The sequence below is a fragment of the Micropterus salmoides genome, unplaced genomic scaffold, assembly GCF_014851395.1.
Source record: "Micropterus salmoides isolate LMB-PRFRI ecotype aquatic unplaced genomic scaffold, ASM1485139v1 Ms_hic_scaffold_19, whole genome shotgun sequence".
NCBI lineage: Eukaryota > Metazoa > Chordata > Actinopteri > Centrarchiformes > Centrarchidae > Micropterus > Micropterus salmoides.
In genome coordinates, this window is record NW_024041039.1 from 13,459,093 (window position 1) to 13,603,271 (window position 144,179).

Here is a 144,179-nt window from a genome sequence, read left to right on the forward strand (position 1 = left end):
TTGACTGCTGTCTCATTCCAAACTTCTCCAAAGGTTTCTCCAAATCTGACATGTTTACCTGGCATCCCAGCAGAAAACCAAGTGCCAGATTGAGGAGGAGATTAGATCAGAGAACGCCTGCAGACAGTCTGTCTATTTGCAGGCTTTCGCCCATTTCCCTACAGTGGACACGGCACACGTTCGTCTGTCACCTGCTGAGCATCTGGGATGCGGAGGTGTTAGTGGCCGTGATAACTGGGGAGCTGCTTACACCACCTGATATCCACAGTAGTATAGTGCAGCATGGGTTGAATAAGGAAGGTTTTACAGTAGAAAGATTTTAAAGAAGATGATCATTGTGAACACAAGTGACAGTTTAGAGGTTGAACAATTGCTAGTGTGAGATTAGACGAGGTCAGATAGCTCTAATTACCATATCTTCAGATAGTATTCATTTTCCTTTTTTTCAGAAAGTGTTAGTGACACTATGGCAGTGATTCTGGGGCCCCAGGAAAAAATACATTTGCTCTGCTATTGGGCATATTTCATCTAATTCAGTTTTACTCTTGCAAGTATTGAATCATTGATAGCTGACACTACATTTCAACAGCCGGTGAGCTTGAATCCACCCTCCAGGCAATTATGAGATTACATGAGGTGTGCAGCATTGCATTGAGAACAATGAATTTTATTTTGCAAGAACACCCTGTTCTTGTGGATGATGGGTCTCAATTCAACACTAAAACTGGCAGCCCTGACAGCAGTAACTTCCAAGAAAGCTCTTGAAGCACACAGAAAATCAAGACTCATTTGTAGATGGGATTTAGACCCTTTATATTCCCTATATAGCCCATACTCATGTGGAATCTGGCCCATTGTGTTCACAGCGTGAGTGGGAAGTAGAGACGTCTCTGATGATGATGGCTCCAGCTAGTGACATGGAATTCTTCCGACCCCTTGGGAGGACAGGGTGGATGGTGGCTTTGATGTGACAGAAAAGAAAACCCAGGGAGGAGACTTGAAAATGACATTTATAGATTATGTTGTGCGCAAAACAATTTCAATTCAGGAAGTCAAAACATAAAAGAAGTAACACAATGCAGGGAGCAAAATAGCACCTGTTACCATTCAACACAGCAGCTTCCTGGCTGAACCAAGTGCATAATTCAGTTTCAAGGAAGCACTGCTCTGCTTTCCTCATTCCTGAAGTTCACAGCCAGTTAAAGTCATTATTAATGCCACAGCGATCTTTCTCTAGGAAAGTGTTTCTGACATTCACCCCTTTTGCCTGAAGTGAATAGAGTGCTACAGATAATGTCAGCCATGACAGCGGCTGTACTGATTAGCTGGTTTCAGGTAAGCCTTGAAATTTCCGTGAATAAATATCTCTCTTTTTTCTCCAGACCAGTGTTTTGACCTTGTCTAGATCAGTAGGTTTTTAATTCTCTTTTTTGCTGCTGTCACCAACTGTCAAGAGGTAATTGTCACATTTCATGGTAGCTGGAGGTTAAAATACTTGGAGCTAAGATGATAGAAAGTGAGGAGATCTTGCTGGTTTTCAATCTTGCATAGTCATTCATGGTCCTTAAGAGGATAATTCATACTGACTTTGGTGATCCACAGACTTCATCTAGTGCCACCAGAGTGGTTGACATTTTTGTTTTTTTATTGCTGTCTTGACAACTATTCTATGGATTGTCACACAATTTTGCAGACATTCATAGTCTCCAGATGACATACCCTGATGACTTTGGTGAACCCCTGACTTTTCCTCCAAGATCACCATTAGGGTTTGTGTGAAATGTCTCTATAGCCATTGGATGGATTACCTTGACATTTGGTACAGACATTAATGTCCTCCTCAAGATGAATTCTGATGACTTTGATCTAGTGCCAACTTCATTTTGCCATAAAAATTTCACTTCGTCCAATACTTTTTCTTTTAACCAAATGCTTGCAAAACTAATGGAAATGCAGCCTCAGACTTACATTGTGTTTAGAGCTAATAAGAAAATGCTAGCATGCTAACATCCAAACTAAGATGGTGACCATGGTAATCGTGTTAAACATCATCAGTTTAGAACTGCCAGTGTGAACATGTTAGCATTCTCATTTTAGCATTTAGCTCAAAGTACAGCCTCGGAGAGCTGCTAGCTTTAAACAGGCTACGTTTTTCTTTGCCATTTCTCTTTAACTAGCTGCGGATATAAAAATAACTTTATTTACATATTTTTCTTAATCAATGTCTTAATCAACATAATTTTGTAAAGCAAGTGTTTTTTCAGCATAATTGAAACCAATGTATATTTGGGTTTATAAATCAACAACAAATGGTATAAACTTTAATCACTAAGTAGTCCAATGTTTCACACTCCAATGTGTGTGCTGCATTGATTCCCTTACGTGATTTTTGTAAGCCAAACCAGTAACACTATTTAACTGTCCTCTTTGCTGAAAAGATAAATGCATTACTCAGGATACTGAAAAATCGTACTGCAAAAAGCAAGTAAACAATGTAGGATTCACAATTTTTTCCAGTCCCGTTTCTTTTCAGAGCTTTCAATATAGCACTGTCACTGTACACAGTTTGTGGGCTTGACCTCTTGGATTCACATAATAAAGCATATTGAATCCACCCCAAAAGAGAACTCACATATGCTATTCTCATTATCCTGGACGGTTCAGTCTAGATATGTTCCCATGGAAAAGCCCCGGTCTGGGCTAAACGCTGGAGAGTGCCAAGACTCTTATCTTGATGTCATCAATTACACTCTGGAGCTGCTAAACTGAGTTTAAAGGCTCTAGAAAGCATTGTGATCTAGTCAAAGCTCTTTGTGGTTCAAAGGCTAAAACATAAATTTTATAAGCTCACAAAGTAATGTTCATTTTTGGCTTTAATTAATCCACATGTAGATCAGTATTCTAGCCGTTTACAGATATAACATGCCTTTCAGATACCTTGGGGAGATTATTTTTTAGGAAAAGTTTATGGAAAGAAGTTTACATACTTACGATTGAGCTAAAGTCTTTCTTGCTGACTCATACTCTTGAAGTTGCGTCATTTATTGCTACAAAAGAGACAATACTTTTTCCTGTTATTGTCTTTATAGAAAAATGAAAACAGTCCTACAAACAACAAGATTTGACACCGCTACATCTCATCTGTTGGATGATTACTGGAAGGCCTTAGGTCATCCACCTTGTTAGTCTTGCCTTACAAGGTGGATGCCTAGTCTTGACATCACACATGCTGTTGCAGAAATTATAAGCATGTCATTAAAGTCTCAGAGCTGATCCGGAGGGTGTCCTCTCAGCTGATGAGGTCATGTCAAGTGGTGTTTATAGAGATGAGATGGGTCTGTTATGAGCCAAGTCGCTTGCATCATCACTTTCTGCATCACGCAAGAATTTTACGGCCATGCATACATGCAGTGCACAAATATACACAAACTGTGTGCAACAAATTACAGCTAACGCTACTGATGTTGTGTATTTCAGCTCGCGTTTGACATTTCAGGCTGAATCCTCTCTCGGGCTATTTGCTATGGGAGTCTTTTCTAGAGTAATCCACTTCTCCCCCAGGGACCTTTTGGTTTTAAGCACTGTTGCACAAAATTGGGTAATTTGCATCGCCTCGCTCACTAAAACCTGTTTAGTTTGGCTAAATCTTGTTTTTCAGCTTCAGTTAATGCAATGTAAATGGCTGATGTTGTTAGAGAATACATTTTGAACCCACAAACAAGTGTTGGATTCTGTTTTTTTCCTTTTCATGGTGAACCTGTCTTTGCCTAGGGCATGATGGGTATGTAGGTCTGCTGACTTGTCTGACAAGGAAGAAACAGAGGTATCCTGGGAGATATTTTGTCAAATTCATAACACTGCAAGAATCAATAGGAATCTCGCTTTCGAAAAATGTACAAAAATTAAGCGAATGAAGAGGCTCAAATGGGACACTGGGGGCAGATTTTTCTTTCAGTAAAGGCATTTTTATTATGAATGAGCTATGCCTCAGTGTAACACACACACTGAGATAATTCAGGTGTTTTTAAATTGATCCCCTTGGTTCAATAGTATTAAAAAGGCCTCTGACATCATCACCTTTTAGGACCTTATTGGTACCTTTTCCCTCAATTTCATCCTCCTTTTCTTTACCTGTTTGACCTCAATTGTTCCCAGATATGAAGAACTTAATAAGGCATAAGTCTGTGTTAATCCCAAAATGTCAGTGCCCTCCGTGTCCATCTTTGTATCTCCACATTATCGCCCCGTGGTGTTATGGCCATGGCAGCGTCTCCATGTGACACCACTTGTCCTGCCAACAATAAAAGATCAAATTAAACTTGCAAAATGAAATTGGATCCTTGGCTCATTGTGTTTGCCAGAGGGCTCTGCTCATTGATCGGCTAAATTGGCTGATTGTGACTGTTATCTGGCATGATAGGATCAGACGAGAGAAATCAGACAGCCAGCGACAGACTGAATGAAACCAATTTAATAAACTAAGGCAGAAAGTAAAAAATACTTTTTATGTATGAGTTGCTATACTGTAAAACACTATCAAATATGTTAACTCATATACTGGCATGCTATAGATCCCACTATTTGCAATGCTGTAATTTCAGTACTTACAGATGAAGGCTTGGGCTGTATAAGAAACATAAGGGGTCAAAATTCAGGACTTCTTCAATATAATGTGGATTAAGAGACTCCATTTTGGCTTTCAGATGCCTGCATCGTTCATAATGACAGAGGTGAGGTAGTGTATTGAAGAATACCACACACAACCACAGCAAACGCACACACTTCGCACACCCATCAGTCAACTGTCTGACTGCCATGATGGAGATGGATTCAGTGTCTTGTGTTTAATGGTGTGTGGCTCCATTACAGTGCCGTTTGCCCAGCGAGTGGCTCAGAAATCTAACTTCAGCGCACCCCAGAGAATTTACTTTGATTCAGGATTGGTTCTCCTTCTGAAAATCCTGCTTTCACTCCTGTGTTAAGCTGCTGCCTATGGGCAAAGTGACAGTGTTGGCACGATGCGTGATAGCAGGCAAGGCTTCAGACTGACTGAAACACATCTCACGGTTAGGAAGTGTTTTGTATTTCTTTTGTACAGTGTTGTGAAGCAGCTGTGTGTCTCAGAATACACGGTTTCAGGGTTTACTATGCAAATACTATTTCCACTTAGTTCTTATTCATAACAATTGAAAAAGATATTTCCATGCCTGACACATGTTCTGGTATCTTTTGCACATTTTGCACATTTTGCACAAAGTCCACTAATCTTCAGTGGCTTTATGGTTGACGCAATACAGTATATTGCCCTATAAGTTGAGCGGAAAAGGGAAAAGAAAGAATCAAGATAATGAAAAGACATTTCACTGTAGGTTAAAAAGTGGCGTCTTGTCCAATTAGATCTGTTTAAGAGCAAGATTAGTGAGCCCTCCCCCCTTTCTCTCATAAACAAAAGTCTACATTTCATTATATACTGATTTTTGTATTAAAACTAAATGTTCCATTGATTTAATACCAAGCTTTTATTAGTAATGCAGAATTCATAACAGGGATTCAAAGAAAATTTCTTTGATATGTTTTAAAAGCAGCCATGATTGATCTGAGTATGAAAGTCATTACTGGCCAGGCATTGAGATGATGGATGGCTGATATCTGCTTCAAATCTAATTAAAGTGGCTGTCTTTGGCAAAGGAATATTCCAACGACTGGGTCCCAAAATTCACACTTAAAAAAGCAAAACTGTTGTCAAAAATGATTTCAGCGTGTGCAGTTATATGAATAGTTGCTGGGGTTAGTTCAGCAGTGCCTGAAAGGTCATATGGATAATTTCTATAATTGGACAGATCATCTGGACGAATCAGAATAAGCCTTTTGACAGTCACTGTTTGAGAATGACTAATTGTAGGACAATAAAATGGAATACAGATATGATTATATAGCATAATACTAATAGTGGTTCTGAAGTGTTAAAAAAGTAAAAGTGTTAGGGTCAGGGAAGGAGAAAGACAAAAAAGTAAGAAAATGTCATATCTGTATCATGCCATACGTTGGGTTCTGGTGCATCCAATGTGATCAGTCAGGGGCCACATGTGAGAGCTATTCTATCAGGCACTAGGAGGTAAAATCAATACCAGATCGGGGTCTAAATATTTTTATTTTACACATACTATTATCAGAGTGGATTGTTACATTTGACCTGGATCGGTAATGTGAAATGTGCAGCAAAGAGTACACGCACACACTTCACAACTTCCTCACTTGACAAGTGAAACCTAAACAAGATGTTTCAGACACCCCCTCTTCATATAAACACACAGTCCACCTCCCTGAATGTGGCGAGTTCCACAAAGTTACCAAGAACCAAAAAAACAACAGGAAACAACTCTGAAAATCACTGCACTGTTTGATATCCTTGGAACAAAGACATAAAATCTCAAATGAAAGCATGCAACAACTCACACACACAGGCACGCTGTTTGAAGTTATGTATGCTTGCCGGCTTGGCCACAATGAGACATGTTTTTCTCTCTAGTGAGCTCTCGTGTAGCTCTGAATCCAGGGTCTGATGTGTGTGTTTAATTACTCACACTGTGAAGAGTAAACAACAAACCACATGAATTCGGTATTTGATTAGTGCAGCAGACAGAAAAGAAATAAAAAATAGAGAGTATGTAGGGGATTGTGTGAGTGTAAAGCAGTCAGCTGGCCATGTGGGGAGATGAGAAGTTGGAGCAAAGGGTCCCGTGCACCGTTCCATTCCTCTATCGTCAGATCACCATGTTTACCCTACTCACCACGGGAACTGAGGCACCTCGTTTTCTCTAATCCAGCCAGCCTGCACAGCTCCTCGTCTAACGTCACCGGCTGGAAGGATGTTTATGTTTTCCAGTACTTTTGGGAGGAGGGATAGATGGTGTGTAGAGAGAGGAAGGGGGGAAAGGGATGAGGCCTAGGGAGAAGGCGTGCCAGGTAAAGCTCTGACAGTTGCTTCTGTCTCCTGTGGGATTTCTTTTGATCGAAAAAGTACTGATTTTACTCAAGGAGAGGGAGCGTGGTCACTGTTTCACATCTCAGCCCCGTGGATACTTTAGTGGGTCCATCATTACAAGCTCATATTTTGTGGACGGTCTTTACTCAAGCCCACACATGCTAAATTCCAAGGAATGATGCCAAAAACATCCGGATATACGATAAGTGATGCAGAAGGCATTTATAATTTCCCCTTTTATTTAAAAGGGGCAGCCATAAAAAGAGGCATCTTGGATATAAAAAGTAGTCACCCTGTAAGTATGACATATGTCATCCTGGTTTAAAATGTGTATAAAATGATGCACAAGTCATTGAATCTTTTCATATTGATGTAGTGGTGCAGAGAGAAATTTAACTTAGATTTGACTAGTACTCTTAGTATATTAGTGACGAAGCCCTGCAACAAGCAGGCACAGAACACGTTATCAAACAGATTTTCCATCCTTAATGGAAAATCTATGGGGAATAGATTTTAGAAACATTAGTTTTAAGTGGATACACTGCACTCAGGTCAGTGAAGCACATTTGCTCCAGAAAATTACTCAAAACTAAATAAATAACTCCTTCTAAATTCCACTAAACACACTCTGCAATTTTGGTATGGTGCTGAATAAAAGTAAGACAGTAATTAGTATTGCTTTGTAAAAGGGAGTCCACACTAGTCTGTGAGTACTGTAGTATATTTTAGCAAAATTCACCAGAATAGTGGCGCTTGGTTAATGTTCCATCTCCACAGATTCCAGTCCTATAACACATCGCGGAAACTTCCAGCCATGTGAGTAAAACCTGAAGGATGTTTCAGTCTCTGTGGCGTGTCGTGCATCCAAATGCTAACCTCAGGATTGAATTGAGCAATGAGCAGTGTTAAGCTTTCAACATATGTGTTGGGCAAACATTCTTCAGACTGTTACTGAGACTGGTAGTTTCATACAAAAAAGAAAAACCCTTGACTTTGGTTCTAGTGTTTTGCCTCTTTCATCAGAGCAAATCAGCGGCCAGTCTTTCCCTGGAGAGACTCAGCTGCCTGAATTCCCGAACTCACCAGCAGGAAACAGCTAATGCCCTTTTAACCCTCTCTGCTTGTGTGCGTCTGTGTGGTTGCATGTGTGTGTGTATACATCAGTTTTCCCCCTCTGGCCACTGCCTATTTTTCCCTCAACCTGGAAAACGTGACTCATTACAGTGAAAGTGTTTGCTCACGTAGGGGAGCACAGAAGAGCAGTTTAGTATTTGTAATGTGTCAAAGTCTAGAAAGCGTAGCAGTGAATCCAACACCTTCTTGTTGCTGTCCCAATGGCCTTGCAGCCATAGCAGTAAGACATTCCCCATCCAGATAATAATTTACACTCAACAGAAGAGCCTGTGTAAATCAAAGTGTCTGAAGGTATGCGTAAAAATTTGTCTCAGAAGACTCATCAAACATTTTCAAATCTAAAATCTTGAAATGAACTATTTCCACATGCTGTACCAGATGGTTGAGCAGCATGCTGTAGTGAGGAATCACAAAGCCAGACAAACGGTAATATGATCCCAAGGAAGCTTTAAGGGCTGGAGGAATAAGGAACATTCATATTTGATTATTGGTGTGCCAACTGCCAAGTATCAGCAAGCTTTTTTGTGGGCTGCATAGATTATGGAGTAATTGAGTAATTTGTCTAGGAGCTGTAGCTGGTATAAATTGTATTCAAAAGTGAAAAAATGACATTAATAAAGCTCTTATGTGCTTACAAATACACCTTACAGGGACTTCAGTGTTGCAGCATGTTAGAACAAAAATGCAAACCAGATAAACTGTTTTCAATGAATTCAGAAACATTTATATTTCATTATAGAAGGGTGTATGTACGCCACAAGTGGATTTGTTTATCCTTTATCATGCATTTAATATCATGGCTTTCTCAACTGACCCACAGACATCTGCTAGAGTACAACTGGTCCTCTGCTTGCTATGACAAATAATGATGGCTTAAATGCTCATCATTTCCCTCTGCAACATGTTAATGATCAGCTGCAAAGACCCAGAGGCAAAGAAACAGAAGCGCATAAAACTTGAACTATCTCAGATGAGGCAACGTTGTCCAAGTCTGGTCAAAATGAAGACAGAGCTTATAAAAGAAGCCAAATCTACCAGGAGAGGAGTTAAAAGCTATGTAGGGAGTTTGGGTGACTCACAACCAACCAGCCAAGTTAAACATTAGACACACACACACACACAGTTTCACTGCCTCTGTGTGTGTGAATTCCCTGGGAACAGATTTCTGTTGGCATGGCCCTAATAACAAAAGATGGTAGTCACCAGCTGCCGGCTGTTTGGGACAGTCCTGAACATTGACACCTCCCACACATCCAGCAGTGAGCTATTGGAAAAGATTCAAGTAGTGTCAACTTGTCTAAACAAGCAATTCAAAGCGGTGAAGCTACTTTTTAATGGTGAACTTGGGGAATGCCCTACTGTTCATTAAGTCATCTTGTGGTACGCCTACTATAATCTGACATATTTAAGGTTTGATTCACAGAGACTACTTAAAACAGCCCAATGTCTAATATTCCCACAGGATGTGAAAGTGTCACGGTTAATATAAGTCTAGTAACTTACCAGTTAGCAAACAGAATTTTTCAGCTTCCTATTCTTATCATGTGCCTATTGGAAGTTGCTGCTGTCATGTGGCTTATGTGATGTTTGTATGGTGTATTTTTTATAAAGACAATAGTCAAGTTAGCTTAAATCATCTGGAAACAAATAGCCTCTTTAAGTAAGTTTGAGTTTTGATCCTAAAAACCCTAATCAGGCTGCTATTAATTAAACGTCATAGATGGAAAATTGTGCTATGATAAACTTTACTATAGCAGCCCAGAAACATCAATTCAAAGCCTTCATTTACCATTTAGCTTGGGGGCTTCTTCTTCGTCCCTTCGCACTTCAAAGAGACTCCCAAACCGTGCAGATGTGAAATGCTTGCTACGTGGTGGTGTGACACCGTACGTGATTGGCGGGAGGGTTTGTGTGTCTGGGAACCTGCTACTGGTTTCCCAGTCCACACACACATACACACGCTCAGCCGCAGTCAGACAGATCGTCTCTCCGCCGAAACGGCAGCAGGAAAAGCAAACTCTCCGCTAAGAAACTGGCAACAACTGTCGCAGAAGAGGTCGACGCGATGTCACACACGACATGCTACGGTTTAGCCTAAGAAGACAGCTAACAATAAGGAAGAGACTGCTGAAAGTGGATGAACTGTGACAGCAGCTGGAGAAATTTTGTGGACTGCACGTGGAAAGCTACGCTGAAACATAGGTAAGTAACGTTAACTCCAGACTGTACTTTAGAAAATTGAATGTACGCTTTGATGTATTCTTAATGGGAAAAGTTTAATTGATGTTTCGTACTCACGTAAGAAGCGTTGTTTTCACGCTGTTGATTAACGGTTGGCAACTATACTGCGTCAACAACCTTTCAGCCACTTTGCAGTAGAATCAGAACAAGTGCACGCGCGTGTTTAGCTCATTAACTCTTCGTGCACGTGCAGTTGTTGTACTATAAAACTTAACGTAGCTTAGCGTCCTTATTTTAAGATTTTATGAACTGTTTGGTGGTGCGGTTCGTGTTCAGGTGAACCGCGCATCCTTGTTGAGCCGTGGCCATGGTGTGTTGAAAAGAAAAGTAACGTATACTAAAGCCTTAAATCGTGTAATATTTGATCAGAACAAGTTTGGCCCCCGTCCTGTATATGACTTGGAAGTGCAAATATTCCAGTGAAATTCCTGTAAGCCCAGACAAGTGAATGTGGGTGTTGTCCAACTTGAGCTGATGACTGTTATGATTGTAAGCTGCGCTTCTGTATCATCAAGCTGTTCTCATAAAGAAACATGACACACATATGATCAATAGTAACCTCATCATAATAAAATCCTTACTTAATGTCTCAAAATATGATGGGCACATTTTAAAGCTCTAGAAATGGTGTTAATAAACCGTATGGTAATCATCATTGATGCTGCTGTTTTCTCCAGAAAAAATAATCAATATACAAGAAATCTTAAATGTTAAACACACCATTTGGATCATCACTGGCAGTTGATTTTCTCTAAGTTTAACAGCACTTAGCAGTCATATAACCAGGCTGGAAACAGGGTTTTGCTGCTGTGTTTGGTGTGGTCTGCTTACTTGTGCTAAAACAGAACTGTCCTGAGATATGCTACCGGCCCCCAAACAAGCAAATTGCAAATTAATGTTCTCAGGTAAATCCCTGGCATTTCAAAAGTGTCATCTTTTTGGAAACATGCTTGTTTTGGCTGAATGGGATGGTGTGTTTTTGACATTATTCAAAGGATCCTTGGAAATATTTGAGTATCAACAAATATTGGAGGCTCAAATCTTTACAGTGTGAAGTCCTGTACTTTGTCCTGCACCACATTTACATTTCTTTTACTAACTTGATTTTTATTTATTGTACATTTTTCTCTGAATTTTTATGCTCCAAATATGGTTGGGCTGGCCCTTTGCCAAATCCAATGATAGAAAAAAAGCTTGTTGTATTTAAATACCAGTATCTCTGAAGAGCAATTAACCACATGTCTCCACCGCTGTGTCTCTGTGACAGGTTGGGACCATGGGACCTAGAAGGCCGCTTGACTCAGATTAGCTGTGAGCCTCTTGACCCTACCCTTGTGCCCCCCAATGGCATTAACTAACCAACTTTCATTAAAATCTTGCTTCTTCCTATGCATGATGTCAGAACCTAATTTGCTCTGGCACGCTATAAAAGATAAGCTTACAGGCCTACCTTTCCCCATACTTCACTGTCCAATTACAGTCAGCATAATTTAAACTGTCGAGCTGGCTCCCTCCTTGTGTGTCCACCATCTCTGCTTGTTCTGTTGCCAGAGAGGACAGATATCCTTGAAGGCAGACTTAAAGACATGAAGAGCTGTGTTTCTTTAGTGGATCATGTAATGAAAAGAGGAACAAAAACCAGCATGTCTATGTTTCTGAAAAAAATAGTAGAAGTAGTTAAGTTAGGCACATTGCTGGCAGTTTACCTCAGAACGTTTACAGATTTAGCTCCAATTATATTATCTAAATATTTTAATCTGGCACATTGCTGTTGCTTTTAGCTTATCCTTATGCAAACCAATTGTACATTCACTTTTGTATGCCTCAAGCCATGGCCCCAGTATATAATTGAGTCATTGTGGTAATGATTGCTGCAGTTGTATTCTATTTGTGAGTGCTCTATGTTTGCTTTTCTGCTGTTTACCCACCACTGTTCAGCCCCTCCCAAATGTTTTATTGCCATAAGGTGTTGGGCTATAATGGATGAGCTCATTTGGGGGCCTAGCATGTCATTCACTGATTCATGGTTAGCCCATGCCTCCCTGGCACTACTTAATGGATGGATTGGTCCTTCCATATCATTGCTTTTTGGAGGGAAGAGAGTAAGGTCCTATTAAGCCTGCTTCTGTGATGGAGAGCTATTATTAGGGCCCGAGCATGAAACATGCAAGGTCCCTATTGGAACTGAAGGGATTTTTTTTTCTGTAAAGTAATCTTATTTTTGGGGGCCTAGACATTCTCAAACTCAACAAACTTTGCACAAAGATCAGGCAACACAAAAAATTTTGTATTTTATGGGTCTCGCACATGGCTGTGGCAAAGTCGCTCGGTAGCATCCCCCTACAGAGCAGCCCCTGGCCGAAATTTCACGTAAATGAATGAAATTTCGGTTGCACATGTATCATGTCCAGATGCACAAAAAAGCCTCTTGAAGCAATACCCCACTCGCCACAGGAAGCCATTTTAGATTTAATGGTCATTTTTGGCAATTTACACACTTCATACTTTAACAAACTCCCCCTAGAGAATTAATCCGACGGACTTCAAATTTTCACTGTGTGGTCTAAACCCATTGACGAGTAAAAGTTGTACAAATGGTGAGTTTTCGTCCACAAGCGTACCCGTGGCGTGGCGTCCAAAATCAAGCGCCACCGGCTGGCAACAAGAAATTTCTTACTCTACGATGGACTACTGCTAGCAGGTTGGCTATATCAACTTCAACTTTAGGCACATTTCACCTACATACACGAAATTTCTGGTCACATGTATCATGTCCAAATGTCATGGCCATTTTGAATTTTATGGTAATTTTTGGATGATTTACACATTCCATACATACAAAGAATTCCTCCTGGAGAATTAGTCCTACTGACTTCAGATTTTCACTGTCTAGTCTAATCCCACTGACGCTTAAAAGTTGTAAATGGTGAGTTTTCGAGTAAAGGCATGCCCATGGCGCGGCGTCCAAAATCGAAGATTTGCCATGAAAGAGGAAGTTCTTGTAACATAAGTGTACATGCTCACATCTGCACCAGACTTTACATGCTTGATAACAGTCACGCCTCAAACACATCTACATGCCAATATTCACTTATAGTCGTAGCGCCAAGTGCTATGTAGCGCCATAAAGGGGACACAGGAAGTGATGATTAACACTTTTGTGCAGTGCGCGTGGCACAGCCACATCGGCAGAACTCTAGAATCTGCAACGCAGCTGCCTCACATCTCGACGCGCTACACGTGCGGGGGGCCCACCTAACGCTGCTTACAGCTTTAATTTTATGATCTCCATAAGTTTATAACATAAAATAGATATAAGAAGGATGTACAGTATGTATTCTTTTGTACATTGTCATTTACATTTTGTTCCTAAGTATACAATGTACATTGTTCAATTCAATTTTATTTATATAGCGCCAAATCACAACAACAGTTATCTCACAGCGCTTTTCATAAAAGAGCAGGTCTAGACCGTACTCTGATGTTATTTAGCCCAACAATTCCCACCAAGAGCAAGCACTAGGCGACAGAGGCAAGGAAAAACCTCCTTGTTGTCTTACAAATTTAGTCAGTTCCAGTCAGAAGTTTAGATGCAAAATACAACGTACATTAAAAACAGAAATGGCTGTGGCAGGATGAAACAATAGAACAATGATATTATGAGAAGGATCTTAAGCCAACAATTATTTTCATCCTCTCTCCTCTCGTGCTCCTCATCAAAAGTGTTCCCCTCTTAAAGAGCATTTCATAAAAATTGCTGTAATGCTCCCACGGGAATAAAGTGGCCTGGAAATAACAGCAGTGCCATCTCAGAATAGCCAATTATTGGTGCTTACATGGGTCACCCCATTCATTATCTGAAAAATCTGTTTCATCCCTATGCTGGGCACAAACTTTTCAACTGTGCGAAGCCTAGAATCTCTGTACTGTTTAAAAAGACAACCTTCTTTCCTAGAATTGATTGTCTTGTCAAAGTTGTCACACATAGAATAAACTGTTTAGTTCAGGCTTGGAGTTACACATGAAAAGACTCTTCATTTGGATTTGGTTGTGAGGAATCTTAGATGCCCTGCTGTCTCCAAAACATAAACAAGATCAAGTGACTGTTCACCTGAGTGTGCTAAAAGAAAGCTTTAGGAGAGGAAACCGCTCAGAAACCAGGGTATCTGCGTGTCAACAGAAAAGAGAACAAAACTAGATGCTGAATTTGGAAAACAAATGTGGCAGCACTGCTTGTCATTTCTGTTGGGAGAGTTAACTCAGAGATAACTTTAAAGTAAGCACTGCTTCAGCCCTGTGTACTTGTTTCCAAACCCTGTCTTTATGTACTACAACAGCATAGCAGATTTGACTAAATCAAGCATATTTGAAGATGTCCAAATGTCTGAAAAGATGGCAGAAAAACTTTGTTAATGAATTTTGCTTTTGCCTTTCGGTTAAAAACGTGGACAGCTAAATTAGGCCTGAAGTCTTAGCCAGCTTGTTGTACCCTTGTGCTTGCTTTGTACTTAACAAAAAATTGCAACTGCTGTTCTATTGTGCACTCTGTGAGAGAGAGAGAGAGAGAGAGAGAGCATTTTTTTAATATATTTTTTAATACACACACTTACCGTTTTATTTATTTGAATGTTTTATATATATATTTTTACGCTTACTGTTTTATTTATTTATTTTATTTTCATTTTTAATATTTCTTTTTTGTTCTTTTTTTTAAACACAAACACACATACGCTTTGATTACTTTACGCTTTAATTGTTTAATGAAATGTATGGGGCTGATTGTTCTTATGTTGTGTATATATGATGCTTTGGCAATGTTGTTATTACATTCATGCCAATAAAGGAGAGAGAGAGAGAGAGAGAGCTGTTCCATTCCCAAGTACCGTTTTGGAGTAGTGAATTGTAGAAACACTGCAAAAATGAATTTCATGTCTTGTCTTATGAAAGAGACAGTTTTTCCTCAGCATGAACTGGAATGTGTAGTTGTAAAACATAATAATTCTTGGTGTTATTGGCCCTTATTGACCCACATGATGCTGAAATGTGTTTACAGTGCATGTCAAGAGTTTTGTCTGTTATTAGTGGTTAGATTCTGCACTAACGTAGGATTAGATTTTGATACTTCAGTCTGGCATTGATACAAAACCAGCAGGTTGGACACAGCGTAATCTGTCAATTATTTTATGAGAGGTAACATTCACCATCTGTTCATGTGGCGATGTTGGATACCGCTCATTCAAAGTGACACTGTTGAGTGAAGTCATTCCCTAAAGATGTAGTCTATGAAGATGTGTGCACTGTGGGAGGTTTTTCTGTAAAAATCAAGGCCTTGTACAGAGCCATGAGCCTACATGAAAAACATGCATGAGAGGCTGCAGATGAGGCAAGGTGTTTTATTTCTTTCATATATCTTTGGGAGTGCAGTGTTGGATGAAAGAAACTGAATGTCAGTCAAATGTGAGTGGGAGGAGTTGATACAGGGTATGAATTTCTTCTAGAGGAGCATTATATTATCTATTTTCGTTGGTTATCTTGCCAAATATCATTATGTTCCAAATTTTACAATGGGATTCCATCGTACTTATTCAGCTAAGGTTTTGTCTACACTCCAGCTGCAAGTGATGTCTCGAACAGCGCTTTCGCTTTCCCTCTTGATCTCTGCTGTTGATAGATGGAGTGTAATTGTTGCCGTGTTACTTGGATGCAGAAAATGCTTGTTTACACAACAGTGTACCTGTATGCGTTTGCTGAAATGTTTAGACTGCTCTTTAGATTATTAGTTACATAAGTTATAGCTCCAACTCAGTGGTGGGTACTGCTATGTGACAATAATATTCATTGCAGATTAATTTGTTTATTTTCTTGTTTAATTGATGAGTGGTTTGGTCTATAAAATGTCAGAAAATGGTTTAAAAAAAAAAAAAAAAAAGGCGATCAGTGTTTCCCAAAGCCCAAGATGGCATCCTCGAATGTCTTGCCCACAATCCAAAGATTTTAGTTTACTGTAATAGAGGAAACCGGAAAATAATCACAATTAAGAAGCTGGAAGCTGGAGAATTTACTTTCGTTTTCCTTTAAAAAATTGATTATCAAAACAGTTGCCGATCCTTTTTATTAATTGTTAACTAATCGATTAATCATTGCAGCGCTATGCATGCACACATACATTTTTGCCTAACCCCTGCCCTTACCTTAACCTTAATAAAAACAAATTATTTTCTCATTCTTACGGTCCAAAGCTAATTGGTACTGTCAAAGACATGGCACGCACACACATACACACAGATCCTACATTGTCACTGTCGCACTAGGCTTGAGTTGTCCTTCAGTCTGCCTTAGCTCACTAGTCCACACCCATACTGCAGAGCACTACCTCATATCTAAGAATTGATTTCTGATGGCTAACTATCTAAATGATGATCACACCAGCTGCCAGCATTTTAATTATGTGAGCAGCAGAGTAAATATACTTGGTAATTCCTTCCTAGATGGATTTCTTAGCCTGTGCCAGCTGAAAGTTTGGCTTTGAGTTTTCATGTCTCCAAAGGAAATTAAAGTCTTCAGTTCACTGTGATAAGGCCCATGTCATCCACCTGTCTTTTAGGCCCCTTACCTCAGCTTCTGTAGCTTCTGCTACTGTGGCAGGTTCCTGGGCTTGTGAACACAAGCTGGAGCTGCGTTGATACTAACAGAAGTGGCTGTGCAGCTAAATCAAAGACCCCACTCCAATGAGGTCCCAGGAGAGCTGTGAGCACTGACTGAACACATTTCACATTAATACACTGAGCAAGTGTATTAATGTGGGGAGGGGCAAGGGAATGAGCGGAACAGTGCTGCCATTTTGACTGCTTGACAATACACAGCCTGCAGTTAATGAACTGTTTATGAAAGGAGCTCTGCTTGGAAATGGGGTGATAAGCAGCCGTGAAATATATGTACGTCGTTTTCACTGCCACAGCAGCTCTTTGGCTCCATCCGATACAACTGCTCAGCCCTTCACTGTGAGCATTGCATAAGACTGCTCAAAGTCAAACCAGAAGCACTGCATTCTAGCTGGCTACATTTCACTGCCTTAAGGCTCCTGTCTGCCTCCTCCTCCTCTTCCTCCTCCTTGTTTTCTTCCTCGCATCCCCCATTCGCCTATCTCTCCTTCTCGTCATGCTTCAGTGGGCCACCTGAGGCAGGGGGGGATATGCGCTTCCCTTTGCCTGGTGACAGCTTGCAGGGAGATGTGGGCAGCCTTCTCAGCTGGAGGAAGTGGGGGAGAGAAGCTACAGATTAGGGCTTCCACAGAGAGGACCTCTGCTGGGCTGATTTGCTACTAGAGAGCGACAAAATCAGTGACTGTTAACAAATAACCTTGATTTTCTTTTTTTTTTTTTATTCATTATACCATCCAGAAATTGAGAAAGGGAGGGGAACTTAAGGATGGAAACCGAGGAGGAAGGTGTGAGCTCACTTGGGGAAGTTACTGTGGCTGTGTAAATGAGTATGAATTCAGATGTGTACAATATGTACACTCACCTAAAGGATTATTAGGAACACCATACTAATACTGTTTGACCCCCTTTCGCCTTCAGAACTGCCTTAATTCTACGTGGCATTGATTCAACAAGGTTTATTCTTTAGAAATGTTGGCCCATATTGATAGGATAGCATCTTGCAGTTGATGGAGATTTGTGGGATGCACATCCAGGGCACAAAGCTCCCATTCCACCACATCCCAAAGATGCTCTATTGGGTTGAGATCTGGTGACTGTGGGGGCCATTTTAGTACAGTGAACTCATTGTCATGTTCAAGAAACCAATTTGAAATGATTCAAGCTTTGTGACATGGTGCAATATCCTGCTGGAAGTAGCCATCAGAGGATGGGTACGTGGCAGCCATAAAGGGATGGACATGGTCAGAAACAATGCTCAGGTAGGCCGTGGTATTTAAACGATGCCCAATTGGCACTAAGGAGTCTAAAGTGTGCCAAGAAAACATCCCCCACACCATTACACCACCACCACCACCCTTCACAGTGGTAACAAGGCATGATGGATCCATGTTCTCATTCTGTTTACGCCAAATTCTGACTCTACCATCTGAATGTCTCAACAGAAATCGAGACTCATCAGACCAGGCAACATTTTTCCAGTCCAGTGGAGATGAGTGGTACCTGGTGGGGTCTTCTGCTGTTGTAGCCCATCCGCCTCAAGGTTGTGCGTGTTGTGGCTCCACAAATGCTTTGCTGCATACCTCGGTTGTAACGAGTGGTTATTTCAGTCAAAGTTGCTCTTCTATCAGCTTGAATCATTCAGCCCATTCTCCTCTGACCTCTAGCATCAACAAGGCATTTTCGCCCACAGGACTGCGCATACTGGATGTATTTCCCTTTTCACACCATTCTTTGTAAACCCTAGAAATGGTTGTGCGTGAAAATCCCAGTAACTGAGCAGATTGTGAAATACTCAGACCGGCCCGTCTGGCACCAACAACCATGCCACGCCAAAATTGCTTAAATCACTTTTCTTTCCCATTCTGACATTCAGTTTAGAGTTCAGGAGATTGTCTTGACCAGGACCACACCCCTAAATGCATTGAAGCAACTGCCATGTGCTTGGTTGATTAGATAATTGCATTAATGAGAAATTGAACAGGTGTTCCTAATAATCCTTTAGGTGAGTGTATGTGTAGCAACAATTGTGCAGTTGTTTAATCCCTCAGCAAGGAAAAATAAAATCAGAATCAGAAATAAACAGCAGTTTAATTGTTTGCTATATTCAGAGGACATGATGTAAAAGTCTTTTGAGTGCTGTACTGTTTGTGCACTTTGAGTTTGGACTAGCACAGCACAGGTCTTGCAGTCTTTATCAGAGCTCAGAATGACATGCACACACAGCTCACAGTTTTGCAAATCCTTTACATGGTGCCTGGCTCGCTTAAACGGCCCAGAGTGAATGAGCTTTCTTGCTTCTGACAGAGGGTTGAGTGCAAAACAACTTTGTGCGTTTGACCGAGGGTCATTTTCATAGGGGAGTTGGGGTCAGTTTTCTTGCCGAAGTGTCGGGACGTTTAACATCTTTTAAATTCCAATGAAAAGAATATTTATTAGCCTCTCTAATTACTCTCCACAACATCTTGGCCCAGGTTTTTGTTTACTGTGAAGTCTTGCCTTGCTGAAAGAGCAGGGAGAAAGGGAGACAGAGGCTATTCAGTGCGATCGTAAAACTGATGTAGACAGAAACAAGTGCACAAAACAAAGGTTGTAAATGTAGAACTAATGCAGCAAGCCTTTTACATGTCTGTCTGGGTCTTTTATACAAGATGTACACAATAACTTCATCTAATATATAATGCAGTATAATACAGTGGGCTTGCAGTACATTCTACCTTTTTAAAATCTATAATGTATTCAAGATTTAACTCCTTTTCTTAACCTCCTATACACATTACACATGTTATCCTTGCCTGTAATGCAATTCAGTATGAAACCACCATTAAATGCTGTCTCAGAAATTACCATATAGCTGAAACACTCAATTTGAACAATAACTTCATGGAAGTCATACTTACAGCAGTGCTATTTAATAGATTGTATTATATTGTAGCCATGGTATTGTGTCCAAAGCTTCTATGTTCAACTGCTGTTGAAGCGTTCCTTCTGGCCTGACGTAATCCTTCAGTCAACAATGGCAGCCTTTCAGTCACTAAATTTGGGGGTGGAAAATTTGGCATGTGCACTTTTCGCTATACATGTAAACCTCTTACTCCTGCAGGTTTTGCTTTTATAATGATCAGTGAATGAAACCTTGACTCCACTTGCTTCTCCGCGGCTGCTGAGCACTCATTTTAAAGCATGCTGCAACTTTGTGGTCTGAGGTTTATTAGCAAGCCAGTTTGATAAAGGAATTGTTTTGCAGTCTGGCTTGCTTTGCCTGACAGTAGAGTAATTCAACAACTGGTTGAGGCTGACAGATAGATTGATTTGTCAGTGTGGCCTGTGCGGTGTGTGATTGTGAATGCTTGTGTGCGTCAAGTGAATGCGTGTGGCTGAGAAAATGATTAAGCTCCATAGTCCTCATAAGAGCATTTGGACCTAATTAACCCACTTCTTTATGACTGTATCTTGCACAGTTAGGCCAACTAAGCACAGTTATACTCTCTTGTGGTATATTCCCAGTCACTAAGAAATAAATTCAGTAGTAGACATTGGCTGGTAATAATAGAAACATGATTGCTGTTCTGTATCAGTGAGACTTACCAGTACTCTTAACACCTTCAGCTAAAGTCACTTCATCTCTGTGAATGGCAGTGCTTCCAAGGAGAACATTGGCAAAGCATTTAGGGAGGTGGAGCATGAAGATTGGCTGCAACACAGAGAAATGCAACCATTCTCCCTCTGTCATTGCAGTACAGTGTACAAATTCAGATTGGTTCTGTGTGTACTTCTGGAGACAGAGCGAAGTGATTGGCCCAATGGCTGAGACAAATTTTTTGCAAATTTTAACTTTTCTTTAACAGAAATATCTCTGCTCAACCCCTGTCACTTAACCCTCACTGGGTTTATCTTTATACAAGGGTTGAATAGGTTTCCAATGAATGAAGCCTTAGCTTGACTTCTAACTATTCCCCTCGCCAATATCCACATCAGTAAATCCACAGGGCTGATTACAGAAACAAGAGTTGTTGATGAGAGAAAGAGAGGGAGGTTAAGAGACTGTATGGCTCCACACTCTGCTTGCCTGACTGCCCCCAACATTACTCCCCAGAACTTTCTCACGGGAGTAGTCCAAAGTGATTTAAACGTGCATGCAGTTAATAGGAAGCAACAATCATACTCATCTATTCCCAAATATTACCAACAATTACCTTATTGCATTACTGTAAATATGAGCTGTAAATGCATCAACCTGTAAATACTGTAAATATTCCTTCCATTTTTTTAAATCAACTAACCATGTAAATTACTGCTTTACATAGGAAGTTAAATTATTGCATGCTAATTATTAAAATATTTACATTTTATCAATAAATTGCATTTAGGCTAGTATAGGTGGATTCACCCAAATGAAAAAAAAATGCATTTTCTCAATTATCTCTAGTGCCCTAGATTAGGGCTGAACGATTTTGGAAAATAATCTAATTGCAATTTTTTTTTAAAACCAATATTGCGATTTAATATGCGATTCATTTTTAAGCTCTTTACCTTCTGTATTACTCAAAAAGGACAAGAAATAAATCAAGTGTAGACTATTGGATGACCAACACAATATTAGATAGATTAAACATACACTGTTCTTTCTTGTAGGCCAGGCTGGTGTTATGATGAAATTAGGTGATGCATGAATTATTATTATGAGCAATGGCGGAGAAGAAGTATCAAATTATAATAATATGAGAAAGATAAATTGAGAGCCAAGTCATGGCATTAAATAATATGATATCATATCATCAGGTCGGTCTACCTACAGAACACCACCGTATATTCACCACAGTATATTGTACAGTAAGCGCTCAATACGAAACCCACAGTTCAACCACCTCAGTTCAAATCTCCTAGGAGTCCGTCTCTCAATAAAAAAAACTCAAAAAATACTCAGTTTGAGGTTCAGTTAAAAAGTTGGCCAACGAAAATAAAACCAAGTGACGCCTCTCGTGTTTAATAGACAAGCTTAGTAATTCTCCGACAACACTGGAGTTCTCCACTCCCGCATGCTGGTAAGCAAATTTCCACTGGTCAACGGAGTTGAGTGTGAGTTTGGTTTGAAAGGCCGTTTCACAGATATTTTCTGAGCTGACTGGTGGCTGCGTGTGTGACGATCGCCACAATACCCTTACCTTACTACACACGTCTTTCTGTTGTGCATTTTTCCTGTCCGCCAAAGTCGCGGATGGCAAACACCACCAATTTACCAAGTTTCTGTAGTGTAAGCTTCTGTCAAGCCTAAGGCCATTGTACAACAAGACGTCAAGGTACAGCGTAACGTGCGAAGTTGATGCTTCCTCTGCGGACTGGTTAACTCTTGTGTGTCATGTGACCAGAGTGTAATCGCAGCATTTGCGATTAGAAAATCTCATTTTATAATATCACGATAATATCGCAAATGCCTTAGTTTAGATAATCCACAGAACACACTGTCAGCAGTTTTAATTAGACAAAAGCATTGTATATCTCAACACACACACAGATAAAACCCTAGTATCTGGATTCAAGTGAGAAAGTATGTCTATGAAGATTCTCAGTCATCCAGGTCATAGTTATCCAACGAAGGTTAAAATCAAGGGCAACTGGACTTGGTTGAAGATACTGGAAGACGTTTCGTCCCTCATCCAAAGGACTTCTTCAGTTCTGACTGACTGGCAGGGAAACTCAGCTATTTAACCTCAGTGGGGTCGTTGGCCCGGGTCATCGATACTGCTTGGTTGTTAGGGTTCCTTGTTGCTGTGACGACAGTCGTTACAGTCGTTAAGACTACCTGTGGCCAAGACTGAACGACCATCGTTGGTATCTTCACCTGAGGCCAATAGGTTATGTTTGTCTTCCAGTATCTTCAACCAAGTCCAGTTGCCCTTGATTTTAACCTTCGTTGGATAAGTGAGAAAGTATGTGTTTTTTTTGTCTTTTAGGAGTTTGGAGAGGGAAACTCTAGTGTACTGTAAATAGTTAGCCTGGTCCGCCTTTTCGGTTTAATTTCATTTTCATTTTCCTTAATTTCTCCTCCTCTTCAGTAAAGAGTGGATCTCGGCCTCTCCACTTTAACTGTTCACCAGCTGCTCACTCCTGCCTACTTCAGAGATGAGTGCCAAGTCCGCCATCAACAAGGAGGTCTTCATACCACATGATGAGAAGATGCTTGCCGCTGTGCAGGTAAAGAGGAGGACCAAGAAGAAGATCCCCTTCCTGGCCACTGGTGGTCAGGGTGACTACATGACCTTCATCTGCCTCTCAGGTCAGAGGACAAATGTAAATCTCTTCTCCTCTCCTCTCCTCTCCTCTCCCCTCTCTCCTTTCTGTGTTGATTGGGCTGTTGCAACACAAAGTATAATTTCAACACTTCTCCTTTTAATTCTCCCTAATGTTCACATTGATGAGCATGTTTACATTTACTCTGCTAATGGGATGACACGCAAAATCAATTTATTGCTTTTTTAAAATGGATCAGATTTACGCTCAAATTGAATAATTATTTCACCAGATATTGATTAAATGATTTTGTTTTCTTTCTCTGTTTGAACGTTTGCTGAGATATTGCATGTTAATTGAATTAGCCATGGATATTATTCATGAGGAGAATAGCTGGAGAGTATTTATTTTATTGCCAGCAGAACTGCTTATGAAGATCAATGACATTTCTTAATCCTTCCAATTGAATGTGTATTAAACTCTGCTTTGGCAACAGCAGATCACATCATTAAAGGTTCAAAGTTAGTTATTGGTGACTGGGAGGAATTTAGAGTATATCAGTATAGCACAAATGTCAGTGCAGTCTCTCTGTGCGGGATTTAAATTCATGGTTGCCTACCAGTAATATAGCTACTCAACACTGAGCTTGTGTGTTTACACTCTCAGGGACAAGCGCATAAAAGCCAACTGTGTCGAGCGCGAATCCAAATTAACAACAAGTTTCTGGAAACGGACACTGTTTTTCTTAAGGGTTTATGATGAGTCATTTCTCCTTTAATGTGGAAATGAGTTTGGTTGATATTCACTTGTATTGCCAGTCTCATCACGTCCCCAGCAGCAGCCTTCACCTCCGTGCCCTGTTTGAGCTCTGCTGCGCCAAAATCTATTAAAGTTACTGGTCTCCAGTCTCGTAGCTTCTTTTGAATTTTTTAAATAATGATTACCACATAATACATGATATTATAAGGATAGATTAGAGATTTGACTTCAGTGGAAAGCTGCTGGTTTGAATCTCAAATGTGGCTTTGAACACTGGGCAACAGTCCTGCCTTCTTTATTATTATTTGATTCTGTATTTGTTTGCTTTTTAATGTGTCTTTGTAATGTTGACATTGAGTCTACTCTTTTCACCATTACCTCTATCATTGAATACACAAAGCATTTTTCACATAATTACATATCAACACTGGCGAAGGGCATCCTGAAGACTGTAGAGAGAGGAATAGTTTGCAGAGTATCCATGCATGAACATAGAGGACCTATGTGTGTCCCTGTGTTAGAAGGCATGCCAGCAACACACCACATCCACCATACCAGGTTTTTATTATCGATTAATCCAAAAATTTATTCTCTATGTAAGTACTTTTCCAGGGCCCAAAGATACATATTTCGTCTAATCAACAGTTCAGAAATCCAATTTACAGTGATATGAAACAGAGCAAAGCAGTAAATTCTCCCATTCGAGAAGTTGGCCTTATCAATTGTTTGGCCTTTTTGCTTAAAAAAAGATTTTATTTATTATCAAATTTGTTGGTGATAAGGGACCCTGGGCCTGGGGTTTAAGGCCCAGACCATGAATCACAATGTCCTTGGTTTGTGTCTGGCCCGGGACTTTTGTTGGATGTCACTCCCATCTCTCTCTGCTTATTTCCTGGCATCAGTCTACTGTTGACTTATTAATCAAAAAACTTAAAAAAAAAAATGTTATGGCACTCAACTAATTGATTAATCAAGTAGTTTGTTCATCGCTAGTTTGACTCTCACCTCATCATCACATACTGTAGCTAAATTGGATGAACGAAATCAAAATCACATAAAAAACAAGTTGATTCATCTGAGTATACCTCATTCTTTATTTGGTAATTGCACACTTAACCTAAGATTGTCTCAGTGAGACTGCTCATTCTTTAACACTTAGATTGTAGCGATGAAGGGTGTGTGTGTCAGTGTAACCTCGACAGAGAGACAGTACGACTGGGTCCGTCTTAAAACCATGGTGATGCCACTTTAAACTGCCTTAAAGTTGGAGGATTTATACCCCCAGGTTACTACATCACCTGGTTGGAGCAAGATAAGTTTGGTACAGTCAGTGACTCCAACCTTTCTGTAAAGATGAAGAGGTCTATTGTTGGACTGTGTGACTGCTGGGACTGTGGGCTCTTGCATTTGTACTTTATTTACTTTTTATGTAACCCAGCTGAATCGGTGCATCTCCTGTTTTGGTCAGTGGGGGAGGTCAAGGCTCCATAGGAACTGCCATTCATTCACTGCCATCTTTACTTATTATGTGTAGAGACATGAGGCTATTTCATCCTTGTGCTGAAAAGCCTTTTGTTGATTCAATGTCAGATAATTTTTAAAGGAGGAACATTTTGTATTTTCTTATCCTTTGAAATAAGGCAGGGCGATATGGCCTATAGATTTTCTTCAAAATAACTTTTTGGACTTAATTGCCTGCAGAGGCCAGAGGACACCAGTATTTTATTTTGAAGTAGGCTTAGAGACCTCTTAGAGACCTATTCCCTCGGTTTGGTAGTATATTTGATTATATTTGAGTAAGTCCCTGTTTTCTGATCTGCTCCAATTTTGTTGTGTTTAAGTTACTGCATTATGCTGTTAATATACCAACAATGCAGATTTTTAAATACAAATTTTTAAATCATTTCACTATCTATGTAAATTATAATTGCACCTTTTTATTGATATGTTGATTTGGCTTTGAGAGCGATAACTTAAAACAAATAGCACCTATTATTTGGTGTCTGATAAAGAGAGACTTAAAGGTTTTTGAGCTTGAAGGACTTCATCATTTCAAGAAGGAACTGGGCTTTGACGAGGTCCCACAAAACACTTTTATAGGAATAAAATCATAAATAATGAAAGACACAATACTAAACTTCAGCTACATACACACAGTTTGTTGACCTAGTAGTGATTCATCTTTTCTGACACATTGAAATATTGGTTTCCAGGACACAGTGAGTTTACCCATTCTCTCTCTCTCGCTCTCTGCTCAAATGTGAAAAAGAGAGAGAGAGAACACGTATTAGATTGTACTGAACAATTACGTTAACTTGTCAGCAGTGTGGAAGAATTTTTAAGTTTCTGAGAAAAATGCAAAAATCACCGTTTGAAGACACTGTTCTGCTGAATTGTCTCCTAGCACATCCACATCTGTGGCTGACTTCTTAGAAAAGGCAACAAACGGTCTGACCCACTTTGAGTGTTTCTGTCACTCGTCTGTGAGAAAGCGATTAAGCTAGCTGCACCTACATTTAGAGTGCACACATATTCGAGCCTTTATGGTAACGGAACAGAGCGAGCTGACAGGCAGGTAAGCGACTTTATCATATTGGGTCAGACTTGTTAAATTTAGCGCAATGACACACATGTGACAGCGTCCGGTTTTAAAAATAAGGTGTCTATACAGTATGGAAACTGAGCCCCTCCACACTTCTTACCAGCTGTCATTAATTAATACCTGTACCAAAAAAAAAGGGTGGTGACCAAATCATGTGCTGGTGCGACAAACTGAGAAAGTTGGTAGCACCAGTGCTACCAGTGGAAAAGTTTGTCTGGAGCCTTGCACACACACACACACACACACACACACACACACACACACACAAACACACACTCAGGCTTCAGCTAGACAGAACCATATTTTACCATTCTGTAATTCTCTCTTAAGTGTATATCCAGGATTATCAATGGTTGTGTTTGCAGATTTGCATATAGGGCTGGACAATATGGCCAAAAATGTTTCGATATTGATAATTATCGTTATTTCTTTCGAGTTTTAAAGTCTGATTTTTGCTCCTGAGTGACAGTTAAAATAAAATCTTTGTCACAAGTAAAATTAAATAAAAGCTTTTTTCTCAACACAATAAACATCTTAATAAAGAAATCAAGTCCTAATTTGTGTATGATTCAAGTGAATAACATTTATTGAATATTTAGTGAACATTTGTTATATTGTTATGCATTCTTTATTCTGCACTGGGGGCTGTTTTAGGTGAAGAATCCGAAACCGCTGTATTTAAGTAGTTTTTACCCAAAAGGAATTTGGTGACTACAGCAGACATAAACCTATATAAATGTAAAAATATGAAATTTACAAAATATCGAAATTATAGAAGAATAATAAAACTATAACCTGGTAGGACATTTTATAAACTGTCTGTAGTTGGGGAGATCATGGCTGAGATTTCCTTTGTTAAAGTCACCAAGGACAATAACAAGGGAGTCTGGGTTCTTCTGCTCCACACACAGTATCTGGAGGAGGAGCAGGCGCTGTGCACCTTTCGTTTTGCTGGAGAGATCTGTCTCACGATCTTCTCTGAATAGTCCAGTATAATTCCACACAGCCACATCTCTGTGAATCATAAAACAGATTATGAATAAAAGTTCCACAGATGACACGAGAAAAATGGGAAATAAATCCGCTGGTGGTTTTCCCCTGATGTTCATGAGCTTCTCTCTGGTGAGCGAGCTCCGGGTATAAGAGCAGAAAACTGAGTTACAAACAAAAACAAGACAAAACAACATGCACCAAACACAGAGGCAGCCATCCACAGCGCCATCTTAGAGCATGGATAGATTTGTGCTACTGCTGGCTTTAATAGTAATTGTTTTGTGGTATATTTTGCAGAGGATCACAGTTTGGACACACATCTGCCCTCTAGAAACTGAACCACCTCCATATGATCGACCCTTTGTCTGGAATTGAAGTTAAATAAGGACAACAATGGTTGGTTAGTTTAGGGAATCTGTGACTGTGTGGAAGAGGGAGCGAGTCCCCTGCATGTAAATGCCTGCTGCTTTTCACGCAAAAAATAAATTGATAAATGAAGATGACGATTATGGTCATCTGCCATATTGCTCTTCAAATCTATTGGATATATGCAATATTTCACCCAGTCCTACTTTGAAATACAATATTCTGAATGTGTGAATGGATGTTGCATAATGTTCTAAAACAAATGAAGAAATTGCACAGTTTATTCCCATCCCATTTACTACCATCACCACAATCACCCAAGTTTATATCTTGCCAAAGTTACCACATTAAAAGTTTTTTGCTGGCTGCCCTAAACTAACATTCTCCTACTAAGCTGATGTTTGTATCACATGTGGGAGCACAGTAGTGAAGGCCAGCACTGTTATGTAGTGCACTTAGTCATGTGGCATTTATTTAAGCCGGCCAGGCATTGTTCTGAGTTGTGTGTGTGTGTGTGTGTGTGTGTGTGTACTGTACAGCCAAACCACGAGTGTGAAACCAGGCTGTGCCTCCCAGCACAGTGGAGATAGAAAACTGGTGCGTGTGACTTTAAGTGTTCAGTATGTTTGTATCTATGTGAAAGCACTGTGTATGTAAGGGTGAGGGAAGGGGTTCACTGACAGTCTCATGGCTACAGTAACATATAGTTAACGTCTCAGGGCCATACAGTGGCAGTGTTATGTAATCTGTGGTATGTCACACGGCTAAAGGAAGCCTATGAGGAACTGTGCTGTAGAGACAGCCGTGGGCACTTAACTCTTACGCTAAGCAGGGTGCCAGGATGGAAGACCAGGCCATCACTGCTACTCTAATTCCAGGATCATATCTTATAATACAGTCATAAGATGTGACTGAATGTAAGAAAAACAAGATACTTTCAACATTTTTTCCGGCTTTATTGCTGAAACACGTATTACTCTTGACAGAAATAGTAATTGGAAAAGGAAGCTGTGGTTTGGATTAAAAAACAGCGCACCTTAACAGAGATTATCCACCCAACCTTATCAACCTGACCAGGCACGACGGTGATCGTCCCAGGAGGAGTGTAAAGAGAGCCGGAGTAGAAGCTATGTTGGCCCAGCAGACTTGTCTAGTATGGACAAAATGGGACTCAAAACAACGCGAAACCTGGAACTGTTGTGCCCACATCTTTACAAATACCTGCTCCATTTTCATCCTGGATCAAGGCGGACCGTGTTCTGAGCTGACAGAGCGGGAGACTCTGTCAAGATTAGAAGACATGGACTCTGTGTTTACGTCGATGATGCTTGCCGCTCAAATGTGGTCGAAAGGGATGGACACGGTTTCCCAAATCTCTAACTTTTTGTGTAAAGATGAAAGCCATATTATCATCACTATCTTGTTACTGCTGTTTACATTCTCCCAGACGCAAATAAAAAAATATGCACTGTAGAATTATTTCCTGGGTGTATATGTTCATGTATATATCAATATATAACATAAAAATAACTGTATACTTTTTTGTATGTATTACCCTTGTTTGTGTTACCCTATTCTAATGTTTATCTGGGACTAAAAACTTCAATTTCATTGTACAAGCTTGTGTTGTATGATGGTAAATAAATTACCTTGATCCTGATACTGAAAATAACCTTACTTGCAGTTTTAAAGTTATGCCTGTTGTGAAGTTTCTTATCTGTTGCATGTTTTATGGATGTTATGCAATTGACCTTGTAACCACAGCAGTGAGTTTGAGCTGTCTTCTTCGTGTGGGTCTTTTGAATTGGCTGTTTGTTGAAGAGATGACTTTTTGTCTTAAGTAGAGAGCTACATCTGTCAGTGGAACAAAAAAACCTGGACAGCTGCCAATTTCAGAGCAGGGCTTCTTGTTTCAGAATTACATTTGGCTCCAGGAAAACAATTCTGTTCTGCTCGTAGTTAACTTGTTTGGCTTCAGGGTGACATCTTGAAATCTGTAATATGTCAGCATACGGGCAGTGATATTCTTTAATTTCCTGTAGCAATAAGTTGCTTTTTGTCCACAAGTCCTCAGTCAATCATTGGTAATTTTCAGCATCATGTTAGTACGGAGTCAGCATGCATCATTTCCTTCCTCTTTTTTTGCTGTTTATTACAGATGAATAAGATTAAGTCTAGACTAATGCTCACTATCAAACATTGACTTTGAGATTTGTGAGCTCTGCATGACCACTAGAGGAGAACAAGCCTTCAAATACAATTACCGAAAATACACCATATGTAGGGCCCTATGAAGGACTTGCTGAATTAGATAAAAAAAAAAAATGGAATCAACTGTAAAATGTGGAATATCGTGGAATCTGCCTAAATGGATGCATTTGTTATAAGATTATAAGAATTTTTTACATAGCACCCAAGCCAAATGAACAGAAGAAAACTATATTGCTGTGTTTTGGTGACATTTATGGGCGTTTGGAGTTTCAGTGGACCCAAAGATTGCTATGGACCCAAGTACAGACTAGCTAGAGAGAGTAGATTAAGTGTACTTCTCTGTTTATTCTCTTTTCAAAATAATTGTAACTCAATTATTTGCTCAACCCTGTTTTTATTTTCCATTTAACTCTTTTAACCCTCATTGTACACTTCACTGTAACTTTTATTATATTTTAATGTGTATTTTTTCAATTTTCCTATGTTGCTTTTAAACTTTTTTATATTTCCCTGTTGCTTTTATGTTTTATGTAAAGCAATTTTGAATTACCTTGTTGTTGAAATGTGCTATACAAATAAACTTGCCTTGCCTTAAATTGTAAAACACAGAATTCAGAACAATTTAAGTGGAAAACATGGAATTTGAGAAAAAATAAGATGGGATCTAGAAAAATTAAAACAGATTTTATAGGGCCCTTTATTTGTCATAATGTGTCCCGATAACTGTTTAGAAAACAGTTGTATAGGATCAGTCTCTCGTCCAGTGATCACTACTGTACGTTGCATAGAAAATAGTTCAAGACAATTTGCGGGTGGCGTGAGATGAGCACGACCACAACAGTTTCATGGGATTGTGCCTGCTTGTTACTTTGCCTGTTAGACCTCCCTACCTGCCCCCTGACCTCTCATTGAAAATTAATTTCTAGGTGTGTCAATCACTCCCCATCTGAAAAGACCTTTATCATGGCTTCTCTTCACCTCTGTGACCAGTAGATGCTCCTAGCCTGTGCTATGATGAGATTTCTAAGATGCCTTTGATCTTATACACATACTTATTCACACAGAGTTGCTCAACTGCACATGTTAACACTTTCACAACAACAGTTGGGGTCTTCATGACATAGGAACATGTTGGAGCAAAGCCAGATGCTTAAAATGGACCAAGTTGGTTAGAGCGCTTTCTCTTTCATCACTGGGCTCCATACGGTGCCTTTATGGCTGGACCTCAGGGCTGAAACACTGGACTGCCCACAGAAGGTTTTGCAGGAAAGATGTGAGGCCAGTTGATTTGGATAAGAGTTGGTCTACATGGTTTTGATTTCATTTTTTCGATCTGAGAGGAAAATATGTTTTCTGCCTTTCCCATCCCATTTCTCTCGAGCAATCCTCGTGATTTCCAACACCCCTTTTCGCCCCTGCTGTTTACATCTGTGTCTGTCTGTATGTATAAGCGCTACAGGTTGGCTACTTTGGGGGGGTTTAATGAAGTAAATTAGGAGCCCCCTGTCAGTTTCATATTAGGGAATACCATGCTTTTTTCCCCTTCTACCTAACTTTGCTCAAGCCAATGTTCTTAATCCTGTTATCTGTCACTAACACAATGCCTCGTTTGTTTGTCTACATTGAGTGTGTTTACATGTGCACTGGTATACAGTTTTGAGGCATATATTGGTATTTATCTTATTAGGGATATGATGTTTACTGGAATATTTAGTTATTCATGTCATTGCTGTATACATAATCCTAACATTATCCAGGTTTGGAGAATGAGAATGTTTGTGCTTTTGTGTATTAGAATACTCCACATAACATATCCAGGTTTCTCAAAACCAGCATATGGTTTCTGAAACCAGGACATGATAACATGTGCAGCACATAACCAAGATACTCCAAAAACCCACTCACCATCAAGATACTTGTGTCCATATAAACGCACTCATTAATGCTTTGTGTCAATATGTGAATTTCCATGTGGGAAGCATCTGGGCATCCATGTTTATGGGTGTATTCATGAACAGCGTGTTTATGCAGGCATGTTATTTTGTGGGTTGGTTTACATGTTCATTTTATGAGTAGGCTGTGTCTTACGTAAGTGATATGCTGAAAAGCGAATGCTAGTGTCTGGGTTAGTGTGCATCTTTTTGTGTGGTTTGATGTAGTGTTTGTTTATTTTTGTGCTGTTGGTGTTTAAGCTCTTCTCCATCACACCTGATCCAATGAAAGTTGAACAACTAGTATTACCTTTTAATTGAAGCCAGTGACTTATGAAAACAATATCACGGTCACTCCCATCTATCTTGCACCCACGTATCTACAGTGAGCCCTCTTTGTTGGAGGGACAAAGATCTCTTACTTTCTGTCAAAGAAGCACATTCAGGGGCAGAGTCCAGTATCAGTGTTTTCTCCAAGGCCATGTAGAATATAGATTCCACAGTTACCAAACCAGTTTGTGTAGTGCACTTTCCACATCACTCCCATTCATCATCAGCGGCCTTGTAGCTATTGATTACATGGTAAGATGGATAGGCAAGCAGATCATGTAGCTCACTGGTATATTAAACAGCTTAAGCCAATCAGAAAGTCTGATGGCCTCGGTTACTTAGTCCAAAAACTCATCAGTCGGACTTTTATGTATTCATAGAAATACATATTAAGTTATGGGTGTGTTTGCCAAGGTTAGCCCATCCTTGTGTGTGTGTGTGTGTGTGTGTGTATACATAAAAAATATGAATAATGGATCTGGGAGGTGTTAATGCTGAATCATAAAACAGATATTATGTTTTTTTGGTGGTATATACAGTAGGAATGAAGATCAAGGTTAGAAAATGCATATATGTTTTTCAGTTCAGAAAAACTGCGGTCATAAAAATGTTTCTAAAAAAAGTTATGGGGGAAGGTGTAGTAGGTGAACTGACTATGACTTAAAGAAATAGTTAACCTGCAACGTGTTTACAGCAGCAGGTGTGCCGCATGTGGAGGAAGATCGGAAAGATCAAAACCGTCCCAGTTAACATAACAATAATACATTTTTAGCCTGTACAGTTTTAACTTAATCTGTTTTGCACAGCATTTCTCCATGTAATAAAGTTCAACTCATTGTTGGACCATGTTTTTTTTCCAGCATTTTCTGGTTTGGTTTTACTTTCACATTGCATGTCACTGAACTTTAACTGTAACTTTTTAAAACCTCTCCGGGAGTCTGGACAAATGTTTGTTAACGAGTTTTAGCCAGGCGTGGGTGTGTGGGTGGTCTGTATTCTGTTGTGAAGAATGTTTCCTTCTGTGGGTTTCTCACAGGGTCAGTATAGCGGCAGTGACTGATGCTGGCCTCTCAGTATTTACTGAGAGACATGCAGCCTACTCACACAGGACCAGATACATCCTCATGACGCTAATACCACATTCCCTGTTAAGTATGTGTGTATATGTGCATGCACCGCCGTGTGCGTGCCATCCATATCAAAACCTCTGTGTCAGTGTGCTATGGCAGACTTTATCTAGAGTAATTAGGTTCTTGCAGCAGCTCAGTTCATTTTTGTGCCAGACTACTCTCTTCAACACTGTCTTCACCACTTACTCTTACCCCCTCTTATCATGTCAGTCTCCTCCTCAAGCACTCGCCTTCAATCTCCTCGTGACCAAGATGAGAGTCCTTTATAAGTCTTTGGAAAGTGCTTGAGTAACCAGAGCTTAGCCTAGAAGAGGAGAGCTAAGACAGAAGGTAAAAGGTAAGAGAAGTGAAGGGCAGGTGGCAAAGGGAAAAGATTAAAGAGATGGAATAGCAATCTCCTGGATGCTTTGGAACAGTATGCAGGAAACTTCAACATACTCTAGCGCTGTCACTTTTTATTCATAATTTGAACGTTTGATGAAACATAGTAAGAAATTTTATATTGGAAGTACTCCTGACCTGTTTGAATTCAAAATGTAAAATCTAAAAGCACAACAGATCGCTTGAAATAGTCTCCCTTGTGATCCAGCAGACAGAGCTCTTAAAGGTCAGTTTAATGCATGCCCTATTGACCTATCAGTAAACTATGTTTACAAATAAAGATAAGGTTGACTGCCAACTCTGTAAAAAAGCAGCTGCCTTACTCTACAATGGCAACAACCTGAGGACTCACCTGCAAGCTTAGTACCCAAGTGAGGCAGCAAAGGCACACAAATTGGCTGCGTTGAAATTCATTTGAACAAAATGCAGGTTAGTTTGAATTCGTTTGAAAAAGCGACAGCCCCAACATACACTCACAGTTGTCCATTTCTCCAGTGGCACTTCAATGTGCTCATCCATTTCAGTTGTTTGGGAACTATGTCCTCTCCTGTGTCTCTAACACAAGACCTGATAGCAAGACAGACGTTCTTTAGTTTCTTGTTTTAAATCTCCAGTAATAGAAATAAGAAAAAATTTTATAGTTGTTGGACTACATTATAATGCATTAGCTCAAATTGAACTCAACAACATTTTGCTTCTCTATTCAGATGTACATTATTTTTTTCCTTTTAATCAATTTAACAATTTAACATATTTTAAGATATTAAACAGGAACATGTGCATGGTCTCTGATATCTCTTTCACTTGTTCACTCACAGAGCATGCACACAGCAGGTGGAGCAGGATAGATGAAAGGCTCAGGTGCTCTGCAGGTGGACTGGTGTTTGTGTGATGTTGTGCATACAAAAGCCTCCCTCTGTAGCGACGGCTAGCGTGTTTCACCAGTTTACAGAGTGTGTGTGTGTGTGTGTGTGTGTGTGTGTGTGTGCGCGTGGGTGGAAATCCGTACATGCCCCAGTGGTTCTGACAGCCCTCTTTACAGTGCTTTCCTAAACCAAAGCCAAACTGTCTATCACCCTCCTCCATCAGCCCCTCCTCTGTCCTTCACTGTCCAACTCAGTCTGCTTGCCTTCTATCCGAACAGCACTTTGGTTCACAGAACAAACCTACAGTTTTGCTTCATGATCTCATCACACATTAACCATAGTCCTGTAAGCGTTTTAGCAGCCAGTGCTTTGGTCTTGGCTGTGTGTATCTTGTTTTCCAGCAGGAACAGTAGGGTGCTTTCTAGCAGGAATCTGTTGATTGGTGCGGTGGAGGCTGAGAACTCCCCCTCAGCTCCCTCTAACTCTTCATTCAGTCTTTGGTTGGTTTTGGTGCAGCTCCACTCCTTTTTTTGGACTCTGTGTGGAACAGGAGGGTTCCTGTTTACACTGTAGACACAGAGGAGATGGGAGATGGAAATGAAAAAGATGAAACGAGGGACTGGGGGTATTTTCATAGCATCTTGTCTGCTTTGAGAATATATTTGACTTCAGGTGGGGGTGTGTGTGTGTGTGTGTGTGTGTGTGTGTGTATATGTATATATGTATATGTGTATGTGTATATATATATATATATATATATATATATATATATTACACTTGGTGGTCCACTCACCGTTCCAGTTGGTCATTACAACAACAGAACTAGGCGTGGTTCTTCATAACCAGAAGACTTTGTTGCTATTTTATCTTATTTTGTCAGAAGTGCTTAGAGTGAAGAGGTTTTGTTTCTGGCCTACCTTTTGTTGTTTGAAAGTGTTGATGGCACACGACGGCAGGGAATGGCCCAGGGAGATGAGGTGATGTGGCCACTTAGGGATCATTGAGGAGGTAATTATTCAAGAAGAGGAACACACCACACATGTTTTTGATCCTGTGTACTCTGACCGTATGTATTGGCTCACTATAGAGCAAAGACTGTGTCAACACAATTCCCTCTGTACCTGGAAAAAGTCATCTTCGTGGTGTTCTCAGCTTTTGTTTTGTACAAACAAAACAATACCCTAGACCCTTCTTCTTATCTGTGCAGTGTGTAATGAAGAGAAGAAAGGGAGGCAAGGAGGGAAGGAAAGAGGGCTGTAATAAAATAGTGAAAAGGCCTCAGCCTTATAAAAGTCAGTCATCCATATAATTAGCTGATGCTCTGGTATTGTCAGGGTGGGAGACTTCACAACTGAACATTTAAAAAACAACTTTAGTTACACAATCCAACTGACTTTCCAACAGATTTCATTTGGTTGTATTAAAACTGTCTATGAAGATATTGAAAGTACAAATGGCTCAGAAAAATATATTTATGATTCAAATCTGGGTTGACAAAAGAAATAAAGGCTTATTCCAGCATAGTAAATTCTTATTTCACAATGTATTGACATTGATGATTATTACAAAATGTCCTGCCAGTGCATTCTAATTTTATACAGTGCTCTTTTCTCTGTCTCTCACAGTAGTTTTGGAGTTAACAACAGTCTTCCTTTAGGTTAAGAAGTTGCCAGAAAAATGTCAAACAGCGCTAATATATTATGTAGATTATGTCCACTCTCGAGACTTTGTCTTTGTGTCTTTCGACAATTGCTTTTGACGTAGCGAGGCAAACTTTTGCCATCACAACAATGAAGTCAAAGTCACTGTTCTGCTTGCTCTTTAATAACTCCTTTCTTTGCTAGAAGGAATCCCCTTGCAGAATATTTTTTCCCATTCAGAGGACATACATTTTCTTCACTGTTTCTTTTTTGTGCAATGGTCTGCTCTTCAAGCAGCAATTCAACTTACTAGGACTTTGCATTTTCTCATATTGATTCAGTGGACTTGAGGAAACAAATAGAGTGAAATACAGTATAAATGCTTCAAATTTTTGGTCCAAATTCCTCTCCAGCTTAGCCCATATCCTTTTCCGCATTGATTTTATAACTTAATCATATTGGACTGTTCAGGTTTAAGAATGTTGTAGTATGTGGTTGTGATGAAATGTTTAGGTCAAATGAAGCAAAATAGTAGTTCACTTCAAATATTGAGTTGTTCAGTGTTTTAGGTGTTAACAATATGCTGCAGAATCAACACATTTTGTCTCACAAGCCACATCACTCCCTGATGAAAACTCTTGATGAAAAAATGGAGCCCATCCCAGAGGCCAGGGCCCTCTGTCTTTCAATCAATCAACATTTATTTATATAGCACTACAGCAACCAACAGGTGTCCAAAGTGCTTTACATCAACCAAGAATAAACAACACAGCATTCAATAAAAGACAAGAAAAAAACATGAAGCCTAGAAAACAGTAAACCAGATAAGGTTACCTAAAATAATCAGAAGAAGAGGGAAGTTGTTGCACCACTACTGCGTATTAAAAGCCATTCTAAATAAATAAGTTTTCATTTAAATTGAACAACATCCATTATAGTGCGAATGTCTGGGGGGAGCTTGTTCCACAGTTTTGGGGCAGCAGCGAAGGCTCGCCCCACTGTTTGTACCTTGACCTCGGGACTTCTAAAGACTGTTGATCCGAAGACCGCAACAGCTGATTTTGCCCACCCAAAGTTAAAAGCTCGGACAAATACTCCGGGGCTAGGCCATTTAAGGCTTTGAAAAAAAACAATACAATCTTGAAATCGACTCTAAAATGCACTGGAAGACAGTGTAATGTAAATAGAACGGGAATGATGTGTGCAGCAGCATTTTGCACAAGTTTAAGACACAAGATGGATATTAGACTTAGACCAACATAAAGAGCGTTGCAATAAACTAGCCTTGAACTAATAAAGGCATGAATAGCCTTTTCTAGATCGTGCCTATTAAGAAAAGGCTTAACTTGAGCCAGGAGACGAAGTTGGAAGAAGCTCGTTCTGACAACATTGCTAATCTGCTTGTCAAATTTCATGCTGCAGTCGAATGTCACACCCAAATTTTTGACCGTTTGTTTGGCGCATGAAGTCAAAGCTCCCAGACTTAAAGCTGGATTGTTGGACATACATTTAGTACTGAAGATAATACACTCAGTTTTAGTCTTAACAAAGGCACAAACAGAATGCTTTGTGTATTCAAGTCATTTATTTACCTGTCTATGTTTGACTGCAGTGACTTTAGTGTACTTAATTTGGTGATTTGTTTGTTTGCAAGCAAGGGAAAGTAGACAATTAGTACAATGAACTTCATTATTAGAGTAGAGGATTTCTACCTTTCTCTCAATTCAAATGTTTGTATACAGAGTTGAGAGCGGGAATAGGTCAGGAATTGAAGGAAAGGAGCAAAGGAAGAACAAGCATGGGGGGGTTGTGGGAGTAGCAGCTTATATTTAACAGTAGCTACAAATTTGAAAATGGTTTGTAGTTAAAAGTGAATTCATGTTTTGTTGACCTTCACTCAACAGTTCAATCTGCTCTTTGTCAGACTCAAATCAGCAAAAGTTGTTTTTTTTATTATACACAGTTTAAAAGGCAAAATGTGGAAAAAGAAAGTTTTTGTTTTGATTTGTACTTCACTGTGGTGCATACTTGGAACAAATAGGCTTACCCATCACAGGATTTTATTCAACTTTACCTAAATAATTCTTTTGTGCTGTTTCTTTGAAATTGTTAATTCAAAACAATGTTACTATGATGATGACAAATGACAAATTTGAGTTTGGCTAGGGCATGTTTGGTTCTTCTTTGTGTTAATCTACAGGTACAGCCAGTAAATCTGTTAAGTCAAAGGTCCCTCTGTGACTCTGCTTGTCATGAAATACTTACCTGATTAATAGAGATGATCTGAGATACACAAAAGTATCAACTGGAAGGAAAGAAGAACCATTTATTACAGGATACAGTGTATATACCGCCTTGCACAGAGAGAGGAGGAGACGGGGAGGGAGCTGTGGATAGTGAAAAAGATGAGACGTGTAGGGGGAGAAAGGGAAGGGAGATCTCAAGAGAAGTCTTTACAGGAAAGAAGGAGGGTTTGAAGTGGAAAGTAAAAGTTGTGAAGTTATTACTCTTATGATTCTACCGTGCGTGAGGTTTTTCAAAATGTAACATGAACCAGAAATGCTTTTTTATTATGATGTGGAATGGAAAGACAAATAAATGGCTTTGTGTTGTAATTGCCATGCAGTAATGGTCCTTTTATGGAACCATGACGCAGAATGATTAGGAAATGACTTTGCTGATGCTCCGTATTTTACAGAGTGAATATGCATTATTGTTTCACAATTTAATCCTCTGGTTTGAAATTGATAAACTGATATGGCATTAACATAATTAGGGTTAGGTAATAGCCTCATAATTTATATGCAACACAATGACAATGTATTATCTATACAGTATTTCTCCTCATTCCAGCTCTTTTCTCTAGAGTCATGTTTTGTTGAGGTTAAGAGAGACATTTCTTCTTCACCTCCTTGCTGTTTATGCGTGTCTTGCCTTGATTTACAAATCCTTTGATGTCCAGAAAGGTGTCTAACACGTCAAGTGCTGCATAAATAAATTGTCTGCCTGGGCCAAAGGAGCTGATCCATTTATGCATGTCCTTTATAAACTGTCAGCTTCTCCTTTGTCCATGTCTGTATACATTTAAACATGTTTCTCAGTGTTCAGTATCTCCATCATTTCCCTCCCTTCTCTCCACAAAGAGATTTTGAGAGATACAGTATTATTCATCCTCTCTTTACTCACTCAGCATTGAGATGTCTCTGTCGCTTGTCAGCTCCATGTAAATCTGAATCATGGGGCTAATAAAGTTGATAGCATACTGTTTCTGAACACCTGAATACAAAAAGCTGTTATACTGGAAACTCCACGCATTAACCTTGGGGTCTCATCTGCTTGGCTGGAAAACCTTAAAGAGAAACATGCTATTCTTTTCTACTTCAGCCGGCCTTCAATCTCTAGCTGTCCAATTATCTCATAAATGAACATGGCTTACCCACGGCACATTAGAATAAAAGTACTGCCGAGTGAAGATTGAAGTTTTTTTGAATCAGTGAACTTTTATGGAATAAAACCTTAACATTCAGGTGAAAAACACAGCAAATGCATTCTGTAGTCAATTGTCCATTAATTATGTCCATTGTTGAGGCTGTCCTCTAATGATTAAAGTGATCACAAGATGATGCAGATCAGGATCCTTGGCAGCTTACCACCTCTGCTAAATTATTTCCTGTGGGAAACTCTGCGAGTGGATATTCCTGCTGTTAACTAAATCAACAAGAGTTAATATTGCCCCCAGTATTCCCTTCGTCACTCTCCATGAATGTGTAAAATAGAGAAATAAAATGGCATTATCAACTTTTTTAAAACCCCTAGTTTCTGCTATAAAACTGTGTTTCCATCGCTCAAGGAGAGGGACTGGCTTGTTAACTGTAAGTGATTGCGTCAAGGACAGAGAAATATCGATGAAGCTCTTTTGCTGAAAAGCCCTTGCAGTTCTTAAAGTAATTTTTTGTTTTACTCTCTCCCTCTGGCCCTGAGGTTAGAGAACAATGCAATCAACATATGCAGAATTATACTTTGGAAAAGCAAACATTTAACACTGAGGCCCCCCACCCATAAATTTACATTTATCTGACGCTTTTATCCAAAGCGACATACAATTGCTATACAGGTCACACGCCTCTGGAGCAACAATGGGTTAAGTGTCTTGCTCAGGGACACAATGGTTGATGTCTCACAGTGGGAATCGAACCCGGGTCTCCTACACCAAAGGCAAGCTAATCTATTTGCCATCACCACCCCAATAAATAAAGAGACCAAGTAAACCTGCTAAGCCATCCATTCCGTCTGTGTGATTCATGATCGGGGTATGGCTATACAGTACAGGCCAAAAGTTTGGACACACCTTCTCATTCAATGCGTTTCCTTTATTTTCATGACTATTTACATTGTAGAATCTCACTGAAGGCATGAAAACTATGAATGAACACATATGGAATTATGTACTTAACAAAAAAGTGTGAAATAACTGAAAACATGTCTTATATTCTAGTTTCTTCAAAGTAGCCACCCTTTGCTCTGATTACTGCTTTGCACACTCTTGGCATTCTCTTGATGAGCTTCAAGAGGTAGTCACCTGAAATGGTTTTCCAACAGTCTTGAAGAAGTTCCCAGAGATGCTTAGCACTTGTTGTCCCTTTTGCCTTCACTCTGCGGTCCAGCTCACCCCAAATCAACTCGATTGGGTTCAGGTCCGGTGACTGTGGAGGCCAGGTCATCTGGCGCAGCACTCCATCACTCTCCTTCTTGGTCAAATAGCCCTTACAAAGCCTGGAGGTGTGTTTTGGGGTCATTGTCCTGTTAATAAAATAAATAATGGTCCAACTTAACGCAAACCGGATGGGATGGCATGTCGCTGCAGGATGCTGTGGTAGCCATGCTGGTTCAGTATGCCTTCAATTTTGAATAAATCCACAACAGTGTCACCAGCAAAGCACCATCACACCTCCTCCTCCATGCTTCACGGTGGGAACCAGGCATGCAGGCATCCGTTCACCTTTTCTGCGTTGCCCAAAGACACAGCGGTTGGAACCAAAGATTTCAAATTTGCAAAGCACAGATTTCCACTGGTCTAATGTCCATTCCTTGTGTTTCTTGGCCCAAACAAATCTCTTCTGCTTGTTGCCTCTCCTTAGCAGTGGTTTCCTAGCAGCTACTTGACCATGAAGGCCTGATTCGCGTAGTCTCCTCTTAACAGTTGTTCTAGAGATGTGTCTACTGCTAGAACTCTGTGTGGCATTCAGCTGGTCTCTAATCTGAGCTGCTGTTAACCTGCGATTTCTGAGGCTGGTGACTCGGATGAACTTATCCTCAGCAGCAGAGGTGACTCTTGGTCTTCTTTTCCGGGGGTGGTCCTCATGTGAGCCAGTTTCATTGGAGCACTTGATGGTTTTTGCGATTTGCGAGTTCAATGCCAGTATATTTTTGACCGCGTCAAGCAGCACAGAGCAGATGAACCAGGCAGGAAGTACATCAACAATAAACAAAGTTATGTTTAAAACACACAAAAAAAGAAACTATTTAACTACGTAGCCTACTTAACCACAGTAGAAGCACAAAAATCAAGGACAACTGAACAAATAAGCAAAATCTGAACAAGTCAGCAAAATCAGACAGGCAAAACGCTCTTATTCTGAAATGCTCCATGTGGATATGTAGCCTGCAGAGAGCGGAGCGGAACGGAACGGGCTCACAGAGAGCTGTTATCCGTAGTTGAACATGTTAACAACGTGTAGGCAAAACGCTCCGCTGTTGAAACACTTGAGTGAGTTGACGCCGGCTGGCGACTTTGTCCCACGTTTTCCTCCAGTTTTGTTTGTCGTTGTAAAATGTACATGCCCTGTGCCCACTCTGATTGATGGACAGGAGGCGCATGGTGATTGTGATTGGCGAGCAAGTCTGTCACACAAGGATGACAACAGAATGAATTTGTAACTGTATGACTAAAATGGGTCAGATGCGCTGTATAATTAACCTAAATTTTAATCGCCGTCTTCACGAATCGCTATCTTTCAAATCTTTCTTTCAAAGAGGTGAATTTTCTCAAGCACACAGCCTCTCAATGTTCTTACTGGACCTGATGACTCAGTTGGTTCTAATATATCAGTGCATGATAAATTAAAGATGCATCCTCCTTTTATCCTCCAGGCTTTGAGAAAAGCTTATGTCTAATGGGATAGTTTAACAGAATGCATGTAGAAGGCAAGTGGCATTCATTTGTTATACTGTATGTATAGAGGATACTACAATAATCCACATTCTTCTTATGAGCAACAAAATAAGGACAAATTATTTTCATAAAAGTAGCATGCTAGACATACTGAAGTCAGATGTGTAATAACTTAATTTAATGTCTATATTGTGCTTGTCTATAGTGAACTCAGCTCACTGATAAAAATATACTTTAATAGACGTGATTTGTCATGTCTTCCCCAACCAAATTTCAGTTTTTACTTCTTAGACTTGGCAGAAATGGTCTCTGTCTCTGTTCTGTATGCTGTCAGACTATAGTGGTCTGAGAAAGAACAAGGAAGACCTAAAAGGAGTATAGTAAGAAAAGCTTCTCTGTGAAGTGTTCTAATAAGGGATAGCAGGATTGATACCATCAGATGTAATGAATTCAGAGTCGTATCTGATTCCACGGTTATATGCTCACTGAGCCTGATGATTCTTATATCATTTTAAAGCCGCCAGTATTGATTTTGAAGTGGGGCACATAGATTTGCTGAGCCAGTGCATCTGGAGTTAACTCTATCAGTCTCTTTAGAGGGAGGGAGAGAGGATTTATCTACTCCCCAAAACATTGAAGAATTTTGCCTTTCAAGCAGATCTAAGTCCCGCTACAGTCTACAAGACAAGGTTCAAAGAAATGGATTTTATACCACGTTATTTGTCTGCATTGTAGAGGAGTTTTAGCTACAATGTTTGAATGAGGAGTAATGAACGACGATACAAAATATCCATAACAATTTTATTGTTGCACCTGCTTCAGTAGGGAGGTTAGCTCTGAGTGATTCATGTGCTCAATGTTAAATCTAAGTTACATGAGCCAACTGGTCTTAACAGTACATGGTGCCTATGCTAGCGATTGGGACATGGTCTAAGACCGTCTCCTAGATCCCTGACTTTGTCTTTTTCTAATCCTTTCCCTCTCAGAGGCCACAAGCAAGCGACTGAGAAAGTAAGAGCTGGAGAGAGTGAGTGACTGTAGAGCTGTTGGACAAGAAACCTCAGCGTTCAGGCAGTGCCAGGACACACTGACACTTGACCAGTCGAGTGTTTCATGTCTGGCAGGTAGGCCAGATTCCCTCTTAGTTCACCCAAAGGTGTAGGCTGGGCTATATATGTGAACCACCCAATGGTGGTCCTTTTTGACTACTTGCTGTTTTGTTTGGGTGGTAGGGTTGTGTTTGTTTGCTTGTTCAAGAATGCAGCCTTGTGTGTTTGGTTAGATCAAGCCATTAGATCTGGATCAGCTTTGATGCAAACAGACAGCACTGAATCTACGAAGCATGAGTAATTGGACCTTGTGAAGAACATCAGACCCACTTCTGGAAAATACACACACATGACAGCACTCCCCCACATACACATATACACATTTCTTCATAAAGTATCATTTTTTGTTACAGTTATCAGATAAAAGCCAGCCTCTTGTGAGATTAGAAAAAATGGCTTTTTTGGACAAGGATTTTCTGCTTTGTCAGTAACATATCTTGAACAGCATCGGGGTCAAGTCAGACTCCAGTTAGGTTATCAGAAAGAGAGGTTGCTCGGATAAGCCACAGTATGACTAAGGAGTGCTTTATTATGACAGAAAGCGAAGCAACATGTGGCCAGCAGTTCCACCCAGTGAAACATTTGACAGAAACATGTTAGATGCTCTAAAGTCTCTGAACTGACTTTATTGTCAAAATGGGTGAACTGCAACTCTTTGAGAGCCCCAAATATATTTGGTCTTTTTTCTTTTATATGACTGAAATTTCAGTCGTACACCTAAAGTATTTGTTGCTCTAATCATAAAAACCTGCACTTGCCTAATGAGAAATGGAAATACAGACATCAACTAATCCTATTAAAGGCTGGTTAGATCATGCTTTATTGTAAGATTGAAAGAATCTCGGGAATCAGACACAAGAGGTGTTGCTCCAACACTGGTCACGGGAGAAAAAATGGACTCCGGCTGCCGCAGTAGCTGAGGCAAAGACATCCCTCCAGCACCGGGACATTTCAGGTCAAAGATTTCTATTGATTCTTAATTCCAGTCTTCGCTTATTGTTTCTTTAATCACATAGTTTAAGTTGCTACGGGGTGGGAAGGATCTGGAACAGTTTCTGTTTATTTTATTGGTGTATTCTGATATAATGTGAAAGCTTGGAAATATAAGTTTCTATAATCACATTTGAACTTGTGACATCAACTTGCACAGTTTTTTAAAATATAAAAAGGGAAAGACATTTTTATCCGCTCTCATCCTCATAATTGGCAGCCGTTACTGTGTCTGTTTAACACGATCAGTTTTGCTGAACTCTTTTTGAACAAGATGTTCTTTAATCAAGGCATTTCATGATGGTCATGAAATAAACCGACAGGTCTTGCCAAAAGAAAGAACATGAAATAAAATTTGGCCTTTTCTGATAAGCTGATCAGATTTGTGAAATGAAATACAGTGAGGGGAAAAAACTATTTTTGAGATCCCCTGCTGATTTTGTAAGTTTGCCCACTGACAAAGAAATGATATGTCTATAATTTTAAGATTTTAGAATAACAAAAAAACCCTGAAAAACACGTAAAAATTTTAGAAATTGATTTAATGATTTAATAAGTATTTGACCCCTCTGCAAAACATGACTTAGTACTTGGTGGCAAAACCATTGTTGGCAATCACAGAGGTCAGACGTTTTTTGTAGTTGGCTACCAGGTTTGCAAACATCTCAGGAGGGATGTTAACCCACTCCTCTTTGCAGATCTTCTCAAATCATTAAGGTTTTGAGGCTGACGTATGGCAACTCAGCTTCAGCTCCCTCCACAGATTTTCTATGGATTAAGGTCTGGAGATTGGCTAGGCCACTCCAAGACCTGAATGTGCTTCTTTTTAAGCCATTCCTTTGTTGCCTTGGCCATGTGTTTTGGGTCATTGTCATGCTGGAATACCCATCCACAACCCATTTTCAATGAAATCAATGGCTGAGAAAAGGAAGTTCTCACCCATGATTTGACGGTACATGGCTCCGTCCATCGTCTCTTTATTGCGGTGAAGCTGTCGTGTCCCCTTAGCAGAAAAACACCCCCAAAGCATAATGTTTCCACCTCCATGTTTGACGGTGGGGATGGTGTTTTTGGGGTCATAGGCAGCATTCCTCCTTCTCCAAACACTGAGTTGAGTTGATGCCAAAGAGTGAGATCTTGCATGGATCCCCAGATCCAGGGAAATTGACAGTTGTTTTGTGTTCGCACCAACTGTTGTCACCTTCTCGCCAAGCTGCTTGCCAATGGTCTTGTAGCCCATTCCAGCCTTGTGTAGGTCTACAATCTTGTCCCTGACATCCTTGGAGAGCTCTTTGGTCTTTGCCATGGTGGAGTGATTAGGAGCTCTTTAAGAGTGTGCTCCTAATTTCAGCTCATTGCCTGTATAAAAGACACCTGAAGGGCAGAAATCTTTCTGATTGAGAGCGGGTCAAATACTTATGTCACTCATTAACACTATCAACACTTTTGACATATGTTTTTTTCAGAATTTTTTTGTTGTTATTCTGTCTCTCACTGTTAAAATAAATCATTAAAATTATATATTTATCATTTCTTTGTCAGTGGGCAAACGTACAAAATCAGCAGGGGATCTAATAGTTTTTTCCCTCACTATATCCCAGAAGGATTGACACAAAGACTGTTATGTATCAAATGTACATCTACTCTCCAAAACACATGCTTTTTAATTAACAACTGAATGACATCATTTTTTGTTTTCATATGTACTCTCTGGTGTATGACTTAAAGGAACTGTGTTAACACTTTCCCAAGAGCGGTTTTTGAGGTAGAGTTCACCCAGCTGTTGTGAGGCTTTTATTATGACCAATTTCTTCCTGTTCTGTGACCTTTGGGTAAACTGATAAAAGTTAAAATGGAGTTGACTTTTCATTACTCTCCTCCAATGCAACTCATAACTGAATAAAAACTAAGGGCTAAAAAAAGATATGACTATTTCTGCCTGTAACTTTAATCTGTTCATCTTTCCCTGTCCTTTTCTGTGATGGCTCTTTTTATCTAGCCCTCCAGCCCCCTCTCACTTTCTTCACTTTCATATCTTTGACCTTCTCCTTGTTAAATCAACATCTGCTGGTCTTCATCTCCCACATCTCCTCCAAACAGTACTTCCTCAATGTGGTTCTTATCTATAGTAATGATGAGCTGGAAGACAAATAGTGATCTACCTTAGAGGTTTACGTGTGTGCATGTTTATGACATGTTTGCCACTTTAATTTCCTTTTGGAGATATGTGTGTGTGTGTGTGTGTGTGTGTGTGTGTGTGTGTGTGTGTGTGTATATATATATATATATACACACATACACACATGAGCATACTCTATTGATCATCATTCCGTGAAAGACTGCAGGGTTTATACTTGATGCTTAAATAGCATAATGATTCGATCTAAGGTGCTAGTTTGTGTTTCTCTGTCACTTACACATTTATGTAGAATCCATGGTTTTGTTATGCCCCCTAAGACTTTTAAGTGGTCTCGTTGACAAGAAGCCAAATCTCACATCAGAGAACACCACCGCAGTTTAACTTTGGCTCGGCTGCTGGTTGCATGTCAATAAAAGTCTATGGGTTTGGGGCAGTGGCCAGTAGAATATGGACTTGCAGTATGTTTAAAAAGTGTGTCATCTGACCTTGTGTCAGTATTTGAATAATGTGCTCCACTAGAAAATCAATTGTTGTTTGCATAAGCGTAGTCTGCAACACACACGCCTACATTTGCAATGAACAATCCAATGTTGAAAAATTATAGAAATGTTTCACTGTTAGTCCAGTTTTCAAATTTACTCTGCATATGATGAGTGATTATGCTACAGTCTTTAATAGTGCCCTCAAGTCTAAAATATTTTCTCCAGATAATTATTGTTTTGAAAATCAACACTGTAAACGATATAGCTTTCATATGTAGTGACCTCACTTTCACAGAAAAACATGTCTGCTAGCTTCTCCTATGATTTCTAAACATCAGACAGGCAGATCAATAATGAATGGAGGAGGCCTTCTGTACAAACAACACAGCAGTTTAGTACTGCTGTGTTCTTCTGTCGTTAGAAATCAGAACCTCTCACTGACCAATTAAGCATTGTTTTTGTTTACCATGCCTCCATCTCGGGGATCTGATCAGGCAAGTAAATGAATGGGTCTGTATTGAGAAGCAGTTGAAAATAGAAGGTATCTATGTTCACCTTGCTTGGCCCCTCTGTGTTTTTTGATTGATCAGCTTTATAATAAGAAGTTCATGAATAAAGTCCCCATTCGCTGTTGTGCACTAAGGGGATCGTTTTTCCGTATTGATTTTTTATAGTGAGGGTTTTGACAAAAAGCAGAGTGTTTGTAACAAAGATCATAGGCCTTTTAAAATATCTAAACCAACTGTCTGTGTTTAAGTCTGGGCTTCATCAGGCTGAATTGTGATGACAAATTTGAGACATTTAAGCTTAATGTCAGTGAAATCAGTGCATATGTGTAATGGTGTAAAAGCTCTTAAAAATGGCTTACCGGATTGTTTTTGAGGGACAAAATATCCTATTTATTGCATTAACTGATAGTGCTACATTTTTAAGGGCTGCTGACCAGCCATATTGTGCACAATTTGGAGAAAATCCATTTTTTGATACTCACCCCATATCACCATCACAATATTCAACAAATTGTTTCAAGATTTACTGTACAAAAATGTTGTTACACTGTGTCTCCACTATGTGCTGCAGTAAAAATCAAATAATGTTGAACTCCATCTTATCTATTATGCATTTAATTCATGTTCGTCTCTTCTGCCAAAACATGCTTATGATGTACAATAAATTAAAGCTCACACGAGGATTGAAGTTCCTTGTTTCCTGTAAAGTGGATGACTGAAAAACACAGCCGAGATATGCCGTGCTTATACAGTTATTGTATCATTCCAGAATAACAAAAAAATGTTGTTTTGATAACTGCTTCATTGCAAAATCCTTTGTTGTACCTCTGTGGTTCATGTCTGGCCTTATCCAGAGATAAAGAAGAGTTTTCTTATTTGTCACTTCATAAAGCTGGTCTGCATGTATAATATTAGATCATTCAGTGCTTCTTTTGTTAGCAGTTAAGTTCGGGATTGACTTTTATTATAGCTCAAGCTTTATTATAGCTAACAGAGGGGACCAGGAGCTGTCGGCTTTATGAGTCTTCGCTTTGATATGGTTTCTCCTTTGCAATATGTTTATTGTGAAAATTCATATTGCAATAACATTAAATATACACCACAGTTCTGCAATTTAGCCGTCTTGCCTTGAGTCTCGTGACCACTTGATAACTCTAATGACTCACTTAGCCTGAAAGCTCAAGTGGGTAAGTGGAAAATATATCTGACTGTCTTGTAGTGTTACAGATTAATGACAGAGGAGCCTGGTGTTTCCTACAATTCCATTTGCATTGTAGCTCATAACAGTATTAGCTGCTGATCACTCAAGGGATAGCAATACAATATATCCTGTGTATTGATGTATGCTCAACCACAGCCTTATTTGTCTTAAGTAGGATATTAGTTAATTTGGCAATGACAAATTGTTGTGTATAATTTCTTTATGTCCCGCATAAATTTGTCGATACATAACTTAGTGTATAACATAAAAAAGCATTCAATTATTTTATTAGTTTGATTCCCTCCTTATAATTTTGATGAACCCATTTCTTAAACATTCTTTAAGCTTTTGCTCAGTGGCCAGCTGCATCGTGCCCCTTGCCCATCTTCTCTGTGCCCATGCTTATAGTGCAGAATTCATCCCAGCCTCATGTGCCTGTGACTGGCGTGCATGTTAATTGTGGTAATGAAGGTCACCCAGAGGAGCAGCTGGAGTCCTTCTCTGTATCTACAACACTCCCTGTAGGGAAGTTGCTGCCTGGCGTGAACCTCACCAGGACACAGAAAAACACCATATGCTCCCCACCCACCACCTCACACCTTTCTTAGGACTGCCACTGAGAAATCCAATCACAGAGCCAGAAGCTATGCAGGAAGGGAAGCACTATGAGGTCCTAGGATCGGGTGAGACAGAACTGCATTAAGTCATTTTTGACCTATAGGGCTTAGAAAGAATCTAAAATAAACTTGAAGAAACACAACCCTGAGATGCTGTAGTAGTTTACAACACATCTGCCTATTGTAACAGTCAGCCAATATTAACCATATAGTCACTGCTTCACATGTTTTTGCAAAGACTCTGTGGGCGCTGTGTTCAATTCAGTGACAGATACCATGAATGAATAATCCAGACTGGTTACTTACTAGCAAGAAAATAAGATTGTAATTGGTGGAGCTCAGGACAGCTTTGGATCCTAATGCATCTACTTTTCTCTTGAGCATCATATTATGATATATATATTTTCATTTCATTTCTCCTCATTTCAGTGCGTCTCCTATCTCATTTCTCATACTCTCAGTTAACAAAGCTGGGGGTGCAGCTGTGTGTGGCGCACATTCATTATACCTTGCTCAGTTGGCTGTTGTTGCTGTCTGGTTGAAAACCTTTTTTCATCAAAGTACCAACTTTTCACAAAGTAAGAAAAACAACCTTGTTTTGAGCAAGGTGACAATGCAATTTTTAGATAAGCCAAAGGATTTTGAAACTGTTTCATGAGCTTTAGAGTTTTAGAAAATTCTTCTCAACCTGCTATCCTTCTGCTTAATCTGAAAATGCAAGAATCATGAAACTCTGAGATGCATGGATTTTCTGTCCAGCATTGCCCTGCAACACTGTCGGATGGATAACAACGCAATTGTTTTCCCTAAATTTTTTATTAAATGTTATCAAAGAAGTTGAGAAAAGATCAGTGAGATTTAGAGCATCATGACTAATTTTGCAGAGCAACATTGGTCCCAGTTTGACTTTCCCAATCATATAATTGCATGCAAGAAATAGGGCTAAATTTCAAGACATCAATTACAAGCTCAGAATCACTAAAATAAATAACATATATTATATTAAATAAATAAATAATATATATATATAATATTTAAATACATTTCAATAACCTTATGTAAACAACATAATTGGCAATGTCATGTCATCATAAACAAACAAAATAGACAGTTTGCCAGCATCCTGAAACATGCAGCTACTTGAACTTCTTCAGATTATTTCATTGATGCATCGTTTAAGAAGTACTTTTGCTTGGCAACCCAGTTCAGAAATTCATAGTGTGTCATACAGCAAACATCAGACCAGCAACATCAACAGACCAACAACCAGACAACTGCTTAACCAACACAAACATCACCCGAGTGTTACATACAAGTTATATCAAGGTGCAGCTCCTGGACACCCAGTTAACTCATGATTGTAACGTTACAACCCAAACTCACGGCGGAGAACAGAAAACACACTTGTGTACATTTTCAGCTGAGGATTGTGGCTTACTTTAGCTAGCCTTCAACGCAACAATCAATCAAGATTTCAGTTAAATGCTAAAGTTGCTGTTACTGTTACCATCTGTGGTCCGCTAGCATAACGCCGGGTGCTTTCTGATCAGGTGCCGTCATGCTATTGCGTTAGGCCACATAAGTTTCGTTTTAAGGTGGACCGACTGTAACATTACAGAGTTGTTTTCTTTTATCTTAAAATTATCCCATAGTTTAGACACTTTCTGTTTCGTCCCTTGCTATTTTCTCTCTCTTCCTCCACTTTGCAGCGACATCACGATCACATCGTGTTCACACAGCATATGCGCGATGTGGATTAAACTAAACATTGATGCAAAGAATTTGTGTCAGTGCTTTTTAGTAATCAAATTAATCGATTTAATCAAAGAATCATTTCAGCCCTGGTATATAGTTGAACACTCTTCAGGTTTTGCACTCTCTTCAAACCTGTAATTGGCAGTGGCCTTTAGGCTCTATAATTGGGATTGTGTACATTTTAATCACTAAATACCAACGGCAGAGGGGCAGAGATTTTATGTTTGGATTATCTATATATGGATCATATAGTGTTTTATAAAAGTTGCACTTGCAGAAATGCTGTATTAATAACAGAAATAAAGTAAATAAAAAATAAAAACATTTTTTTTGTAGCAGGTGTTCAGGCCAACACCAGGCAGTTGGCAACTTAAAGTTTACTGTTCATCAGGATTTAAAGGTTACACAGGATGTGGACTGGCATGTTGGCATCTCAGTCTCTCCAGGCAGCTGTGTGGCTGAACAGCCTGGTGACGGCAGACTGCAGGGACTCTAGTGGTATACTGTTGAGACTTCCTCTGTCAGGCACTGGGTGGGCTCTGCTCTGGTATTTCACATTAAGGGCATGTCTTAACACCCCTGTAGGCTCCCTGACAGTGCTGTATTGGTACACACTGTGCGCTAGTGGGATGCCAAGCACACACATACTGTATACACTGAGGAACATGTTCTGTATGTATCTGTTGAACATTTTCTTTAATTTATTCATATTACTTCTTAGTTAGTTTAGCAAGATAAAATGAAGAATTGAGTAGAGCTTCTCATTTCTTGCACGCTTAACACAATGCTAGAGATAGAAGGAAAAGAATAATAATATCGTAGTTTGATATGATTCTCACAACACCCAGCTGTTTTCCTGCTACATGGAACATAATTCATGGGAAGACCAGATGGAAACTCATTGACTGAGGGAACAAATGAAACTTTTCCTGCATGTTTGTGATCCATCCTGGCAGAGGAGCCATCTGTGCCCTTCAGTGACACTGTTGTTATGTGTGTGGGGGTGTGTGGGTGTATGAAGAGACCCCAGGGGACTTATTTGCTCTCTTTTCTCCGCAGAGTCATACAGTCATTACACTGTAACTCCTCTTGATCCATTAGGGATGAGCTTAAGCTCAAAGTATGGCACATTACAGGAAACGTCATGATTTTTTGGGAAATATGCTTGTTTGCGAGGATGAATATCAGTTTCATTACTATGCATGCTATACAGAGATAGTTTCAGGATGTGTTTAACAATGCTTAGCTCAAAGATATGAATGGGGTAAACAGCTACCCTCCAGCAAATCCAAAACTGCCGTTAAAAAAACTAGTGCCTATACAACCAAGTTTACCATGCAGTGCTTTTGGCCGAGCTGTTGTTGGTTCAATTTAATTAAATTTTATTTATATAGCACCAAATCACAACAACAGTTATCTCACAGAGCTTTTCATAAAAGAGCAGGTCTAGACCATACTCTATGTTTGTTGGTTAAGCTCAAACAACAACTGCTGTCTTTTTTTCTAGAAACGTCATACATTATTAAGATAAGATGTGTAAATATGACATTTTTAAGCTACTTCAGACAGTTTTTGCTAAGCTTGACCATCCCCAAGCTACAGTGCCTCTGTACTAGATGTGCAGAGATGAAATTAATAGTGGCCTTCTCATCTAGCTACTACAGCAAAGTGTATTTCCCAAAATGCCTGATCATCTGTTCATTTGAAAAAAGCATTACGATGTAGTGCGGTAAAGTGTGGTCGTCGAACTGTACCAGATTCCTGTATCTTATCTATTTGTGTTTGTTGGCAACTTTGTCTTTAAGGAATGTGTTCTTGAAGTTCTTGAAAATGAAATGGAAGTTTGGTAAATCAGCCACACAGATGTCCCTAATTAGAGGAGTGACTGAATACCAACATAAATATCCACTGAGTGAGCCAGCGGGCCTAATTGGACACCTAAAGAAAGTATTGATCTTATTTTCAGGCTTGTTATTGTTAACACTGTCAACAAATATATTGCTTCTTCAATAGCTTTGGATCCCTCTTTTAGGATCATTCATTTTATCTGCTTAATGTACTCTCTTCAATAGCTCAAAACCATACCTCACTACATTACACAAGATCACATCACACATGAATACACAGATAAATTGTAACCCAGTGAGACTCAGTTAACCAGATATCTTGTTTAGATTTAAAGTACTGTTTGGTCACAGACACAGGTCGTAGACTGCATTTATTCTTTAGCTACATCTTCTGTGACAGTCATAAACTCCATAATTCAGGTCCAGGTTTTGTTACAGAGCTGTGTGTCACACTGAACCCTTGTTATGTATATCACTGCACAAATGTGTTTCCAATGTACAATTGTATATGTTTATGTGGCCAGATCACCCTCTCTTTGTTCTTTCCCATGACCCCTTTTGTAATGAGTACTGAATTATTCATCCCCCTCGCCTCTCCTGTTTTGACCAAATGTTCCTGAGAACAGGACTAATGGATTTAAAACAAGTTTAAATGCAAAAGGAGATGGACATCCTGGTTTAGTAGTGTTTATAACGTTGTAAATTAAGTGAATTGTGTGACCCTCATATTTGCGATACCTACCATTTACTAGATTTTACTACTGAACAAATCATTTTCGGAACTACCCCTCAGTTAATCATCAATTTCCTGTTTAATACGGTACACATGGTTCTTACAGTCCCTTTTATTACACACATATGTCACCACTGAGTCATTTTTTAGATCAGATTGCCATCTGTATTATCTTTTAAATAACTATTGTGGACAGCAAATGCGAGACTGCTATGAGGAGAAACATCTATCCAGCAGAGGCCTATTATAGTCATATAGTATTTTAGCTGTGTAGCTATAGTTGGTGTAGAGGAAACAATCCAGGTTGCTGGAATTAAAAATGCTATTATGATAACTCCTGGGCTTTGTTGTTCCTTAAGGAGCATACATAATGGAGCCGTCTGTTCTGTGCAAAGGGATTTTTTTAAACGTCATTTGTGGCTCAGTTGGCTCATCTTCATGACCTTGATAGTGTGTTCTGGAGGAGTTTCTTAAGATTGTCTGCCGCTGTGAGCTTTTGTTACGAAGGATGAGTTGGAGGTCACTGTTTAAACATTCAGATGATCATATTCGTCCATACTGCTCACGGAGCAGGGGACTCAAAGATGTCTTATAGATTTAGATTTTCTACTGGGTGAACTTGTATTTACTCTACATGAAATATTGACCTCGCTCTGTAATCCCGAGAAAGCATTTTAGGTGGTGTTCCAATCCGGTCTGAATTCAGTACTTTGTAGGAATTCTGAACCTAACCCTCACCCGATCCCTGATATACTGTTTATTAACGCACGCACGCAATAGCGGACACTCATAACTATAAGATGTAACTGTATTTTCAACACATAATAAGATATGTTTTCCCCCTCAACAAAAGCTGCAGCACGTCCTTTGAAACAGAAACAACAAACAAATGCCAATACTTTTTTAAAGCCTTAATCTTATGAAAAGTAGATGTATCAAAGCTGAAAGAACAAAGTGCCCTGCAGCAGAGTACTACATGGTGCAGTCATTGTCTTTGCTATTCAAAAAATGCCTTCTGCTATTGTAGTCCCAAAAATATCTTTTTCTGAATTTACCCAAGAGAAACGTGTCTGTTTTTTTAAAGTTGTCTTATTCTATAAGCTGTATGTATTCTTGGATAGTTGAAGTGAGTTGTGCTATAATAATCTCCGTGCCTCTCCTTCCATATTCGGTACAGACGGTGCTTCACTAAACCTCATCATCATCAAGAGAACAGATGGGCCAGGAAATGAGAACTGGAACCAAGCCTGAACTGTAGTGCTTTGATTCCTCATTTGATTTCACTTTTTAGGGTTTTAAGGTAGAATTCACTGGAATGACTCACCAGTATTCAATCCAACTCCACCAGACATTTCAGTAATGGCTGTGAACAATTGTCAGATATTGGGATAATAGATAAATTAGTAGGGTAGAAGGATAGTAGATTTGAATTCCTAGATTGCTAACATCCCAGCACCAAAAGCCAGACCACCTAGACAAAGAGATACATACTCCTGTATGTCCAAAGTGACCATGAGGGATAAAATTACTGCAGGTTGGATTTAATTTTAAATCAGGAATGACAAAATGAACAAGCAGTTTTGAGAGATTTCCTTTAGAGATGTTTTAGAAGTAAGACAGTGAGTGTACAGTATGCTTCTGTGATGAACAACATATTTGTCTTTATCTGGACGATCTAAAAGCCCTATCCATCTTGGGCACACAAACAGATTGTCACTAATCATTTCTTTCTAATACTATGTGACCCAGGCTTGACACAGAGGTTGTTTTTGGTTTAAGGTTCTCTGTTCCAGGCACATCAGTTTAGGTCATCCTGAAGAAGTAAGTGTTGAGGAATGCGCTTTGTTTTGACTTTTTGAAATACCGACACATGCTATCGCTTGATAATATCCAGATTAGGTTGTTATGAGGTCTTCGTGTATTAACACTCACCAGAGATTTGGCACATACAAGATGTTTTGTATGCGTTTCATCTCTTTCCACACTGGGCTGAGATATTGTACTGCAAAATTTAACGACCTGACACCACCTCTTTCTCACTCTCTAACTAATCTATAATTATCTTTCTAATTTAACTGTGTTTACTTATCATTGTGTTCATTTCTTACTTTTTATTGTAGTGAAGTAGAATATAGAAATTCAGAAAGGCCAGCCAGTAAACAAACATACTTTTTTAGCTTTGAGCCTATTGGAGTCATGTGGAAACTCAATCGGTTCAGATTTTTCATGGCCAGTTGGGCAGCCATGATTGTCCCATTGCATCACAGTAGGGGAGAAGCCTCAGGATGGTGCCCCAGTGTAATTAAATATTTCCTTGTATCCATGTGCTCCGGCTCTAGAGGAATGTCTACTATGTGGGTTGAGGCCTAGCCTGAATAGCTGAGTTATTAAGTAGTCCATGGAGCACTGGGTGATGGACGAGCTCAGGGGATCCTAATGTGAAATATAGGCCTCCCAAGAGACCTTGTGTTTCCTCCCTAGATGTGCACAGGAGCAGGAAGCAAGATGAGAAAGAGAAACACAATAAACGGCCTCTGTAGAGACTGTGATTGTTTTCTTTGCCTCTGTTTTTGATGATGTTTTTTTTTTTTTTTCTTGGTTTCTCTTAATAGGTTTCTAAGATGTATTGCTTGTCCTTCATCATGATTAAATGTAATCTACTGACATACTGTAGATCTGAAACCATTTATCACTTGCTATAAGACAAAAAGAATCTTGAATTTTTGTACTCTTGAATTTGTTTTAGTCCTGTGAATTGCTAAATAACACAATTCTAACAGGTGGTGAGTTTGAACATTAGGCAATTTTTGGTGACCTTCACAACTACTGGGGAGGTTGAAGCCTTCACTGAGCCAGCTGGTTCAACAAACGCTCTAGCCATTCTTTACCCGAGCTTCTGTCCTCTTTAACCTTATCTCCCCACCTGACCTTCATGCACAGTTTTTCTTTTTCATCTTCTCCTCACTAACTGCAGCTCTGATTATTTTGCTGTGATAACTCTTCATGTTACTCCATTAATCAACTCCTTGAGCTGCACTCTGCACCTCAGACATCAAGGGAAAATGTGATCGGAGAGCGTGTTTGCACTGTATCATAAGCTGTCAACAGGGCATCTCATCACCCTATAACCACAGTGTTGCTGTCATTCCCGTGTTAGAGTTCAGTAGCTAAGGTGAAAGTTTATGATTAAATCCAAGTCATGTTTGGTGTAACTGTGATCTCAACAGATTTAATTAGATTACAATACATGGTGTTGACATATCTGTTACTTTTTGTACAGAAATTATTTGTTTCAACGTGGGTTTTTTTCATATTTCTCATATGAAGTATGTTATTTAGAGTAACTCTTGTTGTGGTGGTGTGTGACTGACAGGTTAGCTAAATTAAAGAAATACCACATACTTTTTAAAAATATATTATACACCCTATACCTGTTTATTGAATTAAATTAAATGTGTTATATGTTTCCATTTAGCCACATTTTTTTAATTTAATCATTTCTGCTTTGATTTGAACTTAACTTTAATAAACTCTAGTCCCTCAAATGAGAGTTTTCATTTTGGTCAGCTGACGCACATGATTTGTCAAGCCTCCAGAATCCTTTTAATGTGTTGTCCTTGGGTGAGTGTTATAATTGGATGGATAACAGATGTGACTGGAGGCAAAAGTCAGCTATGTCTTAAAAAGCTCATTTGGGTTATGAATTCTTGCTTGTTTAAAGGAGCTCAGATGAAAGGAGTGGCTTGACTTTCAAAAGATCCTAAAAGACATTAACTAGTTTTATTTTGAAACATATGGTTTGAACATGATGCGGACTGAGGTTATGTCAGTGCTTTGCCAGTCACAGTTTGTGTAATTAAAATGCAAACATGGAAATTTGGTTTTATTTAATGTGAAAATGACGTTTCTTTTTCAACAATAATCCCTAGTCTCCTGGTGGTGTAGCTAGCCATTTGAATAGCCATTAGCAGTACCCTATGCATATTCCCACTATCAAGGTTTACAGCTGTTAGCAGTGGTGCATGATTGTTGTTTTTTTGGGGAAGGGATTGGCAAATAAGTCTGGCATCGGACCAAATTGTTTTCAATAGATGGCGGGCCAGAACAACATAAATTGGCCATTTATATTCCAACATTTTCTGTGTGTGTGATTAGCTCAGTTGGTAGTGCACAGGACTCCCGTTTGGAGGGTTGTGTGTTCAGTCCTCACTTGCCGCTATTATTTTTTTCTTCTTTTTCAACAAATTGATTGTGAATAGATCGTACTACACATCACAATTAAGCATGTGCAGGTGTGTGTATATCCCAAGGATTGGTCCACATCAACCTGTGGACGCTTATTTTTGTGTCCCCAGTATCTCCAGGCAGAGGAAATTCCTGCTTTTCTCAGTTAGGGGAATGCGCCATCACACATTTTCTAATGACCTTTTCAGAGGTGTGTTGAGCAAGCCGGAGACTCTTTTGAATTTCCTTCAGAACTTTTCAAAGTAAAAGCTCGTGATACGATATAAAGTACTGCTGCAAAAATGTTCTTGCGTTTTTATTTTGTAGGCACAATCACTTAAGAGGAAGTGATTATGTGACTAACTTTTGCTATCGTGACTGAGATCTATTTCAGCACCAGCCGCTATCATTTTAATTTTTTTTGCAGCTATCAAAGTAATCTGGCCACCTATCACCTACCATCACTGTTTTAGGGGTTATTATTGCTTGGAGCTTATTGCTCAGTTGCCAGTCAGCTGTGACCGACAACTGCATTCATCAAATATTCCAAAGATTTTTTTTTTTTTTTTTTCAGAAAAATGGAAAAAACGTGTCATTTAAAGGTTCACCGCAAATAAAGTGAAAGTCGAATTGTCACAGTTTACTGCTCGCTCCTTTCATGAAATTAATATATGTAGGCGTTTCAGATTAATGTGAATATGATGTAGTTTTCAGTCAAACAACTTTTATAGTAACTCAGATTTAACACAGCTGCTTTGTTACAGTCTTTTATAAAAGTTTCATTGTTGTATGAGGACGTACAACTGTGCACTGCTCCATTGTTACTATGTTGTTGTGTTAAGCTAATGGTGTCTGTATCTGTTGTGAGAGTAACTTGTCCCTTACCAAGGGTTGAACGAAGCTGATCTCTATTCTGTAGCTATTATTCACTATGATATATGCACTCCCTTTTACTATTGGTACCTTGCCACTGCCTCAACACAAATCCCGTCTGAGGAGGCCCTGAACACAGCGACCACTGTCTTTTCGCACCCATGAATAGACTGTAGAGGCCTTTGTTCTGGTGTATCGCAGCTAGTCTAGTCAGTGCAGTGGTTCATTCCAGTGACAGCTTCTTTCTGAAGATAACAGCGTGTTCCAGCTCAAGCAGAGTGGGGGCAGCGTTAAAATAGACCTGTAATCATAGACCCAGACTGAGAAAAGTGTTAGACGTGCCCTCAGACAACAGCTCAAACAAGTTGCTAAATTTCAACCCTTAAGGCAAACAGTTTGAATATTTCCCTTACAAGATGGTGTCTTTGCTACCAAGGTACTAAACCATTCTCATATCCATAAATGCAGTGGACTGTTATTTCAGGTTGTTGTTTTTACCTCGAGAGATGGGGGCGTGATGTATGCAGTACATATCATCTATGTAGTTTGACTAAATTAATACTGCCTCTCAATGGTTTAAAGTGAGAAACAAATTATTCTGTCTTTTTCTCAGTCACATGCGCACATCTGAACTTTTCTGAACTTGCACTGGGTCATGCATGCTTTTTTGTTTTGAAATAAGCTAAAGACACTAATACTGACATTAATGTATGTTTTGTTTTGACTTGTGTGTTTCTCTCTTTGTCTTCAAACGGCAACATTTGAGTTGCTTGCTTTTATAGAATCATAATGTTTCATAAAGCTGATAATGATGATTCATATTGATGCATCTGTTTAGCTTTTCTATGTACATGTGATCAATCCCTTTAGGTCATGTCTGGCCCTCAGCCAAGCCAAACAAACTGACAGTACACAGTCCTTTGTAGCCCAGCACTTTTTTCCATTAGCATTTCCTACTGTCTAAATGATTTCCGAATGACTTCTGGTAACTGGGATCCAGCCTAGAGTCAAAACTGCATGTGAACCGTCCTAGCTTGCCATCCCTGTATGAACTGTAGGTGCCAGTTCCTGCTCAGGGGTCTTTTGTGCCATGCAAATGAGATCCTCATGGCAACCGTGTCTCCTTTATGTCAGAGCATAGAGCCAATTGACTGCTTACTGAAGGGCCCTAAATTGTTGAGAGAACCTAGTTGAGATGGAGACTGTGAAGTGATTCTTTGAAGTAGGACAGATGGGAGTCAAATGATTAAAAACATACATTTAATCTTTTAAACTAGACAGAGTAAATAGTGTAATCTTGAACTGTAAACAAAAATTGTAATATCAATGGAGATCTGTTTAGCAACACAACCACAGATTTCCGATAAACAGCTTACTAAAGTTTTCATATTTGCCATCCGAGACACCTGAAGTCAGATAATTCTTGCTGCTAAATATCATCTTGCGCACGGGAATGACCTTTCTTTTTTTGTAGGAGCAAAAGAGGCATGTTTGGTAACACTTTATTTGAACCCTGTGCAGCATCCATAACAGGTGTATAAACGGACAATGACAGATAACACAGTATGCAGTAACATAGCTGTTATCATATTTAATGATGCTTACAGACATCAAAAATTCTCAGTGTGTTATAAAACAAATAATAACTTTCTATACATGTGCAAATCAGTTATAGATTTAAAACATTCCATTCGTCACCCTGGAAATATAAGTTTTAAGTAAAAATGTTTTATAAGAAGAGGCTGCTGTACTGATCACGCACATACACTGTATGCAATCCAGTGAAAATGGCAGCTAATGTTGGCTGGCGTGTCAGCTTTGTGTACATCTTTCTCTTGTAAATTAGTTACTTCACTTCTTCGTAGTGGGTGAATCTTGGAACAACCAGTCATTCCAAAGGCAGCATGGTGCCTCCCTGACTGTACAGTTACACGTTCCATAGCTGATGGGATCTTTTGTTATTCTGTGGTTTTGGATTTTCATACATCGCTCTCGGATGGCCTAAAATGTTGATGTATATCATATTTCTGGCTTGTGGAAGGGGATTTTTGAGATGCATCAGTGTTGACACGAGAATTAAGTTGTATTATATAAGGGAGAGTAAGTTAATAATGTTATGCCCTTGTGGGTGGTCCTCCATATTCTGTTAACTTTCATGGTGTTGGCAGCTCCAATTTTTTGCATGAATACCCTTGTTCTGTCGTACTTGCCTTGGCATTGGTTGTACTAGATGTATGTTTTCATAGTGCTGCAATCAAGATTTCCACAAATACCTGAATGTATCTGAATCTGCACACTTCTCACATGATCATTTATGTCATTACTGCTTTAGATAAAACTCCTCCTGGTCCTCATATTTCTCTAAACAACCATGGCTTTGATAATATTTCCTTGTGGAAAGCTGATCCTGAGAATGTTTCCTCTGTGATGTCCGCAGTCTGTGAATGGTACAGTATGAGTTTCCCTTCAGGCGGCAGCGCTCGCTCATAGCCAAGCACAACAAGGGACTGATCCACCCGAGGAAGTGAGCGCATGTCACCATCAGAGCATGAGAAAGGAGCAGGATAGGAACCCCAGCATGGCCTTCCTCTGAAAGCCCACATGGAAACAATGGCTTTGGCAGCTTCTTAGTAGTTGTGGTCTTTGTTTGTAGATATATTATATAGCCAAGTGGTGCTCATTCCCATAAAGTATACTGCGCTGTAACATTGTGTTTTAGGGTGTGACTGCAATTATTATGTTTGCTTTGTAAATGTGAAGCATGTCAGGGATTAGAGTTTCATATTCAATCCACTTCCACCAGTTCATGTGCAGGAAGGGAAAATGTGTCTACATCCATCTTTTTATCTACCCTTAGTGCGAGAGTTCAAGCTACCTGAACTTTGAGGTTAAATTTTTGTAGAACGGCTTGAGTATACATTCTCTCACAGTCCTCTCCTTAATTTCGGTTTCAATAAAGCCAGCTCCTCAAACTTTCAGTAATTGTTTAATATGCAGGGGTCAACAGCTGAATATGAAAATGATTTTTTTTTTTGTTTGATTAAGACTTTGATCTTGATGTGTTGAAGATTTAGCTCCATGGCGTTGAGACGAGGTCTCTTTCACATATTTACCAATGTATTCACTAGTTGGGTGTCAGAGTAATGTCGTAGTTTTATTAAAAAGATAAATAGCCAAACAGTGCCACCTGATTGTGACAGAACATGCAGTAAAATTTCTTTCCCATGTGAGCAACGTGTCATTTAATATGCATTTATTGTGTTTCATGCCATTTGTCCAGTGTTATACTGTTGTTGCAGGCTCAACGCCGAGCTTGTGATATGACAGTGTGAAGATGCTAATGTATCAGTCAAAGCCTCTCAGGCTCAGTGGTCACACTTCATTACTATGATTATCATGCTTTTTTCCCCCATCTGTTATGTTGAATAGTATAGACTGTTGTCAGGTGAAACATGTCATTTGAAGACATAACCTTGGGCTGTAAAAACCTGTGATGGGCATTTGTCGCTATTGTGTGATATTTTATAGACCAAGCATATTCAGTTAATTAAAAAAATATCATCAGATTAATTGATTATCATTAGTTCCAGCCCTGTACCGTATAGGGCGATTCTGGTAGGTAAGATGGAAGCAGGAGAAAAATGGTTTCTAGTTGAATTCATACTGTACTTGTGTCAGTCTTTTATCTCTCCGCTACCAGTCCTTCACTTACCAAGCGAGAGCAACAAAAACCTATTTCTACTTTATCAGTTTGTGGAAAGTAGTGGTTCTGTGTTTTAATCTATCATCTGCCACAACTGTGGCTCAGAGACAAATTATTCTTGCTGTGAAGTGGATGACCTGAGTTGCTAGACTCCTACCCTTCAACACACTGGTTCATTACATCCAGTGGTAGTCCTGTTTATGCAATTTTTTGGTTTCTGTAGCTTCTATTAGCCTTCTGTGTGACCCAAAACAGATCTGATCACTCATTCATTTCTTTGTCGTGGCTGTGGCTGTTTGTTTGAATAAAAATAAATTCTCAAAGAAAAGATTAGAAATAAATGACTGCCAGTCTGCTTGGATTGGATTGTATCTGTCTGCCTCTGTCCACCCTGCAACCTCGGGCCAGCAACCTCAAGTATTAACTGCAGCTGTCTAAATGGATTCACAAACATATTCCAACATATCCAAACATCCCTCCTCTCTGGGGAGTTTGCATACTGATGTATCACCTGATGTAACATTCAGCCCTACCTATATTTTCAAAATAATTCCCAGAGAAAGGTGCAGTAGTTCTTTCACAAAGCAAACCTAAACAGGCAAAGTGTAACATGGCAACCAGCGTGGATGCTAGTATTTTATGGAGTTGAGAAGCAGAGTAAAGAGCAACAGCAGTGAAAGTGACTCAAAAGTGACCTGAGATGACACAATGGCAAATGTGGGAGAGCGGAAGCAGAGGTTCACTGCCAGGGTTAAAAAAGCAACTCAGGAGCATGTTTCCCCTGAGATGTAATAGGATTTCACTATCCAGCCACACACACAAACACATATCGAGCTGTCCAGACACACGATGGAACTGTGAGCTTCGATGATCAGTAAATGTGATGGTTTTGATCTCTGTATGGGAAAGGTCAAACCCAGAAATCCATTGGAACAGAGGTGAAAGTACAGCACTGTAATGCTGAGGTGAGTGAGGCCAAAATGTGATGTGATGTTATTAGACAGGGGGTCAAACATCAGTGAAGTTTTGGTACCTTAAAACACCTTAGTTAGAGATTCATATATGTTACACTTTGTTAGCTTATAGGACATTGGCCTCATACCAAAGTACAGGAAACAAATACTCAGCAATTTATACTTTGACATGAACAATATAACGACATGTTATGTTCTTCAAACCAGTAGTGTGGGAAAATGTTCTTTATGTAGCTGGAGCACAACAGAAACTCATTGCACATATGCTGTATTTAAGAGTATTGCGCACAGTTTGGCAAATCCATGTTAACAGGGTTTGTGTGTTCATGGTTGGGCTGTGTCTTCTCATAGGAAATTAGTTTCTTTGGAAATCTGTTGCTGTTGGCTTCAGAGGTGAAATGTCCATTGTTAATGGATCCCTTTGTTTCTACCACCCACAAAAGGAAGCTAGTGCTTGACTGTAATATTCATCATCTTTTGATCTGAACTGTCCATTTATCCTAATCGGAACTTTCTCCCAATGTAAGAACCATAGCGTCTGCACAGAAACCCCATATAATGGTATTGAATGTTGTGGTTGATAATGCAACAATCTTATCTGGTGCGTGTTATTGTATTTGTTTCCACAGTGACAAATAAGAAACCTTCCCACTTATCCATCACTAAGGTGAAGCAGTTCCAAGGATCTTCTGCCTTCGTAAAAAGGTCACAGTGGACAATGGACCAGCTACGGCAGGTCAACGGCATTGACCCGAACAAAGTATGTCATTATTAGTCCCCTTCAGACACTGCTATTTATTTACGTAGTTAATATATGCAGGGGAAATCTTATGGGTTAAAATGAGTATTGCTGATACAAAATGTGTCCCCTTTTCCCGCTGATAATAGATCTTAGTTTTCTTTCCCTGAAGACACACACTCACCTCTCACTCGTGTCTCACTCTTACTGGTATTCTCTCCAAGGACTGTCCAGAGTTCGACCTGATGTTCGAAAATGCTTTTGACCAGTGGGTTGCTGGTTCAGCAGGAGAGAAGTGCACCTTCATCCAGATTCTTTACCATACTTGCCAGCGTTACAGCTCAGCGCGGAAACCAGAGTTCGTCAACTGCCAGTCCAAACTACTCGGGGGTAAGACAAAAAACTACACTGTTAACTGTCCTTTGTTAATATTTTTGTTCAGAACACAGTGGCTCTCAATGCCAGACTTGCTGCTGTCGTCCTGTGCTATAAACCAGTCTGAATCTGATTATGCATGATGACAACCAGCATCTGCTGTGTATGAAAATGCATGCTTATTCCTTGTACACAGCATCTGTTATTAAGGTCAATGAGGATGTCCAACAAAATGCATCAACAGGGACTCAAAGCATCTGACACAGATGAACTGGTTTAAAGCACTAAACACTTAATAATAATTGTCCCTAATTTATGTGATGTTGACACATTTCATTGTGTGTGTGAGACTCATTTCTTTCAATTGGTTTCCACCCTTCATGATAACATTAAACATCAACACAAGTAAGAGCTATAACAGTCCTGTAATTATTTTTGACACTGATATTAAATCTGTGGGACTATGGAACTACAGTTGAAAACTAACCTCTCCCTTTGAAAATAGCGTTCATTCCCAACTAATAAGTGATCAAAGAAGTCAAAACATAACCAATTACCAAATATTTTAGACGCGTCAAATGTAAATCTAAAACTGCATAATTGGTCATTTTCATGCTGCAAATTGTGTGTTACCCAGGAGGGGGAAGAGTTCTGGTGCTGGTTTCCTCTACAGTGAAGCCCAGTAGAGAATGCAGCATTTTCAGCGGTTTAATCAGATATTGATCTGTTTACCCCCAAGCCTCATCTTTGAGTAACCATTCACCTTGTTATGTTATTGATGGAATTATTCATGGAATCACATTCTCCTGCATTGTTACAGATGGACCCCATCTACCAAGAATCACCAATTACCACAAATAGATGTTTTTGAACTTCAGACTGTGTTAAGCTACAAATAAAATCTTACTGTCAGCAAGTCACAGAATGAATGTTGAAACATGTGCTTAGTGAAAGCTTTCACTCATGATGCAAAAAACAGTGTTATTAGTATAATAGAACATAAAGTACATAGCAGAGAAGTGAAACTGTGAAATATGTGTATAAAGACTCTATACATACTGTGAATTTTCCTTTGCTCTTCTTATTCCATGTGTGTGGGAACCCTCTATCTGCTCATTGATGGTAAGGTTGCCCCTTGTCTTCAAAATCACGTTGCCTTGACCTCCCTCCTACTCTGAAAGCCATATCTATATTTAACTCACTTAAACTGACCCGGGTGCATATTATAGTCTATGTATGTGTAGGTGGAAAGTAGTGATGACCTGAAGAGCACTGAACCCGGGTTTTCTTTAGATGTAGGATGGAGGATGCAATGCAAATGTTCTAAATCAACCACACACCTCCGATAGATCTGAAAATTACATCTTGTAGCACTGTCTTAACTGCAGAGTGTGTGCGTGTGATTAAAAAGTTGACAGTTCACTACGCACATTATGACAGGAGGAACGGAGAGGATGCCAGCCTGCTGCCAACTCTGTCGACTCCAGTTTAAGTCTCACACCAGTGCAAAACAAAAATCATGACGCTGCTCAGGTGTGGGACCATAACTGTAGGAGACTCTATCTGCAGAATTGTCCGGAAAAACACAAAAGGTAGCTAGGTAATGCACATAATTCTGGTTATACACTGTCACATTTTATTTATACAGAACGATGAATCAAGACGTGTATATTAATACAGTAACTACCATTATTAAGTACTCTAAAAGGAAGAATACTGCCATTGTCAACATTTTATCATCAGGCAGTATCATCCTGAGTCGCAATGTAATTAGGGCTAGAGGAGTTGATATTGTGATGCAAAATCATATAAATAAAATTCAGGAGAGATTTTTTTAATTTCTGGATTGCTTTCTTTCCCGCATCCTTTACATCTCTGTCCATATTAATGTGCCTTGTTACTGGTGCTTATGTGCCGAATGGAGTAGATTCACAACCGCATGTTTTTGGTCCTTGATGGGGCATGTAATTGGTCTAGGGATAAAAGCAGCTGATTTGGAATTGCCTTGTTATCAGTGCCAACTTGGTCCGCTGGCCACACTTTTATCCTGATTACCCCAATTCCCACCTGAGTTTTTCTACCTCAGTGGCGTGGATTCGTGACTTCATTCTAAATGAAATGTTAAATCTGTGAGCTTAGTGGATGCTTTCAAACCATCAGCATATTAGGAAAACTCGTCTCCCTGTACTTAACCTAAATGCTCTCTGTGAGGGTTACAATCAATGGATGGATGAATAATTAAACAGTAACCAATCCCACAGTTTTTTGCATGACATTTATAAACAACTAAACCCTCAATACTTAACGTCTGATTTAATAATCCAACAACGGTAACCCCTCTTGACAAATTTTAAAACTCTGTCATGTTTTCCAACATTGAAGCTGACTATGACTTTTGATATTTTTTCATCGCAGAAGACCAAGCTGTAGATTCAGTCATTTTCCGTTGCAAGGTCTATTTGAACAGAATGAGGAAAGAATTTGTTGCACACCACGGTCATCTACTAAGACGAGGTAAGCCGGTGTTACAAACTACTTGGACTAAATTAAAAGTTATATCCCTTACTATAAAGTCTTGAGTTCCTCCACAAAATTAGGGTGGTATACAAAGTTTCACAGGCTAAGTTAAACAAATACGTCCAATTGATGAGTTCTACAAGTAGTCAGGTTGAGGTAGAGGATCTCCAAGATGTATCCCCCATCTGGAATACCGCTGTACTATACAGTAGATACTCTTTGAAAAGTCTGTCCCCTACCTTCAGAACTAAGGGCTCTGCTCCTGGCTGTCAGGGATTTCCGGGACTTGTATCGTTATTGTTAGGGATGTACTGTAGTTAACATTTACAAACACAGAGCTTTCATCTCTGTGCTCCCAGTGAGCACAAGGTCATTGGCTTGTGTTGTCACTGTGGGGGTTGAGCACATGCTGAAGGGGATTTTAAGTTTACATCCAAAGGTTATGTGAGTTATGTTCATTGCCCTTGCCCCTCACTGCCACTGTGTGTACAGAGTCGCTGACTAATACTGTGCAGAGGTAAATCACATTTTGATGGACAGTGCAAGGGCAGCGCAATGATGCAATGAGTGCTTCTTCCCTAATAGTTTCCTCAGTAATCTGTACTTCTGTATAGCATTTCACAAATTAACATTTAAGCTTAGGCAAGGCTATAATGATGGGAATTATGGCTGTTTAATGCATTGTGTGATGCTGACATTTATCTGCTGATTAAAGCCACTGAGAGTAGGCTGTTCCTGAATACCTAGTAGCTGTTTATCCGTCAGTATTGGAACGATTCAGTGGTACATTCAGGACAGGATGTCCATGTTTGTCCTCATTTTGTGCCCTTTGTCATGCTGGTTAAAAATGCTACAGCAAGGCACTGTGACTAAACTAAAGGCCTGAGCAAGAAAGGTCAAGTCTTTTCCCTCATGAAAAAATGTCAGGGGCAGAGTCTCTCCTTGCTTTTCTGAGTGGTTAACCAAGGGGTTGAAGGAGTCATTCAGGCTTCACGTCCACCTCACTCCAAAGAAAGCGAGAGTATCTGTAGGACAAGTTCATCAGCTGTAGTTCTGTTTGTAATAGGATCATTTGTTGTAAACCTCCGCACTGGATCATATGTTTTACATTAACAATTGAGTTATGGTGCAATTAAGTTTATGTAGGTCAAAATGAAGACGGCCTATGACTGCTGATGCTAATCAAATCGAAGATGCCGGTGGTGGTGGGGAGGAAGCAGCATTGTGATGCTTGAAAGACTATGATATAATGACTGGCGTGTACATTAGGGTGTATATACAGTATATATTTCATGGGGAGGGAGTGGTATTGGGAAAGAGGCAAAATTACAGATGGCTAGATGATTTGTGAAGAACGCAGAGGTAGGGAGAAATGCCCTTTGTGAAAGGTTTGGGAGTGACCATTGAAAGGCAGAATTAATTGTATAGGGAATAACTGCAGAGAGAATGTGGAGAAAAGTGATTGGATAAAAGGCTATTGAGAAGTAATAGGTGTGTGTCGGGAGTGCCGGGGGGAGGTGCCCCCATCTGAACCTCTGCTGTAGTTTCATTACGCTGCTTGGGATAATGTCAAGATTTGCATTAATTAAACTGTGGCGGGGGTTTATCATGCAGCAGGAACTGCACAACTGTATTTAGGCCCCTGTGATGTCGATTTTCCTCCTTTTATACATCATTCCTTTATGCGTAATCCATTTGAAATTGGTGTTGGTACTTAAAGGGCCTACTTTGCTTACTGTAACTTGCCTTTCTAGTTTTCAAAATATAGTAAACTGACCATTGCAAAATAGCATGTATACTCACAACAACGAAGCAATTGAAAACATTGTTTTTTTTTGTTTTTTTTCCTCAAGATTTTGTTCCTATTATTTCTGTTTTAATCTTGTTAAATAAAAAAACTTTGCAATTGCACAGAAGGATTAAAGGCGGAATGCTTTGCCTTATTTTATTTAATTTTTCCAGCCTTGGCATTCATGTCATTATGATTTATTGTGTTCAACTTATGTCACCTATTTACTTAAGAGCTTTATACCTCCACTTCTCAGAAAGTAAGTAAGTAAGAAAACTAAGTAACTAACTTAGTAAGTAAGTAACTTCCATCTGTTGAATTTGAACATAAATTAAAAGATGTCCTTTTATCAGAGAAACACAAAATTGAAATACAGTTGTGGATTGGGTGGACGTTATCATAGATTTGCAATTTAAATGCAGAAATGTTTTTTAAAACCATTTTAGAATTCCTCACACGCTTCCTTGTTTCCTTTTTTGGCTGCCTGTCCTCGACTCTGTTATAACTTCTAGAAGCTGGAAAATGGAATTTGTGATTTACTCTGTCACTGTGAATAGATCAGTCTTGATTTTTAAAACCTTACACTCTTGTATGTCATAAATCTACAGAACAAAAGTGATGATGTTTTAATATTGCCTGTCTCATAATAGCAGAAACTGGGAAGAGAAGACCCAAACTGAGTACTTGTGAGGCAAGAGGCTCTAGATATGTAGGTAAAGCTTTGAAAGGGATTGGGATCATTTATAGAAATCCTTGACAGAATGTTTCATATTTTCTTTGGATGAATAACAGCAGCATAAAGCCCTCTGGTAATATCTGGGTAATAGGGAGAATCTTTGATGGTACTTGTTGAAGTGCAGATAAGTGTGCTCTCTAATACTTAACATAAATTATTCTAGGACACTCTTTCCCTTCAAACACCCACACGTCACACCCCACAGCATTATCCTAACACAGTGGTAATATACGCTGCCGAAGTGAAAATACTAAAGAAATTGTAGCATGTATTCTTTGAATGGATCTTATTGTGTTGGTGTGTTTGTTCTTGAAGTCAACCATCGAGTCTAATCCATCCCATATGCTTTGAGATTTGCTGTGACTTAGCTGACAACATCTCGTGAAGTTTATCTGACATGTTCCTGTTGATAACAATCAGCTTATTTTCTTTAGTGCCACGGCAGTGCAGCCTGTAATCTGCTGCTTGCAGCAGAACTGGAAAAGGATGGGTTGACTTTAAATGATCTTTCCCCTTCCTTGTTATGTTCGCCATTGCACATTCTTATTTTCTGGAAGTTTTTATTGCCTGAAAACAACATTGCCCTTTCTGTTCAGTCTCTATTGTTAACGAAACCCTGGCTTATTACAATAACATGGGGTATTGCAACAACATTCCTCCTGCATTGTTGAGAGAGGTGTGTCATGGATGTAGTGCTGTAGGTTTGGCCTCACACTGTGGTTCATTCTCGATCAACAGTGTAAGTTGATAAAATCTTCACAAAAAGCTCCTGACTTAGTGCAACATAAGTATCATAACAAGTTCTTTAAACTTATATATAAATATAAAAAATATATACTGCATTAATACCAGTGGACCTCCTAATTACATAAAAGAACCGCTTTTCATGTGATCAGCCATCACTATTATCAGTGATGGCTGATCAGCTTCCCCTTTACGTTACGAGTCACTAAAGCTCATAGTTTAGATCACAGCGATGGCACCACGTAACATCATGTTTCATTTAGCTCCTGATGCTACCGCCTCTTCATAAGCTTTCCAGAATGTCTCCACCCTGCTTTCTCTGTAATTACATTCTCTGCTGGGGGAGCCCACGCTACAGCCCGTCACTGATCTCTGAGAATGGAGAAGAAAGGCACCAGAGAAAGGGGAAAAAATGGTGTGCAGACAAATAAAGATGTTCACTGAGTGCATGGCATGGAGGGGGTTATATTGAGGATGATGGGAGTTTTACTCCCAGGCTCTGGAGGAGGAGGAGAGGATTAAGAGGAATCTGTCTGAAGGTGAAAAGGTCTTATTTGTTCTAGTAAAGACCTGAAGCCTCTCAGAGAAATGTTTTTTTTTTTAGATGTGTTTAGCCAATTTAAACCAGACTCTACATTTATAATGTATGATCATTACACGTGCACTTTGCTTTTCTACATGGTACAGAGTTCCTATTTCCTAAGTACTACATTCACATTTTAGCTGTGGACTGTGGCATTCTTGTATGCTGTTGACAGATTCTAATATTTCAAGCTTTGACCAAATGAAAAAGGATTCCTGACAAGTATGAAGCTTATTTCATCATTGGTCCAGATGTGTTTGTCATCTCCAGACCCCATCGTGGTCTGGAGATAATTGACTGAAGGCAATGTGTAAATGCATGCGTTTCCATTTCGCTTTTGGGTGCATAGGTGTGGGTATGAACATCTACACATCCGTCTTTGTGTATGCGGCACAGGTGTTTCTCTACACAAACTACTTTGACTTCGAATCGCGTTAACTTCTTTGAAGGAACACCAGTTGGCCTCGCCGTCTGCTTTTGGGCTATCATATATCCCACTGCAGCAGAGCTGTCCCAATTATCTGTCACTCAGCCTACCTGCCTTGATGCCATGGGACATACACACACTATATTGCAGTTTCCTGTGGGTGCAGATAGAATCAAGCTTGTCATGTCTTAATACAGTCAGTACCTTCAAGCTTTGCTCAGCCTGTTTCTTCCCCTCAAAGTCATTTACTATATATCTAAGGATATAGACCTTGGGATATTGAATCTAGCTTATTTTCTGTTCAATCTTTTCATTGTTGTTTGTTTTTTTTCTTTATTAGTTTTCACTTGTCCAGTTTTAAAGTTAGGTACAAGAAAGCGTAATTGTGGATTTTTGTCTTTTTGTAACATTGTGAACACTGTGGTGCCACTTTAGTGTTTTAATTAAAATTGCTTGTCAGGACCTTGCCACCACAGACTGAAACTCTCCTTTGAGTCTCTTTGGGAAATCAAAGGTTGCTGTTAAAATGAGCAGCAGGCGACAACTTCAAAAACAAAGCGGATTTTTTTTTTTTTTCCCTAACTTGCATGCTCAGATCAGATACATCTACACAAAATGACATATTATAACCCTCTGGAACAATGCATATAAATCTGTATTGCCGACAAAAAGAAAGCAGCAGGGAGGTGCTGTTCCCAGTCTGGTTGCTAGCGTAGCCTATAACAGCAGCACTCCCAACGTGCAGTAGATTAATGGCTTGTCAGAGGAAACATCCGCAGGGCTGCCACGGTTATCGGAAGATGTGTTGTCTGTCTTATATCCACTACAAGGTCTCCAGGGCTGGCCATGCAGCCAACCACACATCCAGGAGAGTAATCGCAGAGGTGGCACTGCAAGTTCAAAACTGAAGAAAGGCAGTGCTGAATCTTAACAGGGACGACATGCTTCTTAAAAAGAAAATCCAGTGTTGCATGTGTTGCTGTTGCGTACTTTGAAGTTTGAAAAGGTTAATTTCACTTGATCTTTCCTTGAAGTAAATCACCTTTTGAAGAAAACTCATTAGCCACCTTCCCACGGTGCACCCCATGGAAGCCACTTTTTCATGTTTTTGTCTTCCACCATTAACACTAATGCTCAGGGTCACTGATTAAACTGCACCCATCTAATGCCACAAGTTCATTTGTCACAGCTGGCCTCCTATGTTCTTTTGTTCACCAAAGGAATCACAAAGTGTTCCCCCTTTGTCTTTTCTCTCCCCTTTTGTGTCATACCTTACTTTTATTCTTCTCTTTGCTTGCTCTTGCTTCTTCACTCCCACCCCTATCTGCAGGTAACAGTATACTACACTCAGCTGCAGACAGTGTGACGAGTGCTGTACAGAAGGCCAGCCAGGCTCTGAATGAGCGTGGCGAGCGATTAGGTCGGGCTGAAGATAGGACTGCAGACATGATGAACAGTGCCGAACAGTTCGCTGTCACTGCGCACAAGGTGAGTAAATATGTTCGCAAGACCCATAACAATGCATAACCTCAGGGTGGGTTTACCGTTATGTATTTTAATACAGTGCATTGGAATCCTGACACTTGAGTCCCACTTCATATGCTGTAGAATACCGTAAAACTTTGATTAATAGCCCAGGCTTTTATTTGCTAAAATCACCGAATTGACCCTGCCTATATTTGGGACAGGTGTCCATATGGGACAGGTCTTTAATTCCTCTTGCACAAAACTGAAATAGGCTACTATGAAACAGTTTATTTATTTATTTATTTCAAACAGAATATTACTTACTAAATTATCCAGTAATATCAAATACACGTCATTCATTTGATCTACCTCAGACGGACTGCTTATGCGCTTTTATTTTGATGAGAGAAGTGTGGCAGAAGTTAGCAGACAGAGAGCGATTGACTTCACATGACAGGATTCATAACCTGGATAAATTTTTATGAAAAGCTGTTTTGATTCTTTTGATCGGTGGGCTAAAGGAATATAAATAATTCAGAGTTAACAGAAGTCGGCACTTTTCTTTTTCTTTTCATCTCGTACCATGCTGCTTACACTGGTAAATCTATAAGAAATACACGAGTGCACCTGATTATGATCATCATAGCCGTCTTTATAATAGTACACAGTATATCACACATCCCTGGGTTTGCAGCTTAGCTTCTTGTATAAAATTAGGCTGCTAGTCTGGTGATACACATGTGCCCTCTAAAGTGGGATGTCAATAACTTTAATAGTGCAGCCATCCACTGCCTGTTGAAATTATTGTTTTGAGTGATGCATAATGTCATACTAGTGATGGTGTAATAATTGAAAGACATTTCAAGACCCATGCATGGCCCTCTTACTGCTTATAGATGAGCTTCCCTACCGTGATGAATTACAAAAACTGTGATAAGCCAAGAAAAATGCCCTGGCTCTGTTGGTTTCAGGAGAGAATGACTGTAGGACCCCCATGAAGAATCACTCATTTGCTGTCGTTTCTCATTTCATTCGCTGCCATTAGCTTTTATATTATATGTTTCATAACTTATCATTTATCTTGCACATAATCATCTAGACTCATCATGTTGCATGTCTGAAGCCCTCTGTTAAAAGCAGTTAGTAGTCTTACAGACGGATAAAGATGTAATTCCTGACACTGCATATGTTGTAAGTGGAACTCTGCACATAGTCTAGCTTCAGATTAGAGTCCAGTCCAACGTCTACAGCGCTGTGAGAGTGTCACCTTGACTCTTTTTTTCCTTTTAGTTCACTTCTGCAACCCCATTTCTTCACTTTGTGATAGCAGTGGATTTAGCTGCGCTGCTCAGTTTGAATCAAGACCCTTCATTTCTACACGCTGCTCTACTGCCCCCACTTGTTCGATCTGGAGAATTCAGTTGTCATTCTACGGCAACATACTTCATGCTCAGTCTGTAGTCTGTGTAAATGAGTGTTTATTTTATCCTCATGTCTCCATACCCTGTAGCTTTATATGAGATTGGTGGCCCTGGTCATCTCTCTAATGAGCCTCCAGGCGAGCCCATTAGAAACCTTGTTAATGAGATTAATTATGTGGCCTTGTCATTGCCTGAATAAAAAACACCAGTACACCCTGGCTGCTTTCCAGCCTTTTCTCCTTTTGTGGAACGGTTCTAAAATAGTGAAATCTGTACCTTTTTTATGTATATTGTGCTTGCTTTTGTTTTTTGTTTTGAGAGTCTATTACATCTACTGCCCAACATTTTGCTGAGATGATCATTCAAAATTCTTTCTGTATTATTTCTCAACCCCTACCCCAATTTTTCCACAGCTTGCCATGAAGCACAAGTGTTAGACCACTGCCAAAACCAACTAGGGGGGTGGGGATCAACAATCGTCGCTGTACAGGAGAAGGATTCCAGATGTTATTCTTTTTAAAACTTTTTAATATGATTACTTAACAATGTTAACATATTGTTTTGAGTTATTGTATTCTGGTGCATCTAATGATGGTGACCCATCGAGCGGGGGCTTAACAACGCTACTGTCTGCAGAATGTTTCATGCTTCTGTTTGCCAAAAAAAAAGTTACAAGGCACAGCCATGACTGTATTTGATAACCACAGCCACTCAAAACACCTCCCCTTTTGATATGCCCAGACGCTAATGTGACCACACACATGCTCACAAGTCATTATCAAAAACCAAGACATGGAACATCTAGTCTCACAGGTTATTAATTGTTGAGGGTTATTTATTAGCACTGCAGTGATTATGATGGAGTTTGATTCATGAGTGACAGACCCTCTCACAGGTTACACAGGTGTGACTTTGGATTGGGTAGCAGTATACTATATATATATATATATATATATATATATATATATATATATAGGTGTGGGATATCAGATGAAAGAAATAATCACATCTGTGGAGAAAACAACATTAACTCTACCCCTGAACATCAATAAATTCAAAAGTATTTATTTTCAATTGAATGTGTCCTCTCTTTTGATTCTTGAACATTGCAGTCTTTTAATCTGTTATGTCCATCATTTCAAAATGTACAGTATTAGTCAAAATGTTTTCAACATTTTAACAGCGAAATATTTTATTCCTTTGTTTGACTTGTTTACCATTAAAAAGCAACCAAAACTACATGGAATACAGTTGCCAACAGTTTTTGAAATGCACTTGAAGTTTTAAACTCTGTTTTGAAAATAAGCTTTTTAAGTATAATAATTTATGTTAAGGGGAGTGGGGGGCAATTCAGTAAACCAACTTCTGCATTGTAAAAAGCAAAACATGTAATTCTTCTAGTACTATCTCACTGTCTGTAGAGCTCATTTGTGCATGGGATGTTTCAAATTACTCCCAGCTGTAATTCAATTGTAAACATTCAATAGCCATATTTTATTGTTTTTGAATAATTTGGGTTGGTCAATATCAAGATGTATATACCAATAGGTATAGGACACAATGTTTCAAATGTGACTGTAACTTTGACTTCCTCACTGGTAAGATACCGCCCTCACAATCGAGATGTATTTGATTCTTTTTATATTTTGAATTTTATAATTCATGACGTTACAATGCACCGACAACCTTATCTTGAGTTGAGTTCATACTGAAACTTTCAAGTTGCCTAAATGTTACTGTGCTTGTATTCCTCTCTCTAACACTTTGGATGTTTATTGTTTTAATAAAAATATATATATACACACACATAGTGTCCTTTTTTATAACCAGCTTTAACAATTCTATCAAACATTGGAATCAGAAGTTGCACATTTGGGTGTTCTTTGATTGTTATTGCATTTGTGTGTTTTAATCACATGGATTTTCTCTACTCATGAACAATAAGCTGCCAAAAGCTTAAAGTGTCTAAAGGGTCTTTTTGTCACTTTCTCTGTCTGATATGCTTATTTTCACTTCATTCTTGAACTATGCTCATGTCACACTTATCCCAAGTCTCTATAATACTGTAAGGTGTAAAATAAAGTCCAATCAAAATAAAATGGTTCTTCTTTAGTGCCTTTTGCTGTCTCACCTCAAATCAGTGTTAAAATTGTTTTGCTTAATGTGGCAACCCAGGGTAACACGGCCTCAGAAGATCAATGAAGAAATGGTCGTTAAAATTAAATGAGATGCTGTGTGGTGTTTCTATATTACAGGGGATTTCTGCAGAAGTCACAGTATGAAGTAAAATAGTAAGGCCTCAGCTTCCTGTTCTTAGCTGACAGGAGTGGCACCCGCTGAGCAGATGTACCTAATAAAGTGGCCGGTGAGTGCATATCTGCATGCTTACCTCTGCTGAGTTGTTTCACCAAGTTTAAATGAATGTACTGGTTCTACAGTATATGTGTATTTAAATGACTTACTGTAGGTAAAGATTTTATTTGACAAGTAGGGCTATTGAAATCTTTATTATTAGGTTTTGTCAATCTTGCACAGTGAACTCTATCTCCAAATTCATCACTTTTTCAAGTTGTGCCCCTGGATATACACACTCATATATACATACTATATATGTGTATATATATATAACTTTAAAAAAAAGGACAATTATAGTATGGGATTCTTAATTACTGTTTAAGTCTTTTTCCCTGTCTGACTGGTCTCTCTTTTGTATTGACAAAAATATTCAGACCAGAAGAAAACGTACAGTGGCACTGCAGTCAAACACGGGGCGGTTACAACTTCTGTGTGAAATTGTCCTTGTTCCCCTGCAGAGGGCAATGTCTGCCCAGAATGTCTTGATAGCTCATCACTGACAAGGCTGAAAATGTACTTTGTGTGTGTGGCTTAAAATATGTGCATGTGTGCCTCAGTCCAGTATCCAAATTCTAGTACAAGTTTTTTTCTACATCAGTAAACACAGGAGTAAAATGGCCCTTAGAATTGGGATTAGTTAAACACAGAATTCAGATTTTTTTTATTTCAGTCTTCAGGAATGCATGTGGAGTGGAATGGGATGTATACAGTTGCAGGAAAAAGTATGTGAACGCTTTGGAATTACCTGGATTTCTGCATAAATTGGTCATAAAATGTGATCTTATTTTCATCTAAGTCACAATAACCAACTCCACAAAACGATTATATCGTCGCATGTTTTTATTGAACAGTGTAAACAGTCACAGTGCACGGTGGAAAAGGTATGTGAACTCTTGGATTTAATAACCGGTCGACCCTCCTTGGCAGCAATAACCTCAACCAAACGTTTCCTGTAGTTGTATATCAAACCTGAACAACGGTCAAGAGGAATTTTGGACCATTAGTCTTAACAAATCTGCTTCAGTTTAGCAATATTGTTGGTATATTCTTTTGAGGTCATGCCACAACATCTCAGTCAGGTTGAGGTAAGAACTCTGGCTAGGCCACTCCACTTAATGTTTTTCCAGCAACCCTAAATTAAGGAATAGAAAATTAGAATAAAATAAATAAATAAGCTGTCAAACTAAACATGAGGTTAAAGACTGTGTCGGTCCTCTCTCATTAGTGTCCGCCCGTAGGTTCAGACCCAAAAGACTTCTTCAGACACACCTATTCCTCCTTCCACAGCTGACCGAAATCTGAGTTAATCAGAACAGCTAAATACATAAACAATTAATAAATCCAAATGACTATTCTGAAAAATAAATAATCTAAAAACAAAAAATTGTTCAAAAAAACATTCCAGCCCTTATTGCTTAAATCTTAAATGTAGCAATTACAAACAACTCAAATACAGCCAATTTTAAATGCATATATCATTTTTCATGTTAACTGAAATTACATTTTTTTTTTATATTCCTCCGACTCCAGGAGTAGACAAATTTTATTGATAGGTCTTGGAAGGGTACTGGTTTTGTTTTTTTCCAAGACACTACGAACCAGTCCTGTGCTTCCTGGAAAAGTCTGTAAAATCCGTCCTAAGTCATGTACAATCACGACAAGGTCTCTGGGTTGAAAGTTCCTTTTGAGATTATTCCATTTGTTCCTTTTTTGCACGATTGGAAGATATTCTCTGACCCATCTCCTCCAAAAGAGGTCTGCCAGATATTGCACCTGTCTCCATCTTCTCCTGGAGTACAGATCATCCTTGGATACCTTGGTCGAGCATTGGATCCATTTTCAGTATGGAGCTGTCTTTCATGCAAGGTTTTCCTCCTTCAAGGAGAGAAATGTCCTGCTTAAAGTGTTGGTGTTCGAATACCAATATGGCTCTTTCAGCATTCTCCATATGCTCCAGTGTCAGATTTGCATTGAATGCAACTTTCAGTGCTTCAGCACGCTCTTTAAGTGACTTGTACTTACCCAGCAACAATCCAGAATGTATCTTTCTTCTTTTAGTGATCTCCAACAACAAGGTTTTTTTCAACAAAATCCAAGCTACAGTTCTTTTAAGACTGTTCTAATTGGAGTAGTACTCAGTCAGTCTCCTGACAAGATTTTCAACGTCAGTAACCATTGTATTAACAATTACATCCTTCTTCACTTCAGGATCATCTCTGTGATGTTTCATCTGGATTTTGAGGCCATTGACATTCGTCATGGTTCAGGAATTCTGGTCCTTGTAACCACCTTTTTGACTTCAGGAGTGATTCGATGTTTAATCCTCGTGAAGCATCATCTGCAGGATTTTGTTTGGAGTCCACATTGATCCTCCTTTGACAAATCATGTATTACTGCCAGTCGATTAGCCACAAAGGTATGAAATGTTCTTGTTCTGATTGTAGATTTATTTAAGTACAGACTGACTGTCTGTCCAGAAAACAGACTCTTCAAGGTTTAGCTGCAGTTCTGAGCGTAGCATTTGATCCACTCGTACAGCTAAAGTGGCTGCTGTAAGCTCGAGTCTGGGGATAGTCATCCTTTTTAGGGGACTTACTCTAGATTTTCCCATGATTAAAGCAACATGGACTTCTCCCCGGTTGTTGATATATCTAATGTAAGTTACTGTGCCGTAACCTTGCTCACTGGCATTACTGAAATGGTACAACTGTGCTGTCTTTACCTGGCCAAAATTATCAGGTTTAAAACATATGCTGATCTGTGTTTCAGCTGCCCAAGCTCAGTCAGCCATTTCTCATATGGTTTTGAGTACACGCAGGGAATTGTACTGTCCCATCCACACTTAGCTTCACAAAGATCTCTGAAAATCTGTTTTGCTTAGAGTACAAAGAGTGCAACAAATCCTAGTGGGTCATAGACTAAACTTACGGTAGAGAGAATGGCTCGTCTAGTAAGAGATGCAGTTTTGATTGTGATTTGAAATCCAAATGTGTCATTTTCAATATTCCAGTACATCCCAAGAGCTCTTTCCACAGGTAGTTTTTCTCTGTCCAGGTCCAGTGTTTTGATTTGCTTAGCTTGCTGTTCCTCTGGGATAGCTGCTAAGACAACATGGCTGTTGCTTACCCATTTTGTTAGTTTGACTCCTCCTTTTGTGCACAAGTCGCTGAGATTTTTTGTGAGTTTGACAGCTTGTTCCTCTGTTGCCACAGATTTTAGGCAGTCATCAACATAAAAGTTTGATTTGACGGCGTCAACTGCTATTGCATCAAATGTTTCTTTATTGTCCTCTGCAGTTTTTTGCAGTGCAAAACCATGAAGAGTTCATTCCAGGTATGAGTTCATTATTGAGTGATGTTCCTTTGTATGACAATGTACAGTCAAATACTACTCTGATGGTCTTTTTACATTTGTGGTACACTCCGTGGTGGGGTATGTACCATACCTTACCATCATCCTGATGAAGATCCTTTGTTGGTACCTTCTCTGCATAGCCCTTAGCGATTACATCTTCCATGAAGTCTTTGTATTCTTCTGCATATTTAACATCCTTCTTAAATTTTCTAGCAAGATAATGTGCACGCTGTTCAGCTATCTGATAATTGTTGGGCATGATAACATCACTATGTGGCAAAGGTAAGTAATAATGATTATCTTTCGGGGTGGCTGCACTTGATACTAGTTGCATGAATCTGCGATCTTCCATTGATATTTGAGGTTTTCCCTCATATTCTTTCTCTGGAAAGTCATGGTGATACTGGTTTACAAGGATGGTTTCCCACTGTTCAACAGAGATGCGGTTCACTGATGCCACTGGCCGTCCAAACCTATCCATTGCTGAAGATGAGTTGAGTGGTCCATTTACTACCCATCCTAAGAGAGTTCTTACAGCATAGGGTCCATTGCCTTGGCTATTTATTATTTGCCATGGCTCCATCGCCTTTGGGGCATCTACTCCAATCAGGAGTTCCACATCAATTTTTTGCAGCTAAATTTCCTTCAGGTAAGGCCACCTATTGAGGTCATTTTGGGAAAGAATGTACCTCTTTGTCACTGGTATCTTTGTCTGTGTGAATGTTTTGTGCAGCTCAATAAAGTTTTTTCCCTCCAAATCACCCACTTGTAGTCCAGTTATTTCATAACTACGTATTTACAGGTTTATTTTGACCCATAGTTTGAAGAATAACTTTAGTTTTCCGTCCTGTTACATTGAGTTTCCGCATGAGGTTCTGTTGTTTTTTGTATTCAAATCTAGCTCTGGACTCTTCCCTATCTAATACAGCCTCTCTTTTTCCATATCTCCTTGTTATCCTAAATCAACCGTTTAAAGACCCTAATTCTTTTTTCTTCTTCTGCCTGTACTGGCCCTTAAATGCACTTACTTATATCTTCCACTTGCTGTATACATTTCTTCATCTGGGGGCATATCTATTTAGACCTTATCTAACAGGATGGGGTCTTTCATTATTCCGTCTCTGTGACTATTTTTCCTTAACTAAAGGCTATATCGTATGTCAGTATTATCTACCTGTTGGTCAAACTGTTTCTCCCTGTTTCCCCTTTATGCTTTCTCTATCTCTTATCTGACGTCTTTTAGTTTATCTTTAACTACTTAGTTGTGCTGTTACCACAGCTCCCTCCTTTGACCACCTTTGCAGTTAATTACCCTTTAATTTCATCTGCTGTGTGCCTCTCAGGACAGCCATCGCTCACTGCGAGCAAACACTTACTCTCTGGAAACTCGAAAAAGAAAAGACAGTTAATTGTAAAACTACACAACCAAGAAACTAGAATGAAACAATTCATTGAAAGAAACTCAGGCAGCTCCCCTTCTTTTTTATATCAAGGAGCTATTCACCTGAAAAATCATCAAAGCAGAGTTTACTTGTGGTGTCCGAACAATAATGCTGCGATGATGTGTTGAGAAGAAATCCGCTTGACACTGTTCTTGATCATAAAAGTTTATTACATCAAGGAGTTCAGCATCAATTACAAGCTCTGCAGCAGCTTGGAGAGTGACCACTCTGTCTCTCTGTACATCAAACATAGCTTATATAGGACATGTTTAGGCATCTGTTAGACACCATATAAGGGTCTGAGTCTGCAAACTAAGGCACCAATCCATATAAGGGCACAGTTCTATAGGATAAGTGTAGGCATCTGTTAGACACCATATAAGGGTCTGAGTCTCCACATAACCACTGACCTCTGCTCTCCCCTTAAAAGGTCACTAATCCTCTATCCCACTGCTACAGTGCTATGTTAAACTGTTATGCATCAAATGCACATATGTTATACACCACATACTAAAAATAACTAACTTCAGTGACTGAATCCATACTTGAGAAACTAACAACTATTAAAATATCAAATTAATTTTCTCACATCTAAAACAAAATTGATGGCTCTCAATCCCTTCTCTACCGTACACTCACCTAAAGGATTATTAGGAACACCATACTAATACTGTGTTTGACCCCCTTTCGCCTTCAGAACTGCCTTAATTCTATGTGGCATTGATTCAACAAGGTGCTGAAAGCATTCTTTAGAAATGTTGGCCCATATTGATAGGATAGCATCTTGCAGTTGATGGAGATTTGTGGGATGCACATCCAGGGCACGAAGCTCCCGTTCCACCACATCCCAAAGATGCTCTATTGGGTTGAGATCTGGTGACTGTGGGGGCTATTTTAGTTCAGTGAACTCATTGTCATGTTCAAGAAACCAATTTGAAATGATTCAAGCTTTGTGACATGGTGCAATATCCTGCTGGAAGTAGCCATCAGAGGATGGGTACATGGCGGCCATAAAGGGATGGACATGGTCAGAAACAATGCTCAGGTAGGCCGTGGCATTTAAACGATGCCCAAATTGGCACTAAGGAGTCTAAAGTGTGCCAAGAAAACATCCCCCACACCATTACACCACCACCACCACCCTTCACAGTGGTAACAAGGCATGATGGATCCATGTTCTCATTCTGTTTACGCCAAATTCTGACTCTACCATCTGAATGTCTCAACAAAAATCGAGACTCATCAGACCAGGCAACATTTTTCCAGTCTTCAACTGTCCAATTTTGGTGAGCTCTTGCAAATTGTAGCCTCTTTTTCCTATTTGTAGTGGAGATGAGTGGTACCCGGTGGGGTCTTCTGCTGTTGTAGCTCATCCGCCTCAAGGTTGTGCGTGTTGTGGCTTCACAAATGCTTTGCTGCATACCTCATAATGAGTGGTTATTTCAGTCAAAGTTGCTCTTCTATCAGCTTGAATCAGTCGGCCCATTCTCCTCTGACCTCTAGCATCAACAAGGCATTTTTGCCCACAGGACTGCAGCATACTGGATGTTTTTCCCTTTTCACACCATTCTTTGTAAACCCTAGAAATGGTTGTGCGTGAAAATCCCAGTAACTGAGCAGATTGTGAAATACTCAGACCGGCCCGTCTGGCACCAACAACCATGCCATGCTCAAAATATCTTAAATCACTTTTCTTTCCCATTCTGACATTCAGTTTGGAGTTCAGGAGATTGTCTTGACCAGGACCTCACCCCTAAATGCATTGAAGCAACGGCCATGTGATTGGTTGATTAGATAATTGCATTAATGAGAAATTGAACAGGTGTTCCTAATAATCTTTTAGGTGAGTGTAAATCCTTCATAGATAATACCTCACATTGCTGCCTATCAATCTGTACTTCTATTTTTCAATAAATTAGCAAACCTTATCAGATGTCATCATTTTTCTAGTTTTGTTCCGACCAAAGTGTGTCGTCCTGTGTCTAAATTTCCTTTATTATCATAATACTTTAGTAGGCTGTTTCAACTACACTTTTCTTTTTCATATCCAGCAGTCATTGCCATTCTTTTACTAATCTGCTTACTGTCAGGCTGTTATTGGTTCAAAAAACTTCTGTTACTATTAACTCATGAGTAACTTGCTATAACGTGCTGCTGTTATACTATAAAGGTGCAACAGATCACAAAACTCTCATATAACTTTTGGTTTAGGGCTGAACTACTCTCTTTTTCTCTCTATCACTGCCTGTTGTCCTCAACCACACGGACACTCACACTCACACTCACACACCTGCACCTCAGCTCCTGCTTTGTGCCCCTCCCACGCTGCACTCTCTGTTAGCGTGAGCAAACTCCTTTTTTCTTTATCTCATCCAGTCTCCATGATTCGGGCGTGGACTGCCACTTCAGAACTTAATTTTGCACATAGCTATTTCACAATTCGATCAGAGACTACATCAAAGTCGTCTTTCACACTATACTAGTCCACATTAACTATTTTATCAATATGTATTCATATATCTATGACTTTATAACTCCTTCCATCAACTTCTTATATTTTTTTATATCACCACATCAACTCTACTCATCTATTATCCTTAAGCTTTATATTAGTTTAATATTATATCAGTTATTCAACTATCATTATTTTATACTTTTTATCTACTGGTCTTAAACATGAGGCTTCAAGACTCAAACTCTTAGTATTATTATTTTAGGACTCTGTACTCAGTTTTTTAACATTTATATACACCTTTTGTTAACACACAGCTATCGACTTATATTTTCAACAATATTTACATGCACATACGTTTCTCTATTCTGACTCCTGCTGGTCCCTAACTCGGACCCAATTTACATTACCTAGGTTTTAATGGGCTGAACTGATACACTTCCTCAACACAAAATCTGTCTTCACAAATCGCTACTCAATCCAGTTCATCAACATGAGAGCGTAAACTTCTTTTATCTTTAAGCACGCTTTATTCTCCTATCCTATCCGCAGTCCTATTTTAGGCTCCTAGCGGTAACGTGCTGCAGTACATCTACTCGTGCAGTCCTAACCTACCATCGAAGAGCCCCAACATTTGGTTGAAATCCTGCGATATAAGTTAGCGGTAGCCGCAAGATGAATATCTTATCAGCCTACTTGCCCATTCAGCCCTGACCTAGTGATTGAAGCGCCCCAGCATTCAGCTGTGACTCTGCAATCTCCAAATCAGTGGTATCCGCAAGGGCTTAGATCCTTATCTCACTTCGCCTATTCGGCCCTGACCTAATAATCGAAGCGTCTTCTGTGGCAAATGTAGGAGGCAATTTTTTTGTCTTTTATCCCAATAGCCACAGCAAAGTTATTGCTTCTCGCTTTTTGTTTAGTTTGCTGTTTGGAATCTTCTGTCATGTGGCGTTTTGAGATGGCTTTCTTGGGCATGGATTCATTAATGTCACCAAAAACAGGATCTTGTAGGATTTGAGCTTGGTTTTCCATGAATGTAACAAGGTGAGAGAATCTGGCTCTGTTTGTGGTTTTCTTCATGAGCTCATATGCTGTTGTCCTCCATTTCTCCCTCAACTTGTATGGAAGTTTCGATACAATCACTTTCAAAATAGATGCAAGATCCAGTTCTTCCATGCTCTTTAAGTCTTTCATTGCATTGCAACATCCTCTAAGATAAAGAGCAAAGGCATACAGGGCATTTCCATCATCAGATTTAATGTTGTTCCAATTAAAAACTTTGTCCATGTACGCATTTGAAATTTTTATTTCATCTCTAAAGTGAACTTTCAGAAGTCTCTGTGCCTCAGCATAACCTTTGTCTGGTTTCATGTGGAAGCAGCTTCTCACTAGCTCCCTGGGTTGGCCACTAGTGTACTGTTCAAGGTAATAAAGTCTGTCTTCATCACTATCAGTTTTATTTTCGATACCATGCTTCAATGCACGAATAAATGTTTGGAAACTTAAGGGGTCCCCATCAAACACTGGGATTTGTCTAGAGGGAAGTGAGGATTGTTTATGCTGTAACATTAATAGATCTGCAATGTCACTTTGCCTCTGGATTACATTCAGTAATTTAGTACTGTGATTACTTGAGCTGGATTCTTAGTCACTGTCCGGGTGATTTCGTGTTTGCTGCTCCTGATTTTGATCTGGCTCAGAGGCATGTGGCCGATTTAATAATCTATGAAGTGGCGTTTTAGGAAGGGCTCTCATCTCTTTGAATTTAACAGGGGAGGGTTCAGATTCATCCACAGAAGCATTGGGTTCCTGCATGTAACTGTCCAGGTATGCATTCATGGCATCCTTTCCATGCACTGCAGATTGTCCCTCAGAGCCTTCATTAAAACTGTCCAAAACCTTTAGTTTTGCCTCAGATCCAGCAATGTCTGCCTCCAGTTCCATTCTTTCCAGTTTTGCTTGTTGTCTGTTCTTTTCCATTTCAACTGCATGTTTCTCCTTTAATGCAGACATGCGTGCCTGGAGAGCAGGCCTCTCTGAGGCTATTTTAAGAAAAGCTGAGGATATTGATGAAGATGTAGTTGATTGTTTTGACTGTTTCAACATTTGGATTTGTTGGATTGTTTAGACACTTTGGAAATACTGTCATGAGGCTCAACAAGCATTTGAGGATCTTGAGAAGACGTTATCCATGAATCCACTTCCCGTAGGAATTTTTCAAATATCTACATTTTAGGCTCATACCAGTCCACTCTCTCATTTTCCTTTATTTCATCAGGTAAATGCATTTGAACAGCAGCATGAGTGTCCTTAAATTCGTTGAGCATCCCCTTTAATTGTTCCACTCCATTAACCACCTTTTCAGTCTTTCCACCGTCTCCAAGCAGTGATTTGAGCTCATTCATTTTTCGCGTGCATGCACCCAGTCTCCCCCTGCGCGCTGCACAGAGAGTTTTAGCTCCTTTTCCTCTGTCTTACTCTCCTCAGACGTCATGGTTCTTTGATCCAATCACATTTATCTATCTATCATTTATTTATAAGTATTTTGTTTCCATCAGCATTTTAATTCAGACATTGCCTTTAAAACGTTTCACTCGGCTCAGTCTTTCCATTTGCAAACATCCCGACATTTTATCCCTTTCTTTTCATTGTTCATCTTTTAAAGTTAGTTTACAGGTCATCAACCTTCTTCCATGAAGTAGTTTACTCAAGGGCTTGAGTAGGTTTCTTTGTTCACGAGTCATCAGTAGACTGGGGAATCAGCTGGTTGCGCAATGCCTCCGTCCAGTTCGTCCTCCTTTCCATTGACACGGCCCCAAGAACGCCCAAATCAGCGTCATCATTTCTTGAACCGCGGTTCTTCCAACAGGTCCGAAGTCTTTGTCTTGTCCATTTTCAATTTAAAACCGCTGTGGCAGGTTACAGGGCTCTACGTCTGACTCACATGTTTAAAAATGATCAAAAAATAAGGCTTGATCGCTCGTTTTTGGTTTTTGCATTTATTTCAAACAAAATGAATTAAAAAAGCTGTCAAACTAAACATGAGGTCAAAGACTGTGTCTGTCCTCTCTCATTAGTGTCTGCCCGTCCAGACCAAAAAGACCTCTTCAGACACACCTCTTCCTCCTTCCACAGCTGACCGAAATCTGAGTTAATCAGAACAGCTAAATACATAAACAATTAATAAATCCAAATGACTCTAAATTATAAAATAATTAAACACAAAAAATTGGCTTCAACAAGGTTTATTTTCCTCTGCTGAAGCCATTGTGATTTACTTCTGTGCTTTGGGTCGTTGTCCTGCTGTATCACCCATCTCCTGTTAAGCTTCAACTGGTGAACACATGGACATACATTCTCCTGCAAAATGTCTTGATAAACTTTGGAATAAATTTTTCTGTCAATGATAGCAAACCTTCCAGGCCCTGAGACCGCAAAGCAGTCCCTCATCATGATGCCCCCTCTGCCTTTTTTCCTCCACACATAGGGTTGTGTGTTCCTTCCAAACATCTCAACTTTGGTTTCATCTATCCACAGAATATTTTAAATAAATAAAGTGCTGTAGAACATCCGGGCACTCTTTTGCAAACTTCAGACGTGCAGCAGTGTTTTGTTGGACAGCAGTGGCTTCCCCCATGGTGTCCTCCCATGAACTCCATTCTTGTTTAGGGTTTTATGGATCGTAGAGTCGTCAACAGAGATGTTAAAATGTTACAGAGATTTATGAGAGTCTACAGCTGACACTAGGATCCTTCTTAACCTCATTGAGCAGTCTGCTCTGTGCTCACGCAGTCATCTTTGCAAGACGGCCACTTCTAGTTAATTACTGTGGACTGATGGACATCCAGACTTTTAGAGATACTTCTGTAACCCTTTCCAGCTTCATGCAAGTAAACAATTTATAATCATAGGTCTTCTGAGAGCTCTTTTGGTAGAGGCATGGTTCACATCAGGCAATGATTCATGGGAATAGCAAAATTAAAATTGGTGTGTTTTTTATAGGGCAGCGCAGCTCTAAGCAACACCTCAAATCTCATCTCATTGATTGGACAGGTTGGCTGACTTCTGACACTCATTAGCATTTCGAGAAGTCATTTGCCTAGGGGTTCACTTACTTTTTCTACCCTGCACTGTGAGTGTTTACTCAGTGTGTTCAATAAAAACATGAAAACATATAATTGTTTGTGTGGTATTAGTTTTAACAGACTGTGTTTGTCTATTGTTGTGACTTAGATGAAAATCAGATTACATTTTGAGACCAATTAATACAGAAATCCAGGTAATTCCAAAGGGTTCACGTACTTTCTCCTGCGACTGTATTTGTATGTCCTTGTATGGTCAAAGTGACCGAATATGGTTTGTTTCACTAAGCTTTATTGTATGAAAAAAATGACAGTGTCTATAACCACGTACAGTAATATCTAGAGTGCTTTTACTGTAAGTGGAGCAGTGCCAACGTTATCGCTTTCTCACAGGTATGGCTGAAACAGTACAATATGTCTGTAAAAGTTATTTAGTTGTGTTCTTATAGTTGAGGGACTAGCAGGGACTGAGATATCCTGATGTTTATTCCCTAGTATGGCTTTAGCTCTGGACCCTACAATACCCATAACGCAGCTCAATAGGTTTTCCCTCAATAGCAACAGAGGAGGACAACATTATAACAGTTTGAAAAGTACTCGCCATGACTCGTAAACTGACGTTTATGTGTCAAATCTGTTGAGTTTCCCTGTTTCCCCCCTTTTTTCAATGAATACCCAACCATAAAACATCTTTAACAGCTTAAGATTTTGGAAGTCTTATTTTATAGTTTAACTTTGCAGCTTTTAAAGTGGTACCAATGACAGAAATTGGTAGACTGATAACATTTAAGTTCCAAGCGAGATTTGGTTCATTCACTTAGCATAGTTTGATCAGTTTCATTTTACAGATGTTGAAATAATAATACCCATGTCCAGGATAATTCATCATTTGGTAAACACACAAACTGTTAACAGCATTATAAGCAAATAAAATTGTGTACATCCAGCACAGAATATTATAGATAATGCATCTTTGTAGAACTCATATCATTGTATCACTGTTTTCATGGAAAGAAGGAAGGAACTGGCAAGCCTGATAACTGATAAAGACTTCTGAAGGTATAGCAGAGTCAAGTGAGCAGAAATGAATCTTATCAAAACATCAGTTATTTCTCCCTCCTTGCCACCTCCTAATAGTATTTTAATCTTCCAATTAATGATGCGGACTGATCTGAAAAGCAGAAGCGCAGTAAGCGTAGCAGAGCTGAAATACATGATCTATAGCGTTTAGTGTTGCAGAGGGGGAAGTAAGTACCCCATAAAAGCTCCAGTGCAGGTCTTTGCTACCATCACTCACTCTGCCAACTCCTGTGAATCATGCCAGGCCCCTTCTTAAAACCCACCTCTTAATCGTTCAGCTCTCCTTTCTCTTTCCCTCCAAGCTCTAGCAACACTTGAGGTCTCAGGCAATACCTACTACCAGGGCTGCCCATAAGGGTGGAAAAAGGGAAAAGCATTCTGGGGGTCAGCTGCCAGGGGGGCCCATGCAGTCCAGCACTAATGAGGTTCATTCTAAATATAAGCAAAGATAACCAAATTTCATTTTGAACCAAAAAACTCACCATTACTTATTAAAATAACAACAAAAAAATGTATGTTGCTTTAGTAAAATAAAGCCTGTTTCATAATGAAAACCCCCTCTCCTGAAAATGGAATGAGTAATGTTTGTTGTATGCAATGTCAGACATCAAAAGTGCACAGCATGCAGCAGGCCATGTATGTGTTTATGTAGGAGCTTTGACATGAGTAAAGCAAATTTGCGGAGGGCACATTTACAGGACCTTTTCAGGGGCCCAGTCATTTCTGTGGGCAGGCCTGCCTTCTACTACTTACTTTTGTCCTTAAATTCAGCATACCATACACATGCTGGTTTATGTGTTGACAAATTGTAACCGGGTTCATTGGCGTGCTGGAACAAATGTCTACGTTTTACATGCACATCAATCCCAGTTATGTTACCTTTGTACACCACTGGAGGGTGCACTAGCCATGTACAAAGAGTCATCAACTCTTGTCAGCTAGCTTTATTGCTGAGTACTTCATTGATTAGTAGAACTGATTATTGGTGTGTAATTTCAGTGTAATGTATACATCGATTGCAGGTGGAAGGTGTGAATTAAGGGCTGACTGAAAGCTGTTCAATGCCAGTAATTGCTACAGTGAATGTCTTGGCAGTGACTTGAGTTACAGTGGGACCGAGCAAGTGGGCAGTTGAGCCATCAAACATTTTCCCAACCTGCAGACGGAGCACAACACATGATGGATATTATTTAGATTTCTGAAATGCATTGTTTTAAATAGAAATGCCTGTCAGTGTTGTTGTATGATCATTTTCTTTGTATTTGCACAGGTTGGATATTATCTGGTGGAAGAAGTATTCAGAGACCTTTTACTTAAGTAAAAGTAACAATACCACACTATAAAGCTACTCTTTACAAGTAAAAGACCAGCATAAAAATGTTACTCAAGTAAAAATACACAAGTATTATCAGTAAAATGCACCTAATGTATTAAAAGGAAAATTATTCTTTATACAGTAGAATGGCCTCCGTCACTCATAATGTTAATAATAACTCAAATTGTTGAATTATTATTACAGATGTGCATTATTTTTATGTAGCTTGTCAAAGAGGGACACATTTTATATACTGCTGGATAGTTTGATCTATAACAACACTGCATCATATTTTACAAGTTCATCAATGTTTTGATCTGCAAAATAACCACTAACTATAACTCTCAACTCAGTATAGTGGAATGAAAAGTACAATAATCCTCTCTGTAGTAAGTAGAAGTATAAAGTAACAAAAACTGACATACTAAAGTACCTGTGATTCAAAACAAGTAGTACAGCACACTACTTAAGTAAATGCACATCCCACCACTGCGTGTTGCAGAGGAAACACTAGTGTGGGTGCCATACTCTAGGTACATTCCTTGAGTGATCCTAACACAGGACTGGAGAATGTGTCCGGTCAGGTGTCACCTTGAGAGGTGCATTGACATTCCTGTCAGCCAGGGAGTCTGTGTCACTTCAGGAGAGGCTCTGTGGGTACCTGATGAACTAACTGGCTGCCCAACCGGCCTCAGGGCAACTCCTTTTTAATCTGCCAACCCCCCCAAAGCTCCACAGGAGTAATTACAAGTTACACCCAGAGGTGAGAAGGCTGAATGAATTGGAACTGTACCTCTGCACTTCTCATTATCACACAAATCTCTGCAAAGATTCTTGAGTAGTCCCATTAGTTTGGAAAGGATTTTACCCCAAAGTTTAATAACTGCAGCAGGATCTTGCCTGTGTCCCTGAGGAATTCTGGAAAGTGGGATCCAGAGAAATGTGTCTGCAGGAGTTCTACAAACTTTTTTCACATGGTTAGGATGAAATCTGTGTATTAGTAAAACAAATAAGAGCTCTGAGATGACTCTTTCTATTAATGTCTTAAGTTAATCAGTGCATTTAAACTATACCTTAACTTAGGCTACTGTTGATTTGACATGAAATTCAACTATATGAGTAAAAATAATCTTGTATCTCTTTATATGTGTCCACATGGTTTTAGATTTTCCACTAATCTTAGACAAGAGATTATTTTACTTAAATTTACACACACATGCGCTCGTGTGCCCACACAAACACAAAGAAAAAAAACTAATTTAATATAAAAATGCAAATGCTACCAGAATGAGTCCAGATGTTGCAAAAGCTCCTCTCTGCCATTAGACAATGAATCTTAGTTCCTATAAGGGGTGCTTATTGTCACTCCCCGATTTACTGCACTGAGCTTAGTGTGTGCTTGCAGGGAGTGATTAGATCAGAGGCCAGAAGCCAAATATCAACTCTTTTATTCTCTAAATTCACATAATAAATTATATTTCATACAGATTCAAAAATTCAAACAAATGTTTGAAAACAAATGTGTAAACTATATTAATAGCAAAAACCAAAGTGCCAAGAGTACACTTACACTGACTTTGGAGAGGCAGACAAGGAAATGTCCACCAAGCATCCAATCAACAATGATGCTTGGGGCAGCCATCTTGGTTTTGAGGTCCGGGTTGGTGATGTTCCCCGACTTCCCAAGTTAACGCAGCATAAGTGCTGCAATGCAGTGCTGAACTGATTTGGTCGATTAATTTATGAGTTGATTGAGAAATCAATAATAATGATTGATAATCAATTGTTAAAGTAAATATTAAAAACTTTCTGTTTCTAGCTATATTCCAAAAGGTTTCTTTGTTTTTATATTTTAATTGTAAATGGATTACCTTTGGATTTTGGACTGTTGGTTGGACAAAATGAGCTTTTTGAAGAAGCATTTTTCATTATTTTCTCACATTTAATTGACTAAACAAACAGCTTAACAAAAAACAACATAATGAAAATAATTGTTTGTTGCAGCTGAACTCTAATGGTCTCAGGTAAAAAATTGCTCAGAACAATCAGAACCAATTGGTCCCGCATGGTGGGTTTCATTGTAAACACCAAAATACATAAACAGAAGCAAAACATAACTTAAAAACATCCAATAGGTTCAGCAGCAGCATGATGAAGACCACTGCCTGATTTTATGCAATGTAGCATTCACCTTGGCAGAGTAATGACACACTGTTTATTCTGGACTGGGCTGAGCTACATGCGGTCACATGGCACCAACAAACAAGAGTTACATCTGACAGGGACGGAGTCCTGATGCAGCGTCCTGAGCTTACTATATAAGGAGGGAGGCATCCGTTACCCGTTCAGTAGTGCAGTTCAGGCCTGTTAATAAATAATGCTCCACCCACAGTTATGCAAGTGACCACGGTATGTCCAGTGTGTGTTTGTGCTTGTGATGTTGGAATGTTAACAGAGAGAATTTTAAAGTGTATTTAAGATAGGCTGACTGGTGGAGCTTGGGAAGTCACCTCAGCTCCCTGCCCACAGTGACTTGGCAGATGTGTAGCGAGGTGAAGTGCACAACAGCTGCTTGCTCTAAATCGGGCCTTCCATTCTCCCCTCTGTCTTTGGGTTCCTGTGGAGTGCAATGTCAGCTGTGCTGGAATCATCATTCATTATCCTGATATGTATCTACCTCATACACTTCTCTCTCACACTTTTCCGGGATAGGTCTTCTTTTTGTGCAAGTGGGTCAAACTTTACTTACTGCTCACTTTGTACACCGAGTTGTTTTTTTGTGCTTAGCTTTATGTAATGTGTAATTCTGTGTTGGGTTAGGAAAAAAACACCTCATGTAGTTTGTTGTGTTTATAAATAAAGCCAAAGGGATATTTTTGAGCTGAAGGGAAAAGCATAGAGAGGCATCTTCTCTGCTTACATAGAGTATAAATACCACCTTAAGCTCCTGCTGGAAATGAGACTAGTTTCAGAAGACAAACGGGGGTGGAGGGAAAAGATCTGCAGTGACCCATTTCCTTGTGGACCTCTTTTGTGCCATTTATGTACATAATACAGTACACGCAGGATTATTGTTGTTTTCAAGGTGTAAAACATTAGGGATGATAGCTATTGCGTGATACACGAACATGATCTCTCTTGATGTCTCTACCACCTTTTATGCCTTGAGAACATTCAGTATACAAAACAAGAAATAATTTTGTATGCAGTTGTTTGTGTGTCTGTGTGCACATATACCAAACCTGCATGAGTCTCACGGTATGATACATCAGTATTGATCCAGCAGCCCACTCCTTCAGTGTATCCAGCTGTTACAATATTGACTTGACTGAAGAAACAGATTGCCTTCAAACAAGCAGTGACATGCAATCTTTCCCTCTACTGGGACCACTTAATGCTCTACCCCCATCACATGGACAAGGTGATCATGTGAGTCAATCTGAGCATTTTGAAGTCAGGGTCTCTATCAGACAGGGTGGTCCTCCGGTTCAGTGCAGACATTTGGGTTTCTTTTCATGCTTTCTGTCTAGTAGATTTAAATAGACTTACTGTAGCTCAGTTAGCTGTAATAGTAATCATATTTAATCTTAAAATTATAACAAAGGCAGAAACCTGTCAAGCAGTTTTTTCTAAAACATTTCTTTTAATTGGAAATTATTGTATTTTTTTGTGTGCAAGCTATAGACTAGACAACTGAACTCCATTGAATTTGAGTTGGCTCCAATCAACTGACCTACATCATCAATTGAATTTGGAATAAATGGCTTCATCCTGTGTGTTTTAAATAATTCAAAGGATGAAATATATATCCATTTTGGTGTTTGTGCTGATCTGGTCACTGACACTGTAATCACACCATGCCTGTATTGTAGGAATCTCATTTTAGATTAATAAGCCTTACATATCAGCCCCAGTTAGTATCTGTTTACATGTGACCAGAGGACATATTGGCTTATTCAAATTATGACCCACACGGTGTGTGTGTTTTTTGAAAGGAGGTGGCAAAATTAGTTCAAACATGGTCAACCTAGATGTTATTCTAGGCTGAAAATTGTAGATATTGTGCATTCGATAGATTGGTTTACTTTTGAAGGAATGTTTATATGCAAAATGTTTTCTAAAACATCTCTGTTTGCTGTGTGAGGGATATTCCTGTTCGATCGTAGGCGGCCTCTCAGAGTGAGCAGGACATCAGTATGCAGACAACGCCCTACAGTTTTGCAGTGCAGGCTGCGTGAAGCCTCTAAATCACTGTGGAATATGCAGGAGGGAGAATTCATAACAAAATCTGTCACTTCCTGTTTGTCTTTCATACATCACCACAGTCTTGTTAATATTCTCTAAATTCCACCGGAGGACTTGGGGTCGGGGTGGAGGGGGGTCGGGGAGGGGGCAAGGCAAGTTACTGTAAGTCTAGTTGTTTTTTGTTTTTTTGCAGTGTCTGGGTGGGAGGGTAACTGCAGTGTGACGTTGTGAAGCAGCAGGATTTTGTATCTGTCTCCCTATCAATGTGTGAGATTCATCTTCTGGGCAAAGAGGCGGCGCCCAAAACCGTGTGTATCAGCAAAGTAAAGATAACTGCGGTACTGACACCAGGGGGCAGCAATTAACATGAATTAATCACATTGATTTAGGCTTCATCTCCCCTGGTTAGAGCTCTGTCTTTCCTCTGCTACACATTCTCACAAACACACACACACACACACACACACACCTAACCTAACCTGTTATTCATACATGACACTAGTTCTGTCCAGGTTAATGGGGTGATAATGGCTTCACATGTCTGCAGGCATTGTCACATTGCAGGAAGAAAAGGAGAAGGTCAAAAAAGGCCAAATAATTTTGAGAAGGGAATGGCAGTTATCTGCCAAAACATTCAATAATTCAGAGACAAGTAATGAAATCATAGCTTTTAAGTTTTTAAACCAAAGCCTGATACCAGTAATATTTTTTGATTAAAGTCTGTGCAGTTGTATTTGTCCTTTCCATGCCCTCATGTCTCCTTTTCACCATATAATGCTCAGAGGTTCAGCACACATGCCCATATTTAACCGCTGAGGGGCACTGCAGCTTAAGCCAAGTCCTGTGCAGTAGAAGAACCCGGCTGAACCTTTATGAGCGAGGACTGGGGGGGGGGGGGGGGCAACAGTGTCAGATGCTCACTTTAGTGCCAGCCCCTAAAAGTTACCCAGGATACCAAAATCTGCTGAGCTGTCTTATCTCTCCGCTCTTCTCTCTGCTGCAATACGACTGTTTTGCCCAACTCCCAAAGAAACTTTTTTACGTTGTACTCTTTTGGCTATCTTCCTTTCCTTGTTCACTCTCGCTCTTTGCTCTCTCTCGCTCTCTCTTTCTTCTTTCGCTTTTCTTAGAGGCATCAGGTCCAATCCAGTTGTTGTCAATCTAATCCCTCTAATTCAGTTAATCTAATTTTCTGCATATGGTCACACTGCTGATCTCCACTACTGGTCTTCTGCAATCTCTCTCTCCGCACTCTGATTTTCTGCCCAAATCCCTCAGAGGCTGCGCTTTGCCACTTCTCCTCCATATTACTTCTAAAAAGTAACTGGTTGGCACTCATTTGATCTGGTGAGAGTCTACAGAGTACGATATAACAAACATTGGTGGCTCGTTTTAAGGGTGGAAACGTAATTCAAGTTAAATGGCACCCTTACCTTGCATTTTATGTATGCCTCCCAGTGTTTGCTATATTTTAAGAACAGTGAAAATGAATGTGTTCACATTGTGGTTGTATTATGCATGACTCTCCTCTCTGTGGTTTGCCATGGATGATTTATCCTTATGTTGCTCTTTGTTTGCTGATGATTAGTAATTAAATCAACATTTAGCAAGTCAGCTGTCTTTGTCAGCAGCAGTTGATACAGAGGTCGTGATTTATGTAATTCATTCAAATCTTGTTGAACCATGCTCAACAATGCAGTGAGACCGATTGTATTGTATATTTTGAAGTTTCAACGTTAGAGTTAGACAGCTGGGTTTATCGAGCTGGGGAGCATAAGACTGGCCCCTGTTAGTCCCTCAACCTGAGCTTCAGATCGGTGCCAGGGTTGTCAGTGTTATTCAGTGGCAAATAGTCATTGATAAACCATTTAGTTTGACTGAGGTGAACAAACCTTGAGCTTGCCTTTCCATGATGCATTACAGTAGGACCCTCGACACATACAGTAGTTTGAACTTTTGGTCGGTTTCTAGCAGACTCGCCTCTCATTAGAAGCTGCCAGTGTGCAGTACAGGGATTACCAAGGTCTATTAGCAGATAAGAGGGACTTTCTCTGTGGAAATCTCTGGAGAGTATGTAGGTTAAGCATTATGTATCACACTTTTTAATCACGTTCACAGATAAAGCTCAGTGTTATTTGCATCTTGTGGCCCTTTTTAACACTACCTCACGGCCTCACAAATGCCACTTGTTACATTGTGCTTTTCTGTTGCAACTCCATACTTTGCCTCCCTCTTTCATTCACTATCCCTCGCCTATCTATGGTTCCTGGCTGCGGCAAATCTCTGCAGTGACTGTCAAAAGAATTAAAGCACTTAATCCGCATGAAAAATTGTCTCCTTTACACATCTTCCTTTAACCTGTTATCGTGTAAAAGTACAGTAGAGAGCGGGGGGTCCAGCTGGCATAGGGGGAGCAGGGATGGTGTCAGCCTCAGAGAGAGGATTAGGGCCAGGCTAGATGTTCACCGGAGCTGCAGTGGGAAAGTGGGCCGAACGGGACACACCCTTGTGTCATATCTCACCGTCTGGGTATCTTTTGATCCTACTCCTCCATTTCCCTCTTCCTTCAGCTCCTTCCATTGCCCCCCGTGGCCCACTTGTGGATTTATAGGTCAACTGTCTGACGTGTCCAGGTCCATCATATTTAATTCCTTCCCAATGGGTGTCAGTTCAGTTTGCAGAAATACTGTAAGTTACTGCCTGCTCTCTGGTCAACTGATGGACTGTAGGAATGTGATTTGTGCAACTCTGAGTTCATGAATGTCATGATTAGTGAGAGGGACGCATGTAATGAATTGGGGAGTGAATAAGAAACTTGTGGCCTTCAGACTCAGGGATGGATAAGACACAATAAACACCCCTCAATGTTTGAGAGTTTGGTCATTAGTTCTTTTTCTTTTTTGTTTTCTCTGTACTGTACTTCTCTTTCTCTTCTCTGTACCTTGTCTCTTCTTTATTCTGAGCTCTGGCGCTGCCCTTCGATCTGTCTTCTTTCCCCCAGTGAAATGTGGACGTGTTCGGGATGACTGCAATGCAGCTGAAACAACAGGAATAGTCTTACTCCCAGATCGACAAAAGGGAGGGTGGCCTGTCATCCAGGCATGTCTGGAGGTTTTAAAGAGCTCTCCCTGCTTTCACAATCTGAATTAGACTGAGTCTGCAGAGCTGGCGAGTCGTCTGCCCGGCCAACAGATCCTCAAAGACGAGGAGAAGAGAAACACTTCGCTCCTGTCTCAGCATGGGTGTACTACCACTGCAGAGAGACTGAGATAAAACAACAGATAAAAAGAAACAGGCAGAGAGACTAAGACAGAGAAAGAAAAAGAGAGAAATAAAAAATAAAAAAAATACAGACACAAGTTAATACACCTAAAAAGTAATAAGCCTTCACTCTAAAGTTAGACCCTCAGACATTCACTGAAAGAATTATTCATGAAATTGACGGCACATACACAAGCACTACATTTTTCACACACAGCACATCAACCCTGCTATTATAAGTCATGTCTGCAATATTTGCACTGACCCGGGTGACTCTCAGTGTCGACTCAGCCTCCTGTGGTCTGTGCGAGCAAGCCAGACAGGTGTTTTCCATTATGCCTTATCCTTTTGTTCAGTATCGCTCTCACACCTCAGGCAGACCCCACGCCAGCACAGTAGGTGAATCAGTGCCATCCAATGCCCACCATGCTTCAATAAGGTAAATATAACTGTGACTTTGGGGCTTTAGAGTTAATTTAAATGCCATCCGGGAGCGTTATGTCTTCTATACCTGGAACTACATACGGAGGGTGGAAAGAGGGGGCGGGATAGTATAGACTATCTAGCACAATTAGTATAGACTCAAGAGATGTGTTATTTTCATTATTGACCTAATTTCCCTGTTAACTAATTCATCAGTTGGTCTGTAAAATGTCAGAAAATATTTTTAAAAAATGCCTTTCACAATTTCCTAAAACCCAAGATGATGTCTTGAAATAGCTGTTATAAATATATTAAAACAGATCAAAGCAATAAATCTCCGCATATGACAAGCTGGAACCAGAGAGTTTTTGGCATTGAAAAATGACTTCAACGATTAATCAGTTACCAAAAAGTTTCATGCCACAATATACCAAAGGGGTAATGAAAATAATGGAATGTAAATAATGCCTGCTGTTGCTTTTTAGATAGGACTTCTCTCTGAGCTCACTCTCCGACCAGAAAAAGTGTCCACACCATCATAAGTCAATTTGTGGATTTATACTGTTTTCATTAGTGGATGAGCACTGTTTTGTGTCTGTCAAGTCATCAAGTCTGATAACCAGTGGTGGAAAGTAACATGGTAAAGCAAATTCACTGAAGCAATCTTCAATTTTGTGTATTTCTACTTTATGTTTCTTTATACTTCTACTCTGCTTCATTTAAGGGGAATTTTTATTGTACTTTTCCCTCCCACTACATTCATCTTACAGCTGGAGTTACTTGTCAGATTTAGACATCATTAAAGATTAAATCAGTGGTTCTCAACCTTTTGGCTTACAAAAAAAGCCATGTCTGTTTGGGGCCCCTTGTCATGTTTCAGAAATCTATGAGTTGTTAGCATTCAACCAAAGATTAGCCCTCTAAACCTCCCAGATGGTTTTGTTTTTTAAAAAAAATACTGTTTAAGGCTCATAGAGGTAAAGTTATCCAAAAACATTCCTATTAATCATCTCACAACCCATTAGATTTATCTTGTGACCCCTTGGAGAGGTCTTGGTTTTTGGAAACCACTTTAGAAACACTAAAGGAATAAGCTATCCACTTGTACATGAAGTGTCCCCGTCACGGGGAATGTTTTCCTGAAAAATTAGTGCTTTTCCTTTTTAAACTTAACGTACATTTGCTGATGATGCTTCTGTTCTATTATATTTACATAGTTGTCCTGGCACTTTTACCTAAATAACAGATCTGAATACTTCCTCCACCACCACCAATAACTTGCTGCAGGTGTAGACTTACATAAAAATCTTGTGTAATGCAACTCAACTTTCACTCAATTCAGGCATTTAGACAGGCTTCTTCGTGCTGACTCCAATTGTGTCTGTCCCGTCTCAGTGATCAGCTCTTTCTGTCAGTGTCCTGCTGCCTATCAGCTAGGGATGACAGACAATTAGTGGCAGTAGAAATAGCTTTTGAAGCAGACCCATTCCCCCTGAATTCCCTTGTCACAGCTCATTGCGATAAGACAGTGACTGCAGAAGCACTGCAAGTGGGATAGCAGGGCAGTTACACCATGCATTCATATTTTAACAGCCACTTGGGCTGAGACTGACTTGGAGTGGAGCACACACTCTCATGCACATGTACACACACATAAATACTAACCATAGCACTTAGAAAACAGGTCCTTCTGTATCAAACACACACACATACACAATTTCACTCTACAGTCTGTGTATGAGTTTGTGTGTTGTGATGAGCTTTATTCAGCAGTTGTTTTTTTGCCCACTTGATGAAGGCAGAAAAAAAGCTGAATGTCATATTCAGAGTGGAGATGCACTCTGCCACAGCATGCCTAAAAACTACTTTATTCAATGCACAGAAGCAATTAGGAGAAAATGAAATGTCTGCATTCGTGTGCCGAGTTGATGTTCCCAAACGTCTTCAGGAAAAGAATCTGTTTTGCTCACTCAGTGTCTGTGAACTGAGATGCTAATGTGTTGTTGGATGTGTTTGGTAAGCCTTTGGAAATGTGCGCTGGAGTCTCTTATAGTAAACCTATATTATGGATTAGCATCATTGCAGTTAATGTTCAGTCAACATGTTCAACATAAAAGATGTGACCCATGCTTCCATACTGTATAATTGTGGATGTGCTAGTATAACTTACTTTAAATAACTACTTTGCAGTCAGGTTTAGGATAGTGGACTAAGTTTGAAACACTTGCTTTGTTAATCATCAGTTTAAAAAAACAATCTTGCAGACATTGGAGAATTACGTTTGGAATAGCAAGCATTATACTGCACATTTTGTGTAATCTGGCATTGTGTTATGTACAGAGAACCTGTTTATCAGTTCACATATTTGGAAAAGAATGTCCATTAAATGTATTGTAGAAACTATCATATTGTTTTGTAATGTTTGCCACTAATCTACAATCAATTAAGCCCATTATCCTGAAACCAACCACACATTAAGGACCCATTAACATCCAATAAATAAAATAAGAATTTTTATAAATAACTTGTTTATTTATTAATTACAGCACAGATTTTGTTTACTTGGAAAGAAAATACCAAATGAAACAAATACTTATTATACTTAATTAAGATAATTAAAATTATTGCTGTTTGTTTTCTGGAGATAAAATTATTAATTTAATGACATGAAAATTATTGAGTGTCTTAATATTTTTTGTTGGACAGCTAATAACAGGCCAGTATTTATTAATACAGAAACATGATATTTGAATGATTTGTGTGTTATACATTCGTGATTAAATTGGTGAATTTTCAGCCGAGTTTCCCATTTACATTACACTTTATCAAGTAAAGAAGCTGATTCTGTGTTGCTGTGAAGTATGTACAATAGACCTGTATATATGTGTCATGACTATGGATTTGTTCTTTAATAAATCCAACCTAGATTAGAGTAGAATTTACATTGGGTAAATGTAGATTGGGATGGGTAGTTCATATTTACAGAAAAAGAGGGATACTAAGGCCTCATCCATTGCGTTTTCGAATTAAAACGGAGACCTTTTGCTACGTTTGCACCTCCCGTCCAGACTACAACGATGAAAACGAAGACCTAAAACGGAAGTTTGGAAGCGCTGCCGACCCCGTTTTGCGTTTCAAAACTCCGGAGGGCGTTTTAGTGAAGACCGGCCAACAATGGAGGACTTTAGAAACGATGATGTAGCCGCTCACGCTCAGCTCTCTGATTGGGTCTTGCAAAGCTGATTGGGTCTTGCAAAGCAGAAACACGATGCTGCTGACCGGGTTTTTGACATCATATTTTATTAAAATATTCTGTACCATGCAAATAACACTCATCTGCCTACACTTGTACTGTGCATGTCGCTGTTAACTCACAGTCTGTTTTCTGACGCCACACTCCCGTGTTACATTCAGTAACAGTCCCAGCTCCTTATTGATCCATGCAACAACAAAAAAAAACTGGTCTGATGCTTAGTCTGTATTTATTCTTTTGCCAAATCTTCTGTAAGTACGGAATAGACCATCGGCTTCATGTTTACACTGGCACGTGCATGCCCAGTTCACCTGAATGGATCCTAGCTGTGCATTTTCAGTCGTTTTAATGTAGATTACATTTTCTAACTTTCAGTTCAATTATCAGTGCATGCATGCGTGTACGTTATTACATGAATGTACATGTGATGTAATAGGCTCTACACACTGGGAGGCACATTACAGCACAGGTAGATGGCATTACAGCTAGTGTGCCTGATGAGAACACCACATAGAAGGAGCTGTTTGAATGAATACTTAATGAAAAAACAGTGGACCCAATAGGAAGCAAAGCTCTGCAGAGGAAACTGGCATCATGTGAAAATTGCAGGGGTCGTATATTTAAGTCTGACCTTTGCACTTTGACCCGTTGCTTCTCTGAGTCGGCAGAGTTGGATAGTGTGCACTCAGCATGCCATGGCTGGGCACAGAGGGACATGAAGGGCCAGAAGATGTAGGAGGAAGGAGGACTCTTAAGTGGAGCTCCAGAGGTTGGAGGGTCAAAGTGAGCCAGTGGACCTCAGAAACCTGCCTTGATCTCTCAGTCAAAGCTCTCACTCTGCCTTCCTTTGTGATGCAATGTGTGTGTGGTTCTCTGATCAGCCGTTTGTCTCATGTTAGCAATTTTACAAAGCACTGCATGGCTTTAGTAAAAGGAATTGGCTGGGAGGACAATATAAGGGTTAACAAGCATTAAACGGGACTGTTCACTTATGATAGGTCACTACATCACACAAACACCCACACATCATCCTCTAATATCAGCAATATTATAATCACTAATTCCAAAACCTGGCATGTATATGAATCTGTTCTGATAGTTTTTCATATTTCTTATTATTCAGATTAACACACTGGAACGTTTTCCTTCGGTTCTTGGCAACCTCCATTAACCATTCTTGAGTGTACTTGACATCTTGTATACTGAGCCAGGAGTTATTATTAAGAAACGGGCATGTGGTCTTAAGGTAGATCATCAAACACATGGCACTTTTTGTAATGGCACTGTATTAAAGAACATTAGGTGATTTACAGTGGGAAATGATGTAACCTCACACAACTCGCTTCGGTTTACACCTTACTCATCTACACCTACAGCACTTTCACCCCATCTGCACCGTTAAGCTACAGGGGTTCTGAAATTGTCATAAGGAAGATGACGGTGCGCTGGTTACATCAGAAATCCAACAGAAAATTCACATAAGGAGAAATGCACAAAAGACATAAAAAATTCAAATGAAAAGTATAGTTTTTTTTAACATAAACTGTTTAATAAAATATTTTTAGTAGTTTTAAGTTTTTTTGGCATTATAACTTATTGCAGCTTCTCTATGATTAACATTCTAATCAAAACCTTATTGTCTATTTTATTTAATTAATTTAGCTGAGGGTAGTCCTTATCATATGCTCTAAAGCAGTTATTTTCCTTCCTTCCATCATTACTACTACTACTAGAATACTTGACACACAATCTTTTCCCACACCAGTAGCTGTTGTTTTTGAATATTTTGGCATTTCTTATATTAATTCATGTTTACATTGTACCATTGAACATAATGCACTGTAGCCCCTGAGTTGCAGGTGTCTCTGTTGGTCTATTTTATCTGTATGTCTTCCCCTTAATGAACCTGTCAATCTTGGATTCAGCCTTGACCCTGACCTGGACCAAATGTCATGTCAGAGCTGTCTGCCATTTTAAAAGCCAGCAAGCATTGCCTCCAGTCCAGCTTGAATCACTCATTCCTTCTTTGGACTGTTTGGACACTCTACCTGTATATTTTGATAAATCTTCCCTCTTTCCTTAGTACAGTCTTTCTTCCTTTCCTGTCCTTTGCCTGGCCATACTACTGTAGCAATGTGTTTAAATATTACTGCATTGTGGTACTCTTTGAATTAATATTGCCCTTAACATTTGTGGCATGCCAGTGGTGCACACTATACTGTTTTAGGCTGCTAGTAATCACAACATTTAGGATGTTTTGTTTGTTTACATGGATATTCATGATCAAGACTGAGGTTAATATAAACAACTGTCTCAAATCTGACATTAGCTTGTATCCTGAATTGTAAATTGTTTCCCCCCAGTCACCCTTCAGCGTCTCCTCTTCCCTCCATTGCTCTCTTGACAAAGTGTCAGTCACTCCTGTGTCTCTATTAGCTTCAGCCCTCCATCACTGCCCCTCCCTCCCCCCTTACCTCAACGCCCTGGAGAGGAGTGATACTGCTGATGCATCACCACCCCAGATAATTTGTTTAAATGACAGATTAGGAAGGTAACTCGATTTGTGTCCGATACAGTATGTAGTGTCAGTTACCAATCTAATAAAGCCATCCTCCCCGCCCCCTTTGCTCCTTCCTTTCAGCCCCTCCCATCATCCACACACCCTGCCCACTAGCCTGTATCTGCCGCAATAAGTTACCAGTTCATGAGAAAGAAAGAGGGTTAGCAGTAGAGGCTTGTCTCTAGGGCTGTAACACAATCGCAGGTGGGGGCCACCAAGGCCTCCACAATAATTGAATTGTGAGGCTGGGAAGCTGCGAGGTTTGGCAAGGCGCTCATTGACTCATTGATCGGCGCAGAGGGGCTTCAGAAATATGCCTTGCAGTCGCGGCCAATCAATCAAACAATTAAGCCTAGTCTCTGTAGCTGGCTGTGCTCCATTTAAGTCTAACCTCCCAGCCCCCGGTGCTGCACATTCCAAATTAATTGCTTCTCACCACAGAATAGGCCCACCACCTCCCCTTGTCTCCTCTGGTCCCTCTTTGTACCTGGGGAAAAGGTAACTGTGATTCTGCATTTCGCACAATTCCCATCTCTCTAAAGCTTCTGTGTAAACTGTGACAATACACAATCCCTGCTGTGCAGTGTGTGTATGTAAAATGTATGCCACCTGCCTTCCTTACAAGAATGTTTTATATTGGATTTTAGTAGCACAAAGGAATAGATATGTGTGTCAGCTCTTGTGGAACTATCCAGGAAACCGCCAGAGTTAGGAGATAGGATGGAGTGTGTTTCTGCTTATTCATTGAGACAAGAAGAAAAGGGGGGTCATCAGTGTGGCCTTTCCTTCATCATCCCCCTTCTCTTTCCATCTCCTGTTCCTCCATTCCGCTCCCCTCCTTCCAGTCTTGCAGGGCAGAAAACCATGTCCTACAACAGCGGCAGGAGGATTATTCCTCGTTCATGGCTTCGTGACTGGAATTCACATCCCCCTCTCCCCTAGCCATATGGCATTATCAATTTTGTTCACTATGGCAGAGCCTGTCACCTAAAGACTGTGCCTCCCTGGCATGTTGCCTCAGCTAGCATCTGCCAGAGGGGACTAGTGGGGGTTTAATGTCTCTGTCTCGCTTACACTCTTCCTCTTTCCTTCTTCCTCCCTCCCCTTTCTCCTTCCCTCTCCTGCTTTTCCTCCTCATATTCCCTCACTCATTTTGGGGTGTAACATGTGGACGGGTTTAGGAATCTATGCTAGAATCTCTTGGGTGTCTGCCTAAATCCCCGCTTCTTAACATCTTCCTGCTGCCCCTCTGTAGCAGAGATCGCCATGACCGTTGGCATTATATGAAAAATTAAATCTCTTTTTTAAGAACATGTCCTTAATCTTTCCGAATGGCCACCTGGCCTGATTTGTGACCTTGAGGATGTGTCTGATGCTGGAAGGGTGGTAGGATGTCTTACACACACACACACCACATATGCCCGCACACTTACACATGCACATGCCAGAGTGTTCACATACATTCAGGCATATGAAAAAGTAATGCATTGTTCAGCGTAGATGTCCTTGGGCTGTATACATAAACACAGTCAGAGAAGTGAAGGACCTGGGATGTCATCATATAAAGATAGAAGGTGTTGAGGAGTAATTCTGTCATCATGGAGGCATCTGATGTAAGTAGACAGACAGTCATGCTACTTGCAGCTGGTCTGCAGAGTGAAGTAAACACATTTCATTAAATATTCGTACTTTAAGATGATGGTCTTATCCAGAACAACGTATAATGAAGACATAATGAGCTTAAATTCCTAGACTCAAGTAGGACAGACAGGACTGCAGAGGTTAGGTTTAGAGCAGGTTAAATAGCTAATAGCTAAATAGCTGGTTTTCCCAGTTTGATGTGGAAGAATTTGACTGGCCTGCACTGAACTCTGACCTCAGCCCTGTCAAACACCTTTGGGAGAAACTAAAATGGTGATTGCGAGCCAGGCCCTCTCGACCAACATCAGTGTCTGACCTCACAAATGCTCTTCTAGATGAATGGGCAAAAATTCTCACAGACAAACTCCAAATGTTTTATTTGCATAGGGGGACCAACTGGATTTTAATGCCTATGAATATAGGATGTCATAAACGTTATGTATAGGTGTCCCAGTACTTTTTTTCCATATAGTGCACTATATAATATGGTAAATTAAAAGAAAATCAAACTATTATTTGACGCGCAAATGCATAGCACTTTGAATATTTTAAGTAATGTACACTTTGTGTATAGCAAAATTGGATTGACAAAATTGAAGAAAATCCAATAAGTATTTAGAAATAATCATGAAACAATAGATTGAACTGGATTGGATGGTTAAATATGACGCCTGGCTAAGCAGTGAAGCTCTGGTCTGTGTGTTTCAGATGAAATCATTGTGCGTCCTTGGTTGTTAAAAGTCTCCAGAGAGAGAGAGAAGGGGGAAGAAATACAGCAAGATGAGGCATGGTTGGACTTTTCTTTACTACCAAGCTGCCCAAGCCTTCAGCAGCATTTGCACCATCTTGGAAGTCATCCCAGGAATGGATGAAGTTTAGCTGGGCAGCATTGCTATACCAAATCATCAACAGGATGATGTGTACCTTTCAGAGATGTTGATTTTCTGTGCTGTGAGTCTTTTATGTGTTAATATTCATCATACATAGGGGCAAAAAGGCTTCTATACAGGCCCAGGGACCTTCATTGAACATTACAGTTTCAAAACACAAAAGACGAGCATCGGAGTGACTGTAACAAAATGTGTTGGCACTGTATGTTATCAGCACACCGGGAACCAGCCTCTAAATCATTCTGCTTTGTTAGAAGTGATTATGCTATACTTTTAGAGCAAATATCTATTCTATTTGCTCATATCTGGTCACACAGATGTGTTAAAATGATTTTCCCTATCTTCCGTTCAATCAATCATTGAAAGACACTGATTTGCTGAATTGGTCTTTTATCCTGGATGTCTTGACTACAACATTTGCACAATGGAAGGTGAGTTAGGATGAATGCCAGCTGGTAGAGACAGCGATTTCTGGCAAGCAGGAAAACGACATCATATTATGTCCTCTTAATTTGTCTTTTTATATTCATGTGTTCTGTTAGCTTCCAGAAATGTCCTATTGAATCGCATACGCTCTCAGAATGTGTGCACCCTTTCTTTAATTTTGTGCAGTGCAGCCATGACAAGAAAATGGGAACTGCTAATGACTATCACACATCCAATCTCCAATTAGCTAAAGAGAGGAGCTGGTTAATTACTTCTTATAATGTTCACCAGCCAGCCCTTCAGGCTCTGAGCTACATTATGTTGCACTGGGAGGGTGATTCTGTCAGCTAATGTTTCTTCATTCCCTGTACAGCCCACAAAACAGCTTTGTCTGGACCTATTTTATTTCACTAAATATTCTATTCGATATTTTAATGGTCCACAGATTGGATTGTTTAAAGTAACTGGTTTAATGTGTGTATGGGATTATTATGCATTCATCAAAGTTGAATAATAAGACACCTATGTGCTTAACATTTTCTTCATGGTTGTCTTTATTTAGTGCCACAAACACCAATTAGTAGCTTTGAAAGAACTTATTTCTGACAATGTGTTACTTTGTCAAGGGAACACACACACACACACACACAGCTCTGTATTAGAGAGCTTGTTAAGTAGCTGTCCATTTCCATGTTTGTGTCAAAGGGAGAATAAGACAACAACTGGAGCACAAGTTGGGGAAAACGGGAAGAAAGACACATCCAATTATTCTGGAAGGTAGACAAGGGTATAAACATTTTGACAAGCTAGAATAATTATGACTGCCTGACTCATCTCAACACCACTGGAAGCTGACAGATGCATTTTGACTGCTGATGGCTGTGTACTGAATGTGAGCTTGTGAGTGTAGAGAGACAGGGAGCAAGAGAGGAAGAGAGAGAGAGTAGTATGTCCCATCTTTAGTTTTAGACTCCGGCTCTGTCAGTGCTGACTGCTGACAGTGTGCAGGTTCGCTGTGAAATCTGCTGAGGAATCCCACAAGGATCCTATTAGGGACACTTCATCTGGGTGCTGAGGCTGCACTGCAGACATAAAACACGGAAACGCACACAGACACAGATGTTGTCTTCTGGATTCTAAGTGGAGAAGTAGTGTAATTTCTGTAAATTTACTGTATAGTATATACATGTTTCGTATTGAAATGTTCAACAACTCCTACCCACTTTGTCCAGGTCTGGGAATCAAACCTCAATAGTTATAATAGAGTTGTGACCGAAATCTGTCAAGTATTGAAGCTTGGCATGGAATGCTTGGTCAATTTCTCAGTCTTGTTTACTGATTCTTTGATCAGATATTTCCATGTCCAAATCACAACTTATTATTCAACTTTTTAGTTTTATTGTTCTTGTCTACAATGAATGAACAGTGATCATTAACAGATGGGTTGCCATTCATCAGTTCACCCTCAAAGACACATTTGGATGTAAAAGCAAATACGTCAGCATTTATTGAAAACCAGACTGACTCACAATTATCTGATTCAGCTGTCAAATGTTTTTAGGTGCAGAAAGTCCAAACTAAAGAACAGTGGCACTGGGGCTGATAATGTGCAATTAATAAAACATTTACATTTCAACAAATACAACTGTTTGATTCTGTTCTCTCCTTTTGGTTTGCAATATGCAAGTATTAAACTTAAAATGCTGGGTACCTACAAGTTGCAGTGCTAATACATTATGAACTTTGCTATAGTGCCTGTGCATGTTTGTAAGTGATTATAACAACTGTTATAATGTCTTATGGATGCATTATATCGTGTTATAAATGTATGCATAAGTCATTATAGCGATGACCATCATAGAAAGTGTTACCCAGAACATTATTTTCAGTTTTGGTTCATGGCAGGATATTCTTCCCATAGACAGGCTCAGTACGGCAGGCAGTCACCGTATTTGGAAATCAACACCCCCACTCTTAGAGAATATACCTTCTTTTCACCAGTTTACCACTCGTATTCTCGCTTTGACTATTTTTTGGTTAGCAGCTCAGTTATGACAGACATTTCTGACACTCAGATTCACCCCATCACTATCAGTGATCATGCACCGGTTTCTATCACTCTTACTAAAAAAAGGGTCACACAGCCAACTAGAAGTATTAGACTTAATGCATCATTGCTTAAAGATCTACATAGTTTTTTCAAAAAAGGAGTGGGCACTATATATGGAAACTAATAACCTGCCAGGAATTTTGCCATGTCTTCTTTGGGAGGCAGCAAAAGCAGCCATGAGAAGTAAAATAATCTCCTATTCATCACACAAAAAAAAGAAAGAGAGATCTTGTGAATTCATGAACAAAAAATAAAAACATTAGAAACTGCCATTGCTGCCTCCCCACAGGAACACATGCTGAATGATCTGAAAAAAATAAAATTTGAATTAAATGAAATTATTGATAAAAAGACCCAATTTCAGTTGCAAAGACTACGCTTGGAGAACATGGCAATAAATCCAGCAGATTCTTAGCCAGCCAACTGAAATTGAATAAAGATAAAATAACAATTTCCTCCTTGAAGGACTCAGCTGGGAATATGACTATTAAACCAGAAGAAATCAACAATGCATTCACAGATTTTTATAAAAACTTATATATATCACAAATTGATCCATCTAACTCTAACATTGATGCATTCCTGAACAATAGATTTGCCAAGGTTAGATGACGAACAGATCAGGGCTCTGGATTCACCTGTTTCAATGGCTGAACTCCATGAAGCTCTCTTACATATGCTGAAAAATAAAGCCCCTGGGCCAGATGGTTTTCCGGCTGAATTCTATAAGGAATTCTGGGAAATACTTGCACCCACATTCTATAGGTTGGTAATGCAAATTAGGGGTACTTGCATGTTGCCTCCAACAATGAACTCTGCTAATATCAGTCTGCTCCTTAAACCAGACAAAGATCCTATACTCCCGTCCAGCCGTCCAGTTATCGCCCAATATCACTTATTAATGCAGATCTTAAAATCATCTGTAAAACCCTAGCAAGAAGGCTAGAGAAGGTCACTCCTGGTCTAATACACCCCGGCCAAACAGGATTTATTAAGGGCAAGCACTCCACCAACAATACACGCAGGCTACTTAATGTAATAGACCATGCCACTATTCATAACCTGGAAACAGTTGTTTCTTTAGATGCAGAGAAAGCATTTGACAGAGTAAATTGGAAATTTCTATTCGCTACTTTACATAAATGTGGATTTGGAAACTCTTTCATAGATTGGATTAAAATCTTATACAGTTCCCCAAGAGCTTCTGTCAGGACAAACAATCATAGTTCTCAAAGCTTTAGTCTTCAGATGGGTACCAGGCAGGGTTGCCCACTCTCTCCCTCGCTATTCGCCATTTTTATAGAACCGCTAGCAGCTGCTGTCAGACAAAATAAAAATATTAAAGCAATTCAAACAGAAAATGTACACCACAAGATAAGCCTTTATGCAGATGATGTATTACTCTTCTTTACTAAACTCAGAAACTTTTCTTTCTGAGACAGTCACACTTAATATGATAAATTCTCATCCATCTCAGACTACTCCATTATCTGGAGTAAATCCATAGTTTTACCTGTAATGTGTGATTTCCAGATTCATCAGTTCCAGCATCAAAGATCATACCTGCTTTAAAAGCATTGACATAAGCACTTCCCTGGCAGCTTGGTGGGAATTTCTCAAAATATCTGGGTCTTCATGTATCCCATGCAGATTTACTCCAATCTGGAATAATCCTGACATCCTGCAAAATACGAAAACACTAAATTCCCCACTGTGGTATGACAAAGGGATAAGACATCTAGAGCATGTAATGCAAGGCAGTAACTTTATTCCATTCCAGAATCTAGTGGCACAATATGGAATTAGCAATAATAGATTTCTTTAAATCCATAATTCAGGCAAGATTTAAGGATAACATAATGGACTTAGATCTACCTCCAATGATAAGACTTTCTTAAACTCTCGCCCCCAAAACTGTTATCAAAAATATACACTGCTAAAAACAGACGGTTCAATCTCTCTCCCATTCTTAAAGTGGGAGGCAGATCTATCCATTAGTCCAGACCAAAACACCTCTGGATGCAGATAGAATGACTACAAATCCAAATCTACAACTCATACAACATAAAACTCTCCATAGAACACACTATACTGGACAAAGGATGTTCAGAATGGGTCTTATGCAGTCAAACATCTGCCGGAGCTGCTCAGGTAACATATCTGATAGTTCCATGCTTGCTATCTGGCAATGTGCACCTGTTCAAGAGTTCTGGCAGAAGATATGTGAAGACCTATCGATATGGCTAAGTTACCCCGTCCCAGTTTCCCCATCACTGTGTTTGCTGGGGGACCTAAGTGACATTAGTATAGAGGTTGACACATCATACATGCTTCTCACTGCCTTATGCATCGCTAAGAAAACTATTCTCATGAACTGGAAGGCCAAAAAGAATGCTTGTGGTGGGTTTCTGTCTGGTGGTGAATGTGCGGTGTGGGTCGCAGTGTATCTGTGGGTGGGGGTCTGTGGTCTCCCTGGCTACGGAGGGGGGTTGGGTGCGGTTGGCGCCGGATGGCATCTTTATTATTCAATTATTAATTTTAATTAATAAATACGGGGCACCACCCTGGGATCAGGGAACAATAACCAAATATGAGCCAAGTATGATCAGTCTAAAATGGGGTTTGTCCACCTATAGATGGCAAACAGAGAAGGGTGAATCCGTACACTGGCTGTGGCAACCAACTCTTACTACAACATTATACACAAATAATCATCATAATCATTCTTAAAATTATAATAGGATTTATTCAACTCAAGCATAGATCAATGATCAATAACTTTAGCAAGTAAATCACTATTAACTATTCTAAGCAAAAATGAAATAAAGTCAATAAACAAATCATACAAAAACATCCAGCAATCGTGTGTGTGTGTGTGTGTGTGTGTGTGTGTGTGTGTGGGAGTGTGAGAGACAAAGGAGAGGGAGAGACTAAGAGAGGGGCCGGATCCGACCACGTGGGTGGTGCCAGATCCGGTTGTGCTAGAGGCCAGCTGATTTTGGAATCAAGATGGTGGTTCAAACCATGTGATTTCAAGATCAAGATGGCGGAAAATCACTCTCCCCTGAACTAAAAAAAATGGGGAAGCACTCTGCTGCTAGCCTACTGTGGGTCACAGGTCTGGTTAGCTTCAGAGATCACGTGGTTTGTGCATGTGGGGTTAGTAAGCAGAAGGAGGAGAGAAAGGCACAGTGCAAAGCTATATACATTATATAGTACATTTACATTTATATATTGTAAATATATACATTTATATATATACATTTATACCTCCGTTGACAAAATGGCTGTACTTCCTGGGATTACTCTGCCCCCTGAAAGCTTCAGCAAATACTATAATTGTGTTTAGTTTTTATGAGGGGTCTGGCGCCTGGTTGTTGGAGGGGTGGGGGACCGTGGAGATGTGATTGACATGATGGGGTGGGGGTGCTCGGATTGGATGCTTCGTGATTGTACAGGGATCCGGTGTGGGGAAGGATTGTTATGTTGTTTTGTGGTCGCGTCGCGGCCCTCTGGATTGTGATCGGGTCGAGTCGTGGGGTGCCGGGAGATTCCTGCCCCCAGGTGGGTCCTAGGGGTGTGTGTGGGATGCTTCGCTGCTGGGGAGGGAGGGGCGCGGGGGGGTGGTGGGCTTCTGTTTGGCTTCGGGTCAGGGCTGCACTGAACTGCCTCAGGGGTGTGTGGGGGCCTGGGGCTCGGGGCTTTGGTATATCTGGGTCTGGGACCCCCCTGAACCCGTCCTGGGGCAGGGCGTGGTTGTCGCTGGCTCTGGGGGGCTGCCAGTGCTCAAGGGGCTCTTGCTACAAGCACTGGGCTGGAGGGACATGGCATCCTCTTGCTTAGGGGGGTGGGGCATGGGGCTGAATGATGGGGCCAGTGTTGGGAGGCTTCACTACCTGACAGATATGGGGTGCCTGTGTAACAACTACCCTCCAATTTTAACTGCACCTTAGTTACCACGCACCTTATCTTCTACTCCACCATACAACCGTGGGGTTGGTGTCCGCCTCGCCTGGCCTTGGGTGGGTCAGGGGGGGCGTGGCTCCCCCGGTGCGGGGGCCCGCTCTGGACCTGGGGGTCTGGGGACTTGGGCCTTTGGCTTTTGCTCATTTCTGGGGCAGAAGGTGTGTCCGGGGTGGGACAGGCCTCGGATTCACGGAGCTCGGGGGCTGCTGGCTCTGCCTGCACTCTGGGGAGATGCCTCCGGCTGGGCTGGGGGACTGTTGGCCCTGGTTTTCCCGCGCTGTCACTCCCTGGCATCGGGTAGCTCCCCGGCACAGCTCTCCAATTTTCTCCCTCGGGGCGGGGCGCAGCTCTCCCCGGGACATGTGGTGTGGGGTCCTTTGCGCTTTGGGGGGTCGCAGGGTACCCTGGCTACTGGGGGTGGGGGTCTCTGGTCGCTGCGCGGGTCGATCTGGTTGCGGTTCAGGGGGCTACGATGGGATTGTGGGGCGATTGTCGATGCATCTTGATGCATTGTTTTTTTTCTGTACAGGGTCTCTGGGGGGCTGCTGGGCATTAGTTTGTGCATTGGAGTCCGGGGGATGCATTTCCTGGTTGGCTTGGGGGGACTAGTTTGCATCCCTGGTTTGCTTCGTTAGCCTCAGATCTCAGTTTCTCTGCCGGGGCTGCCGGGAGTTGGGTGTCACTGTGCTTGTGCGGTGTGCGGGTTGGGGTTGTCACTTGCGCGTTGATGATTGCGTGGCATTTTGGAGGTTTGGTTGCCCGTTCCGCGGCAGTGGGGTGCCGGGTGCGGGGGGGGGCACTAGCCTCTATTGTGTACAATAGAGTGCGGTTGGTCCGGGTGCTGCTCTTCTGCGCATTCCGCCTTTTGCTTTCTGACAGCATTACGTTGTCGATTGGCATTTGGATGGCTCGTGTCTTGTGTCTGGTGTTTGTTGGTCGGTTCGGGATCTTCTGCATTCGCGTCGCGATTTCAGTTGACTTCTCTCCCACCCCTATTGGCTACTGGGGTTCTTGCCTGCCTGTCGCTGGGGTCGGTGCGGCGTGGCGCGGTTGTGGCATCCCACTTTCAATATGAACTACATTCTGTAACATACTTATGCACACATACAGACACTCACCCACACGCACTCAGACACATACAGTCTCACATATAGACACACACAAATAAAAAGTTTCTCCCTATTAGAATTATTCTTGATGTTTTTCATTCAGTTACTTGTTATTGTTATTATTTCAGCTCTCACGGTGGTGCTGTGTTGTTTATTCATGTTTCCTGATTTTCGTTTTAATTTCTCTCTCAATTGTCTTCCTATGTCAGCTGTTTATTGCTGCTGTTCGACTGGTTGTTTCTTTGTTTTTGTTTGTTTGTTTGTGTGTTTGTTGTTTTTTTTGTTTGTTGTTTGTTTTTCTCTGCCCCAAGCCCCCCTACCCGTTCTCTTGCAGGTTTTGTTGCTTTCTGCAATTGGTGTTTCCTATTTCTTGTTGTCCCCACCCCCCATCCCTGTTCTCTTGCAGGTGTTGCCTCTTCTCTGTGCTGTCTGTGCTGTCTGTTTATGTGGTGTTGCTATTCCGCCCATGTCTGTCCCCTGTCTGTCCCAGGGACAAATAATTTTGAATAAATAACAATACAGATAGAGGAGTATATTAATACTCTGCTTTTAAAGTAAAATATATCTGGCACAATATGGTATCCAGCTTCTCATACCCATACCAGGCTGCTGGGCAGGACAGGTTAAAAAAAAAAAAGGTTTTGTTGAAAAACATTTATATTTCCTCGAACCTATAGGTCTTGAAAAATCAATACCAAAAAGTCTAGTAATGTATTGCAACTGGCATTGGTAACATTTTCAAAATCAATACCCATCCCTAAACAAATCCTTAGTTTTTGTTTTTTCTCTGCACTCACTCAGACTAATTCCCTCTTGTTAAAACCTTCCCACCCCCCTTTTGTTTTTGGTACAGTAACAAAGATGAGCAGGTGCAAGAGGTTGAGGCAGAGGCAGCATACTGTTGAACTGTATAAAGGGCGCAGATTGATCTTGGTTGGTAGTTGTCAATAAATGACCCTCATGATAACCAAAGGCAGATCAATACATGACCCTGCTGCCAAAATGCACATCAATACACAACACTGTTATTACCAAGTAATGATTTAATCGGGCGTGAAATGTACCTATCTTAAGAGTACTCAAGCACTAGTGAGTATAAAGAGTGAAGTTGAGGTTAGTACATCTTATCTTTTTAATCTTTAATCTTTAAGGTTTCCCAAGTACTTGGTTGCGGTTTCCCTGCATACAGGACCATTTGACGTGTCAGCAGATGTTTATTTAAAGAACCAAGAAACCAAGAAAGAAAAAAGACAAATCTCTTATCTATGATATCCAATTTCTATATTGTGAGGGTCATATTCCCCGAGAAAACCCGTACTTGTACAGACCTTTGGGAAAAGATGGAGAACATGTAGAAAATCTGTATCAGACAAGAGTTACAGTACATCCTGTAGAGAGCACATGTACTATTTGATGCTCTGCAGAAGTGTATGAAATATGAGAGGGATTATGGAAGGGAATGAATACATACAGCAAGCACTGTATCTGCTAAGTCCTCCCTGAGGTCCTCTCTTAAGTTACTTCAGAGCGTTTGGGAGAAAGAGGGTGAAATAGAAATTGCCTGGTTGACTGATTGAGGGCTCATTTTCTGTATTAGAGGATTTAGACTCATTAAGACTGATTTGCCCTGTTAATTTTCTTTTCTATAAGCCAAGGCAGAGATGTCCAACAGCCTAAGTAGAGAGGGAACATGGATGCACTGTATGCTATGTAATGCACAGCTTTGCAGCACTGATACTGGTATATATTTATTTAACTCAAAGATCCCTACATTCTGCAATTATCTTCTGTTTTATTTTTTGCTGAGGATGAATAACGGAAGTGTTATACTGTAGCTGCAAACACATTTTTGATTGGTCTGCATCAACGTTAAACTGTTGAATATAATTGCCCCTTGCAAACAAAACCACACAGACAAACAAACAAACACAGACAAATGCATGTTACAAACAAGTATATGCAAGCATATGCATGCACATACACATGCACACATGCTCTAGTATCAGTTTACTGCAGCAACTGTCAGTGCCATTTGTCTACACAGCTGTATACATAGCTTAAGCAGGGAAAACTGAGCAGTGCTCCAGTATTTGAATTGCTGAGGAAGACTAGCAATGTGTTTGGCTCTTACTCAGCCACAAGATGACCTTCATTCACATCTATCTAGACAGCATGGATCCCTGTGAAGAGGAGGAGGGGTATGGAGCGAGAGGCGAGTGGGGACGAGGGTGGTGATGTTTCCTTTCTGTCAACTAGCTGCATTTCTGCGTGTTCCTGGCTCTAAAACAGATACTCTCTCACACAGGAAGAGGTAGGGGAGGAGGACACCCCTCAAGGTGAACAAGGCAAAGGGATTCAAGGGAGGAAATAAAAAAAAAAGACGTGGGAGGATAGAAAACTAAATTAAAAGAGATGCAAAGAATGAAAATGAAGCCAGATGGGGAGACGTTAGGAAGCAGAAATAAAGTAGAGTGAGGTAGACGCAGCAGGGAAGGAGCATGAATTGCAGATTTATTCCTGTCCAATTCACAGACAGAAACTTCCTCACTAAAAGCGCATTTATGCATGAAGCATCCAGACCCACACGCCACAATACCTATGTTGCATGTCTAATTAGGAAAGCTGATTTATTGGTGTTGAGACAGATGAAAATGCAACGGATTGGCTTTATTGGGCACATAAACATAAAAACTGAGAAATAGCATCTGGGGTGATGCAGAAGATGTTAAGCTGGAAACCACTGGCCATGCGTTTCATCCGGAGACATTGAGCTACCCAATGTGCAGCCTTCAAGTGATCGAAGCTTTACACACACAGTGTATGTAGGTGCATTTGCATAAAAAAAGGCCAGTCCTACTACCTTCCCCTTCCAACAATTCCAACAGTATTACCAGTCAATTGCTGCTGTGGACTCAACAATTTTAATTGGCAAATGCAGAACCAAACATAAGATCACCACCCGTTCACACAGTATATCCAGCACCCACACACATACAGTGTGAGACATGCATGATGGATAGGTCACACAAGACCGTCCCATGTCCGTTTAATCATAGCAGCAGGTGTAGTGAAGTGAGAAATGTCACACAGCTAAGGAGCAGAGATTGATTTGAGGGGGCTGGGAACACAAATTAATAGTGTAGAGAGGGAGGGAGGAAATGACCACCTGAAAAACAAGGATAGAGTGACCAAGAGGGAAGGAGTGTAATGAGGTTTTTTGGTTAGGCTACCCTAATCATCATAGTGCGAGTGATAAGGCAATCAGAGATAGCAGAGGAGGCTGTCGTCGTCTCAGAAGCTCATTCACCAGACAGGCAGATAAAAACAAACACACATTTTGGTTATATTGCAAGGCCACCAGGTGAAAATAGTCTCTCTGGAAGTAATCTAGTCTCAGTATCACTGGCCAGTGCTTCATTATGGATGTTGTCCAAGGCAGCCACCATTGCTTCTGCTGGACAGCATCCACATTCTCAGTTGGAGAGCAGAGCAGGCACCGCAGTGGTTATGACAGAGATAAAATGTTTCTTCCTATCTCATTTAAACACTGTTATCTTGCTCTAGGCCTTCATACTGTGTATCCAACACACTCACATGCTCTTTTCAAAATTCTGATCACCACTATTGTAGCTTAATTTTCCTTTAGTTTAGTTTGAATTGGGTATCTTTGTTTGCTTGTGCAAGTTGCGTCTACAGGTCCAGGTACTGTAGGCTTGCCTTTAGAGTGTAAGCTGATTGTTCCGGATTAGATCAGGACTGTAAACCTGTTCAAGGACTCTCTGACCTTCTATGTACAGCTTTCTACTTAAAAATATAATTTACCAGTTGCTAGGTTCACTCACCCTTCTGACCATCCCTACCCTCTCACACCTGGTTTGATGTGTTAGTGTGGGCGGGATGATGTCACAGCTCAATTTGGCAGCACTGATTCATAATTATCTTAACTCAGTTATTCCTCTGTTCTAATTTAAATCTCTTTGTCAACCTCAAGGTTGTAGAAACAAGTACACAGTACTGTAGGTGAGCAGGTTTTAAAGGTTCAGTGTGTAGTATTTAGGAGGAACTATTGACAGAAATGCAATTTAATGTACATAACTATGGTTTTAGTGGTGTAAAAAGACCTTCCATAATGAACCGTTATGTTTTGATGACTAGAAATAGCCATTTGTATCTACATACACAGGGCTTAATTGACTGATTATGTATTTTTATGAGATTAATCCCCATCTGCAGCCATAAAACATTCTGTAGTTGTGTGTATGTATGGGTGTGACCACATCACTTTCTGTGATGTCATAGACAGAGGGGGCTCTTTAGAACCCCACTAAGTGGGGAAAAAGTATCACATTACTTACAGTATATTTAAGTTATTTAGGGAAGTAGTTATTAATCCCCTAATCAGTCAATGTCCTCAAGAAAATATGCTATTTTCTTTCTCATTATAGGTCTATTTTATGTTTTTATCTTTGTCTCTCTGAAATGGATGAGTGTGGGCTGAACATTATTTCTCTCTGATCATCTCTGTTTTCATTCATCAGTGGCAAGACGAGCTGTTTTCGGGTCTACATTATACTGAGCAGCTGGAGGGAGGTGCACCTATTTATTAGAGCGAAACCAGTAGAGTTGCCCTACAGACAAGACTCAATTCTCGCTGCTAGTTGTTTGAAATGTTTGAAATAATGCTTGATATTACAATTACTTTTATTGTACAGATAACATGTTTCACAGTAAAGTAAAAGAACAACTTTCATGTCAGAATGTCAAAAATGTGTTGAGTGTTAAAAAATCCCAACAAAGCCAAAAGCCAGAAGGAAAAAAAACATATCATATCTGAAGAGGAAGAAAGAGTAGTGGAGAGATAACAAGACAATAACAATAACTACTAGCATATAAGTGCATAAAAGCAAGATTATATGTGTGCTCGGGAATTAAAAAACGGACCAAAAGCAGGTAAACAAAATAAACAAATAATGGTGTCATGAATTTTCTCTTTCTTTGAAACATACTTAAATCATTTGAACTCCTCTTGTTCATTTGGTTTTGATGAAAAAGAAGGTCAGAAGAATATTCTGATTCAGATGTGATGTAATTCAACTCCCCAAGCTGACAAAGCAGAGGCAAGACAGGCTTTATGTGCCTATAGTGACTAATGTGCATGTAAGCACTGAGCTGTGGGGGTCATGGGTTTTTAGACACGTGTCAAACAAGGAAGAGACTCCAGTCCCCCACAAATGTTTACCGCTGGTCCCTATTATGTCACATCTCTTATCAGACCAACTTCCTCTTAAAATAGTTATTTAGAAAGACACTGACATGATCTTTGACGGAAAAATAGATATGTAGGCTGAATGAAAATGCTAGTCTGAACTGAGCTTTATTTTCTCATCACAGAAGAAAATGAGAGAGTGAAGAGATGGAGAACAGAGAGGAAGGAGAATTGATAGGGACTTTAGTTATGTCTTCAGGTTCTGTGACTTCAGCTCTGAGTTGACATTGGGTCCCTATGACAGCCTCTCTTCCAGCTGCAAAACACCCAACACTGACAACTCTGTGTGTGTGTGTGTGTGTGTGTGTGTGTGTGTGTGTGTTGAATATGACTGGAATGACTAACTCAACATACTCAAACACACACAGAATGATTACACTTTTATGCTATTCAATGCACAGTAGTATGAAGCTACAGGATTACAAGAGGGAAAAGACATGTGAATGCACACAACCACACACCTTGTTCTTTGACAAGTTTACACCGGCAAATTGAGAAGGAATTAGTGAAATCAAACATTTGTCCACCCATTTGCTATTTCAGCAAGGTTTAATTACTCAGTGCCTCACACTCACACAGATTTGAGGCTCTCTCCTGATTACTGTAACTCAGAGGAGCTTTTGATGTGCCACTTTGTCAGCTGTGCACATGCCTTCACCACGAGTTTCTGCTACCCAGCTCCAGATGGTAAAAAAACAAAAACATACAAAAAAAGTATATACTTTGTGCCCAATTCTTACTCAATTGTATAAAAGTTTTTCAAGGCTTGGTCACTCCAGAAAAATTCAAATTCATCTGCACATCTTCTCTAAAATATGCGGTTTTATAAGCTTGTTGGATAGTGGAGCTAGGTAGCTTCTGCTAACACGCTAGCCAGCCGGGCAGCGCTAGTCAGTCACAATGACTCCCCAAACATCTTTATATTTTCTCTGTACTGAGCTGTGGTTGTACACCATTCAAGAAGGGGTTACTGAAGGGTGAAAACTTTATTAAAAACGAGCTCTCACAATTAGCAAGTTTTGACACACAAGGTAGACGCCATGGGCTTTCAGGTAATTCCATTTTAACCCATCCACCTTCACATAATGTACTTATTTAACCCAAAACACAATATTTTCCAAATAGAGAAGGGTTAAGAAGAATTAAGGAATAAGGGAAGTAAACTAGGGTGACCATATATGCTCTTTTTCCCAGACATGTCCTTATTTTGAGATCTAATAAATGCGTCTGGCCGGGATTTCTTAATCACCCAAAATGTCTGCGATTCGGCATTTGCTTTCTACAGTCGGTATTTATCCGTGTGGCACAGAATGCATGACCTATAAAGCTGCTATGTACTGTACATGTCACTGTCAAATAAAGGTGCTAGCAATCTAGAAGCCCAGATGTATGTAGGCCCTATCAAAGTCAAGCAACAGTTACTTAGTAGTCCCCCCCCTCATAAACATTGTCACAGTGCCACCAATTACTTGAATCCCCCCAGCCCCAAATTTACACCCACTGCGGGTGTCCATCTGCCTCCTGCCCACACTGTCCTCTTTTTTGATGACCAAAATATGGTCACCCTAAGTAAACCCTCTAAAACATACAAATATATACAACCTAAATATACTAATGTCCAAGTTGTTTTGGGGCCTAAACCTAACCAAAACTATGATCTTTTACTAAACATAACCAAAACCATGATGTTTTCTTTACCAAACTGCATATATACCACATGTTAAACAGACATCTCATATGCAGTGAGCAAATCACAACGATTCCATTGTAATGTATTTATTTCACCAAATGCTTTGCCATTTTAAATGTTGGTGTGATGAGGATTTTAGTCTGATTCCTAACCATAAACACAGCTTTCTTAAATGTCAAGGAAAATATTGTAGGGAGGCATAATGTAACATGAGAATCCCAACTCTTGGTTTAACAAACCTTTACCTGCATGTGTTTGCTGTCACCCTTGTTACTGACAGATTATGCGTCATAATTAATTAAATTAAAATAAAATAAATGTATTATGAAGGAGACGTTAGGTCGCAGACACTTACATCAGCTACAAGACTTAAAACCTGTGATGAACATCTGTCATAATAACTCTGCAGCTGATGGGTGCTGCAGTGGGTGGATTGGGTGATCTGTTTGTTCTGCCATGGCGGCACATTGGCTCGTAGATTTAAATCTACACAGGCGTCTGCCTGTCTGTCTGTGTCTCTATCTGGTCTGATTGGCCATTGGTCAAATATAATGACAGGTCATTTAGACCTAATCTGTCACAGGCCCATGACTGCTCTGCAAGTCTCTCAATTCACTAAGGGTGATAGACAGGAAGGAAGGTAGAAAGAAGACAGTAAGAGGGACAGGTAGTCTGTGAGACAGAAACTGAGAGATGCATTTGATGGTTTTAATGTGTGTATCACTAGTAATCTAAGCCCCTGTCAGCCCTGATTCTCCAGAGAAATGAAATCCCTGGCTTTAATCCAGAGACCTCTTAAATCTCTCCAATAGAGTGTGGCCAGCTCTGTCGGTACAACTTTCTCACCCTCACAGATGTAATGGATGCAGCTTACAGGTTCTGGCCCTAACAACCACTGTTACTGTTGTTCTGTCTGTATGAACGTGTAAAGTAAGTATTTGACGACACGATGTGTATCCAGACTTTCCAGTGGTCATGTGTATATATACAGTATATGCCAATCACACACACACACACACACACAGACACATACACACACACTAAAAATGCTTGTTGTGCGTTCATGTAAAAGCTATTGATTTTTTTCCTCTTCATTTCTCGGTGGATCGATACCTGTCCAGAACAATGTATGTGAACACGCAGCTGAAAATCAGGGAACAAGCCCTGTGATGTCTTTTTTTTCTGGGTTTCACAAGAAAGAAACCCCACTAATTGGTGGCTCATTCTGAGAACATCATCTAGTAGCGGCTCCACTGTTTTCAATAGAAATATGTTTAATGGTTAACATGGTTTGCTAACCAAGAGCCTCTCTCACTGACCAGCACAGGGTTTTAGCATATAAATGATGTGTTTACCATATACTTACCATACACTTTGTTGTTTCAGTCGTTACTGGTGTTTACGCTGGGGTTTAGGAATGTAATTACAAAACAGATTTATGATAAGTACTGCGTGTACATAATGTTTTAAATCCCTCATCTGTGAGTGACTGTTAGTGCTGTATTATTGTAGTCAATAATTTTGCCAATTTTTAATTACTCTTGCATTATATGGCCTCATGCTGCAATGGTCTGCGTGATTTAAAAAATGCAGTTAGTAGTTTAACCCCGCTGTGCTAAATTTACTTCTACACAGTTTCATTACTGGGTGTTATTAAATATTCATAGAATCTGAATGAAAAGCAGTTGAGGGTAATTAGGTGTTTGTTAATGCGCAGACTAATACTTTGTGGAGCATAAAACACTGACTGACAGCTGTCAGCTTAATATGTTCTCTGTATTATGATTCCCACACAGTTGTTCGACTACAAATTGCACTCTGTTGTATATTTTCTATATATTTATGTGAGTACTATGTAGAACTGATTATGCATCTTGTATGTTGCATTTACTGAAATGCAAGACACTGCAGATTAATCAGGCTTAGTTTTATTTATTTATTTATTTGATGATATTAAATGTTACATGTGGTCCGGCTGCCATTCCATCTGTTGGGCCATCATGGAAAATGCCTGTGTTTTATTGGAAGCCATGATCCTATAAATTTTCCAGCTGTCTAGCTAGACTTGAAATAACATTGTATAGCTGCTGCCTAATAACACTCCATGACTTCAACTTTTCCTTTTTTTAAATGTAAGTATTTATTGATATTTTGAGGTAGTTTGTGGATCTTTGATGTAAAATTAGTGATGCAAGTCAGCGATTTCTCTTTAGTATATAGTGTACATTTACTTTTTAAATTTTGAATTGATGACCATAAATTATTTATAAACCTACTACCTACAGGCTTTCATACACCTTTATTCACACATGTGATTCAGAGTTTCATGTTGGTGTAAAGACTAAAATTGTTAGAGAACCCAGTGAGGCATCCATAGTGGAGGATGGGGAAAAAGTAACAGGGAGTTTGGAGGAAGAAAGAAAGAAAGATCAAAGGAGAGACAGAGGGATCACAGTGGGCAGACAGCACCTGCTGCAGTCTGAAAGACCGCTTTCGCCACTCCTATCCCATAACCCCCCTGTCCCTGTCAACACCACAGAGGAACGCAGCCACACACAGTAGCAGGTGACACCTCCATGGCTCATCATAATTCTGCTCGTATGCAAACACACGCACACACTCACACCACACGTTTTGAGTTATATGTGGATGTCCCTGTAGGTGCAAGTACATCACGTCTTGGGCGTCTTCAGAAATCAACTCACATCTTGCATGTGACCAAGAACTCAACACGAATGTCCTTGAAGATCTGTCTGTTTTTGTTAATAAGGAGTTCAAAATGTCTATGTTGGCTGGTGCAGGTCAGCTTTGCTTCTGTGACATCATTTTACTGGTGCCAAACATTTGCCAGCAACTGCAGCATGTGTGTTGAATATAGTCATGCTTATACTTGCATGTGCACATACAAAGCCTTCAATAAAGATATCCAAGAGGAAATAACACATATTGTGGTGTTATTGTAATGACAGAGTTACAGCTTGCCAGCAAAATTCCTCTTCATCTCTGTCCCTGGAACAATTGATTTCTTTGAAGCCATATATTGTAGATATATGAATAGGGCCTCAGACTAGTTGACTATAGTTTCTCATGCTTCATGCAAAACAAATTTAGGTTCAAAAAAAGGTTAAGCACAGAGAATGGATAACTGGTTAGTCTGTTTTGATCTCATTACTGCTTAGATGCAATTATCCCTGTGGGGATGATTACTAATAAGATTAGGTTGCAGCAAGTAGGTGTGGACAAAATTTGATTTCTGCGTTTTAATAATACATTTATTTATTTTTTTAGCCACGCAAACATGGCTCAATGGAATACAATGCCGCTCCGTCAGTCGTCCACCACTTTGGTCCAGACTTTCATGGTGCCTAGGATCAATCCTAGCGCTACCATAAGGTTCATATTTGTGGTTTTGAAAGAAATGTCTCCCTGAAATTCCGTGGAATTTGGTGTGTACATTCAGGATGAATTGTAATAACTTAGGTGATGCCCTGACCTTTCATCTAGCGGCACCAGAAGGTGAAAGCCTTTTTTGTTGTTGTTGTTGTTGAAAAAATAACAGCAAACCTTAAGACATTCCCGTCAGCTGCAGCCATATTTGATGTTAGCATATGTTAAACAAAGATAGTGAAAATTATAAACATTTTAACTACTGAACATTGACATGTTAACATTGTCATTGTTAGCCATAGTTATTAGATTTTCATTTGAAAGGTAAATCAACATCGTACTGACAATATTTAACACTTTGCGTTCATGCAGAAGTGTAGACATAGACATACAATCCAAATTTATGGAAGGAACAATAATTTAGACAAATAAATTCAATAAAATGGCTGATACAATTATTGTAAAATGAAAATGAGAATCTACTCTCAGTGTGCAAAACTTTAATCCTTGCAAATATGTAGAAAAATTATTTCACGCCCCATAAGATGTTGACATTGAAGAACGCCTGTAAATAAATTCAAGTGGGTCAGCTATCGTTTCAGCTCTGCATACACACACACACACACACACACACACACACACACACACACACACATGCACAAAGCTGCCCAAAGCTGACAAGCTCAGCAGGACAGGGCCTTCTTCCTCTTCATCATTTATTCACCAACACAGCACACTGTGGCCAGTACATCCTATAGAGCAAACATTTATTCTCAGCATTCTTCAATTTCCCCCACAAAGCTCTTTTCAAGCTCAACTCGGCCACTTCAACGTGCCAGCCATATTGGTTCCATAAGCCAATTTTGGTTGCTAGCATATTGTGATCCGGTCAGATAGTGCTGAGAGGAGATATTAGTGTAACTAAATACATGCATGCATGTAGAGTGTTATGTATGAATGGACCGGTCTTTCATTATGTAAGAATGGACGCTATAGACAAAGCTTACTGAACCATGTAGGATGCAGTTCAGGGCAATGATACGTATCCTCTATGGAGTTCCTTTTGAACCAAAATAAATAAATAAGAATCATCTTTAAGCATCTTTAATCGAAAATGTCCATTCTCAAAAGTTTTTTTCACAATTACATGAAATATTGTTTTTTTTAGCTGTTGTTGTTGCCAATCCCTGCCCCCTCCTCTTTTAGCCAATCATATGCTCTCATCTTTTTTGCAGATTCTGCATCTTCATTGGCTAAATTTAGTGGCAATTTAATGTTATTATGGCTTCAAGAACTTTTAAAATGCATTGTGGCGGTTTTCTACAGAGGTTTTGTTGCCAAAATGAGGTACATTATACTTTGTGTTTTCCACTGAGAAATTGCGCACACGCTTTTCACATCACACCTGTCACTTGCCAAACTCATTTCATCATGAATTGCCCCTCATGCTTGCATGCCCTAATGGTATTCTTGCTTACGTGCCTGCTAGATAGTTTTCCCGATGCAAACGGATTTAAAGCAATGGCCATATCATTAGCATGCCACTGAAGTTCAGAAGTGATGGCGAGGCATCTTCATGGCCCATTGGCACTGTGGTGAATAGAAAAAGAAGGGAGGTGGTATCTAGGTTGATGACTGCCCTCATGTGTTTTTGCCATGCATTTTTCATCTGCCTCATATATTGTGAACCAGGACAATAATGCAATTTTGTGGATCTAATTAGGCTTGCCATGACAACCTTTATCAGAGCAGCGTAAAAATTTTTAAAAGCCTGTATGACATGTAATGTTTGTACATCAAAGGACAGATGGTGTTTATGTGAAGGAACAATATGCAGTAGATTATGAATGATTCAAATAAAGCAAATAAAGCTCCCACTGTTTGTGTTTTACTGTATTTCTATACTTTCTCGTCCATGTCAATGAGTGTAATTAAATGTCATTAACATTACCCTAAGCATAGTACCTACTATCTTGAGGATACAATTTTGAGACACACAGAGTGTAGCTCTTTTCTCCAAAATGTGTTCTTCTTTCGCTCTCGTAATTATGGCACAGTAGGATCAAGAGAAGACAAGACTGGCCCCTATTCTGCTATACCCCAGTGTTTTCTTTTAGATAAACAACAAAGTCTAAACACACAATTGGGGACAAGAGGACATATATACCATAAACGGCCAGTGCCTTTACAGCCGCTCAAACCAGCATGCAAGTGCATTGGAGGGCTGTAAAATATATGTACAATGTGTAATGTACAATTTCTGTACAACACACAATATAAGTCAGTCCTGCACAGCAAAGCCTGAAGAGTAATGATCAGTTAAATTGCTTTATAAATAAAAAGATTGGGCAACATAATGGAAATATAGAAAATCACTACAGTGCTGTATGTACAGTAAAGAATGCGAAACTCTACAGAATATAAAATAAGACATGCTACTGGAAAAAAATTGTAACATTTTTATTTGGTGCGAAAATTCAGGAATATTCGTAGCCTGTGCTGTTTTTCTTTTCCTCCATGTGTTTACAAATAAAATATTTCCCCTGTTTTCACTGCTCCTCATCATTTGATCGACATCAACCCTGAACTATTTTACTGTAAGAATAGATAAGAATATAAGAAGGTTATCTTATGAGAAAGAACAGATGATCATCTGTCTTCATGAAAGTCAAAGCCAGAGACAACACCGTTTGCAGGAAACTGGAAGCCAGGTGTGACTCACAGATTGACGGGACACACTCACAGGAGATGCTCCAGAGCAACATGAGTAAGATCATGAAATGTAGCGCCTCGGCCTGCAGGGGTTTTCTGAGCTCTGCGTCACTCATCCACCCATTGGCTGTCCACCCCTGGGGGGAGAGCAGGAAGTTTGTTTCTCGCAGCATCCCTGGCTCCAGCTATGACATTGTCTCCCAACTTGAATCCCACCGCACTCCCTGCTAACCTCTGACCATGAGCTGCTCAGTTATGCACAAAGGCCACAAAGGTCTTTTAGAGGAGGGATGACGCTGCAGACTTTTGCTCCCAGCTTGACTGAAAACTTTGCTGCCCAAGTCACTATGTACCAGGCGGGCATGTGTGGCAGACGCTGAGAAGCACAGAGTTTCGCAAGATTAGTCATTTGAGTTGCAGAAAAATATAACAGGCTCAAGGCTACAGTAGCTCTGGCATATGGAAAATAGAGTTGTAGGAAGTAGAAAGGCTTGAGCTAGAAGGGTCATTAGGCCTGTCCACACTGTCATTTTTCCCCATCACTATTCTACTATCCTCTGATTCCTCTGTGGGTTAAAAAACTGCATTATCCGCACACGTAATTTGTGATTTTGATACTAAACATTCCTGAGGGTCTTGCTGCACTTTGCACTTACAGAAGTGTTGAAAAATTAAAATGACATTTGATAAAATAAAAAAGGATCCATAAAAGACCGTCTGATACTTCTATCTTAATCTCCCTTAAAGAATTGCTTGGTATTTAATGTTTCCCCTGTGTCACTTTCCACAGAGCAGTTGTACCATGTTTTCACACGGTGGTATGTCCCCAGGAAGCCTTTACAAGTTCTGCATACTGTTTAGCAGGCCTTGTCTCTATTTCCTACAAGGAAACCGTGTCCTGATGTGGTTCTGCAGCAGGGCTGGGTGTGGCACCCTGGGGTTTTGCTGCATGGATGTTCAAAGGTATACCACCTCCTGAACAGGACAGATGGAAATACTGTCAGAAGCTGCAACACTCTACACACACACCAATCCCTCCTCCTATAGCTGTTTGTGCATACGGCTCACCGACAGCAGCTGAGCTCCTTGTTGACCTTGAGGGATCGATGCAGAGGTGGTACAGCAGAGCTGAGTGGCTGTGTGGAAGCTCATAAATAAGAATGAAGGATTGCTCGGGGGCCCAGGGTGAGGTGGGTGTGGGGTCTATCACGAAATACCCCAGCATAGAGAAGCACGACAGAGACACTCCGCTGCCCAGCGCCCCCTCAACCATCTGAAGATTAATTACGACTGTTTCCACATTAGCATCCAGCACCCCCTCTGGGGAACCTTGACTCCTTCAACCCCATACGCACTCGTCTTGCTGCACCCACCACAGCCACCCACACATTGTAGGCCGCGTCAGGGAAATGGGCAGGTCACTATAAGTCAATCTCACCTTTTACAGCTCCATAAAAATCTACCAATCTGCAGATTCCAGTATTTATGGTACTGATACAATGCCTTAGAGCTTGAGAATTCATATTCCTGTTATCAACTGTCATTGAAGACAACCTCTTTCTTCCCACCGCATATCTGTTATCATGTGTGCAATGCTGGAATAGGCGCTGGAACAATTTTCCCATTAGCCTTCCCTGCATGATGACAGTGCTACGCTCATCATTCACTGCTCTGCCCTCAGAGCTTATGCTGCCATTGGATATTGATAGGGCCCTTGAAAAATTGCCCTGATAGAAAGCATTTTGCCAACAAGACCCATAAAGTGAGCTGTGGATCTATATAGAGGGTTAATGGTGCTTAATGCCTGCCACATTGTACCCCTTAATATATTAGCCACCAATTACATGGTCATTTAGAAACAAAACCTTGAATTTGACAAAACATCTTCAAGGTCCACTTACTAGCTTTATATCGGAGCTTTCATTAGAAACCTTGAATGCTTTAATGACTTCTAAGTGGCAGTCTTATTAAGGGAGAAAGCTGTTACAGTATATTCTTGAATGCTTTAATTATTTTAATTTTAATATTAAATTATCCCTATAGATCCTGGGCCTTTAGTTGATTGACATGATTTGTGATGGATATAAAGCTGCTTTATAATCTTTTTTTAAATCAGGTATGGTACTGATCTGTGGCGCTATCATCCTCTCCTTTGTGCATGAAGATAAAATAATGAGTTAAGTCCATTTCTGGGAAAGAGACATTTTCTGTGCAAGCTACAATGTAGCCATAAAACTGAATGCCACGCCAGTAAGAGCGGCTGAAATTTCACCTAACCTTGTAATAAAGTATGATGTGACATAAGTGCTGACAAAGTATCTATCATTCAGTTTACTGTGTTGGACTATGAGAATTGCGTGTTCTGGTAAGCGGGATATTCCTTGAACCAGGTGGGAATTTAACAGCCTGACCTTTGCAATGACCTGGTAAAAGGTCATCATTGTTTCACCCAAAATCCCCACAGACTTGGTTGCCTTGGGATATCATAACTGAATGAAATACAGTACAGTGCACATGCTTCAAGTCACAGTGAAACATCTGTATCTTTCATAATGTGATGTATTTCCAAGTGAAACGGAATATGTGGGCAAATATGTGGGCAGTGTTCAGTTACGTGAGTGATTCATAGTAAGCCTTTGCCATTTGATTGGCTCCCTCAAAGTGGGCGGGGCTTATCTAATATGGAATGTCTTCCTCTCACACTTCCCTCAACTGCATTGTTAGATCGATTGGAAGAGAATGAGAGAGAAATTAGAGAGTTCAAAATGAGCCATTACGCTACTGTATCATTTTACAGAAAGAGGGGGGGAATGCATTTTGACATTAAAACACTCAAAATGTGCCAAATATTTGGCACATACCAAGAGATCAGAGAACAGTTAGCAGGGACACAGGATTACAAGTTGAAAAAATGTATTTTCTTTTTATTTCACTGTTTTTAGTTTAGTTTTATTTATTTACAGGGGTCAGTACACATTCACTACCATGTAAATGTGCCAGGGTTAGCCAATAAATTCATTTGTGCCTGTACTCTCAACACAACTAAACAGACCAAACAGATAAAAAATATTTTTTTATCAAGGAGAAAAATACTCCTCTATTATGTCCTGTATTGGCTACATAATGGGCCAGTAACTTAATATCAACAGAGGGGTGTTGTTTCATCAAGGCTAATTATAAGCTTGTTAAGTGTTAAACTCATTGTATCTGTATATCGCTTTAGCTGCATTATTTACTTGTAGCTCACAGGTGTTTCCCCCAAAGCAGCAAGGATAGTACCAAAAAAATGTAATTAGACACAAACCCTTTCTCCTTCCAGGATATTGTGAAAAAATCTAAAACTGCTGGAGATTGAAAACAGGATCCCCAAGCCAGATTTGTTGCACTTTCATTATGAACAGAGATAAGAGGCAAACTCCGGTTCAACATGTGAATTAATGATACGGTTTGATGAGGGGATTCAATCTGATCCTTTCTTGGGCCTTCACATCCCCCAGAAACACCAAAAACTTGACATGATCAGGCTTTATCTTTTTCTCCTACCCATGCCCAAATAGATAGTACTTAATTGCTGCTGCAACAAAAATTCCTAACTTTGTACTTGTGCTTATGCCTGTACATTGGCTACATCTACCCGCTCTCACATGACTCTTTTAGGGGGTTTTTGCATTATTTTATTCACTTTTCACTTTACTCATACTCTTCAGTCACTGTCTATGCCTTTGTGTCTGTGTTGTGTCTGTGCTCCCTCATTTTCCCGTCTATAAGCCTTCGAAGCATATATGGGGACGATAATTGACAGGCCCAGCTAGGTTTCTCAGTAAGAGCATAACAGACACACTCCAACTTCGCCTCCGTGTGCATGCCGATGCTGACTGTGAGCCGAGGCTGTTGTTGAGAACACGTCGTGCCCACCCGCTCTGTCAAAAAAAGAAACCTCTCCATCATCTTTACTCCTTGCTCAGGAAAGTCATTGCGCTTTTTTTTACACCCTCCCCTATTTTTCTGTGTCTGAGATTGAAAAAAGTTTGAAGGGAGAGAACAAACAGAACTCCTGTACTGTTTATTTAACATTAAAGCCTCTACCTGGCCCCGCCCTCTCGGCCTCTCTAAAACTTGAAACCTCTCTGCAAGGGAGAGCAGTTTTGAACAGCATGTCCCAAAACAATGTGGAGTTAGCACACCTTTCATCCCCCCGCCTGCACCTGAGTAGGATGGGTATATGCTTAGTACTCACTTTCCTCTGGGTATGTATTGATCTATCCATAGGCATGCTGCTCTTGAAATAGCAGCGACAGGCACAGAGAGTCACTGGGGGGACAATCACCTTCCAGGAGTCTAATGGAAAACAGCAGGATGTTATGGAAACCACACCCCTTCCGTCTCTCTCTCTCTCTCTCTCTCTCTCTCTTTATTTGTGTCTCTCTCCATCTCCTGATCCAGAACAAGGTGACCTCTCTGAAAACAAACCTTGACCTGTGGTTCACTCACTGGTCGGGGCCTGTGTTGTGAAACTTTGGATCCATTCTTAAACACAGAGAATCTGCCATAAATCAAAAGGAGTAACAGTTGTTCTTCTCTCCTCTTCTATGAGGTTATTAATGATGTGTGCTGAGAAGGCTGAGCTGGACAAAGCTTAGAGCCTGCTGCTGTTGCTGGGATCTTCCCCTCCCAAATCCCAGTGTGGGCCTTGCCTTGTATTTAAAACCTCCTAATTCTGTACAGCTATGTATGTGTGTATGGTGTGTGTGCATGTCTGGATTTGAGTATGCACGCGCATGCATGTTTTTGTTATTTTGAACAAAGAGATCATTTTGACACATCTAAAAAATAGCCCCCCAGTCTGCTTCATGTGGAAACAATGCAAATCTCATAATCCTCATATTTGTGACATGACACGATTAAAATGGGAGCTGGGAGCTAAAGGGAAAGAAAGAAAAGTCATGTGATGTGCAAACCACAGAATCCTGGGGTTGAAGCACGATAGCGTTTATTGCAGGAGACAGACAGACAGACGGATGATGGATTCTCCTGCAAACATTTGTATCTGTGCAGAAAGGAGGGGGGGGTAAAAAGTTGACGTGAGAGTGGGATTTTCTCACCGCTCGTATGGTCAGAAAAGCAGAGAGTAAGTGTGAAAGAAAGGATCAGTGACTAGGGGAATAGCAGATGGTGTCCGAGACAAGTGAAACTGCATCTGCAGGCCTTTAGCTGTCTATCGAGGGAGTATTTGTCACCCTGACTAACCTTACCCTCCAACTTTCTGACACCGGGCAGAGCTATCAAAACAGCAGACTAGTTAAGTATCACCACCATGTCAGTGATATTCTAACCATTACAACAGTGGTGACTCGAAATACATTTAAGCTGTACATACATTATTCTGGCTTGTGGAGTGGCAGCAGAACAAATTATTTTTCAGTTGCTGGATGTGGAGTTGACCTGCTGTTAGACGTACTGCAAGTACAGGAACAAACAGACAATTTAACAGAGATTCGTCTTTGTGTTATAGCAGAAGAGGCACAATATAAACCTCTTGACCTCCGGACTGGAGCATTTAAAAAGACAAAGGATGGTAAAAGGGGTCAGAAAGTTAAAAAAGAGATAAATGAGCAACATCTATATATGAAAAGGCTGTATTAACACATTAGCTTGTCCCTGCAGCCATTATGTGCTCACCATTTTGAGCACTCTTAATAGTCTGTGCTTTACTGATTTTATGGGCCCTCGAGGTTGAATTAATGAATGTTTGTGGTATGAAACCTCAAACCATGTGACATTCATTGCACACGCACGCGCGCATGCACGCACGCACACACACACACACACACACACACACACACACACAACTATACATGATGTTAGCAGTATTCATGCAGTCATTTAGTTTAATTTTATAGGCATAAGGCTTTCTAATGTGAGATATTCTGTGTTATTTATGTGAAATGTAATCTGAAGTCTTCCCAGTTTATATTATTATATATATATATATATATATATATATATATATATATATATATATATATATATATATATATATATATATATGTATATGTGTAAATTCCCCCTAGTAAATCTAGAGGTGCTCAGTGCAATTAGACTTCTTCAGCCTTTTGGATGAAAGGTGAAAGGTCTTCAAGAACCTAAAGCGTCCAGTTGCCCTCGACTTACTGTAGCACTTCTAGATATATACCATGACCTGGGTGGCTGTGAGTCACTTAGTATTCACAGATCCACTTAGTATACACTGCTGTTATAACTAATAAAGTGTAAACATAGGAAAAGCTGGTGCATCCAGCTCCTGGTGTAGGGGCCCTGTATTCTTGTTTTAAATATGAAAATGTGCAAATACAGAGCAACACATTAGTTCTCCATGTAAGGTACATGTTCATCCATGTGTCCATACCCCTTACATGTTCAGAAAGAAACTGGAGAAATTTTGTGTTCCAGTGGGAACCAATTAGGTCCCCTGGATCAAGTCTCCAGTGTTAATCTTGGTTGTTGCCTCTTCACTCTAAAATGTGATTTGTCTGAGCAGCCAAGTACCAAAAATACAGCATCTGTAAAGCCACTGGAGGAAAGGATCAGTCTCAGACAGCAACACTTGCTGAGACTAGCAAGGTTGCCACTAACTGTAGCTCAGTTATAGGAAGGGAACCATTTAACCAATATTAACCATTTTCATGTAGCTTTGTTATCCAAGTGCAATGACAATGACACCATACCCATATGAATATTAGATACACATATTATCATGTAACTATCAACACTTTATTTGTCATTCATGTGAGTTAGGATCTTACTAATTACTTAAGTAAATAAGATGTTCTTGGAGGAATGCTTGTTAGTCTAAAAGAACAAATGTAATTTAAAATGAATTATTGTATGTATAACATGTATAAATCATTTTGACATTTTGACATTTTATGATGTCAAATTATTATCTTGCAGCTCCAGGAGAAGAAATAAACTGAAAATGTTGCTGTACTTCTGGCAACATTTAGAAAACACATGTAATAGTTGAACAGACCTTATAAAATAAAATACCTTATAAAATAAACATAATAATAAACATAATAAAATTAACAAATAGTGCTGTATTACTGTAGGTTGGCGTACCGTATATGTCAATAAATCATGGTATGGAGATTTAAAATACAGAGAAGGCAAGTTTCAGGCCATATATATTTACACTACATTCATTTAGCAGATGCTTTTGTGATTTACAATAAGTGCATTCAATCTTCATAAGAGCAAGAGTTAAATGACATCAAACATCTTAACTGCATCCCTTTGAAACAAAGAACTAGGAGTGTGTATAGTGGTCCACTACAAGTGCTTATAGAGTTTTTTAAAGAAAATTAAATGTGGTAATGTAGGGTTTTGACCAAGGTTGAAGGTAGCTTAGGGCTGAACTGGATGTGAGCTGCAACAGAGAGCAAGTGAAGTGAACAGAGAAGCAGAGAGCTGTGGGAACACTTGGGAAGGTTAAGCACCAGACAGGCAACAGAATAGAAGATGAGTAATCTACATGAGGAAGTTACTGCTGCAATGTTTCACATTAAGATTAGTTAGTCAGAGATATGCTTGCAAAGAACATGTTTTCTGACCACGTTGGGAGGCAAAAGTGTTGTTGTTCCAAACAGCCACACTTGAAGGCGGTGTGAAAAGCATATAGGGGTCATATACAGGGGTCAGATGCGATAATCGTTTAATACAGGGACACTGCACACATTTGGAAAATCTTTCCTGGAATACCTTCATAGTGTCACTCTCGGTTGTAATCACAAAAACTGTGTTGCAAAAGAGGACTGACCCTGACTTTCTCATCTTCGCACACCTGGCCAGTCGTCGCATGACGTGGTTGTGTTTATGGGATTATCAGTTTTGTGGGACGCAGCCATCTGCAATTCCAATGTCACCATCAAAACCATCATCCTGTAGATTATAATGCAACTGAATATCTTCTAATACACTTGGAATACAACTGTAACTTTGATGAAAAGCATCAGTTATTACACAATTTTTCAAAAGTATACTAGAAGAATGTCCATGTTTTTGAGTTTTCTTCAAAACACTATTTCTGTCCATACAACCACGTTCCAAATAACATAAAGCTTTTAAACATTGAAATGTTGATAAAAAACAGTGAATATTGATCAATCATCATTCCTATGACCAAAAGCACTCCCATGCTTTACAGGCCCACAACTTGAGAACAGAACATCCTACAAGGCTGTAAAGGACGAATCGTTTGATATATTGTATCATATTGTGCAGACGAATCGTTGGATATAATGTATGTCTGTGTAGCTACAGGTTGGCCTGTAGACGACGATAGAGATCGTTGTTTCAAAGAAACACTTCTTCTCTTCTTCATTTTGACGAGAGAAACGAAACCTCACAACTCAGGGATTGTGCAAAATCAACATGGTATATTCATCCACAGAAAACAGCTGTTTCTGCATTTAAAACAGTGAAAATGGCAAAAGTAAGTCAGCGGTTGTAACCGTATATATATATATATTGGTGCGTTTGTTGTTGTTATTATCCGGCTAATAACTAACTGAGTTTTTTTGATTTGAGTGATATGAATTAGCAGATCAGAGCAGGAGCTGAGCTTTCTTTCTTTCTTTCTTTCTTAAATCACGAAAATGGCTTAATGCTTTACAGCACCAGTCACACACCAGCAAGACTCTTCAGCGAGCTAACATTAGCTGTAAGGAGTAGCTAGTGTAGTGGGGCGCAGAATGAGGTCTCAAAGGCTCAATGTGGTGCTACATATTTAATGAAGATTTTTTTATGCAATATGCAAAAATATCACTTTAGGTTGACAATCGCTACACAGCGTTTTCTGTTTACCTCTTGTACACAGAGAATCTCATTATCAGACTTGTTCATTAAATAAACAATGACAAATGACAAAATATTCAAAATGCACAAAATAAAACATTACACCTCCTCTTAAACTCTTCCGATCGTAATTTGTGTCGTTCATTTCCATAAAGTTTGTCTTTGTTCAGCATTACACCAAAACCTGTAATAACATGTAATATTACACAAAACACATGAACACCACCAGTGATAGCAACATGCTAACATTTTTATGAGCTAGGGGGGCTAATTATCAAGGCTACCCCCCCCATCCCATTTTCTGCTCGTGTAGCGACACTGACACCTACTGGCCATTAACTGATACTATTGCCTAACAGGGACACTGGCAATGAATAACACAGTACTGTAATTCCTCACTAAAATAACACTTCCTTCACATGAACGCATATGAGACACAAGGAAACATATTAAACACTCTTACACTTATAGTACATCACAGAAATGATCCTGTTTGATGCTCCTCGCGTGTGTCATTGCGCCACAATAGCTCAGTATTCTCTGTATCGATATCTTGCGGGCTGCGAACAGACCGAAGACGATGTTGTCGGAGGAAGCGAGAAAGAGATAGTGAGCGAGCAAGAGACTGGACAAGAGTAAATATCTGACTGGTTTTTACTTCATGGCGTAAGCTAATGTAGCTGAATGCATGCAAGACAGATGCCGAGCTGGCGTTCTTGCTGTTGGACTAGTATATAATAACTTATTAGCTGGCTAGATATGTCTTGTGTTGTTGCACTTGCTTAATGTTTGTGTTAGCAAAGTTGTCGACTTGCTAGTTTTTGATCATAAGTAACATGTACAGCTGTCCTTATTTATGACTTATTTAACTCTGAAACCATCTCACATAATGTTTCTTCAACTGTTTTGATGATTTTGAGATTTGTGCTGTGTGCAGAGCAGCATCCAGAAAAAGTACTTGCAAGGCTCATGTGGCTAGAAAACTGCATGACACTCACTGTCGTGGAGTTGCTGTGTAAACACCAGTTGTCAGTATTATTGAAGGTAGCTGGTGACCCATGTCCACCCACTGACAGGCAGTACTCATCCTCAAAACAGAGGAGAAAAGGACAAGGAGGGAGGTAGAGGAAAAATACACTGATGGTCACAGAAAGTAGAAAGTAAAGTAAATGAATTACATGCTAAGTTATGGAAATATCTTTATTTTTTTAATAAATCTTTAAAATTGGCTTTGTGTCACACCTCTTATAATCAGAGAAGGAGAGAGGAACAGGAAAGTGAGGAACCAAGTAGAGCAGACTAAACAGGTGACACTGGATGACTATCCAGTGAAAATTACTTTGCTGATGTCTCCCGGGTAATAGAAGTTGACATCTGTAGGTGTCAGCAGAATTTTTTATGGAATCTCCCCCCATCTCAACAGGGTGTCACGGCAGATATTTCATGTCAATGTCGTGCTGTAACAGCAGGGTAAACCTGTCATCCTCCCACACGGGTAGCTACTGACCTGACCGATGCTTTCAGGAGCAGGACACAGTCAACAAAATCCACCATCCATATCCAGTACGATCACGCCAAAAGAGACATATTATCCCATGAAGACACATTTATAATTAATGTCCTTCAGAACTGTGCCACTTCCAGATTTGGCTTTATGCTGATGTGTTGAAACAGGATTCGGTGAACCATAGTACTGACTCGGAGTGTCTCGGAGTGTGTTTATCTCTGTTTGCACAAACCCTCCAGTACACTCCAAATGAATGCAAATTTTTTGTGTTGCCAAAGGCTGTTGAACATGGGACTAGGTGTAAATGCCAGTATACTGAAGGAACATTCACTGCAATATATTAATGGTGAAATTCCAAAGACAGAGTCAAGGAGTAATGGCTGTGGCTGCAACGGTTGTGGTGAAGTTACAGCTAATAATACATAAGGCAGAGGATATTTAAATGCAGCTGTGGTTCTATTTTTTCACTCGGCATGTTTGTACCCTAAACCAAACAAGTGTGTGTCAGGTGGTCCTCACATGTGCACGTGGTTCCTAGTATTTATGACCAAACCTGGGTCTCGAATATGTGGTTAAACCTTATTTTGTGTGAGAGCACACCAATTTCAGCTTCATTTGTACTACATTGCTGACTTAATCCTAACATTGATTTTGACCAGATGTTTCAAGGTGGTCTGCAAGACTCTAATTGCCACCCCGCTTCTCACTCATCTTCTTGTCTAGTCTGCACATCTGTCTTGTTTGAATCCTTGTGTTGTGTGTGTGTGAGAGAGAGATCTCTCTCTCACACACACACACACAGAGACAGCTTTGATCTTTCCCCAGATGACCCCTTGTGTGACGGTGGGGAAGCTCATTAGCTGTGCCTTTCGCCTATCTGTAGTAGACAACAGGAATAACCAATAAATAATTAAGTCACACACTACTACCAAGTTCTGCTATGTAGGTGAGATATTTAATATGTCCGCACAATTCCATGTCCAAATATAGAGTACGTGCAAAGGTAGATGATGGAAATTATAATAATATAGCAGGCATTAGTATGAAGGCAGGCTTGACTGTAACTTGTTTGGCTGGTCACATTTGCATTGCTAACAATTAATACACAATATCTAATATATGTGTACAAGATTCTACGTTTCCACAGTGAAGCTCATTCATTATTTGTACTGAAAATAAACAGAAATGCATGGATTATGACTGAGTAGCATTTATTTGACTTATTCAGTTAGAAGAAAACTTAAATAAAATAAAAAGTATTTGTTTACTATAATAGGTATCCATAGCTATCAAAAACCATTAATATTATGAATGGATCTGAATAACACTTTTTATGGCTTGCATCAGGGGAATTTTTTAGGCTATGCAGTGACATTATTTTAACGATTGTGTAACAAAATGCTGCATCCAAAATGACCTGTTTCAGCCTGAAGATTGGGGAGCAAAGGGGAGATTCATCTACTGCTCAGGGCTAAATTGTAGCTAGGTTGGGGCTAGCCTCTGAGGCATTATACTCAGCTTCTGTACTCATGGTATTGTTTAAATGCCACAGCAAACCTAGAGATTGTTGCTTCTATAAGCCGTTGTATATCAGCCTGTATCCACAGCTGAGACTAATGCATTATATCACATTATCTTAAGATTGTTCTAGCAACATGACCATTTTTTTCCTGCAGTTTCCTCTAGCTGCTGAACTTGAAAAACTATTATTGTAGTATCAAACATAAATTCTATGGTCGTATAACTGGGTTCAGTGTACTGCAGGCCTATAGAGTAAACTTAGTGTGACAAGTAAAATGTTCCCCCTTTCCTTAATTTACGACTCTGCACAATGGTGCACAATAGGTAAAGTGAAGGTTTGATGTGAGTTTGCATATGCTGTGGCTCTTCTGGGCCTGTGTATCATTTCCATGGTGTGGAGCTCTGCAGAAATGAGGGGAAGTGCGTAAGAAAAGCTATCCAGGGCGCTGGGGTGACATCCTGCTGTATTTATCACCTGCTCGTCCTTCCTCTGCTCTCCTGCTGAGCTAGGTGAGTCACACACATACTCTCCATCTCTTCATCTTTGCTTTCTTTCACTCATACCCCTGCTATCAGTCTCATTTTCCCCCCTTTTTTATACACACTCCCTCCATCTGTCTCTCTCTTTCCTTCTCCTCCTTGGACTCTGGAATAGTGTCAATCCCTGAAGGATGAGCTGAGTTTCCCACTCATTGGGATAAATGACTCTACTTTCAGAAGTTTCTCCAGCCTCCTGGGAGGTGCAAAATCAGGTCTTAAAAAACAGGCAGCGAGTGCAAAAGAAATGGAGGGACTCAGAACTGAAAAGAGAGACAAAATAGAACAAGATAGGGGCAGACAGAGTGAGTTTGTACATCAAGGGGCCCTTTGTACATTATTAGGTCGATATCTCAATCTCAATGTCTGCAATGCAGTTCTGCCATGCTTTATCAGCCTCTTCTCCTCCCTTTCCACCAAGAAAAGCCCTCCAAAAACCATTTACTCTTTTTCTTTGATGTGAAGAGCTTAATGTCGTAAGGTCTTTCTCTCCACATTAAAAGAGAGATTTCTGAGCTTTCAGATAGTGGATGTGATAGTAATGGAATTGGGACTGAGAGCTGATGCAGAAATTGTCCTGCAATTATTAAAGTGAACTTGGGTGCACTCTTATTAACTTTTGGTGCGGTAACAAAAGGTCAGGTGAGGGGATGTACCTTTATCCCTGTGAAATGAGACAAAGAAATATTAATTTCACTAAATGTATTTGTGACGATCTCCAGAAGCAACTAATTAATTATAGCCGTAAAGAGTGGAGAGAGAGTGCACAAATTTCCCCTGTAGCAATCGGTCACGTGTTGAGGGATTTGATTTTGTCACTGTTTGTTTTAGCTGTAATTAATTTCCCACCCTGCGCTAATAAGGCTAACTCGAACTTCTGGTTGTTGGGAATCCACATCTACCATATTTGGGTGCTTTTTTAATGTATGCACTACTTAAATGATTTTCAAACAGTATACAGTATTGTGCACAAACCCATGTTCATAGTTTATTTCAAATGCTTTTTAACTATTAGCTTTTAGACTAAAATGGTTTTGTGCACATATAGAAGACTTTGCACGGCATTTGTGGGAAGTACAAATCTCTCTCTTTTTTATCCTTTGCCAATTTGTTATTTCAAAAGTATGGATTAAAGAATTGTGGGTTTATGATTAAGGAATCAGGCTGCATTCCATGACGCAGATTATGGACATCAAACCTATAGTGAGGGTGAAACATGTCTCATCGGAGTAGTTACGGTAAAGATGGATGTTTTATTGAATGCTGCACATGTGCAAATAAGTAGATATTCATCCATCCTTGCATTATTTTGCTCTGGAATCATATGTGTGTTGGTGGTTATGTCAAACATGTCACAGAGGACACAAAATGTTTTTTTGAGACCTCTAAGTCTGTGGTCTGATATTCAAGATGGAGTTGGTCCAAGTTATACTGTATATTTGAAACATTGTATCTTGTATTAGCTATTTTAGCAAACTTGTGACATGCTGAATGTTTGAAAAGTCACACGAGTGTTAGGAATTAGGATTTAAATGATAACTTCTAACCCACTATAATATAGTTTTTTTAATGAAATCACTTATCAATTAATCACTGTTTTATTGCCTATTTGTCTAACGGGTTGTAACCTCAAATAAAAATGAACCACACGCCAGCTTTCTCTGTCCCTTGGAACAGCCACTATTCTGCGTCCTATGTGAAGAAATTGGGTCAGATTTTCCACTAACAGCAAAAAAAACACAGGCTCCCAGCACAATAAAGACTCCAACACAAACTTCACGTAAGGATAAAAAAACAACAACAAAGTTTTCTGTGCTGAAGCCTGTCAGGCCAAATGAAAATCAGATCGACGTCAGGTGAAAACACGTTTGAGTCATGGAGAGAGCTCCGCTTTGTTTTAGATATAAAAACTGACCCAGAGCAGGCTTTCATCCTATTGGACAGGTAAACTACCATTCCTGCAAATCATGTGAAATATATTGTGATATATTGTGTATTGTGATAGAAATCGGGCATTGTTTGCTTTGTAATGTGCAATTTAGTTTTATTATCATTTCACCGATACTCAGGTACACAGCTTCTTTGCCGGTCTCAGTTGCCGTAACTTAAGTGACCCACATAATACATAATAATGCAATATAATGGTGCAGGACAACACCACAGTGGGAGATCCATTCAGTACAATAACGTTACTTACTACAATCTAAAGCTGATGATACACAGGGGCAACGTTTTTGAGCAATGTTCATGGGCAGTCTTGCTGGTGGCAAGTCTGACTATGATTTGAATGGATAGTGGCGGGCGGGGCGTGTGGCGGAGTGGTGGGGGAAGGGGATTACGGTAGTAATCTTTACTCATTACCAGTGACGGCAACATTGCCCAGCACCATTGCTCTAAAAGTTGCTCCTTGTATCATCAGCTTAACTACTAAACTAAAGTGTGGCAAAAATCTAATTTATAATATTCAGTCCAGCTCAATAACCATTATCGTCATTACACAATACATGTTAGCTATGCTCACAGTCATCAGTGAAGTACCAGTGGTCCCAGCTCCAGTAAGAATGAAAACAGAGAGCTTGAGGGAGAAGTTCAAACCCTGCCTATTACGTAAAGTTAAAAAACTTGTTGGATGAGCCTTCCCACTTCAATGCCCAGAGTTGAGTTGACTTTGGTTACTTAAATCTTCCAGTTTTTACCAGTTATCCAAATTAAAGAAGTGGTATTATGCTCATTTTCAGGTTCAAAATCTTAATTAGGGGGTTGACGATCTATGCTGCCTTGCCGAAAAATGCTGTTATAGTGCAAATCGATAGACTCGACTCTACTTGGCCCTGCTCTGTTTTCCATTGTAGATAGTACCCAGAGATAGTACGTAGCTTGTCGTCATAGCGACGCCACACACAACTGCCGCCACGTGATGTTCAGTGCAACACACATACCAGCGATCCACACAGCTTTCTCTTTTTTTAAAGTTAAAACGTTTCAAAGACAGATAAGCGGTATGAAAACCTTCCAGCTGTGTTTTCCTCTGTGAGCGGGCGGCTCGACGGCCTCACACGCTCCTCCCGCGGCTTGGCACAGGCTTCCCCCGCAGCCACTTGCTGAGCTCCTCAACTCCGGAAATATTCAAGCACATTGTGTTCCGCCATCACTTCTCGTAAAACTGTCAATATTCGAAATCTACACATGCATTTTAGTATCCATCAGCTCACTTAGAACCTCGACGGAGGTGAGGTGATACAAAAAAAAGTACCTGGAAGCAGGTACATGTACAACATTTCTACAATGGAAAACCAAACAAAGGCGAGTCAAGCCAAGTCGAGCTGGTACTGTGCAGTGGAAAAGGGGCTTAACTAAAATCAAAGGGCCTCCGCTCAGACTAGCTTGGTTTGAGGGCGTGCCTGACCCCGCTAGCCGCTTGGCAAGCTTTATGACGCATTTTCCTTGTGACATCACAGGGAAGGAAGGGAAACGGCTGGACTAAAAATGAGCTGTTTTCAAGCAGTTCAGAGCAGTGCTCTCTGTGGGAGATGGGTACTCCCTTTGGGCTGGACTTTGGGCTTTTTCACTTAAACCTAAACCTATTACATGCACAAAAAATTTATATAACTCAATAAAGGAGAGGGGAAAAGCCAAAAAGCATAATACCACCACTTTAAAACATTTAATGACAAATAATGATATTATATACACTTTCTTTACACTTATCTTTGTTGTGGAAAGAGTAAAATGAATGCAATATTTTTACTCTTTAACCTCAAACTTTTATCTCATATTTTGTCCAACTTTCCACAAGACCTCTAGCCCAGAGCATGTGATTTCTAGTGCGACGGATTAGACTGAAGCCTAGTTCTAAATCTTCAACTGCTCTGATTTAGTAATCATGACTCCTGCAGTCCTCTGACAACTGTGATTTGTTGATTTAATTAATCTTCTCCTCGTAGACAAACAGGAAGATATGAGCGGTCAGGATCTCCTCTCTGTATGTTTCAGTAACTCCAATTTAAGAATCTTTGTAATATCCCTTGTAATAAAAGTTGTTTTCTCAAGGTTCTAAATATTATGTGATTATTTATTAATTTGTCAACTGTATTTTTTAATTCTTGTATTTGCCACATTTATGTGCACCTGACTGTTTTATAATAAACAGTAT

At 39.9% G+C, this 144,179-nt stretch overlaps 1 protein-coding gene across 3 annotated transcripts; it reads left to right on the forward strand.

The window, feature by feature from the left end:
• Positions 1-10,038: 10,038 nt before the first annotated feature.
• On the forward strand, positions 10,039-76,685 carry stxbp6 (syntaxin binding protein 6 (amisyn)). Of its 3 annotated transcripts, XM_038728549.1 has the most exons (8): positions 10,039-10,321; positions 11,628-11,671; positions 23,076-23,296; positions 64,418-64,548; positions 64,752-64,917; positions 67,318-67,416; positions 73,029-73,186; positions 75,000-76,685. In XM_038728549.1, exons 3-8 carry the CDS (start codon positions 23,143-23,145, stop codon positions 75,021-75,023), a joined length of 732 nt encoding a protein of 243 aa, XP_038584477.1. In that variant the 5' UTR covers positions 10,039-10,321; positions 11,628-11,671; positions 23,076-23,142; the 3' UTR covers positions 75,024-76,685. The 3 variants fall into 3 exon arrangements, with proteins under 3 accessions (XP_038584477.1, XP_038584476.1, XP_038584478.1); XM_038728548.1 differs by lacking the exon at positions 11,628-11,671 and having other exon boundaries at positions 10,041-10,321; XM_038728550.1 differs by lacking the exons at positions 11,628-11,671; positions 67,318-67,416 and having other exon boundaries at positions 10,052-10,321.
• The last annotated feature ends 67,494 nt before the right edge of the window (positions 76,686-144,179 follow it).

Coding starts and splice junctions, on each gene's coding strand:
- stxbp6 (XM_038728549.1), top strand. CDS start 23,143: ATGAGTGCCAAGTCCGCCATCAACAAGGAGGTCTTCATACCACATGAT. Junction 23,297..64,417: donor GACCTTCATCTGCCTCTCAG/GTCAGAGGACAA, acceptor TTGTTTCCACAG/TGACAAATAAGAAACCTTCC. Junction 73,187..74,999: donor TCGCTGTCACTGCGCACAAG/GTGAGTAAATAT, acceptor ATTTTTCCACAG/CTTGCCATGAAGCACAAGTG.